The sequence below is a fragment of the Lampetra planeri genome, chromosome 5 (assembly GCF_965212315.1).
Source record: "Lampetra planeri chromosome 5, kcLamPlan1.2.h2, whole genome shotgun sequence".
NCBI classification, from domain to species: Eukaryota; Metazoa; Chordata; class Hyperoartia; order Petromyzontiformes; family Petromyzontidae; genus Lampetra; species Lampetra planeri.
In genome coordinates, this window is record NC_136111.1 from 4,173,664 (window position 1) to 4,317,842 (window position 144,179).

The window sequence follows — 144,179 nt, forward strand, 5'->3', positions numbered from 1 at the left end:
CCAACTGACAAGCAGCGGTGATGCAGTGATAGGCAAAAACGTGGACCGTTTGGTTATCATTATTATCAATTAGGACTCATCAGCAAAGCATAGCCACCAATGCTCACTGCTGCCAAGGTTTGCTTCTGGAAACAGCATCTGCAGAGTCCTCAATTTTCACACTTATTGGGGCCCGTATAGCCATAGCATTGAAGTGGGGACTCCGCATATACGGTTCCCAAGATCCCATGGGTAGTGTGAAAGTGGCATGTTTAGCCAATTGCAATAAACATGAGTGTTTGTCTTCTTGTAAGAGGAAACGAGAGAACCCGGGATTTAAACACAAAAATCCCCCATACAAGCTGTGCCAGAATCCATTGCTGTGCTGAAACCTCTAGCCAGACCCACACCCAGCACACCTGCTTCAAGCACTAACCAGGCTCAACCCTGGCATTGCAATCTCCAAATCTATTATCCAGCGTGAGGGGGTTGCAAGCGGGATATATTTAGCCTCCTTGGAGATGACAACTTAAAGTGCAGTCCCAGGGATACAAATCTTGCTCCCTCTCCCCAACCCTACTCCATCACATCGGATCCAGTCTGAAGGGCAGAGGAACGCTGTAGGCTTGACGGAATGTAAGATATATATCCGTGAAAGTGACCAGTCCTCCAATAAATTTTCCGGCAAAACAAAATGATTGTTTTTTAGTTTTTGTCGTCGACAGAACTGATGCACGCATCTTCCTTCACAAAGTTTGTACTCATCGCATGGGTACCCACGTGCCCAAGTGTGTTCTGGACTTACAAGAGACTCGTTTACTCCCTCGAGCTTAGTGCTGGCGATCTTGTAAATGCTACAAGAGGCACAGCATTATATTCAATGTCTTCTTGTTGTGTTATACCATATTAAGGCACGCCAAACAAATCCTGAGCCGCAGAAAAATTGCGTGTATGGCAAATGAAACTTCCCTGTGTTAGAAGTGCAGATTTTTAGGTACGTTGGTTGCCAATTGCAGCCATTTTGAAATCCAAGTCAGCCATTTTTTAAAATCCAAGATGGTGGCAGAAACTGGCTAAAGTGACCCGAGCATAAAATTAGTAACACAATTTTGTTGCTGAGTCCAAAATGCCCCTCTCTAGTGCCTGACTAGTGCTACTAAGATGGCTTGGAGTGATGGATAAATATTATTTGCGAGCTGTATTGAAGTGGAAGGCCTCAAGTGGCTGTTGGGTCATACAAAACGATGACCGTAGGTTTCCCACCCCTGTGCCGTATATACCCAGTGAAACATGCCAATGTTGAGGCCAACGTTGGCATGTGTACGCATGTGTTGAAGAACTCCTTTCGACCCCGTGCGTACCCAACCATGCTAATCGGAGGTTGGGACCATCAAAACCGTTGGACCAACGTTGGACCAACGACGGCCCAACGTTGGATCAACGTTGAACCAAAATTGGGGCGTCATTGGTCCAAAACGCCATTTTGACCGTGCATGTGCACCCAGAAACACACGCGCATGCACGAGGCACCTGTAAGTGCACACTTGTTTATTGTGTTCAGCAGCAATGCCCAATGAGTACAATGTGATTTGTCATTTTCCGAGCGACTGTAACTACATAGCGCACACGTCTCCATTTATAATGCACTTCGACTGGTATAGGCATTTTCCAAAGCACATATGTTGACCCTATTACAGTATATATATATGCGCATGGTGTGGTCAAAACGTTTTGAGAAAGGGATATGTTGAGTAAATAAATATGAGTTGAGGACATTTATCTTTGATAATCGCCCATATCGTGCAGGATGGCGGCAGCTCGGCTTCGTCTAGCAGCGGATAGATCGAGGCTGATGACGATTGTAGTAGTAGTAGCTACCCATTGCAATAAGAATTACTCGTGAAGGAGGTTATGTGCAGATGTATTGTCTGCTCATTGTTATTTATATTCTCCATGACGCTTGAACTATAGGAGACCCATATCTTACAAAGAGGGGCCATCGCCTATAAATAAATGGCAGTGCATCAACGTCGGTTCAAACGGACCTGACTCTCTGAAGAGATACTGTGTGTCGAAACCGGTCAAAAAGCTTGCTTGTGTTGAACCGGTGCTGCTGAGATGGAGGGAAAGATGTGTGAATGAGAAGGCAACGTCTGCTCCTTCGTAATGGGTTGTCAAGAACGGCGCAAGTTAAAAATGCGGGGACACAAATTGAAATCCCCACGCCGGGGTAACCCCAGACCCAGCGCATTAACGAACGATCGATCATCATCATCGTAAAGAACACCATCACACCTCTGGGGTCGCTAAAAGACATACCGGATGATATTCACGGTACGTCAACGGTGGGTAAGGATGGGCTCATCCCGCACGGTGCAGAGAGCGTGGAATTTCCACCCCACTGCCTGAGGACGACGAACCGATGATCGTTGTTTCCATGGGACACAAGAACGTTTTAATAAAAAAATAAAAATGTCACTGCAGGTAAGCTTGGATCAATGCTTGGCACTTGCACCTTTTAGTAGCTGGTGAGTAGTGGATCGCCACCCTCTCCTAACATCCCCCCCCCCTCGCAGAAAAAAACCCACCGCCGGAGATTTCGACCAACTCTCATGACGCGACATCACCATTAGCTTCAACGACGTTTATCGCCTCCTTGCCTGCCCCATCCCATTTGTATCGTCTTGTCGCGTATGTTCTGTCCCGCTCGCGCCGTCTCTCGTCTGCGCCGTCTCTCAGCGGCGAAACTTATGACGTCACTTGGAGGAAGGGGGGGGATCTCAGAGGTAGCTCTGTGACATCCACTTTTGTGCTTCGCCCTCTTAAACACAAAGGGTTTCACTCCGGTGCTTGTTCTCATGACGTGACGTCGATCGCACAATCGGCATGAAGTTGGGGGAAAATATATTTTTGCGAAAACTAAAAAAACTCAAACCCGATTGACCGACTTGATTCGAGCAGGTCAACTCCCTGCGTGTTTAGCACTCTTCAAGTCGAGGTAAACGTTCAGCAAACAGGGCTCCAGTCTAGCCGCCTTCCTAAGTCGCGAGCAACCGGCTCGTGTAACTTGACTGCGCGCAGATTGTCAACAGGGTTACCGACATCGCCAAGTCGGCGTAGCTGGCAAAAAAAAATTTACTCCGAGCCCACGTGTCGTCAAAATCAAAATAGCGAAACGCCAACGTGAAAAAGTGAAAATGCGTCCCGACAGACGTGCAGGAGGTGAAGATCAGGCTGTAGGGGTTGTGGTCAGGAGTAGGGCCAGTGCAGGGGTCGGCAACCTGCGCCTGCTTCGTGACATTATTCACGTGCATTGTGGCTCTTGAAATAGCGAGGTTGTATTGTTCTTTACTACCGAATTCGAAGAAAATGCCTGCTCTGTGTTATTTTAGTGACCAAAACCCCTTGGGCAAGTGTTAGGTGCTGATTGGCTAGCTTGCTGGTATAAAGGGTAGGGCGGGCTTGTTGTGTCTGTTTGGGAAGTTTGGTTAAGGTTACGCTAGTGTTGGCGTCTGGTTGGCTAGTTGTGATTAAGACCAGTGGTAGGCCTCATATCTGCTTGGCTCCTATGTACGATCCCCAACAGTTTCCCCTTACTCTCCCGTTGTTCAATAAGGCCTTTTTCACCGCTCGTTCGCTGTTGAAGTTGACTGCACCCTACCAGAATAAAACATGAAATTGGTTCAAATATGAATTCCCTTCCGTTCTCAAAACATTTTGACCGTTTTGGCACGTGTGCACGCACGCGCACACACACACACACACGCACGACTAAATTAAAATAGTATATTTAAATACCGTTAGTAGTAGTGGTGTTACAGTTGTTGTCTTTGTGAATTATTCGTTTAGGCAGAGTGTACAAAAACATTGTCGGCGTCCTCGCCGCCGTCGCGGTGTCTTGGCTAGAGTCGAGCTTGGGGGTGTGGTGGGGGGGGTCCAGAGTAACTCCCGAAGCCTCGTGGGCCGTCATCCAGATCCGCTCTCCTCCTCTTGCTGCGAGTAGCAAATGTTTTCATTCACCCCACCTGGTGCGAAGGGAGAAGAACGAAACCCGGATTAAAAACCATTCCCGCGAGCGACGCGAATCGCGAGCTTGAACGATTTCGGTGCCAGATGGATGGTCGGCCGCAATTGCAACCGTAGCTTTGGAAGCCGTCAACCTTTTCCTCCGTGGGAGTATCAATGAGTTCGATTGTAAAGTGTAATGTAATCGAAAGACTGTGTTGTCTCGGTGTGCTGCTTTTGGGTTGTTGTTGTTTCTGTTGTCGTTTTTCTGCCCCTGCTCCAGCTTACATTTTATCTCGACGAATCTGTGAAAATGTATATACTCGTGCAATGTGTACTGCCATTCTATGCCTATATTTATTATTTGTTGAATTGCTTAACTTGGCTCCATCTCACTTTCTTGTATTGTGTGCTGACGTGACTTGTAGTAGTTCTGTAATGTCATGTTCCCAAGGTCATTCTCGAACATGGGGCAGTGCAAATTTGCGCGAGTTTCAAATGGAAATTTGCTCACCTTACCGTGTGTCGACAACGGCACAATATACATAGAATTTGGTTAAAATAGATTAAAAAAACCCCCAAACAATAAAAATAATTTGGGAGCGAGAACGAGTGGCATTTAAATGAGCCTGTTTTGCATCAGAAGACGATGGAAGATGGCAATGACTTTGGGGAGGCCTTCATCCAACAGTGGATAATGACTGATGACGACGATGTGTTGTGTAAGTGAGAAACCCCCTTATTACCTGGGGCTTGGTGTCCTCATTCTGATTGCATCTCTTCCCATCGAGCTCCTGTGTTAAATACAAAGACAAACAACCCAGCGTATAGACATAACAGACTGTGGGGGCAAGTGCTGTTAGCGAGTAGCACCCTATGAAGGCCAGCACGGCACACGAAGGGATGGGTGGCCAGCACCACGCCCGGCCACCTTTGTCTCCCTCGTGGCGATGTTTTACACATGGCACCAGGTACTCATTTGAGACTGAGTCGACCTAGGAGCGGCCCAGGACCGGTTCAGATAATCGTCTCTGGCGATGGCCGTGAGTAGGAATCGAACTCGGGCGGCTGCCGGGTTCGTAGCGCAGCGCGCTGACTGCTACACTTCCACTTCGCTCCGTTAAGTACAAAGACAAAGATCTGCCGTATAGCCTGAACAGACTGTTGGGGCAAGTGCTGTTAGCGAGCACACACATACACAGACACGTCCATAAAGACAACATTATACAGAGTTATCCATTTATGGAAATTCCGCTGATTCCTAACGATCCTCGGCTTATGCTGAAAGCAAATCAGACCGGTGATGTTGGACAGGGTGTATCGAGAGCGTGCTAATAGGATGTAATAAGTGTATCGATCTGGGCGAGGGAGACAATTATAGGCTTTGCAATACAATTTTAAAACCCCTATTATTTCTCCCTATCAATTGAGTGCGGGGGGGGGGGGTTATCTACGAAATAGATCTTGCATAATCGGGGACCCAAATTGAAAGGGCACTGGGGCCATTGCGTGATTATCGTAGTAGCAAAAGTAGCTACATATGTAGTAGCTACGGGCCCCGCACTTTCAAGGGCCCCGCGCTAAATGCTTTCAAGCTGTCAATTCCGGTTCAGTGATTCTGCACTTGCTCTATTACAATAGTACTATACTGCCTTCAACTTTGACGAACCACTGGGTGTTTATGGTTAGCGATTTGTCGTATCATCTGGCTGTATAGCAAATTAAAAATATAATTACTTAACTATGCAAGTAAAAAATGTCTTTTTTTATATTTATGTTTCATTTTTATTTATTTAGGGCCCTTTTATAACATATGCTACAGGCCCTGCACTAGCTTAATCCGGCACTGATTGGGGCCTGTGCTCATCTCTATATGCAGCCCTGTCCGAGCTGGTGGCGATCAATTATAATTACCACGGTGGGGGCGGCGGAGGGAGGGGGGGTATCAGTGAAGAATGAGAAAAACTGAAATTAAAAACAGCAAGGGGGATGGTTGTCCAGCTCAGTGGGATTTTAATGGCCGTGTCAGAACATTCAGCCAGCACCACTGTGTAAGACTATGGATTCCAAATCCAGGTTCTAGCCACTCGCGATTAAAAACCATAACGATTAAACAGTTTATTTTATTTTACCAGGTAAGCTGCTTTGTAGCTCATTTTCAGAAGCAACCTGGCCACAAATGACAGCTTAACCAAATGGCTTATCGTGTGGTAATTTATAGCAGCCAAATACTCTAACCGCACGTTGATTCTAAAATGTGGAGGGAAGAACTGGAGGACCCGGAGAAAAATCCACGCTACCGCGGGGAGAGAGAGACATGCAAACTCAAAATATACATGGGTCAGGGTCCGGATCGAACCCACGACCTCCTGCAAACCAGACGAGGTGGTTAAACCAGGTTGTCGCTCAGTGAAGTGATGGTCTCAGCCTGATAATTGGATAAAGGTCAAGGTAAAGGGGGAGCCCTGCAATTAGTACTTGCTGCCATACCTTCTGGGTTGAGGGCGTAAATGCTTTCTGGAGATCAGCAGTGGAGAAGCTCCTGCTGAAATGCAACTTCTGGTCACCCCCAAAGTTTGTGGAACGAGTGCCACGCAACTGTGGCGGAGACTACACTCCAGATGGGGCATCAGCTGCTGACCTCAGACTCTCCAATCGAGTGGAATATGTTCCACGGCAAATTAGGCACCGAGCATCACCCAAATAGACGTTTGATATTTTTCAATAATGATCTCATGGCTCAGAAAGAGGAGGAATTATCCACAATTCAGAGGCTGTTTGCAATTACCGGGGAAACGTCGTACTCAAATTGTAAATGTTGTGGGTTTACTTTCCAGCACACAACCGGTGTGCTGTACTCGTAACTAATTGGCAGAGGTGGGACAAAGTCATTGTTATGCAAGTCCAAGTCGAGTCGCAAGTCATCAAATTCATGACTCGAGTCTGACTCGAGTCCAAGTCACATGACTCGAGTCCACACCTCTGCTAATTGGCACGTTCTGTTTACGTGACAAACCTTACTAGTTGGCTGTGTCGGGTGGTGGCGGGTTTAACAACACATTTATATTCACGCGATCTAAACCAAACCCCCTCTTATGAATAATATTGGTCGCGAAAACCTCCCACGCGTTAACTCATGGCTAAGTTTGTAAGACCTCCCTCGAGATGTATGAGAGCGCCACCTGGTGTCTGTGTTGAGAGACACCAAAGAATAAATCGTGTCGCTCGCATTTTCAGTTGCGCTTCCGCGGCAGTCTGGAACGTTCTTCCTTCTGATGTTAGGAAGCCACTGGGGTCTGCGCACATTTTAAATCGCCTAAATTGAAAACTCATTCCCTTAGAACTGCCTTTCGTGTTTAGTTTGTTGTCCTTCCCCCGCACCTCCAATGAATGCGGTTGGCTACGTGCAGCGCTAAATAAGTTCAACAAATGAACCTTATGGCGGGACCCCGTGGTTCCTAATAAACCGAAGTCAAAATCGCAATTATTTAATTAGTTTTTGGCGACTCTGTCCCACCGCGCACATAAACGCCGCGACCCACCTGGCACGGATCATTCTGAAGTCATGTCGTCCAAGCACAGCGAGGACGAATGCGCAGAAGAAACACAACTTTGAAACTTTGATTAGCGCATCGTGTGGAGCTCGTCGAGAGGAATAGATCGCCGCGTCGTTCGCCTTCGACAGACATGAAATGACGTTGCGTCGCAGTTTATGCGAGAGCCGGGGGCTTATGGGACCCTGGGGTCCCGCCATGAAGTTAATTTGTGTACTTGCCACTACTGGTGGATGCGCCTACAGAAACACATCAATACGGTATTTGGCCTACTCTTCCAACAACGGCCAGGCGTTTTGGACGAGGTGGGAGCACGCACGCTTCACCCCAGCGTACGTGACCTGCTGACCGACTAACTTGTGGTCGTGCCCATCTGTTGTACTGCGGGGTTGAACATTTCACAATTGTTTTAACTACCGTGACCGGAGATTCCAAGTCCAGTGGCAGCATCCCCGTGGGGGGATGGGGGGGGCCTCTCCTCTGGCTCTCTGGCTGGTGGAGGTCCTTCCTCCAGCGGGGGGGGGGGGGGCATAAGCAAGAAATTGTAGGGTCTGGGCCTCGGTCATCGATGCCGAAACGACTGCGTTCACAGTGGGCACCGGAGAATGGGAAAAGGGAGCTCACCTCATTCTCTTCTCCCTCTTCATCATCGTCCTCGTACTGCAAACAAGAGAGACGACCGAGTTTAGCTGCGCGGGGAGTCGCAGGTGACGTGGTGACACGCGGGGAGACGGGGCAGTCGCAGGTGACGTGGTGACACGCGGGGAGATGGGGGAGACGGGGGGGGGGGGGGGATGGGGGATATGGGGGAGACGTCGCTACTACGCGGCTCTAGTGGCAGCGCCAGTCTCAGATCCGGCACGTCGCAGGCCTCGGTCGGCGAGCTCGCGGAGCGAGAGGGACGGGCACGAGGAGGGAGGACGGGGACGTTGCGAGGGGGAGCCGAGGGAAGGGGTCGTTTGGGGACTGGAGGATGGAGCAAGGTGGCAGCCGAGGACCTGCCGTCGATGCGGAGCAGCCGACAGAGAGAGGAGGAGAGAGGAGGGACCGGTGGAGGGAGATTTCGACGTGAGCCGCATCCTTCACTCACGTCGTCATCGTCGTCGTCATCATCATCGTCGTCATCGTCGTCGAGGGCCTCGCCCGTGAAGTAGAGCACGGCTCGCGGGACCAGGCGGTCGCGGATGAAGTGGCCGACCTCAAAGTCCGTGGCGAGCATCGCCTGGATCAAGAAGTCCTCCTTGTCGCACTCAGTGTCCGATACTGGGATAGCAAAAGAAACACGCCGGGGGGTAACGGACGGCGGCACAGAGAGCGTGGAGGTGCATCTGTACGCGCCCAGATCGATTTTTAATTCGAGCGCAGTGCGATTGTTATCCAACCCCGGTGCGATTGAAATCCGGCACCTCCGATTAGCGCTGTTGGCTACGTACGGTATGATGGGGCAAGGAACCGCTGGACCAACGTCGCCCCAACGTTCCACATTTACAGGGCAGTTACTCTGTTACCTCATCGTGGGTGTTAGCTCGTTACCTCGTGGCGGGCTGAAGAAGTGGAAGAAGGACTCTGCGCGCTCCGTCCTGGTGACGACGCGCACGCTGCCCGTGCTCTTGTGCTTCTGGCGCTTGCGCACGACCCGCTGCGTCACGTCGCGGCCCTCCAGCCACGAGATCTCGCAGCTGCGCGGGCGCCAACGGCGGCGACGGGCGACGGCCAGTGGCGAGGGGCAAGGAGGGAAGAGCGACGGTCAAGCACACGCACGGATGATTCCCCCCCCGGCCGTTTTCTGACACCAGCTAGCCCCCCACCGTAGCCTTAACAGACTGTCGGGGCAAGCACACTAAGCTATAGGGACTCCTCCACTATTCGACTTACGAACTTTCAGAGACACGAACAAACCTGGTCCGTATGTCTAGTTGCTTGTTCGGACCGAGAGTCGTAAGTTCAACCACCAGAGCAATAGATGGCGGTGGTGGCATCTACATCTGCAGAACGTGAAGAACCAGCGGCATCTACATCTGCAAAACATGAAGAACCAATGGCATCTACATATGCAGAACGTGAAGAACCAGTGGCATCTACATCTGCAGAACGTGAAGAACCAGTGGCATCTACATCTGCAGAACGTGAAGAACCAGTGGCATCTACATCTGCAGAACGCGAAGAACCAGTGGCATCTACATCTGCAGAACGTGAAGAACCAGTAGCATCTACATCTGCAGAACGTGAAGAACCAGTGGCATCTACATCTGCAGAACGCGAAGAACCAGTGGCATCTACATCTGCAGAACGTGAAGAACCAGTGGCATCTACATCTGCAGAACGTGAAGAACCAGTGGCATCTACATCTATGGGAGATTATACAACGTTTCACCTCTGGAACCTAACTCGTTCATAAGTGGAGGAGTCCCTGTATTTATGAAACGTTTTTTTTTTCCCAGGTAAGGCACGTTCAGCTAAATATAACTCTTTTTCTTTGCACCACCTAACTCTGGCGACAGACGCGAGCATACTTACGATACATTAAATCTCACAGATCTCGTTTATATCACACGCAGATAATTAATCAATATATCTAAATACCAATTTTTTATTTTTACCAGGAAAGGGCCACTGAGCTTCTTTAGCTCTTTTTCTAGAAGCGACCTGGCGATCACAAATGATAGCTCGACAAAGTGGCTCATCGTCACCATCGTGTGGGAATTCATAGCGGCAGCCAAATACTCAAAACGCGTGACGATGATTCTAAGTGTGGAGGGAAAAACCTGGAGGACTCGGAAAAAAATCCACACGACCACGGAGAGAGAGAGAGAGACATGCAAACTTGAAATATACAGCAGCAGGCGTGAGGGTCGGTATCAAACCCAGCACCTCCTGTATACCAGGCGAGGTAGTTAACATCTTGCCACCGTGCTGTTGTACGCGCCACTTAGCAGGCGGCTGCTTCGTGTGCCCCGTTTTTTTAAACGCATCTACTACCACATAAAGTGAGGAAAAAACTGTACAGTGTATGTGCGGGCAAGGCATGGCTCATAATGGCCATGTCGATGGACTGAATTGGAACCGCCACGGAGATCCTGGCTTCATATTTGAGATTTAGGGACCCGTGATTGAACTGTAATTTTCCCGTGCGGTGAATTGACGATTTCAGCCTGGTCACCAGTTTTTGTTGTTGTTGTGCTCGGTGCATAATTCAGGATATACCAAGCTCTAAAGATGAAATATGTAGGCTGGGTTGTCACGCAACAAACGCTCTTTGCCGGGCACATCGGGGCGCACCGTCTGATCACGTGGGTGAAGATACCCATTCATTGAAGGCAACTTCAGAGGGAATTATTATGACGTCATTATCGGGGACGTGATGTCATGTCGCGCTCTGCTCGCTGTGAGAGGTCCTAAATGGGACGGATTAATCTCCACGGCATCCCCACCGATAGCACAAATGGAATATCACCTTGATGATTACTGATTAGGTATGACTGTGACGCTGATCATTACTGATGATGATTGATAGATGATGATGATAATGGATGATTGATGATGGATGACCACCTTGGAACCGACGATCACACGATCGGAAGCTCTGCTGCCCTACCCCCGTGTGTCCTCTCCTCCGGGCAATGCCCAAACCGAGCTGAGACTTCAAAAAAACCGCTTGTGCGGTACATGGGGGTACACAGGAATCACCCCGCGCAGAAATATCCCCACTCCCCCCCCCCAACTCCTCTAGGTAACCGGCGCGCGCGGCCATCGCGGGAGTCTGCAATTTGAAAAATTCATTCCGCTAAGAGCTCGGCAACGCTGGCACAGTCGTCGCGAAGCTTTCTGAGCAACAAGGCGGCCACGGCTGCGTCGTCCGGCGTTGTCCGTATTTTCAGCGCATTACTCCAAGTGTGCCGCAGCGCCGTGTTTTATTGACGCGCGTGTGTGCGCGCTCTCTCTCTCTCGCTCTCGTCCGGGGGAGGGATGATTAATTGTGTTTTTTCTGTGGGGTGGAGGAGATATTCTCTCCCTTGCTCTCACTGTATTCCTCCATCCCCTACACGTTTGTCCGGTTGTCCATGTACTCTCCCCTTGTCTAGTTCTTGCCCAGTTGCTTCTTGTCCTTCCCACCGCTCCCTCCTCTCCCCCACCTCCGATTAGCATGGTTGGCTACGTACGGTGCGAAAGAAGTCTAACAAACACACGTGCGTCATCGACCCTCGACCTGCCTGTCATTCCAGACTGCCTGCCCAATGTGTCTGCTTGTCTATCCGCCCGTCTATGAACTCTGCCTGTTCTGTCTGCCTAGAACCTCCTGCCCCCCCCCCCCTTAGCGTTCCGTCTGAGTGCCCCCCCCCTCTCCGTCTGTGTCTGCCTCCATGCCCGTGCACGTCTCTCTGAGCCGGCGCCCCTCATTGCAAGGCCTCATGGGCCACTGGCAGCCTCCCTGGTGGCCTTCAGCGCGGCCCCTGTGGTGTGGCCCCCAGACAATGCACAAAGAGTGAATACCCACCCCCCCTCCATCATCATCATCATCGTGCTGCTGTCAAACTCCCCCCCCCTCGCCCAATGGTTTAAAATGTGTGGAGGCACCTCGCACTGACGATGTCTGAAAATGAGTGACGAACGCCGCTCTCGCCTGTGCGCTGCTCCGGGGAGATTTTGTTTTATTTTTCTTCAAAATCAAGAATTGAGAAAGGCTTTGGGTGCCGTTCCTTCTGGCTTGACCTTAAAGGTTCGAAAGCAGCAGACGTCCGAGACAAAGCGCCCACGGGGCATCTCCGCACATTAGGGGACCTCGGTCAGAATCTCTAAGTAATTTTAAAGATACACACGGGGGGTGGGTGGGGGGGGTGTCGTTTTAAAGGAAAATATGGGTTCTTTTGTGGAGAAAGGCAATGGTTTGACACTTACAAAAAAAGCTAAAAGTACCATCATCACCATCATCTCAGAGTGGAGTTAGTGTCGGGTGAGTTTCGGGTGAGCGTGGGGTGGGCGTGAGGTGAGTGTGGGGTGGGCGTGGAGTGAGCATGGGGTGAGCGTGGGGTGAGTGTAGGGTAAGCAAGGGGTAAGTGTGGGTGAGTGTGGGGTGAGCGTGGGGTGGGCGTGGGGTGAGCTTGGGGTTAGCGTGGGTGAGTGTGGGGTGAGCATGGGGTGAGCGTGGGGTGAGTGTAGGGTAAGCAAGGGGTAAGTGTGGGTGAGTGTGGGGTGAGCGTGGGGTGAGCGTGGGGTGAGCGTGGGGTGAGCATGGAGTGAGCATGGGGTGAGCGTGGGGTGAGCGTGGGGTGAGCATGGGGTGAGCGTGGGGTGAGCGTGGGTGAGCGTGGGGTGAGTGTGGGGTGAGCGTGGGGTGAGCGTGGGGTGAGCATGGAGTGAGCATGGAGTGAGCATGGGGTGAGCGTGGGGTGAGCGTGGGTGAGCGTGGGGTGAGTGTGGGGTGAGCGTGGGGTGAGCGTGGGGTGAGCGTGGGGTGAGCGTGGGGTGAGCATGGAGTGAGCATGGGGTGAGCGTGGGGTGAGCGTGGGGTGAGCGTGGGTGAGCGTGGGGTGAGTGTGGGGTGAGCGTGGGGTGAGCGTGGGGTGAGCGTGGGGTGAGCGTGGGGTGAGCATGGAGTGAGCATGGGGTGAGCGTGGGGTGAGCGTGGGGTGAGCGTGGGGTGAGCGTGGAGTGAGCATGGGGTGAGCGTGGGGTGAGCGTGGGGTGAGCGTGGGGTGAGTGTGGGGTGAGTGTGGGGTGAGCGTGGGGTGAGCATGGAGTGAGCATGGGGTGAGCGTGGGTGAGCATGGGGTGAGTGTGGGGTGAGCGTGGGGTGAGCGTGGGGTGAGCGTGGGGTGAGCGTGGGGTGAGCATGGAGTGAGCATGGGGTGAGCGTGGGGTGAGCGTGGGGTGAGCGTGGGGTGAGCGTGGAGTGAGCATGGGGTGAGCGTGGGGTGAGTGTGGGGTGAGCGTGGGGTGAGTGTGGGGTGAGTGTGGGGTGAGCGTGGGGTGAGCATGGAGTGAGCATGGGGTGAGCGTGGGGTGAGCGTGGGGTGAGCGTGGGGTGAGCGTGGAGTGAGCATGGGGTGAGCGTGGGGTGAGCGTGGGGTGAGCGTGGGGTGAGCGTGGGGTGAGTGTGGGGTGAGCGTGGGGTGAGCGTGGAGTGAGCGTGGGGTGAGCGTGGGGTGAGCGTGGAGTGAGCATGGGGTGAGCATGGAGTGAGCATGGGGTGAGCGTGGGGTGAGCGTGGGGTGAGCGTGGGGTGAGCGTGGGGTGAGCGTGGAGTGAGCGTGGGGTGAGCGTGGGGTGAGCATGGGGTGAGCGTGGGGTGAGCGTGGGGTGAGTGTGGGGTGAGCGTGGGGTGAGCGTGGAGTGAGCATGGAGTGAGCATGGGGTGAGCGTGGGGTGAGCGTGGGGTGAGTGTGGGGTGAGCGTGGGGTGAGCGTGGGGTGAGCATGGAGTGAGCGTGGGGTGAGCGTGGGGTGAGCGTGGGGTGAGCGTGGGGTGAGCGTGGGGTGAGCGTGGGGTGAGCGTGGGGTGAGTGTGGGGTGAGCGTGGGGTGAGCATGGAGTGAGCATGGGGTGAGCGTGGGGTGAGCGTGGGGTGAGCGTGGGGTGAGCGTGGGGTTAGCGTGGGTGAGCGTGGGGTGAGTGTGGGGTGAGCGTGGGGTGAGCATGGGGTGAGCGTGGGGTGAGTGTGGGGTGAGCGTGGGGTGAGCGTGGGGTGAGCGTGGGGTGAGCATGGAGTGAGCGTGGGGTGAGCGTGGGGTGAGCGTGGGTGAGCGTGGGGTGAGTGTGGGGTGAGCGTGGGGTGAGCGTGGGGTGAGCGTGGGGTGAGCGTGGGGTGAGCGTGGGGTGAGCGTGGGGTGAGCATGGAGTGAGCATGGGGTGAGCGTGGGGTGAGCGTGGGGTGAGCGTGGGGTGAGCGTGGGGTGAGCGTGGGTGAGCGTGGGGTGAGTGTGGGGTGAGCGTGGGGTGAGCGTGGGGTGAGTGTGGGGTGAGCGTGGGGTGAGCATGGAGTGAGCATGGGGTGAGCGTGGGGTGAGCGTGGGGTGAGCGTGGGGTGAGCGTGGGGTTAGCGTGGGTGAGCGTGGGGTGAGTGTGGGGTGAGCGTGGGGTGAGCATGGGGTGAGCGTGGGGTGAGTGTGGGGTGAGCGTGGGGTGAGCGTGGGGTTAGCGTGGAGTGAGCGAGGGGTGAGTGTGGGGTTAGCGTGGGGTGAGCGTGGGGTGAGTGTGGGGTGAGCGTGGGGTGAGCGTGGGGTTAGCGTGGAGTGAGCGAGGGGTGAATGTGGGGTTAGCGTGGGGTGAGCGTGGGGTGAGTGTGGGGTTAGCGTGGGGTTAGCGTGGAGTGAGCGTGGGGTGAGCGTGGGGTGAGCATGGAGTGAGCGAGGGGTGAGTGTGGGGTTAGCGTGGGGTGAGCGAGGGGTGAGTGTGGGGTGAGCGTGGGGTGAGCGTGGGGTTAGCGTGGAGTGAGCGAGGGGTGAGTGTGGGGTGAGTGTGGGGTGAGCGTGGGGTGAGCATGGAGTGAGCGAGGGGTGAGTGTGGGGTTAGCGTGGGGTGAGCGTGGGGTGAGTGTGAGTGAGCGAGGGGTGAGTGTGGGGTGAGCATGGAGTGAGCGAGGGGTGAGTGTGGGGTGAGCGTGGGGTGAGCGTGGGGTTAGCGTGGGTGAGCGTGGGGTGAGTGTGGGGTTAGCGTGGGGTGAGCGTGGGGTTAGCGTGGGTGAGTGTGGGGTGAGCGTGGGGTGAGCATGGGGTGAGCGTGGGGTGAGCGTGGGGTGAGCATGGAGTGAGCATGGGGTGAGCGTGGGGTGAGTGTGGGGTGAGTGTGGGGTGAGCGTGGGGTGAGCATGGGGTGAGCATGGGGTGAGCGTGGGGTGAGCGTGAGGTGAGCATGGAGTGAGCATGGGGTGAGCATGGAGTGAGCATGGGGTGAGCGTGGGGTGAGCGTGGGGTGAGCGTGGGGTGAGCGTGGAGTGAGCATGGGGTGAGCGTGGGGTGAGTGTGGGGTGAGCGTGGGGTGAGCATGGGGTGAGCATGGGGTGAGCGTGGGGTGAGCATGGAGTGAGCATGGGGTGAGCGTGGGGTGAGCGTGGGGTGAGCGTGGAGTGAGCATGGGGTGAGCGTGGGGTGAGCATGGAGTGAGCATGGGGTGAGCGTGGGGTGAGTGTGGGGTGAGCGTGGGTGAGCGTGGGGTGAGCGTGGGGTGAGCGTGGGGTGAGCGTGGAGTGAGCATGGGGTGAGTGTGGGGTGAGCGTGGGGTGAGCGTGGAGTGAGCATGGGGTGAGCGTGGGGTGAGCATGGAGTGAGCATGGGGTGAGCGTGGGGTGAGCGTGGGGTGAGCGTGGGGTGAGCGTGGAGTGAGCATGGGGTGAGCGTGGGGTGAGCATGGAGTGAGCATGGGGTGAGCGTGGGGTGAGCGTGGGGTGAGCGTGGAGTGAGCATGGAGTGAGCATGGGGTGAGCGTGGGGTGAGTGTGGGGTGAGCGTGGGTGAGCGTGGGGTGAGCGTGGGGTGAGCGTGGGGTGAGCATGGGGTGAGCGTGGGGTGAGCGTGGGGTGAGCGTGGGGTGAGCATGGAGTGAGCATGGGGTGAGCGTGGGGTGAGTGTGGGGTGAGCGTGGGTGAGCGTGGGGTGAGCGTGGGGTGAGCGTGGGGTGAGCGTGGAGTGAGCATGGGGTGAGTGTGGGGTGAGCGTGGGGTGAGCGTGGAGTGAGCATGGGGTGAGCGTGGGGTGAGCATGGAGTGAGCATGGGGTGAGTGTGGGGTGAGCGTGGGGTGAGCGTGGAGTGAGCATGGGGTGAGCGTGGGGTGAGCATGGAGTGAGCATGGGGTGAGCGTGGGGTGAGTGTGGGGTGAGCGTGGGTGAGCGTGGGGTGAGCGTGGGGTGAGCGTGGGGTGAGCGTGGAGTGAGCATGGGGTGAGCGTGGGGTGAGCGTGGGGTGAGCGTGGAGTGAGCATGGGGTGAGCATGGGGTGAGCGTGGGGTGAGCATGGAGTGAGCATGGGGTGAGCGTGGGGTGAGCGTGGGGTGAGCGTGGGGTGAGCATGGAGTGAGCATGGGGTGAGCGTGGGGTGAGTGTGGGGTGAGCGTGGGGTGAGCGTGGGGTGAGCGTGGGGTGAGCATGGGGTGAGTGTGGGGTGAGCGTGGGGTGAGCGTGGAGTGAGCATGGGGTGAGCGTGGGGTGAGCATGGAGTGAGCATGGGGTGAGTGTGGGGTGAGCGTGGGGTGAGCGTGGAGTGAGCATGGGGTGAGCGTGGGGTGAGCATGGAGTGAGCATGGGGTGAGCGTGGGGTGAGTGTGGGGTGAGCGTGGGTGAGCGTGGGGTGAGCGTGGGGTGAGCGTGGGGTGAGCGTGGAGTGAGCATGGGGTGAGCGTGGGGTGAGCATGGAGTGAGCATGGGGTGAGCGTGGGGTGAGCATGGGGTGAGCGTGGGGTGAGCGTGGGGTGAGCGTGGGTGAGCGTGGGGTGAGCGTGGGGTGAGCATGGAGTGAGCTTGGGGGAGGGAGGGGTGAGCATGGGGTGAGCGTGGGGTGAGTGTGGGGTGAGCATGGAGTGAGCATGGGGTGAGCGTGGGGTGAGCGTGGGGTGAGCGTGGGGTGAGCATGGAGTGAGCGAGGGGTGAGTGTGGGGCGAGCGTGGGGTGAGCGCTGGGCGCTGCACTCACCCTTGACAGGCCACGATCTCAGGGCCGTCGTAGGCGAGGGGCTGCGTGTCGCCGGGCGTCGCCTGCAGTTCGTACGTCTTCCTGAGCGTCGCGTTGGAGAAGAACTCGTTACCTGAGAAGTGGAACTCGAGGGTGAACGACTGGCGTCGTGGCAGAGAGCGGGAGCAGGGCGGGGGGAGAGCGAGGTGAGAGGGGGGGAGAGGGGGAGAGCGATTGGGAAGGAAAAGAACGCAGATAAGAGGAATATTCCCTGGACCCGTTACGGGCAGATGCGTTCCTGAAAAAAAAACGCGTTCATCATCGTCGTCGTCACATCATCGCGATCCATGGGGCAGATCGCCCGGAAGTGTCCACTGCACATTTCGTCATGTTTGTGTTACACTTTTCTCTGTCCACAGGGCCCAACATGGTCTGCGTGGATGAGAAAAAGCTGCGTCGCCCGTTCGCCGAACTCGACTCGCGTCCACGGTTCGTGCGCAGCCACCTCTAAAGCTCGGGGATGCGTGAACGACGTGGGGCGCCAAGAACCCGCGGTGTCGCATTGAAAACGCACGCGGTTTTATTTTTTGTCCGCCGTCAAAGGGGCAGCCATGGCGAGTGCGGACCAGAAGGCCTGCGCGTCGTGAGCGGTCAGTGCAACGGGGTTGAACGGTCATCACTCGGGAAAAAAAGCACCACTGATGAATATCGCCCCTACCGCCCCCCCCCCCACCGTGAACTGTCTCCAAAACGCCCTTGTGGTGTTCTAGGGGACCCGCGGTGCAAAGTTCAATATCCGACTACAAATCAGCTACCCCCCCCCCCTCTCTCTCTTCTCCTCTCGCTCCTCTCCCATCTGAAGAAGGGCCATTGTCTGAAATGTCAGCTGATTATATATTGTCCCGTCGTAAGGCGGCGTCGTCGATACATCGCAATGGTTCACCGTGCACCACGTGCGCGTGTGTCGCTCACACAACACGTACACAACACGTGCACAACACGTGCGTCGCTCACACAACACGTGCACCACGTGCACCACGTGCGCGTGTGTCGCTCACACAACACGTGCACCACGTGCACCACGTGCGCGTGTGTCGCTCACACAACACGTGCACCACGTGCACCACGTGCGCGTGTGTCGCTCACACAACACGTGCACCACGTGCACCACGTGCGCGTGTGTCGCTCACACAACACGTGCACCACGTGCACCACGTGCGCGTGTGTCGCTCACACAACACGTGCACCACGTGCGCGTGTGTCGCTCACACAACACGTGCACCACGTGCACCACGTGCGCGTGTGTCGCTCACACAACACGTGCACCACGTGCACCACGTGCGCGGGTGTCGCTCACACAACACGTGCACCACGCACATTGCGCGCCGCAGAAAAAATACACGCGTACAGCCTCGTTGTCGATTTACTGCTGGGACGACGGGGCCTCCACACCCCCCTCCCCCCCACGTGCCGGTCGTGGCTTTCTGTTCGTCCATACTTCACCACGCCGCTCAGTGCAACAGTTTGGTGAAGGACGGGTTTCTGACACCGCTCGCAACGGACGACTCAGGCGTGGCTGGGAACTGAACTCGGGTCGCCGGGCGCACACGATTAGCGGCGTGCAATGCACACGCTCGCAGTGCTGCATAATCGTCGTCTCCTTAGCCACCGGCTACCTCGAACAATAACCGGGGTTAGTTGCTGTAATTGTCTGCGTTGTGAAATTCCAAACAATTACCCTCACGAATGCCAATAAGTGATTCAATCTATGAAATGAAACTTGTCAGGGGACGGAGGGAGACAGAGGGAGAGAGGACGGAGAGAGAGGGGGGAGATGGAAGGGGAGATGGAGGTGGAGATAGAGAGGGAGCGAGAGACCTGTCGTAGGATTAAGAGAACGAGAGAGAGAGAGAGGGGATGTGAGAGTGTGCGAGCGAGCGGAGATACCAGGAGCTTGAGAGGGAGAGAGGGAGCAGTGAAACAGAGTGGAAATAAATGGAGCGAGAGGGACAAGTGGAGATGAGAGAGAGAGAGGGAGAAGCGAGGACGAGAGGGGACAGGAGATAGAGGGCGAACATATGGTGATGGAATGAGAGAGTTGCAGAGAGTGGGATTGAGCGAAACGGGCTATTTCTCTGTTGCTCTGCAAATCGGTTTAAGAGAGATGGTTTGTGAGATTTCAAGGAGCGCAATATATATAATGTAATGGAAAGGACAGTGCTAGAGAGACGGATGATCGGGATAAAAATAGAGAATATAATCCCATTAAAAATCCAATTAAATACCCAGGATATGTGCAGCAAATCAGAGCTTCGCGATGGGCTCATGGGAACACTCATCCTTCGTCGTCATCATCATCATAGCCATCAATCGCATCACCGTGAATGGCATCATCGTCATCAACGCCATCATAGTGACTACCTGTAAATGACCATCATCATCAGTGGCATCACCATTGTTATCATAATCAGTACAATCCTCACCAGTAGCATCAATATAATAATTGCCATGTTTGATTTGATCATCATCATCATCATAATGACCACTCTTATCATCCTCATTAGTAGCCTCACCACTGTCATCATCATCGCCATCAATCACATCACTGATATCGCATAATCCTCAACATCAGCATAATCATATTTGTCAAATTAATTGATCACGATCATCGTCGACCTCATCTTAACCTTTCTTATCATCACCGCCACCACCATCTCTCTCCCGCGCACCGAACATCATCATCAGTGTTCACGCCCCGAGCCACCGATGGCGTCTCCGCCGTCTCAAGGTTACGGTCTCGCGCGCGCCCCGTGAGTCCCGGCATCACGCCCCTCTCGCTCGCACTCCCCCGCCTGGCGTTGGCCTCCTTACGGGGGGGGGGGCGCCTTTAACCACCTCGCTACAGCGCAGTGCCCTGGAGCCCCCCCCCTCCCCCCCGCGGCTCGCTGCTCGCGGCGCTGCGAGGTCGTTGGCTCTCTACGGACGACGGACGTTAAGAAGTCAGACGACGCTCGGGGCTGCCGATCCCACCGAGTCACCGAGGGCGTGCCGTGGGAGCAAGAGACATATCTCGCAGTGCCAAGAGAAGGCAGAGCTGCACGTGACAAACACAGGTGGGGGGGGGGGGAGTGTGGGAGCTTCAAGTGTCCCGGGAAGACTGAGAATGAACCTGGGAAAAGCAGGACAGTTAGCAACCCGAGGGTGTCGTGTGGCTAGCATGGGACCCCGGTGCAAGGAGTTAAATGCACCCCTACCCCGCCTGTCCCATGTACACCTCGCCCCTCTATCTTTGTAGCCCAGTGCCTGGGCCCTAACAGTTGCACCGCCCGTACACTCGCCAGCTACGACCACCGATGTTTGGCACGGCGAAGGGTTGCCAAAATTATTTTGATTGCATTTCCAAATTTGTGATTTGAGTTGCGTGTCAAATTCCAGAGTACACGTGTACACATGCACGCTGGAATTTGGTCATGGGGGCTACGTTGAGCATACTTCATTCAGCTGGCCAGGCACTGGGGCATAGAAGTACGGCACAACTTTGGATGATTGCTGCCTTGCCCGCAGCTGTCTGCCACGTGACCCCCACAATTCCAGAAGGACGGGCACCATATAAAAGTATAAACACTGGATTGTAATTCCAAGTGTGTCCAGAATGATAAACAAACCGTTCGGTCAACCGTGGCTTTCGCAACAAAGTTTTGACCTTAAGAAAAACATCAATTGAAGTCCCTTAAACTCTTGAGACATCACGATAATAGGCAATCATTCGTCCCCTTAGTTATTGGTGGAACAGAGAACAAACAGAAGCCCCAAAACCTCTCGCATCGGACACCCTGGAACATGAACCGGACTTTTAAACGCAGGGAGTCACGGAGCGAAACGCGATCTTTTCGAATGGGACGTTTACAATGCTGTAGCCATGCCGTTTTCCCGTCGCGCGAATCATGGCTCATGCCACTGGGTGATCATCATCAGCATCGGCCGCGATCTTTCCAGGGATGGCGAATTTAAATTCCAGTTTGTCATCGTCTGAATCTATCGACTTCCATCGAATGCGGTGCCAAAGAGGCAGCGGTTAGTTCCGTTATGTATAGCAGAGGGACAGCTATAATATCCATCAGCTGTATTATATATATATTAAAAAATTGGGCTGTGTTCATTATCGGGCACAATCCATCAGGCATTTCTTTGGCCACCGTTCTGCCGGGTTTTACCAGAGACGACCTTGTTTTGCGTGCGTGCGTGTGTGCGGAAAGTCAGCACCCATTAACGGGCAATGGATTATTGTTATGTATGTTGAACTTATGTGCTTTGCAACCGTATGTGGCCAACCGCGCAGGGCAGAACCGAGTCACGTGTCCGACCGTCGCATATCCGCCCACGCCGACCAATTAACCGCCACGCGCACTCCGTGCATTGTGTTAGTGCACGGAACAGCTGACATTTTTTCTGTAGACATGAAAAAGTTCTCACTGGTGCGTCTCACCAGTCTCACTCGTGACACTGGTGAGGCTCACCAGCCTCACCAGCCTCACCAGCCTCACCAGTGACACATTTCCCATCAGGCTGAGACCAGGCCCTAAAGAAGGCTGGCTCTGGTGTAGGCCCATCAGTTTCAATGACCAGAGCATGTTTGTTTGCATGTTCACAACAAGTACCGCGTGTGGTTAATGCAGACATGATTCCTTGCAAAAGGTTTCTATTTAGTGTTTCAAAACCTTAACACCTCCTGTTTTATTGTCAGAAAGAGTAAAACCTATGCTTATATGTTTAAAAATTTCTGCAGGTATTCGCAAAATGTGACTTCTTTACGCGGCCACGAATTATGTTTTTTCTCGGGTGTGTTCGACCCCTCCAGGTGTTTACAGCAAGTTTGTTATTTTTTTTTCTCTTTGCCGTAACCTACATGCACTCAATTGGCGCAACTGTACTTTCATGTCGATGTACATTCGCATCTCTGATCTCTGCACGTATCATCACCCGCCTTAACCGCCGTGGTATTCCATGACCCGCGCTATATTTTTCCAGGCCACATTTCCCATCAGGCGTCATTCCACCAGCGTGGGACCTCATTCCACACGGGTAGATTTCTGTTGAAATCTAAACTATAAACTAAACATTTATTCTATTTTACCAGCTAAGGCACACCGAGCTATGTCGATATATTTCAGAAACGACCTCGACCACAATTGATAGGTCAAGGAAGTGGCTTAATCACATGGGAAATGGAGAGCAGCCAATCAATCAAAATGCATGTTTCTGCATGTGGAGGGAAAACCCGGAGGACCCGGAGAAAAATCCATACGACCACGGGGCGAGAGAGCGGGAGACATGCAAACTCCAAATGCACAGCAGGCGTCAGGCTCGGAATCGAACCCACGACCTCCTGCATACCAGGCGAGGTAGTCAACATCAAACAATACGTATCACGTCCGTTTCTATAGCTCTGTCAATAGGACGACTGTAAACGCTTCCCTGTACGCCAGGAGTGGGGAACGTCCGGCCCGCGGGCCGTCTAAGGCCCGCAAAATCATTTGGTCTGGCCCTGCCAAGGCAACCGCAGGCGGGACTCGAAATTCAATAAATCTAGGAGCAAACCTGGAAAAGTAGTTGCGAGTAGCGCCATCAATACCAGGTAACATCACACGCCTCACCAAAGAGAAGCAGTTGCAGCCATCACATTAGGGGTGAGTGAATTCAATGTTTGACCAAATATAACAGGCTAATTTTTAAGTGGATAATTTTGTATGGCCCGCGAATAATGTTATAAATATCCAAATGGCCCTTGGCAGAAAAAAACGTTTCCCACCCCTGCTCTACAAGAATGGCATTCGCTTTAACGGACGTCTACGAAGGTGAAAGCGGGTCTTGGTCTGCGTGGGAGCCCAAAGCCGCGTTCGCTTTCAACGAACGCGCTTGACAATGACGGCGCACGGCTAGCCCACACCGCTACTCACGGCTCTCCGCCGCCCGTGAACGAAGGGCACTGTTCTGCAATCAATGCGAAACGTTAAGTAACGTGCACGGTAGCTCTGGGTAATTAAACCCACGTTGAGCACGGGCTTTTTTTTTGTTTGGGGGTGTGCGTTGTGACCCACGTTGTCTCCTCCTGCTGCCCACGCAAACCCCGCCCCACCGATGCCTTGCGCTGCCGCTCCGGCAGCGTGGGACCCAATCCATGGCATCTGTCGCCATCGCTGCCCCGCGCTGCAAAACTCCGCCGCTTCTGCTGCTGCTTGGCATTCCTAAGACGCAGGCCGCCCACTAAAATCTCTCTCTCAATTACCACCCTGGGGGGGGTTTGGGGGGGATGGTGCGGAATCTGCTCCGTAACCCTGGCGAAGAGAGCAGCAATGCCCACCGCTACATCCGTGGAAAAAAATAGCTTTATAGCTCATGGGATTCCTGCAGTATAAATAATTAAATCATCTGATTGGAACAGTTCAATAATCGGTAATCCGTTTGGTGGATTACCCGGTCCGCAAAAAAATATAAATAAAGTTGAGATAATGTTTGTGTTGCTGTTTTTACACGCCCGAAGCGGGAAGTTTCATTGTTCGGCCGCTCCTCACTCGTCGAGGGTCGTCGGGTCGGTGAACTCCGGGGTCACGTGACGGCAAACGCGATGACGGTGGCGGCGGGCGGGCAGGCGGGCGGCAAGTAAACCGATTCGTGAAACAAATATGAAAAATGTGTGACACTAAGACGCGGCCACATTGTGTTGTACCGCGCCTTCAACGACGTTGCATCGTTGGTGAAGGTAGAATTTGCAGGCGGCGCGCTAGTTATCTTGTTTCATCTGGGTCACCCCTTGCCCTCCCCCAAAACATTATCCCGGATTATCGAAAGTAGACTGTAATTATTTATTTTTAATGATCTATTATGACGAGTGTTTACCCAGGTGCCTGCCCAAATGTTGGCAGTTGTGGGGGTTGGGGGTGGCGATGTCGATGCCGGTGTGGAATCCCAATTGAGTAATCCGCTGATATTGTTTTCAGCATCAGGATGTTTGGCCAACACCGGTTACATTGTATGGATTATTATGATGATTATTGTTTAATCCACAGCAGGAAAGTGAGCGGGAATTGAACTCGGGTCACGGGCCCGTAGCGCAGTGCGCTAACAACTACGCCACCACTGCCCACGTACGTCAACGCCCCGCGTACACGTGGAGACTGTCGGGGGTCACGCACTGTTTGCGAGCACCTATCAAGACAGACGTGGCACGGGGGCCGTCCATAAATGACGTCGCGCGATTTTGGACGATTTTTGACCCCCCCCCCCCCAGTCACACGGCGTCACAAAAAGTCAGACCCCCCCCTCAAATATGACGTCACAAAGCTCTGCCCCCCCCCCCCCCCCAATAAAACATGCTTCAAATCGCTTTAAACTATTGTCATTGTATTGCGTATTTAATGTGGCGCTGCACTCTGATGTTGTAGGAGACAACATTGATTGAAAAGTATATTTAATTAAGTAGAGCATGTTGTCTATATTTATTTAAAGTTGCGCATTTTTATATGACGTCACCCCCCCCCCCCCCCCGTCGTCACACATCGTCACAAATGTCTGACCCCATCCCCTAGGTGCGTGACGTCATTTATGGACGGCCCCACGCGACCCTGGTGTGGCTAGAGTAATTCCCGGCCACCTTTGTCTCCCCGCACACACTCGCAACATGCACAGCACCATTTGGATAATGTCCTGCCGGCTTGGGGAACTTCCAACTCCGCGTGGAGCTGTGCGTAGTGGGCACACCGACACGCACTCACCAGCATGGCGAAGTGTGGTCAAATACTAAGGACAAAGATCCCCCTTATAGCCTCAACACACTGCTGGTGCAAGTGCTGTTAGCGAGCACCTATGAAGGCCGGCACGGCACACGAGGGGGTGGGTGGTCAGCGCGACGCCCGACCGCCTTTGTCTCCCCAGTGGCGATGTTTACACACCGCACCAGGTACTCAATTGAGGCTGAGTCGACCTAGGGGAGGCCCAGGATCGGTTTAGATAATCGTCACCGGTGTTGACCGTGAGCGGGAATCGAACCCGGGTCGTGGCGCAGCGCGCGAACACACAATACAACGTGCGTGTGTGTAGACATGCACCATATATTTGCACCACACCACACGCAAAAGTGGGCCACTGTACCCTGGACGGATGCCAGCGACGCCGAGGTCTATTTAATGTAATGTGATCTACATGGGATCAGGTAGCCGTGCGTGAAATTAATTGTCAACGGACTGCAATGACCCTGCAGGAGCGCCCCATCCTCGGCCGTGCCAACAGATGGGCTCCCGGATTTGTGATATGGCACGCGCACGCCAGTGTGTGCGTGCGTGCTCTGTCTACTGCGGGATGAAGACAACCCACACCTCCCCTCCCCCCCCAAGCCACTGCCACCTCTCACCCGCCCTGCGAAGTAACAATCCAGCCAACACCTGCCACACGAGCTCACGGTGTGCATGTGTTTGCATATATAAAGCAGATGCATGATAATACCACTACTAATAATGATGTTTAGTTTTACATAGAGTCGTGTTCGTGCAAAACCGCATCGCACAATCGCCGTGGATCCGCAGACACGAGGTGGAAGGCAACAGCAGCCAGACGGGTGGAGTTGGCACGAGGAACGATTGCCCAAGCTCTGCAGTCCTCGACATATGAATAATGTTTTCAACAAATTAATGAAAGTATATAAATACAGGTCGGAGGAAAACTGGAGCAGTCGGAGATAACTCGAGCGTGTGAGGGGGCAAGACCCTATCCCATACGGGAGGTACCGATGATATTAGTCCACACTCTGCCGTACCACCCCTTTCCCCATCTCCTGGTAGAGCCAAGGGTGTATGGGCACCTCGGAAGAAAGAAACACCACGTGTTGATCCACCAACCCACGCCTCCACAGTGCAGACGCGCACCGCCGATCGTCGTCGTCATCATCATCATCAGCCATGATCTATCCGCTGCTGAATTAAGCCCACCACCTGTCGCCATTTATTACGCTGCCTCCACGACGATTTGTCCGCGCGCCGCGTGGCGCTCGCTACGCAGCTCGCGAGCAGCGACACGCGGACAAGTGCTGACGCGCAGCTCGCAACAACGAGCTGCCCCCCCACCCCACACACAAACACTCTGCGCCTGCGACGATTGCACAGCTGGGATCGACAACACCGCCACATCCGTCACGCGCTCGTCCCCCCCCCCATCTCACCCCCCCCCCCCCCATCTCATCCCCTGCTACCCACCCCCCCACTCCACCCTTCGGCGTCTTCCTTCTCTTTAGACCGAGGAATGAGCCGCGGGGGGCACGTGCCCCCCCCCGCCCCGCCCCCCCCCCCGTCTGACCGCGATTAATCGGCGCGGTGGGTCGGCGGTGTTTGCCGCGAGGACTTTTCGCGGCCGCGCTGCGTGCGGGTTCCACCCGACCCGTGTTTGGTCTCCTCGAAAACGACGTCCGACGTTTCGGACCCACGCACCACTGCCATGGAGCTGCTTCTTCGGGGGGGGGGGTGGGGGGGGGGGACGGAATTCGATGGGCGTGGGAGAATGCGTTCGACCCCGGCTCGAGGAAAGAAGCTCCCGGCGCGTGTGTACGAAACGTCGGACATCATCGCGGAACGAACGCACGCGGCCTTGCGAGCCCGGTGGCAGAAACGGCCGCAAGAGGTTTTTTTTCTTCAAGACTCTGTAGAAATGTATATATATGTCTTGCTAACCTTGTTCACGGGTAGCGGAAGAGCATCATCGATCGCACCGGGTGGCCAAGTCGAGATGGAATAACCTCGGCCGTGTCCACGCATTGGTGGTGGTGGTGGGTGAGTGGGCGGGTGGGTGGGGGAAGGAGCGGCGGAGCAGCGGTTGGCGCAACGTGCCATGAGCCTGGTGACCCGAGCGATATAGATTTCCGGCCACGGCGGCGAGTGACACCCGAAGCTGTCCTGGGTCACCGCCCTGCACCACCACGCAATGACCTGCGCGGCGAAGGATGCTCAACAAGCCCCAGGACTGACGCAGCATGGGGAGGGGCCTTCATCGAGCAGCAGATTGGAAATGGGATGCGAGCTATTATGTTCTATTGCGCTTTGCATGTGTGTGCGCCACGTGAGTGTGTGGAGGTGTTTGAGCGGGGAGCGGTCGTGTGGCGGTTCGCGCGCTGGGGAAATCCGAGGTCGAATTCCGCTCATGGCCATCGCCGGTGATGGATGATCTGAACCCGTCCTGCTCCCGTCCCCCTAGGTCGACTCAGCCTCAAATGATTACCTGATGCGGTTTGTAAACATCGCCACTGGGGGAGACAAAGGCGGTCGGGCGCGGTGCTGGCCACCCACCCCCTCACGTGCAGTTCCGTCCTTCATAGGTGCTACTCGCTAACAGCACTTGCCCCGACAGTTTGCTAAGGCTATACGGGTGATCTTTGTCTGTGTATAGGAACAGCTCCTCCATCTGATTAAGCCCCGTCGCCAGCTCCACTATTGTCACGATGCAGGCTGCACAGTCGCTTAATCTGATCGTTTAGTTATATTTCTCTCTCTCTCTCTTTCCCACTGGAGTCCATGCCAATTTAGCTTCAAACAATATTCCAGTGCGATTGCATAACCAATATAAATGGAGAGGGTGGGTGGGGGGGAGTGGGGCATTTACCCCATCACTAAAACGAGGGCACACGACGTGGATGCGTGTAAACTGGATGAAGTCCCCCACCCCCCCCCCCATGCTGTATATGTCCTTACGACCATACTTCACCACTCTGGTCGGTACGGCTCGATGAACAGCAGGGAGCATAGCCGCGCAGGACAGCCTTTGGTGCTGCTTCACTGCTCCCCGCTGCCCCGCTATGCACAGCGCCGAAGCAGCCTACGGCAAGCCTGTTCGTGCGTACGCGATCGATGCGTCCAGGCACTAGCCAGGCTTCGAACCCCTGCTTAGCTTCCGAGATCGGGGCGAGATCGGGGCCCGCATTGCGGGTGATTTGGTCGCACCCCGAGTGTGATCGTTACCGGTAACGTGAGTGGCAGTGGCGTCGCGTAGTCAGTCACACGAGCAGGCTAAGTCATAGCGACGGATATGCGGGTTGTGCGTGCTGGAGGAGGCTCGTGAAGGACGCTGCTACTGGGCAGTTGGGAGGCAGCCGCCCTCCGGCAACAACGGGCGGCAGAGGAGCGACGCTCACGACAACGAGCGGAGCGCCAGGCGGGTAAAGTGCAGCGTAGTTAGCACAATAGCGGGCACAACTGGCGCGTCTGCCAGTCATCTCAGTCGGTCAACCCATGGCACCTGGCACGCCTGCCAGTCATCTCAGTCGGTCAACCCATGGCACAACTGGCGCGTCTGCCAGTCATCTCAGTCGGTCAACCCATGGCACCTGGGTGTCTGTCCCTTGACCTCCTGCCAGCAGCGAGCCTTCGACACTTCACGTGGCCTCAAAGTGCACCTGACCCGACACTTAGGTGGTGAATGGCGGCTGGTGTTGTTTGTTGTTGTTTGTTGTTGTTGTGCGTGCCGTGATGTGTGCGTGCACCGGACTGTCATGCGCTCCGGCTTCCGACTGCCGGGTTTGTTGCCGTGCGAGCCTCACGGGAGGGACCTCGTCCTCGGACAGCGAGACGGTGACGTCCAGGAGGTGCTTGAGGATGGGCTCGTCGTGCTCCTGTGGGGGGGGGGATGAAGCAGAGAGTCACCACCTCGCGCGAGTCTACGCAGTGCCCGTTGCTCGAGGCCGCGAGGGCACCGACGAAGGTCACGTGTGCTCACTTGACGGGCTCTGAGCGAATGGCAGTGGGAACAGATTGTGAGTTTAAACACATTGGTTGTAATTACTGGCGAAGCGTCGTACTCGAGATTGTAAATGTTGCGGATTTGCTCTCCAGCACACCGGTGTGGCTGTACTAGTGACGAATTGGCCACGTTGCGTTTACGTGACAAACTTTACTAATTGGCTGTGTCGGGTGGTGGCGGTTTTAACGACACATTTATATATTTACGCGATCTAACCCCAAACAACCTGTATTAAGGAACAAATTATGTTGGTGATGCCGCTGCTGCTGCTGAACAAATAACAACAACGACACTCAACGCATTCGTCAGTAACACTGCGGTCTTAGAAATGAAACGTTTGTAAATCGGATACATTTTGGACAATCGCCATTCTTCACGGCGCAGAGAGAGAGAGAGGGAGGGAGGCTGCCCTCTCTGGCCTCTTCACGTGCTGCGACGAAGGACTGTGGCCCGTGCGACGTCGCCCAATATAAACCTTTTGTTGTTGTTGTTCTATTTAAGACCACGGCGTTGTCAACAACAGTCGACTGAAAACTTGACCGCTTTAAATCGAGCCGACTGAGACTCGACTAAAACTCCACGCGCCCCCCCCCCCTTCGCCGACACTCTAAGAAGACTACAACTGCAAAATATACAACTCAAAGGACCACAGTTACACCGCAGCCTCGCCAGATATAGGCAGCGAGCACAGCCCATGGGGTTACGGCTATCGCAGAGGCAGGCTGCCGCTGTGGTTATTGCTGCTGCTGCTACTGATGCTGTTGGGACTGCTAATGTTGCTAATGCTGCCAAGGCAAAGGACTCGAGCGCCCAAGGGAACAATCTCGAAGGGCAAGACGAGAGAGAGACGTGAGCTCCACAAAAGGAAATTGCGCGATCGATAAAGCGGGCGCGTGCGTGCTTGCAGGGTGTCTCGCGACGACGCGGGGCCGTTTAAATGTTTGCTTGAAGGCAGCTCGCGCTGTGAAATCTGGCACAACGCGCCTTTCTCTCTCTCTCTCTTGCCCTTTTGAAGAAAAAACAACAACTTAAAAACACAGTTATCAGGAAAGAATAACAATGGAATGGCATTCCCCCACCTCCCTCCCCCTTCCCCAACCCCTGTTGCTGTCGCTATTGATGTGGGAAATTTCTTCTTCTATATCCTGTTCGTGGAGATGAATGTTCAAAGTTAACGGAGCTCATGTATAATGCACGAGGAGGCCACGTGTGTGTGTGTGAGCATATGTAATTATGCACGTGGAGATGAAACGACAAAAATCTGAAGCAAACGTACAATGGAATGAAAGTGATGAGGGTAACGCCGAGGAAATTCGCTGGGAGGTGTGAAAATGGGATTGTTGAATTCAGTGAACACAGACAAAGATCCACGGTATAGCGCACACAGACTGTTGGGTCAAGTGCGGTTAGCGAGCACCTATGAAGGCCGGCACGGCACACAACGAGGTGGGTGGCCAGCACCACGCCCGACCGTCTTTGTCTCCCTAGTGGCGAGCTTTACACACCACACTGGGTACTAATTTGATGCTGAGTCGACCTAGGGGAGGCCCAGCACCGGTTCAGATAATCGCCACTGGTGTTGCCCGTGAGCGGCAATTGAACCGGGTGACCGGATTGGTAGCGCAGCGCGCTAACCGCTACGCCACCGCTCCCCATAACCCAAACACGCACACACTCAACACACACACCGCACACACACAGACAATGAAATGAAACACATACCAACGCATGCAAGAGCACGCACGTACACACGCAATGGGGCAGGCTTAGGAGGAGAAAAATATAAACCCACGGTCAATTAAACATCGTAAAGTCTTGATTTTCTCCATTAAGTAAATCGAATGAGCTCCGCCGCCATCTCAGTAACCGCCTCGGCCCTATGAACTCGGTCGAGTTGGCACCGCGAGCGACGCCCGGGGTCGCTTTGGAGGGATAGAGTCGGTGGATCAGGTGGAGATCGTCGCGAGGATGCCTGTTCCCAAGCCGTCGCGTCTCTGTGCGTGGTGCTGTGTTGATGGTCTAAAATAAATACCACCCCGAAACTTTGGCGGCCCGGATGACTCTTGCTTTGACGGGAGCTCACAGGAGGAACGTGGGATCTCTCTCCATCACTCGCCCTCAGGGTCACCGGCATCGAGGGATGGGTGGCCACCCAGCGCGGGACCGGCGTTCGTGCCGTTGACAAATTCAGTGCCGCGAATGTATTCGTCGAAGGAGCTTTCTGTGCGCGCGTCTGCGTTAAATGTAGCCGACGGTGGCGTGCGTTGATGGGCGACAAATCATCATCGGTGACCAACGGGCCGCTGGCCCATCAGAGACCAAAGCGTGAGCCTAACGAGGTGGAGGCTAACGAGGTGACTCAATGGAGACGCGGGCCCATGGTAATTTGATAGCGCAATCGGAGACGGACGGTGCACCGCGAAGTTTGACAGCACACGCGAGGACTGACGCCTCGTGTTCAAATCCACCGCGTGCATTAACGCGACCGTGTTCACCGATTGGCTGGGCTTGGTCATATTGGAGGTGGAGGGGGAGGTGTGGGGGGAGAATGGGGGGGGGGCGTCGAGACAATTGCACGCTCCACAAACCAACATTTTATAACGCGGAAAGTCAGACTCTGCGTTTGCCCGCTTTAGTCGTCTAGACTCGTCGAGACGACGATTAAATGAATCTCCACAGACCACGTAAGACTCGACGAATACATCGCACGAGGCGGTGTCGTTGACTCGAGCTGGAATGTGACGGGAGTACAAACCCCCCTCGCTAAGTGAACACTGACCCTTGCGCTTTCCTCTCCCGAGCAGGAGTCGGAGTTTTGATTGTTTTGACTTTAAAGGGCGATTTCTCACCGACTCTTCTCCAATGCACCGACACTTCAAGAACGGCCCCTACCTCCCACCCAACACCCCCCCCACCCAACCCCCCCCCCCCACCATCCTCCCCGAGACGCCTTCCCCGCGTTTGATTTTTCGCACGTTCCACGCGCTAATTAATTCCCCTCCTTTATTTATTCGCATCTGTTATCCTTGCCTATTAAATGCCCGATTTAAAAACGTGTGCCCCCCGTTGTCTGCCGCTGGTTACAGTTCGCTGAGATTTTGCTCAAATTAATTCATGTGGGGGAGGGAGGGAGGAGGAGGAAGGGAGATTACAGGCCATTCGCCTCTGTTATTGGTGGAAAATTCCACGTTCCCATGACGCTCTGGAATTGGTTGTCGGGTTGTACCTGCGCCTTGCCCGGCACGATGTCCGACGTTTCGCTCCACGTGCTTCTTAATCTTCAGCTGGGCAAACTCGCAGCGTGTGCAGCGAAATGTCGACCATGATTACAATATTTGCTTATGATCACGACGATGCTTGTTTTCTCAGGAAGGCACCACCGGATCATTGCAGCGGGCCCCGTCTCTCCAACTTTCAGGTACCTCCCCCCATATACGGCACATTGCCGTCGGGACGGTTCTCGCGAATTTTGGACCCCCGGAATTGCATGACGAGCTGTGAGGGCGCTTGCGCTTTTAGTAAACACAGAGGAAGAAAACAACAACAACAACAACAACTGTGGATATCCTGAGGTTGTTGCGGCCGTTACCTGAACTGCGTAAGCGAGAAGGTCCGAGTTTTTCAGGATCGTGAGCCAGAATTCGGGGATTCCCAAGACGTCTTCACTCTGCTCGTCGTGGCTCTCCTTGTTGGTCTCCTTCTTCTCCTCCTCCTCTCCCTGGTTCGCCTCCTGTTGGGGTGCGGGAGCGGTGGTGGTGGTTTGGTGGTGGTCGGTTGTGGTGGTGGTGATTGTTAGACGCGTGCTTATTAGGCACGCAACAAATTCATCGACTCGTGAATTAAAATTGATTCGCATGATCACTGCACGTGCACACAATTGTGTGCGTTCGTGCGTAAACACTGGAAGCATTTACTCATGCATGCACTTAATGCGCCATCGATTACATGCATTTATTACGCATGGAGCAACATAGACATAATCATGAATTCGTTCATTAAAAATTTATTATTATCTCTACAGAGAATCACGTGGGTAAGATTCAATCTATTTACAATTCGTGAAAACTATACACACGTTTTTAGCTGTAGGCGAATGAAATGAACGAGACAGAGGAGCACAGATCGAGATGAGGGACAGCACGGTGGAGAGTTGAAGTGGGTCAGAGTGAGTTAGGAGGCTCAGGAGTGAGAGAAAGGCACCGCCAACCACTGAGAGCCGGGGCTTGACTCCAGAGCAGTGACGCGTGATTGCCCCGGGCTCTCAAGCTCAGCGAGTCGATGGCCTTCAGTCCACCAATGACTGCACGGAAACAAATGTTGTGCGATTCGGGCAGCATCACGTGACCGAGTGTGGATAAAGAGGGGTCCATCGAGATACCTCAACATTCGCTGGCTAACGTCATCTTCCAGGACTATGTTGAGTGGTGATAAGTGGTAGGTGGGGCTAAGTGGTGGGTGGGGCTAAGTGGTGGGTGGGGGTTAAGTGGTAGGTTAGGCTAAGTGGTGGGTGGGCTCTCTCACCTGAAGACGATTGCTTGTGTTGTAATCGAAACGTCGTGAGCTATTTTTTTTATTTACGTGACTTGACCGAAAGACCCAAGAGTATGAATTCCTGCAGTCACGAAAGCTTTAAATCCAGATGGTGGGTGGGGGCTAAGTGGTGGGTGGGGGCTAGGTGGTGGGTGGGGCTAAGTGGTGGGTGGGGCTACGTGGTGGGTGGGGCTAGGTGGTGGGTGGGGCTAAGTGGTGGGTGGGGGCTAAGTGGTGGGTGGGGCTAGGTGGTGGGTGGGGCTAAGTGGTGGGTGGGATCTAAGTGGTGGGTGGGGATAAGTGGTGGGTGTGGCCAAGTGGTGGGTGGGCTCTCTCACCTGAAGACGATTGCTTGTGTTGTAATCGAAACGTCGTGAGCTATTTTTTTTATTTACGTGACTTGACCGAAAGACCCAAGAGTATGAATTCCTGCAGTCACGAAAGCTTTAAATCCAGATGGTGGGTGGGGGCTAAGTGGTGGGTGGGGGCTAGGTGGTGGGTGGGGCTAAGTGGTGGGTGGGGCTACGTGGTGGGTGGGGCTAGGTGGTGGGTGGGGCTAAGTGGTGGGTGGGGGCTAAGTGGTGGGTGGGGCTAGGTGGTGGGTGGGGCTAAGTGGTGGGTGGGATCTAAGTGGTGGGTGGGGATAAGTGGTGGGTGTGGCCAAGTGGTGGGTGGGGCTAGGTGGTGGGTGGAGCTAGGTGGTGGGTGGGGTCTAAGTGGTGGGTGGGGCTAGGTGGTGGGTGGGGCTAGGTGGTGGGTGGGGCTGAGTGGTGGGTGGGGTCTAAGTGGTGGGTGGGGCTAGGTGGTGGGTGGGGTCTAAGTGGTGGGTGGGGCTAGGTGGTGGGTGGGGTCTAAGTGGTGGGTGGGGCTAAGTGGTGGGTGGGGGCTAAGTGGTGGGTCGAGCTGGGTGATGGATGAGGCTCGTTTTGTGGGGGGCAGGCACGGGGAGGGAGTTTCATCCTAGTGGAGGGCAAATGGGACATTTTGTCCGGCGTCAAAACTGCAGAGGTCCCCACGGGGAAGTCCCCCCGCCCCCATCACACATGCTATTACATAAACTGGGTCAAAATACATTAGCACTGCTACTTTTATGCATTACTGTTGTATGTGGGCGTTCTAATTTTTCCCTCCAATTTCCCCATCCGACACAGATTAACCCTGCCATATCGCACTCGCGCAGCACACGAGGGGGTGGGGATTGTGTGTGTGCGCCTGCATGTGTGTATGTCTGTGTGTATGTGACTGTGTGTGTGTCTTGTGCAGCGGTTAGCGCGTTACACTACGAACCCGGCGACCCGAGCTCAATTCCCGCTGATGACCAATACCAGTAGCGAATATTTGAACCGGTCCTGGGTCTCCACTAGATAGGTTCAGCCTCAAATGAGTACCTGGTGCGGTGCATAAACATCGCCACTGGGGAGACAAAGGCGACCGGGTGTGGTACTGGCCACCCACCACCTCGTGTGCCTTGCCGGTCATCACACGTGCTCGCTAACAGCACTTGCCCCAACAGTCCGTTCAGCCTATCCGGGGGATATTTGTCTTTGTGTGTCAGTCCGTATATATGTGAATGCGTCTGCGTGCCTGTCTTTGTAAAAGGCAGGTGGAGATGGGGCGGCTGGGGTTTTCCTGCTCTGCTGCCCATGCGGCAAATATATTTAAATCGGGCCCTGTAGACAAAGCAACGCGAGTCCTGACCAACCAATCGTGTTATAGGACATGGGAAGGAGGACAGAAATAAGACGGCATCTGTGTGCAGGAAGACCCCGGTTAAGAGTGCGGTTATCATCTCCGATTGTATTTGTCGAACGCGGCCCAAGTCTCCTCGCTCTCTGGCCGTTCCCTTTCTTTTTTCGTGGTAATCGCGAGGCCAACAACACAGTTGGGCGCATGAGTGATTACGCAATTACAATTAGCTTGCCCCCCGCCGACTCTCGTCTAGAACGAGTGTCCCGTGGGTAACGATCGTCGCTCTCCGTCCCCCCTGGACGTGAGCCGAGGCGCGTCATCGGCTTGGAGAGGGACGGGGGGTGGGGGGGGTGGCATCGCCGCCGGTCTGGGCTCAAAGGATGGAGGAGGAGGGGGGGGCTGCGGAGGGAGATCGCCAATTAACATTCACGGCGGCCAGGCGCGGGCGGTATTGATGGGAATGTCATAGGGACACAGGGACGGGGCCGGGCGGAGGAGTGGGAGGAGAAGGGAGGGAGATAAGGAGGGGATGAGGCATGGCGAGAGGGAATGAGACAGTAGAATGAAGAGGGCTAGTGGGGGGTGGTAAGGAGGGGGTGAGGCATGGCGAGAGGGAATGAGACGGTAGAATGAAGAGGGCTAGTGGGGGGTGGTAAGGAGGGGATGAGGCATGGCGAGAGGGAATGAGACAGTAGAATGAAGAGGGCTAGTGGGGGGTGGTAAGGAGGGGGTGAGGCATGGCGAGAGGGAATGAGACAGTAGAATGAAGAGGGCTAGTGGGGGGTGGTAAGGAGGGGGTGAGGCATGGCGAGAGGGAATGAGACGGTAGAATGAAGAGGGCTAGTGGGGGGTGGTAAGGAGGGGATGAGGCATGGCGAGAGGGAATGAGACAGTAGAATGAAGAGGGCTAGTGGGGGGTGGTAAGGAGGGGGTGAGGCATGGCGAGAGGGAATGAGACGGTAGAATGAAGAGGGCTAGTGGGGGGTGGTAAGGAGGGGGTGAGGCATGGCGAGAGGGAATGAGACGGTAGAATGAAGAGGGCTAGTGGGGGGTGGTAAGGAGGGGGTGAGGCATGGCGAGAGGGAATGAGAGTTTGGGAAGGAGAGGGTCTGAAGGGAGGGTGGGAGGTGTGAGAGGGAGATTCCGAGAAAATGAGGGAGGGCGGTGGAGAGAGGAGGAGGAGGTGGAGGGAGGGGAGGGGGAAGAGAGGGAAGGACATTTTAAAAGACGAAGTAAAAGAGAGATAACGAGAATGAGAGAGAGAGATGGAGAGAGAGAGAGAGATGGAGAGAGAGAGAGATGGAGAGAGGCCGGGAGTGATGAGAACAGGAGGAGGATTGCGAGAGGCAGAGAGTGGGAGAGGAGGCGAGCAAAATAAAGTGCGCACATTAATTATTGACTCAAAGCTTTCGTGACTGCAGGAATTCATATTCTTTCGATAAAGTCACGTAGATAGGTTCAAATTATGACGATCGCTTGTGTAGTGATCGAAACGTCGTGGATTTTTTTTTATTTTGTTTTATTAATTTGAACCTATCTACGTGACTTTACCGAAAGACCCAAAGAACAACGCACACCAAGATCGAGAGGTGCGTGACCAATTGACCCCGAGTGTACCATGGCAGGCAGTGTCGTCCTATCTCAGAAGGTCACACAAACCTGGCCCTGGATAGTGCCCGGACGGGTGGCCACCATGCATCACAACACAGGTGACTATCGGCTCCTGTGGGGCTACGTGGCGATGGGCAGCAGAGAGAACAGTGCAGACAAATCGAGTGTTGCGCCATACCCTTCTGTTCACACGTCAACTTTCCCCAGCTTCACCAACCGGGCAACTGACCGGCTTGGTAAGGTGCGGTCAGAAAATGAACGAACTCGCATGACCCGCACCGCATGGCCCGAGGCCTTCATCCAGCGGTGGAGAGATAAGAGGGCTGCACGGACATGGTGGAGGGGGAAGCTCCCGCATGAGACAAACCGCCCTGGAGATCCCGCACCAATCCATCAACCCCAGAGGGATGTCGGGTTCAGTCGACTCCCGACCATGGAATCCAACTCCTAACCTCCCCCCCGCCCCCCGATTGCAAGCACTCCACGAACTGTCTGCGAGGCAGCCAGCGGGGGAGAGATGATGGGGTGAGGGGTAGTGGGCACGGCGGTCGAGAGGGCGAGGGAAACGGGCGAGCGGACTTGACGCGTCTTGTCGCTCACGTGTTCTTCGTCGTTGAGAGTCCATTCGGTTTCCACCTCTGAGGGCTCCAGCGTCCCGCTCACAATATCTCGCCTCTGTCAGGAAACGCAGTGAATCAACAACGGTCGAGACGTGTGACCCCCGAGATCAAGACAAGCGACCGCCGACGCCGACGACGACGACAGCAGCAGCCTGATTTACGTAACTCGCTGACCCGCCCCGACTGGACATCTGTGACAAAGAGCTTCACAGCTCTTCGGATTCTTACTGCAGTCTGCATAAATAGGCAGATATGCGCCAGCAGAGGCGGGGGGTGGGGGTGGAGGCGGTTTCCGCCAAAATGCATTGCACGAAGAAAAAAAAACTGCCGAATCGATGGAATTTTATATCAATACTTTTCTGAACATCGGGTGGGGCTGAAATCGCTCGCGGCCGGCACACCGACGCTGGTCGCGCGCCCGCCACGCGAGCGTTCGACAAGCGGCGCCGCGGTTGTGGAGAGAATTGAGCCGTAGGAAGAAGTGAATGACTGCGAGCGGCGATTTGTAATTCAGTTGCTGTGCTCGCCCGCCGTCTCGAGACCTCGCGGTCGAAGTGGCGGAACGTTCCGGCGTTCCCGGGCGAGTGCCACGCAGCATTTGTATTAATTAATAAATAGAACCGCAACAGGTTAGTCGATAGCACTGCAGAATAAAAAAGAAGAAGAGAATAATAGGCGACGTTTCAGGCAATATCCCTTCTTCGTAGCACGTGAGATGGATGTCACCTCCCCGCGTCATAGCACGCGCTACGAATAAGGGCCATTGCACGAAATGTCGTCTGTTATATATTTTTCCTTTAAAGGCCACAGTGTTATTGACAAATGTGTCGAGATTTCTGCTATTTGTGCACCACCACTGCCAAAGCAGTGTCACCAAATAATCTGTCCAGAAAACAAAATAATCCCATGCACATTTCAATATATTACGCAGCAGTGCTTACTATTAATATGACATTTCAAGGGCTGGACCGTCGGTGCGGTGGTCAGGGCACCGCGCCAACGAAGCCGGTGGTCTGAGTTCGACTCCACAAATCGGACGAATGACGCAACGCAAATGTCCCCTCCCCGTTGGCCTCTCACGACGCCGCAGATCCACCCAGCGATTGAGAAACTTCCCATGCCACCATGCCCACCACTCCCCCCTCCCTCGCCCCGCCACGGATGATCTCACGCCACCCCTCGTTAATCTCACGCCCCCACGCGGTCGGCAACCCTCCACGCGCTGCCCATTTCCCTAATTGCGAATGCTGCGAATGCCAAAGTAAGGGGGCAATGGTGATCAAGCATCGCACCAACACATTCACCATCTGTTCATGAGTGGCCCTCAGCCGTGCTTGGCCCGAGGTGGGCAAATTGCTTTTTGTGTTCGGTTTATTGTCCTTCACCCAGCACCTGCGATTAGCACGGATGGCTACGTACGGAGCTAAAGAAGTTCCACACGTGCAGTTGGCTTCCCCCGTCAAATGTGTGGTCGTCGTCCCATCTCGCACCACCGCCCCCTCCGCCCGCTCCCACTCCGACCTCCTTCACCCCGCACGCTGCGTTTGGTCTTCGATCCCTTCCCTTCCACGCTCATCGATCATGGTAGTAATAATAATAATTTAAATTTACAAAGCGCCCTTAAAGAATCGTTCTCAGGGCGCCTCGAATGCCCCCTTGGTACTGGCGCCTCGACTTGCACCGCACGATCGACGATGACGACGATGAGCAATGATTTATTTCTGCTCTTCCTGGAATTATTTTGGCACCTAGCCACATCCAACTCGCCTTGTTTTGTGCTTAAGCTTGTTCATGTTATCGTAGGAATATAGGGCAAAATGTATAGGATAATTATGTCATGGGACATTTATTCTCAGCATCAAAGTATGAAAAATGGCAATAAAAGAGGTGTTGCCAAAAGCATCTATTTGGTGTTTGAACATCTTAACACCTGTTTTATTGCCAGAAAAGGTAACACGTATTCTTATTTTTCAAACGAGGATTATCATGGTTAATGCGTATATTGTACTCTACTGGTGGTGCCTCATGCCGACGATCCTTGCTCCAAGCCAGTCGAGGAGCGTTCCGGAAAATATCGAGAGGAGAAATTAAGCCACGATGATTATCTTCATGGGACCCCCCCCCCCCACCTATGCCCACCCCGCTAAAGCCGAATGACCGCCCGCAGGAGGGGGAAGCAGCAGCAGCCGCCGGCCGTCGCTGGGTGGGAATCTACCCAAAGGCGTGGGGGGGAGGGGGTCGCGCGTGGGGGAATCGCCCCAATGCCCCGGTGTGACCCGGATAGCCCAGGAATTGATCGACGTGTCCGGGTTTTTGTAGCAATGACGCAATGCGATGTCAGGGTTTATTTGTTGTTGTTGTTGTTGTCAAGGAGGCCTATTATGCCGGCTCTTTTTATGCTTAGCCGCTCCATTCGGCATTTCCGCTGCCTGGCACCGGCGCTCCTCCCGTCCCCAGTTTGGTCGCTTGTCCGGTCACGGTAAACGTGCCGGACACGAAACTGAAGTGTGGCGACGGTTGGGGGCAGCGCGTAAGAGGGATGCGACGTGCGCATAGCCGTCGGGTTACAGTGGGAATGAACAAGAGACGAACAAGTCAAAGCCACCGTGATGCCGCGCTCATCCTCCGCTAGTCGCTCTTCGCCAGCAATGGAAATTCCGCATTCCCATGGCGGGTGAGAGAAGTAGTATGTACTTTTTTTTTTATAAAAACGGCGATTCATTTAAAAATAATAGGGGGAGGGAGGAGGTGGGGGGGGGGCAGGGAATGTTCGATACGGCAAATCAACACACCGGTTCGTACCCGCTGCAGGTAGGGCTGGTAGAGAGATGCGTACTTGCACTCCAGGCCGTGCACCTCGTGGTAGAAGCGCGACTCGAGCTGCACGTAGCGCAGCTGCAGGTTCCTGAGGGCGTTCACCCGGCGCTTCACCGTGCCGGGCAGACTGAGGGCAAGGGATGGGGGGGGGCACATCGATAAGAGGTCCGCCCCGCGCGTCGCCTTCGCACGGGGTCGACGGAGCAGGCGCTGCGTGCGACCTCTTGCCAGCGGGGCACTCCACACTTCACGCGGCGCACCTAGCCTGGCACAAGCGCTGCGGTGACGTCACCGCCGCTTAGTGGTGAACGGGGGTTGCTGCTGTTGTTGTTGCTGCTGTCGTTGTTTGTCCACTTCGTTGGGAGCGGTGGCACAGCGGTTATCGCGCTGAGCTACGAAACCGGCGACCCCGGGTTCGATTCTCGCTCACGGCCAACACCAGTGACGATTGTCTGAACCGGTCCTGGGCTACCCCTAGGTCGACTCAGCCTCAAATGAGTACCGCGCGCGGTGTCTAAATCATTGCCACTCAGGAGACAAATGCAGTCTGGCGTGGCGCTGGCCACCCATGTCCTAGCGTGCCGTGCCGGCCTTCACAGATTCTGCCCACTAACACCACTTGTTCCAACGTGTCTGTTAAAGCTATACGGGAGATATTTGTCTTGGTGGAGGAGAGATCAGTTGAAGTGACCTCAGAAGTAGTTCTGAAGTAATTGTCCACGAAGCGATGTTGAGACGCTCAACGTCAGGAATCCAGAGACTACCACGTGTCTCATAACCCGTCGCTGTAGCACGGTTGGAATATAATTGGGTGAAAAGATGAAAAGATGATAGAAAAAAAACATACTCTTTTACCGAAAGAACCAAAGAGTATGGATTCCTGCAGTCACGAAAGCTTCAAATCAAGAAAAAAAACAACCCCGTTTTACCTTCGCAATGAAAACCGATGCCTACTGTTCGTTTTTGTATACGTTTCCATAAACATGTATCTTATATAAAAAAAGACAAAATTCATCTCTATAGCCTTGAACAGGAGGTTGCATCAAGTGCTTCCAGCGAGCACTTATCAAGGAGGTCTTGAAGAGGGCATAACAGTAGGACGGCATGGATAGCACCACACCCGGCCCCATTTGTCTCCGCAGCACCGATGTTTACACACACCAAACGAGGTACTCATTTAAGGCCGAGTCAACCTAAAACGCAGACGCAGGACCCGATGAGATGTCACTCCCCGAGAGGTGTTAACCACGGCCGGGAATCGAACCCATGCTGTCTGGTTTCAGAGCGCGATCTGCAAACGAACCGCGAGTTGTTCACCGCCGTTCCCACAACAAAAAAGACAAAGATCCCCCTCGTAAAACAAAAAAAAGGTGTCAGTTTTGTTGCCAGATAAAAGGGTAAAAAAACAATTATATTTTGCTACTGGCAAATGAGGTTCCAATGGTGTATATGCGTAATCCCCGAGCTCTCATACTCTGATGGTGCATTGTCTTTGAGTTGTGTGCCTTTTGGCGTCATCTGGTCCAACACCATGTGAGACTAGGCTCTAAGGAAAGCTGTCTCGGGTGTGGACCAATCAATTTCAAGGACAGTGCATACATTAACAGAGTTGTGTTTTTTGTTTGCATTCCGACCGCAGGTATTGTGGTCAATGCAAACATGACTGCTTGTTAAAAAAGGTGTCAGTTTTGTTGCCAGATAAAAGGGTAAAAAAACAATTATCATCCCCCCGTAGCCTCAACAGACTGTTGGGGCAAGTGCTGTTTGCGAGCACGTGCAAGGACACCGACCCACAGCACTCTCACGCGTACGCACGGATGCACACTTATGGAGACCTACTTACGCAGCGACTTTCCTCCCAGAAGCTGAGATGTGACACGTGCAGACGCCATGAGGTCGCTGAATAATTGATCAAGACTCCAGGGCGAAGGTAGCAACTATTTCTGTTGCGGCTGCTGTTGTATCTGCTACTGCTGCTGATGATGATGATGGCGAGATTGTTTATGCTTCTATTTTGACTTGAAACTTTTGTGACTGCAGGAATTCATATGCTTGGTTCTTACGGTAAAGTCACGTAGATGGAAAAAATAAAAATTATACTTTGAAAATAATAAAAGAAAAAAAAGGCGGAGAAAAGAGATAATTTCTCTCCGCCTGATGAAGACCGCTTCTGTTGCGATCGAAACGTCGTGGGTTTTTTGCTTTTATTTATGTTTTATTTAAAATCTATTTTATTATTATTTTTTTCTAGTTACGTGACTTTACCGAAAGAACCAAGAATATGAATTCCCGCAGTCACGAAAGTTTTAGGTAAAAATGTAACCAAGAATATGTTTACGCTGATGTTGGCTAAAAAAGAAATATTTTATTGCTGCTTCACGACTTTCGACGCCTCTATCTGCGAGGGCATATTTTACCCCGGGTTTCTGAAATATTGTATGCAATAAAATGTTGTTGCATGCTACACATCCTAATCTGAAGTCTTGTATCAAAGCTGACGATGCGTGACAATGATGATGATTATAACATAGCGATGGTCACAATGGGTTGATAAAATGAGTGCCACTCACTAGGAAGAACAACCGCTGCTGTCAGCGTAACGTGGAATTCCCACCGCTCGTTCAGTGTCGAGCAGTCACACCACCTCCTCGTGCGGCGTGCCGGAATGTAATAGGTGCTCGCTAAAAGCACATGCCCCATAAATCTGGTAACGGCTTTACATCTCCCGGTGTGGGAGAGTTAAGAGCTGACTGGAGACGACGGGTGGAGGGATGTTGGTGGTCTTGATGTGGGTAGAGGAGGGTTAGGGCGGCGCTGTGGCGAGATGTTAACTCCCTCGCCTAGGAAACAGGAGGTCGTCGCTTCAATCCCGACGCCTGTGTATTTGGAGTTTTCACGTCTCTTTCCCCTTGGTCGTGTGAAACATTTTCCTGGTCCTCCGGTTTCCCCCTCCCCATTTGGAATCAACATGCTTTTAGAGGATTTGGCTGCTTTACATTTTACACTTGATAAGCCAATTAATGTGGCTGTCATTTGTGGCCAGGTCGCTTCTGAAAAAAAAGCTTTATAGGTCAGCGGACCTTACCTGATAAAATAAAAAAAAATAGTTTAGTTTAGAACAGAGGGGTTGAAAATTGCACGTGGGGGGGGGGGGGGGTTGAGAAGGTTAGAGGGGACACCTATCCAGAGAGGCTTAACGAACAGAGCCATGAAATGAGCCGGGGTTAATTGTCGAGTGAATATTTAATTGGAAAGAGGGGAAAAAATAACCACGGTGTATAAATAAAGGAGGTGGTTGAATCACTTCGCATGTCGTCAAATATTCACGGAGCGTTTCACAGGTGCGCGGCGAAGATCTTGATCTGCGAGCCGTCGGTGCAGTGAGTGGCATTCCTTTTAGAGACACCGCAATTTATTTTTGTTACCAGGGGAGATCAAAATGTCTCGCTGCTCAAAGGGGCGTACGCGCTGGGATTGTGTTCGGCTCCGTCGGTGGTCGGTTTCTGTCTCAGCGGTAGAAATGACACGGTGCTGCGTACGGACATTTATTTTTTGCTCATTCCATAGGGAAACGAACCGTTGATGAATTCTCAGGAAAGTGGCTCTGATTTCATTGACCGCAGAGGGACGATGGGATGAGCTATTAGCTGATGGATTATGGGTAATCCACGTTCGGTACAGTTACCATGTTTCTGATGACTGTGTTTTTTTTTATTCGTATAAGCGGGCGTTTCTCAAAATAAAATGGTATTTGAGAAAAGTATGAGCTATAAACAAATGCATACATCCTCTAAAGAAAATACAGTGTCATCATATTCACGGTTCGGATAAGACGTGCACACAGTATGGTTGGCTCCGTAGGGCGCCAAAGAAGTTCAACATCATACATTCATTCATTCAAATGAATGCACACAGCGAATACGTTTTCAATCAGAATAAGCGACACAGGATCGATTCCAGCCAATCACAGACGGTTATAATCAGGGATAACCTATTAGAGTATAAAACACGGTGTAAATCACATCACACGGCAGCCAGCGGGAGCTGTTCAAAGAGAAACAATGCCACGTTGCTCAGCTGATGCAAATGCTAACTTTGTTTCTTCCTGTGAGACTGCATTGGCAGCGGTGCATTGCCAATACTGTGCGGCAGTGTTCACTCTCTCGAAGAGAGTGAGTGAAGAAGATGACATTGTTGGTCTGATTGCCACGCAACAAATCGACTCAGTAGCAGGACACATGATAAGGTACATCACCGCAACCATCACTGCCACCGCCATCACCTGACTGGACATCTGTGAAAATAAAATTGTTGTAGCTCGTCGTATTCCTCCAGTATAAATAAACACATTCCTGCGGAGGGAGCTGGTAGGAACGTTTGGTTGTTCGGTCAATGGCCAGGGTCAACGGCGGCGTGGTGTATTCCGCAAATATGGCCGACTGTGAGGGCGGGCACAAGCCGGCGTGAGTAGGTTAAACGTTGAGTTTTATAAGGGCACCACGGGGTGACCAGCCCCTCCCCACCCAGCCCCACCCCTCCCAGCCCCCACCCAGTCCCACCCTCCCAACCAGCCCCTCCCCACCCTTCCCACTCAGCCCCTCCCCACCCTCCCCTCTCCACCCAGCCCCACCCCTCCCATTTTTGGATGCACGACGGACGGACGGACACAATAATCCCCTGTGGGCTGGTGTAACCAGGAGGTTCCTACCAGTAATAGATTCGGAATTTGAGTGGCGCCTCAGAAGTAGTTCTGCGATGTCCTGTTCCGGACGCTGCTCTCTGAGATGCGGCGATGTTACACGCTGCTGGACGCGAGAGCTCCAAGAGAGAGAGAGAGACGCGCGCAATGGGAATGTGTCGGTTTTCAGTGGAAATTTCTCACGGCGTGACACCGGCGGCAGTGTTTGCATGTGGAATGCGGGAAACGAGGCACATTGAATGAATTGTTAAACCCGACGCATCGCGCGCGCGTCCGCCCCCTCCCTCCAACACTCCCCCCCATCCCCCTACTACAAATCCATCCTTGACTCTCGCCATCCCATTCCCTGCTCCAGGTGGAGTTATTTGTTTAGAGCCGAAGCTGCTCGGCGAGCCGTGAAGACTCAATTCCAATGCACGTGGTGCGCAGAGGCGGGCCCCGTCTACTGCTATTACGGTGCGATTTCTCATCCGCGTTCCACCGCGTGAATTGGGAGACGTGGGGGGTGGAGCTCGGAATGGGCGGATGCACACATATAAGGCAAATATCTCCCCCATAGCCTCAACAGACTGTTGGGGCAAGTGCTGTTAGCGAGCACCTTTGAAGGCCGGAACGGCACGTGAGGGGGTGGGTGGTCATCAGTACGGCCGGCAGCCTTTGTCTCCGCAGTGGCGATGTTTTTATTTTTTTACACGCCGCACCAGGTACTCATTTTAAGCTGAGTCGACCTAGAGGAGGCTCAGAATAACCGTCACTGGTGTTGGCCGTGAGCGGGAATCGGACTCAGGTCGCCCGGTTCGTAACGCAGCGCTGACCGCTACACTACCGCTCCCCATGTATGTATGGTGCATACATACTCTCACGCACACAGATTAATATAGGCTTGAAATGTGTACACATGCGTACTGTGCATGCACGTAAGAGCAAAGTGCATATATCTGATGCAGCCGTGCTGTGACAGCGCATCGCACCTGTGCTCACACCAACGTTCTAGAATCAAGGACTAACTCGGTGCTTGGGGTAATTAGTCAACGAGCAGATGGAGATAAGACTCATAATACAATTCTAAACGTTGACGCCTAGCCTAAGGCTTCGACAAATATATAAAAAATATTTATATACAAGACTGAATTAACGCTGGCCAAAAATAAGGCTGAGAAGTCGGCTTTCGTGCCGCGTCAATTCCCACCTCGTCGAGAAAAAAGGGGACTGCAGTGGGCACGCGTGATGCCGGTGGTGGCTCCTTGTCAAAGTCCTGTGTCAAAGATGACGATGCGTGACAATTCTGATGATGATGATAACATGGTGATGGTCACAATGGGTTAATACAATGAGTGCCACTCACTGGGGAGAACAACCACTGCTGCCAGAGTAACGTGGAATTTCCACCGCTCGTTCAGTGTCACCAACGAGCGGTCACGCCACCTCCTCGTGCGGCGTGCCGGCAGCGACGCGCAGAGACCCCGCGGGCGTCGACCACGGAACCTCCTCGTGACACGCAAGTGAACCACGAATACCTCGCCGCAGATGCTCCTCAGGGAGCATCGACCGCCACGCAAAGTCCGGCGGTCATCCTCGCAGCAAGCGGCAGCAGCAAGCGGCAGCAGCAGCGGCGACGGCTTTTTGGCTGGTGGCCATCGAACAAAGATGGCGGTCACCGGCATAGCTCGGCGCTTTCAGATGCACATTCTGCGACCGTCTGGAACGCTCTCTTCCTTCCGATATTAAGACGCCGCTGAAGCTATGGCACTTTTCAATCTAGTTTGAAATCTAATTTCTTTAGAATTGATTTTCGTGTTTAGTTTGCGGGCCTTCCCCCGCGCCTCCGGTTAGCTACGTGCGGTGCGAAAGAAGTTCAACATGTGTACATTGTGCTCGCCAAGGGCTCCCCGCCGAGAGTAGAGGAAGAGCGCTCACCTGACGTGTCAGCGAGGAACGGAGTCAAATGATTCGTGTTGTCGGGGGTTGGTGATGAATTAATGGCAGTGTGCATCGATCATTTGGTTGAATAATGGCGCAAACCTTTGGAATACAACAAATCGTTGGGCGGTGATGCCGATCCTTCTGCTGCTGCTGCGTTGGCAGCTGTGAGCAACGCACACCTCAAAGGGTAATGTGATAGGCGACGTTTCAGGCAATGGCCCTTCTTCGTAGCAAGTATTTTTTTGTTGGGATGAAAACGCAGCAGAGTGCGCACGATAGAATGGGGGTGTTTTTTTATTTGTTTGAAGGAGGAATGCACAACGCTGTGCGGCCAAGTAGAATTTCAGCACTCCCGCATCTATACCGGGGACTGTTTGGGAAGCATGATCGTTGAATGTACCGGGCATTTCTCCACCGTGCCAATGCGAGAGCTGACACGTCTAATGTGTAAGCACGGAGCTCACGGAAACGTATCATACGCATACAACTTACGACTCATCTGTGACACAAAGACCCCCTCGTATAGCCGTAACAGGCTGTAGGAGCAAGCGCTGTTTGCGAGCACCTATGAAGGCCGGCACGGCACACGAGGGGGTGGGTGTGTCAGCACCACGCCCCGGGCCGCCTTTGTAGCCCTTGTGGCGAGGTTTTTCCACACCGCACCAGGGACTCGTCTGAGGCTGAGTCGACCTAGGGGAGGAGGCCCATGACCGATACACATAATCGTCACCGGTGTTGGCCGTGAGCGGGAATCGAACTCGGGTGGCCAGATTCGTAGAGCAGCGCGCGAACCGCTCGGCTACCGTTCCCCACATCATCTATGGGGCCGTCCATAAATGACGTCACGCGATTTTGGACGATTTTTGACCCCCCCCCCCATCGTCACACGACATCACAAATGTCTGACCCCCCCCCCCAGGTGCGTGACGTCACTATGACACGCGCACGCATTCCTAACAGAGAGTGACTTTACTGAAAGAACCAACAATATGAATTCCTGCAGTCACGAAAGTTTTAAGTCAAAGAATAAAATCCAACCCATGTCCATTGCTTAATACTGGTAGGAACCTCCTGGTTACACCAGCCCACAGGGGATTATTGTGTCCGTCCATCCGTCGTGCAGGGAGGGGCTGGGTGGGGAGGGAGGGGCTGGGTGGGGAGGGGAGGGTGGGGAGGGGCTGGGTGGGGAGGGTTGGAAGGGGCTTGGTGGGGAGGGGCTGGTTACCCCGTGGTGCCCTTATAAAACTCAACGTTTAACCTACTCACGCCGGCTTGTGCCCGCCCTCACAGTCGGGCATATTTGCGGAATACAGTAATACACCACGCCGCCGTTGACCCTGGCCATTGACCGAGCAACCCAACGTTCCTACCAGCTCCCTCCGCAGGAATGTGTTTTCACCCGGGTCTCGTCTCGCCGTCTGCGCAGAACATATTTCTGCAGCCGGCACGCCACATCCAGTATTCCTCTCGTGCCGGCACGCCACGTCCAGTATGCCTCTCGTGTTACGACTGCGGCTACTGGTCACAAGTGTAGTGCAGTCTCCAAGCGACCCAGGGAATCTCCCACAAGAAATAAATCGCTGCTTCTGTGGGTACAGCAGTGGTGGGGGGGGGGGACGCCAACCGTACACCTCGGTTAGGGAGGAGACGTGACTCTTGTATGTGTGTATGTTGAACTTCTTTCGCACCGTACGTAGCCAACCGTGCTAGTCGGAGGTGCAGGGGAAGGACGGCAAAAACTAAAACGCAACAAGCAGTTCTAAAAAAAAATTAGTTTTCACTGCATACGATTAAGAAGTGCATAGCTCCGGTGGCTTTCTAAGATCGGGAGGGAGGAACGTTCCAGACGGCCGCAGAAGCGGTACCATTTGCCAAATGTCCGAGAACCTTGCATCACGACGAGGGACAAGACGTGACGCGCCTCCGCTTGCGAGGGAATGAATCGCGAACGTCTGGCAACAGACCCTTCTGTGGTCATATCCGAGAGACTCTACATATATCCGAGTGGGAAGTCCTTTGAGATTCAATACCAATACGTCACTTGTTACGGCTCAGAGGGAACGTCATCACCACTGCCACGCGCCTATCCGTTGTATTATTTTCAAACGACGATTGCGTAACGCGACGTGGCTGTTGTAAAAAGGTAGAGTGGATAAGGCAATGCTCGGAAGCAAAAAGCAAAGGGGCCGTCCATAAATGACGTCACGCGATTTTGGACGATTTTTGACCCCCCCCCCCTTCGTCACACGGCGTCACAAAAAGTCAGACCCCCCCCCCCTCAAATATGACGTCACAAAGCTCTGCCCCCCCCAAAAAAAAAACTAAACATGCTTCAAATCGCTTAAAACTATTGTCATTGTAGTGCGTATTTAATGTGGCGCTGCACTCTGATGTTGTAGGAGAAAACATTTATTGTCGATATTTATTTAAAGTTGCGAATTTTTACGTGACGTCACATTTCTCCTCCCCCCCCCCCCCCCTCGTCACACATCGTCACAAATGTCTGACCCCCCCCCCCCTCCCAGGTGCGTGACGTCATTTATGGGCGGCCCCAAAGAGAGTTCAGGCGATTTTTTTTTTAGTCGAGGATCAAGTCATGTTTTATTCTCCCTCCCCCCCCCCCCACAAAAAATATAATATTTAAAACGATCGTGCTCGTGCGCGAGACCAGTCGCAAGACGAGCACTACCACCGATGCCTCGGGCATCTGCTTTTCCCCCCAACACAAACCCCGATAAGTTTGCCGATCTGTTCAATCTGCCTGCCCTCGTGCTCTGTGGCAATACCGCTGTCCATGCTACTGCCCGGGGACGGGTGGGGGTGGGGGGGGTATTTGCTGGGGTGGGTGGTGGGGGGCTGGAGCCGGTGCATGAGGGCTGGCGTCAGCTGCTTGTGCCGGTGATGAAGAGGGTCAGGTAGACGTCCGATGGATCGTGATCGTGCCGGGAAGACATCGTGCCATGGAGAGGGGGGGGGGGGCTCTATCAACGAGAGCGTCACGGCTAGTTGTGGAGCTCCTGTCAAAGCTGGTGAAGATAATGATGATGTACTGCCAGGCGACGTCCTGTCAGAAAACTGTCGTTGCCATGGTGATGGTTCTCCTCCTCCCTCTCCTCCTCCTCCTCTCCCTCCACCTCCCTCGTCTCCTACCAAGCCAACTCGCCCCACGTACAGTGCTGCATTAGAAGCCCGTGGCGACGCATGCGATGCGATTTCAATGCACGTGTTGTTGTTGTTGTTCTTGGTGTTGTTTGCGCTTTCATGAGGTGAAGGTCTTCCGTTTACCTTTTGACGACGTCTCCCAGCCAAGCTTGAACACGTTGTCACGGTTAGGGCTGGCGAGATGTTAACTACCTCGCCTGGTATACAGGAGGTCGTGAGTTCGACACTAAGCATGGACGCCTGTACTGAATATTCGGATATTCGGAGTTTGCGTGTCTCTCTCTCCCAAGAGTCGCGTGGATTTCCCCACGGGTCCTTTGGTTTTCCCCTCCGCATTTAGAATCGACAACGTGACGTTCGCAGCATTTTTGACTGCTATAAATTTCCACGCGATAAGCCACTTTGTTGAGCTATCATTTGTGGCCAGGTCGCTTCTGAAAAAATAGAAACTATACAGCTTTAGTGGGCTTTACCTGGTAAACAGAAAAATAGTTTTTTTTAACAGTTAATACATTTACCTCTGGTCTGTCTGCCTGCTCGCACGGTAGCTGTCATCGAGACGATCCGACGATGTACGTGGATTTTTTTTGTTGCGTGACGTTCTGCTGCTATCGGTGACTTGTCCTGAACACAGCTGAACCCCCAGAGGTGTCGTCGCTGCTTACAGGCGCTCTCGACGCTTCCCGTCGCGCCTGCGTCGCTAATTAAATGTTTCCGGGAGGACAGACGGCACGTCGAAAAGCGTTACAGAATCCAATGGGGGTGTGCACGGGTTTACTTCCTGGCATCATACGCACGCACAGTGAAGTTTGTTGTCTTTCATTTTGCTGAATCACAACAGCAACTTTCGCCCGACAGCACAAAATTTGGCTTTTATAGATGAATCTTGGGACAGATTTTAAATAAAAATGGACGAAAAATCTGCAAAATTCGTCAAAAAACGCAATGTACGGTACTATCAAACGTTTCGGGTAATGGCCCTTCTTCGCAGAGGCCAGAGAGGTAGAGTGACATTGGATGGGTTGACACTGACGCTGTGCGTGGGAGTTGAACGTGTTGTGTTTGCGCGTTACATCGTCGCTGAGTTATTGAAGCTCGGGGAATTCCAGCAAACGCTACAGCGTCTCGTCACTCATACTCTCGCCGACGACGCCGTTGATGAATTTCTCTCACTTGCGGCACGTTCCCGTGCTCTGCCGAATGCCGTAAAGGAATCCGATGAGCCACGAAGCTCTATTTTCAAATGGATGTCCAATAACCAGGACGGCCGCCTGGATTCGAACCGTGAATCTCTGCAAACAGAGCGGCGAACGCTCGACGACTCTGCGAGGACGCCGTCACCACACCAACGTAGACCGCACAATGCGGATACACACACGAGGACAAAGGTCACCCGTATAGCCTCTGCAGCCTGTTGGGGGCAAGTGCTGTTAGCGAGTAGGTCGGAACGGCACACGAGGGGATGATGTGGCCAGCGCCACCTCCTCGCCCGCCGCCTTTGTAACCATGTACTAATTTGAGGCTGAGTCGACCTAGGAGAGGCCCAGGACCGATTCAGATAATCGTGGCTGGGTGTTGGCCATGAGCGGGAATCGAACCCGGGGGGTTTGTAGCGCAGCGCGCTCACCGCTCCGCGACACCATTCCCATACACAGTGCTTGGTCTCATTCATTACTTGGTCTCATTCATTACTTGGTCTCATTCATTACTTGCGGTTGTGCGTCATTAGCCAGCGTGATCCAAGCGTTTAATGCTCTTGGCGTAGATATATACGAAGAACACGGTATACTGTATTGTTATAATCCTTGCAGCCGCGTTGCTGTAAAAGATGTCTACTCGCTTAATTTTTGGATCCCTGGTATGAAATAATTACTTATTCCACTTTTAAAAGGAGGCTGCGACCAGCTCAATTTAGCGCAATAAATAAGGGAGTGTTCTTCACTCATTTTAAAAGGGGGGCACTGTCGCCGATAAGAAATTATCAGTGTGAGGGTCGCTACACATTTGAAACCATTGGGATTTGGCATCATGATGGGGATGCGTCAGGGGCCACATTCCAAAAATATAGTTCAAACTATATATATTTTTTAAACCAGGTAAGGGCAACCGAGCTATGTAGCTCTTTTGCAGAAGCGACCTGGCCACAAATGATAGCTCAACGAAGTGTCTCATCATCATGTGGACATTCATCACAGCCAAATACTCTCAACGCACGCTGATTCTAGATGTGGAGGCGAAAGCCGGAGGACCCGGAGACAAATCCACGCGACCACGGGGAGAGAGACACGCAAACTCCAAACCACGACCTCTTGTACACCAGACGAGGAAGTTAACATATCATACAGACCCATAGACCCACATAGACCCACAGAGACCCATTCACCCATACAGCATGCATCGGCAGGGTCGGGATCGAAACCACGACCTCCTGTATACTAGGCGAGGTAGTTAACATCTCGTACAGACCCATAGACCCACAGAGACCCAAAGGCCCATACACTCATACAGCATGCATTGTCAGGGTCGGGATCGAAACCACGACCTCATGTATACCAGGCGAAGGTAGTTAACATTTCGTACAGACCCATAGACCCACAGAGACTCATACACCCATACAGCATGCGTCGTCAGCGTCGGGATCGAAACCACGACCTCCTGTGTACCAGGCGAGGTAGTTCACATCTCCGAGCCACTGTGGTGCTCACCAGGGGACCCCAGTGGCCCACGGGCCTTGCAGTGAAGAACACTGAAATGTGCGGTGTGTTTTTAAGTGCTGAGACAACGATAGCTTCTGCGGGCCGTGATGGAACGGGTTGGTCCACTGGGCTAGCAGTCCAGGCATCGCTTGTTTCATTCAATTTATCGCCCGGCCGACGCGGCACATTGCAATGGGCAAGTCTCTTAAATCACCCCCCCCCCCGTTCGTCCCCCTCTCACCCCTGTCTCGTTTCTGCCCACCCATCTGTATGAAGGAAGACATAGCAGCAGCAGCAGCAGCAAAAACAACAACAACAACAACAAAAACTCAATACCACCCTGGCCTCCATAAAAAAAAAATAAAAAAAAATCGGCGACATACCGGGCAAATTCTCATTCTGCATAGCAGGTGAGTGAGCATGTGCTCCGAAACGTTCATATTCGCATTGTATTGTCATCGACGAACGTGTTCACGTTTGGTTCGCGTCGTTGTTCCTGTTTACGTGTGCGTGCGCACCACTGCCAACGTAGCAGCAGCATCATCACCAGGATAAAACAAATTGTTGAATTTTTAAAGGAACAATTTGATCGACCTTTGCAGGTTGCGTCCACCCCTTTCAACTGCGGGGCTGCACCTCGACCTTTAGCACGGTCGATCTACGTGCGGCGTGAACAAAGTTCAACATACACACAGACACACACACAACGTACAACAAAGACCCCCCCCCCCCCCATCTGGCACCATTGACCACGGAGACAAGTGCCGACATTAAAGCTTCGAGACGCGCGGTGGGGCTGGCGTGGCTGCAGCGCCGCGCCTAATTTATCTCCTCCATGCGTTGGATTGCCTCTGAACCTTATAAGGCTTCCCTAAATCCATAGAATACATAGATTGAATATCAAGACGGCCTTGTGCTGTCTTCATATTGAACCCTATAGATTACATTGATCTCAATTGTCGGAGCCCCCCACTGTAGGCGTCCCGTCCCGGTACAGTTTTAATGTCTACACGCTCGCTCCTGCAGGTAACCTATTTCAGGCTGAGTCTACCTAGAGGAGACCCGGGGGCAGGTTCAGATGCCAATTGCAACACAGTGACGTAAAAACAGACCGACAGTCAACACAATACACACACACTGACACGCGGTACAAATATCAGCCGCCAAAGCCTGTCCAGAGCGTTGCTTGCATTCAACCAAATATGATCAAATTGCGCTCTCCCAGAAGGCTGTGCGCGCTGATGGTGTGCGTAAGAAACACTTTTCATTTGTGTTCTGTACTTGGTTGAGCTATGATTTGTGGCCAGGTCGCTTTTCAGAAAAGAAAGGAAATCGCTCGGTGGGCTTTATCTAGTAAAATAAAAATAGATTGTTTTTATGATTTGCTTAGCTTTAATATACTTTACATTCCTATCGTGTTTGTTGTACTGTTTGTTGTTGTAACCTTCTGACCCCCCCCCCCGCCCCGAATGGACATCTGTGAAATTGAAGTTTATAGCTAATCGGATTCCACCATTATAAATAAATATTCAGATTCTAAAAAACAACAAACCCAAGGGCACACTCGGCCTCTGTGCATCGTACTTTTCGGACGATGCACGGGAGGAGGAGAAAGAGTAGGAGGATGAGGAGGAGGATGAGGAAGAGGAAGAGGAGGATGAGGAGGAGGAAGAGGATGAGAAGGAGGAGGACGAGGAGTAGGAGAAGGAGGAAGAAGGAGGATGAGGAGGAAGAGGAAGAGTAGGAGGAGCCCGCGTGCCGTTAAACGCAGGCGGCGTTGTTTGTCCGTCATCGTTAAGGGGATGGGGTGGGGGGCAGCCACTTGTGAGTCCGGGAGAATGCGCGCCGCGAAGGGCGCCTGTCGCCGTGCATTGCGATGCCGCGCGTGGCCTGGGGGCGGTAGCGAATGGGCGAGTCGGGGAGGCGGTGGTGGTGGGGGAGGGAAGAGAGAGGTGGTGGATGGGGGGGGGATTCTCAGCCCCCCTCGTTAGCCGAGTGACTTTGGGACGTGAGGCTCACGCGCCTCGCGCCGCCGCTGTCGGCTTTGGCAGGTATCCCACGTGCGTCGCGCGATGTGATCACAGAACAACATCGTGGAGAACCGAGAGAGCGCATGTCTATGTGTGTCTGTGTTTGCGCAGCGGTGTATGTGTGTGTGTGCAGTGGGGAGCGGTAGTGTAGCGGTTAGCGCGCTACATACGAACCCGGCGACACGAATTAGATTCCTGCTCACAGCCACCAACACTAGTGATGATAATCTGAACCGGTCCTGTGGCCTCCCCTATATCGACTCAGCCTCAAATGAGTACCTGGTGGTGGGACTATTGCCCTTATACAGGTTGTACGACTGTTTCGTAAGGCTAATTAGGATATCCCAAAATAATTGGTTAGGCTAATTGGGATAGCCCAAGATAATTGGTAAGGCTAATTGGGATAGCCCAAGATAATTGGTAAGGCTAATTAGGATATCCCAAAATAATTGGTAAGGCTAATTGGGATAGCCCAAGATAATTGGTAAGGCTAATGGGGATATCCCAAAATAATTGGTAAGGCTAATTGGGATAGCCCAAGACAATTGCTAAGGCTAATTGGGATATCCCAAGATAATTGGTAAGGCTAATTGGGATATCCCAAGACAATTGCTAAGGCTAATTGGGATAGCCCAATATAATTGGTAAGGCTAATTGGGATATCCCAAAATAATTGGTTAGGCTAATTGGGATATCACAAAATAATTGGTTAGGCTAATTGGGATAGCCCAAGATAATTGGTAAGGCTAATTGGGATATCCCAAAATAATTGGTTAGGCTAATTGGGATAGCCCAAGATAATTGGTTAGGCTAATTGGGATATCCCAAAATAATTGGTTAGGCTAATTGAGATATCCCAAGATAATTGGTTAGGCTAATTGAGATATCCCAAGATAATTGGTTAGGCTAATTGGGATAGCCCAAAATAATTGGTAAGGCTTATTGGGATATCCCAAAATAATTGGTTAGGCTAATTGAGATATCCCAAGATAATTGGTTAGGCTAATTGGGATAGCCCAAGACAACTGCTAAGGCTAATTGGGATAGCCCAAGATAATTGGTAAGGCTAATTGAGATATCCCAAGATAATTGGTAAGGCTAATTGGGATATCCCAAGACAATTGGTAAGGCTAATTGGGATAGCCCAAGATATTCGAGGCCAGGTAAAGCTAGGGGTGGCGGGAGAGAAGAGGCTCTGGGGATTTGCCTTTGCCAACCCTTTGACGGTCATTCATATTGATGCTACAATCCATCTTGAAACAAGATGCTTATCTTGGCTATAAATAGTGTTTCATTTATATAATTTATCATGGCAGAGTGTAGTGCCCTGGCCCAATAAATATTTAACACGTGGCCCCGTCGATTGTATGTTTTAGAGGAATGGGATTTTATATATTCCTTGCATTTTTTTCATCACTGCGAATTTATTATTATTTCACATTCAAAAAGCAGATAATCTGATTTATTATCGTTACGGTTGCCAAGATAATGAGCTTCCTGCCCTCCGTAGTGAAGGTGCCGATACGTTGGGGCTCTCTGAGCAGAAATCTTTTAGTCGCCACCCACCCCACTAAGCCCCCGACCCCCCCCCCCCCCCCAGTTTACTAGGCGACAGAAGAGGCGTAGAGACAAGAGCTATCGATGCAGTGACATAAGAATAAGATGTCGTGAGATGAGAGAAGACAGGGATGCAAGCAAAACAGAGAAGACGGATGCATTGTCTCGCAATGTTAATGAGTTTAGCTACGCTCATTAGGATTTGTACATGATGATGAATCCCATGTCCCTTGAGCTACTTGGGTGCCCGAGGCTTTTACTTGATGTGCTTCCTAACAGCGCCGCCGTCTCATCCGACCGCGAGGCGTGTGAGTGTTAAGCCCCCTGTGTGGGCGAGTCTTTTCAAGGCGTTTATATTTTTTTCTACACATTATCATCATCATCATCATCAGCAGCAGGAGCATCATCATCAGTCCCTTAACGGTGGAGGTCATGGGGCACCAGGGAGCGCTTGGCAATCGACTCTCTCCACCTCTCGCGGTCATTTGAGATCTGCGCAACATGTGTTGCTCATCTCCCTGTTTCCAGTTTTCCTGTCCAACACGCACAAGCGCTCGATAAGATGCCTCCCAATTCACTTGTATTAATCAAGGGGAAACATTGCACCATATGGTTAGGTTCCAAACTAATCTAAATTAATAGTGGTTCCTGTAATTAAACTTAAATATCCACGATCAATATTAAACGCGCACTTTTTCCGCAGTCAATGTTACGATTCGTTATTAATTCTTTTGGGTTAGGCCACCACGTAACGATCCGGCTGACTCTGTGCCATGAAAACCCTCGACCACCCGACACAGCCAAGATAAATTAAATTGCGTTAAAGCACACGTTGTTATTGTTTCAGCTCATTCACCGGTAAGGTGACAAATAATTCTCACGATCCTGACCCTGAAAGTGGCCCCCTCTGAAAATGATTTCAGAACCCCGGCATATTTGGAGTTTGCGTGTCTCTCTCCCCGTGGTTGCGTGGATTTTTCTTCGGGTCCTCCGGGTTTTCCCCTCCACATTCAGAATCAACAAACACGCGTGTATAGGATTTGGCTGCTATAAACGTCCACGTGATAAGCCACTTCCGTCGTTGAGCTATCATTTGTGATCGCCAGGTGGCTTCTGAAAAAGAGCTACGTAGCTCAGTGGGCCCTACCTGGTCAAATAAAATAGTAAATAGTTCCTCGATTCCACCTCTTGGCGCGGCAGCCGAAACAGAGAGCAGTTTATTTTTTGTAATCTCACGTCCGCGCCTCTGTCCACCCAAATAGGCACGCCGATTGGCCGATAGTGTGTGGTGGGATAAAGTGTAGGTACTGCCACCGCTTCCGAGACGTTCAACCACACAGCGTGAAAGAGTGGAGCAAATATTATCTAGAGGGGCGCGGTGGGGGGGGTGGGGGGGGATTTCTCCAGGGCTCCCTCCAGTGAAGGACCCCTTCTGTCAAGCAGTGGCGTGAGCAGGCAATTGCAGGGCTGCGCCTTTATAACTGCCAGGCTCAAGGTCGCCAGCATTGGTGACCTTGAGATGTCTTCTTTGCCGTAGAAACAGCAGATCTCATGAAACTATATCCTGATGAAGGGCACTGCAATGTTTCCCAAAGTCTGAACGCGAATCTAAATAGATGGTATCCAAGGGACTGCATAACAGGTTGAGCTACGTTACGCATGTTTATTTTTCTATTTTGAGAGATAACGAATCCCCTTGTTTCCCCACCTGGTTCAAGGACTGTTACACTTTCTTGCAAATCATTTGCATGCTCAATATTCGCACGTTTAAACAAATCATCTGACGGCTGCTGCTGCTGCTGCGTTGGTGGTGATTGTACGAAATAACAACAACAACTCAACAACCACAACACGTTCGTCAATAACAACACTGTGGCCTTCAAAGAAAAACATACATACAATAGGCGACGTTTCGGGTAATAACCCTTCTGATGAAAAAACAAGAATAGGTCTTTACCCTTCCTGGCAAAAAAACAGGTGGTGTTAAGATGTTCAAACACCAAACAGAAACCTTTTACGGGGAATCAAATCTGCATCCACCACACGCAGTACTTGTGATGAGCATGCAAACAACAACATGCTCTGATAACAAACGCATTGTCTTTGAAACGAATTGGCCGGCACCAGAGACGGCCTTCTTTAGGGCCTGGTCTCACCACCAGTGGCAGACCAGAGAACAACGCCACAAGGCGAACAGCACAAGGGCAATGCACCATCAGGGCATTGATAGCTCGGGGTGAGCAGATACTAAATGGGCCAGTATCAAAGTATGACAAAAACTAGAATAGGGTTTACCCTTTCTCGCAATAAGAAGCCCCCATTTAATAACCTTTCTTAATAGCACATAATCGAAGGAAACCCATTACTCAAAACGTCGCCTCTAACACGTATTCTTTCCAGGTCACGCAGTGGTATTGACGAATGTGTTGATTTTGTGGTTGTCGTCGCATAATCGCGTCCACCGCAGCCTCCGGTCCTTCGCAATCAGCGCTTGGGGACACAAACAACACTCTGACCATCGCCTCCTGTCTCTCGCAAAATCCCCCGCTCGTTGCACGCTTGACACCCGACCTCAGAGGACCGCCCTCACCATCTCATCATCATCATCATCGTCGTCGTCGTCACAGTCGTCAGCACCGCCGCCATCTGGCTTACTGGCACACGAGAGTGCTCACCGCTTTCTTGAGGTCACATCAGGTTCAATCTGTACCCGCAGCCACTTTAGATTTAGATTCACCCTTTGCTGCCCAGCTCACGGCATGTCCCGAGGCAGGTGAGCGCTCAGCGGATGGGCAGCCACAAACAAAGGTGTTATAGACTGCGGGCTTGTGGGCAGCACAGGGCAAGTGTGCAAAGGGCAAGTGTGCAAAATGCATAGTTGTACTGCACTATCTGTGCTGCTACATCTATGCTCTGCACCTTCACCAATGCGCACTGACCGGCGTGGCGAAGTATGGTCAAGTAACCGCGACGATGCACGTGGCTTGGGACGGCCTTCATCCAGCAGCGGATTGACAAAGGGCTGTACGTGTGCATGCATGCTTCCTACACATCCTACAAGGACCAGTCTTACTATGATGACCTCCCCATGCCCTCCCTACCCACCCTGACAATGACCTCCCCATGCCCTCCCTACCTACCCTGACGATGACCTCCCCATGCCCTCCCTACCAACGCTGACGATGACCTCTCAATGCCCCGTCAGCCCAGACCTCCTCGTCCTCTTCCTCTGCCCACCACCCGTGAAGCGGTCAAGCGGCCGTCTCGACCTCGCCGCCCCTAGGAGGGAGCTTCGATCCGTCTCGCCGTGCCCCGGACGGTGACCCCCCCCCCCCCCCACGTGCACAGCGATCCGTTTCAGTGGAGCGGGAAATCCATTCCGTCCCATCGAGCGGTGGCGCGGTTCTGTCACGCACGTGTGGGTGAGTGAGTGTGTGTCTGTGTGTGCGTGGTTGTGTGTGGGTGCATATGTACTGATGTTGAACGTCTTTCACGCCGTACGTAGCCAAACGTGCTAAATCGGAGGTACGGGAGAAAGACAACAAACTAAACATGCAAAAAGCAGTTATAAAGAAAGTTGTTTTCAATTCATATTTAAAAGTCCATAGCCCCAGTGGCTAGCTGACCCGTTAGTTGGCTAGCCACCTGGCTGATGGGTTGGCTGGCTGGTTGGCTGACTGGTTGCCAGATTGCTGGCTGGCTAACCAGGTGGCTGGCTAACCAGGTGGCTGGCTGACTGGCCGGCTGGCTAACCGGGTGGCTGGCTAACCCAGTGGCTGGCTGACTGGTGGCTGAATAGCTGGCTGGCGAGGCGTCAAGCTGGCCTGATGGGTAGATACAGGTACGTCGCTGGCTGTGTGACTGGATGGTAATTCGAGTTGGTTACTAGCTAAGTAGATATATGGCTGGGTGTGAGTGGCTAATTGGGTTGGCAAGCAATTGGCTGGATAGGTAGGTGACTGGCTGGGTGGGTGGACAATCTACTGGGTGGGTAACTAGCTGGGTGGGTAGGCAGCTGGTTGCGTGGGAGACTGTCTCACGGTCTGGACAGATGTCTCTCTTTTCCTGGATTGGTGACTGGCTGACTGTGGCAGGATGAGCTTTAGCATATAAAAGGGGGCTTACGGCGATCCAAATGGCGCCTCGTGGTACGCACGCTGAAGCAGAAACAGTGGGCACGCATCGACGACGCTGTCCAATTAATTGCAGCGGGGGGGGGGGGGGGCACGATTTTGTGCAAGCGCCACGGGGTTTAGCGCAGACCGTGGGGCTATTGTTACACGGGGTGATGACTGCGCATTCTCGGCGGGGGTCAATCGTTCTCTTAGAATGTTCTCCGCTGATAATTATCCCGTAGCCCATGCAAGCCCATGCCCATTCACCGACCCATTGCGTTTGACACGGCGGCTTTTGCGACCCAATATTATCCATACATTTATATTTACATGATCTCACCCCAAAAAAAAACAACCTTTATTATACACATTCACATACCCGTTCACGTATCGATTCACATACCCATTCACAAATCCATTAACGTACCCATTCACATACACATTCAGATAGCCATTCGCATACCTATTGATGCCTTATACCATGTAAATTCACAACTGATAACAACCCTTACCCCACGAGTTTCAACAAACACGTAAAATCGTGTAAAAAAACAGCCACCCAGCCTTTGATAAATTATGCAAATAACCATCAGCGCTTCCTGAAGGAGTGCATTGTAATCGTCTCATCTTAGGCCACCGTCAAATGTGAGCAACTGACAGCAGCAGCAGCGGCAGCGGCGGTGCTGCAGAGACAGACTGTGGACTGCTTTCATCCTAATTAGGACTCAGCAGTCCAGGCAAGTCACCAATGCTCGTATCCCACCCCAACCCAGACTAACCCATGCCCCACACCGGTGACACAAATAAATCCACTTTGACACAAACCACCGTCGCATCCAAACCTCCCTTCACCGACCCACACATACCGACATACGCCCGCCCGTATATCCTTAACATACCGTTGGGGTAAGTGCTGTTAGCGAGCACCGATGAAGGCTGGTACAGTCAACGAGGTGGTGGGTGGCCAGGCCCACGCCCGACCGCCTTTTGTCGCCCCAGTGGCGATGTTTACACACCGCGACAGGTACTCATTTGACCTAGGGGAGGCCCGGGACCGGTTCTTAATGGTTACAATTACCGCCGCCCACGGGATAGCCACAGCGCTGAAGCGCGGCCAAAGAGGGCCCTTGAGGGGCGTCTGACGGCACGCACCGGGACCTCTGGATGCAGAAATTCCCACCGCAACGAAAACCACACGGACCTCGGATATAGAGATACGATGAAGCAGTGGATGAGCAGCACCGTGAAGTATGATCAAACAACCCCCCCCCCCACCTCCCATCATTTGACATGGCGCGGGGGAGGCCTTCACCCAGCAGCACGTTGACTAAAGGGCTGTACGTTGTTCAGATGGTACGATTGTTATTATTATTGAGTTGTTACTCTTTTATGGCAAAGAGCAGTATCGCCATACCAACCACTGTTGGATTTTCACAAAGTGATACTCGATTTAACAACCAGTTAAGGATGATTGTGTTCAGTCAACCAGATGGAGTCAAAGGTGGCGGGTTGGTGCGGCTATTGCTGCTAAAATAAAGTAATCATCTGAAATACCTGCCGTTGGCTGATCCAGCCCATCATCCTCTCGTCCTGCGGACATACTCGTCTCCACCATAGAAATGTGGAATTTTCCACTACTGTCTCAATGCTCCTCTGAATATGGAGAGACGTTGGAGTCTGGCTTCGATGAAAGCAGGTGAGATCCTTTCTGTTTACAAAGAGTTAAGTGACAATCATCATCGCTAATACTCTGCAATACCCTTCATTTCATTAGCTGAAGGGCTATTGATATTCATTACGGCTTTAGAAAGAGATTAATCTCTGTGTCATTCATTTAATCAGCAAGGAGCAAACCCTGCAAGATGAATTGCGAGCAAAACACTCCGGATCGCGAGGTCACCACGGATTACGTCGCTCATGTCGCCACGTGGCTATCACTTCCTTCCTTCTGCCAAGCGGGCTCTCAACTCTCACCTGTGGAAGTGGTCGGAGGGGTTGGTGGTCGCGCTGTCGAGGCGCTGCTTGAGGGAGGCGAGCATGTCAGGGTCCTGCAGCACCTCCTGGGACACCACCAGGGGCTGACCTGCTGCAACGACAAACACCACGAGGATGAAGATCCCCCCTCCACCCCCTCCACCCCCCTCCCAGCGCTAGCCTACGCAGAGTATTGGGGCGAGCGCTCTGAGCGAGCGGCCTATGAATTCCGGCGCGTCGCACGAGGTAGGGTGGAGGCGAGCAGTGGCTGCACGCTGCGCCAGGTACTCATTTACGGCTGAGTCAGCCTAGGGGAGGCTCATGCCACTCGTGCCAGCCGTGACCGGGAAAGTAACTCGGGTCGTAGGGCAGTGCGATAACCACAGCGTACCGCCCCTACAAAGAAGCACACACAGTATAGACTGCAGAGGAAAGTTCTGTGAAACCTCTATAACACTGCACCAAACAAAATGACAAACACACGGCACGCTCAGTCACACGTGCACATGTACGCACACTTCCAGATGCACGCTCGTGTGCCGACGCGTCACGAAGCGCCAACGGTGGTGACGGTGCCTCAAGGTCGCCAGTGCCGGGAGGCTGTGGCCTTACCTTTCTTGTCTCCGTGGCCTTCATCCTCTTCCTCGTCCACCTCCTCATAGTCACCATCGTCAAAGCAGTCTCCTCCATCCTCGCCTTTCCTGCAACGTGCGCACGTGAGCGGTCGCTATCACGAGCGCACGAGGCTCCGAGCGTCGATGATGGTGGTGGTGGTGATGGTGGTGGTGATGATGGTGGTGGTGGTGGTGATGGTGGTGGTGGTGATGGTGGTGGTGATGGTGGTGGTGGTGATGGTGGTGGTGGTGGTGATGATGGTGGTGGTGATGATGGTGGTGGTGGTGGTGATGGTGGTGGTGGTGATGGTGGTGGTGGTGATGATGGTGGTGGTGATGATGGTGGTGGTGGTGATGATGGTGGTGGTGGTGATGGTGGTGGTGGTGGTGATGATGGTGGTGGTGGTGATGGTGGTGGTGATGATGATGGTGGTGGTGATGGTGGTGATGGTGGTGGTGATGGTGGTGGTGGTGATGGTGGTGGTGGTGATGATGGTGGTGGTGATGATGGTGGTGGTGGTGGTGATGGTGGTGATGGTGGTGGTGGTGGTGATGGTGGTGGTGGTGGTGATGATGGTGGTGGTGATGATGGTGGTGGTGGTGATGATGGTGGTGATGGTGGTGGTGGTGGTGGTGGTGATGATGGTGGTGGTGGTGGTGATGATGGTGGTGGTGGTGATGATGGTGGTGGTGATGATGATGGTGGTGGTGGTGATGGTGGTGATGGTGGTGGTGATGGTGGTGGTGATGGTGGTGGTGGTGATGATGGTGGTGATGGTGGTGGTGGTGGTGATGGTGGTGGTGGTGATGATGATGATGGTGGTGGTGGTGGTGATGGTGGTGGTGGTGATGGTGGTGGTGGTGATGATGATGATGGTGGTGGTGATGGTGGTGGTGGTGATGATGGTGGTGGTGGTGGTGATGGTGGTTACGGCAGTCAAGGGATGGAACACTACCAATAGAATACCCACCGACGAGATGGAGCAATTAAATCATCCATCAATCGGTCTTCATTTTACGTGGCAATAATCACCCTCAATGACGTAGTCATCGGTGCCCATTACGGCAGAGAAGGATCAGTACGTATGTAGAATATGTATGTATGGGTGTTGAACTTCTTTAGCACTGTAAGTAGCCAACTGTGCTAATCGGAGGTGCGGGGGAAGGACAACAATCTATATACAAAAAGCAGTTATAGAGAAATACGTTTTCAATTTTGACGAATTAAAAGTGCATAGCTCCAGCAATAGCCTTCCGAATATCGGAAGGAAGAGCGTTCCAGACGGCCGCGGAAGCGCATTCGAAAGCGCCGGGCGATGCGGTTGACCCGTCTTTTGTTTGATGGCTCGCCATAGAGCAACAAGAATGAAACGATAAATCCGTCGCGCTAACACCGACTGAACGAAGAAAATCACAAGGGCGCGGAAAACAAAATCAAGATCGTGGACAGGCACCGCGTGGACTGGTCACACTGCAGAACCGCGAGAGATGTGCACGGCTTGGAGAGGCTTTCGTCGAGCGGTGGATAGATGGTGGCTGATGATGATTATGAATCCTTGGGAATGATACAGTGCCACGTGTTCAGTTGGGTGCCCCTCGAGGAATTGGAACCTTGCCGATCACACGGAAACTGCTGCTGCTTGCTTGTTAAAGGTCCTTAGATCAGAGAGACTCGTTCACGGTATCTCCTTTGAGATGTTGCCAACGTATCTTGATTTAACTTATTTCCAATTATTTCAATTACACGTGTTAGATTTGATTAGGAACTTCTCTTGCGCCACCTACATTCGGCTCATTACCATTCACGTTTTGCTGCAAAATTTCTCCAAAGCCTTAATAAGGGCGAGGTTTTGTCAAACATATTTTGAGTTGAACGCATTGCTCCAACAAAGCTGGTGGTAGAGACTCGTATGCAGTTCATGATGAAGAATGACAGCCGACATACTATATTATAGAACGATGATCATATGAATGGTGATTATAATTATGATGATGCAACACAGGTTATACGTTCGTCCTTAAAATGACGATGCTGATGAAGAAATATACCATTTTTAGATTACTGCAGAGTGACGATTATGGTGATGATGATAATGACACACAAACACAAAACAAAGACATCCCGGATAGCCTTAACAGATTTTGGGGGACAAGTGCTGTTAGCGAGCACACGAAGGGGTGGGTGGCCAGAACCACGGCCGCCCGCCTTTGTCTCCCTCGTGGCGATGTTTGCACACCGCACCACCAGGTACTCATTTGAGGCTGAGTCAACCTAGGGGAGGCCCCAGGACTAGTTAATATAATCATCCCCTATGTTGGTGGCCTTGAGTGGGAATCGAACTCGGGTGGCCGGGTTAATAGCGCAGCACGCTAACCGCGGCACTACCGCTCCAACAACAACCGCCACCCGCCACTAAGTGGCGGTGACATCACTACGGCGCTTGTGCCAGGCTATGTGCACTTTAAGGCCACACGAAGTGTCGACCACCCGCTGCCTGCAGGAGGTCACGGGACAGACTCAGGTGCCATGGGTTGACTGACTGAGATGACTAGCCGATGCACCACTTGTGCCCCCTACTATGCCCCACGTGACACACATACACACAGACACGAGCGCGCGCACACACACACCAAAGTAATGGAATGCACTCGCGCGAGCAGCTGATGTCACCCGGTACTCACACGCTGACGTCTGCCATTCTCTGCGCGGTGTTTCCTGCAAAACAGAAGCGCACGTCATTCCACGCGAGTCACGCCATCCGGTGACAACATCTTTGCAGGAAAGCGTTCGGGGAGCGGGCTCGCTGGAACACGACCCCGACGCCTGCTGTATATTTGGAGTTTGCGTGTCTCACCTCTCTCTCTCTCTCCCCGTGGTAGCGTGGATTTTTCTCCGGGTGCTCTGGTTTCCCCCCCCCCTCCACATTTAGAATCGACACGCGTTCAGAGCGGCGTTCTTCACTAATTTTCAGGATAGTGGCCACTTTCGCCGAGAAGTCATCATCAGTGTTGAGGGCCGCCACACATTTGAAACCATTGGGGTTTGACAGCACGACGGGTTTATTTTTCTCTCCACGTGTTCTGTTTATTGTCGTGGGCCGCACGTCATGGTCACAATGAAGAACACTGGTTTAGAATATTTGGCTGCTATAATATGTCCACGTGATAAGCCACTTCGTTGAGCTATCGTGTCCTGCCTGGTATCTTCTGAAAAAGAGCTAAATGACTCAAGCGGGCCCTTAGCTGGTAAAAAAACAAATATGTGTTTTTGTTTGAGGACGTTTAAAAGCTTTACCAACGATAGCCCAACTGCGGGGAGACGATGGCGCATGCGTGTTTGTCGAGTGTTGTAAAGCACGTGAACACAATTGCAAATTAGACGACCTTACGCGATTGGTGGGAGCCTACGGGCGCCCACCAATCGGCTAACATAACAGTCAACACCCTACCTGCTTGATTACGTTCTTCCAAAGATTGCTAAATTTTAGAGAGAGAGAGACAAAACACAGACACATAGACAGACACATAAGCAGAGAGAGAGATAACACAGAGACACAGAGAGAGACACAAACATAGGGACACAGAGAAACAACGTCTCTGTGTCGAGGCCTTAAATAGAGAAAGACCCAAAGAGCAATTCCTGCAGTCACGAAAGCTCCAAATCACTCTTGGATCAACTTTTAAAATGTTGCCCCCACACCTGGGGGACGGGGGTGGGGGTCAACTTTCTTTAACCTTTAGATTCAGGCCTTCTGAAAGGCACTTATAATTTAGTTGACGGACAAGTGAACAAACGGAACGCCGGGCTTTTACAATTTATATAAATATATTGCACAGATGGACAGAACGTTAACCAACGCGACTACAGCGCAGAATAATAAGTCACATCGTTAGATCCACCACCAAGGGGGGGGGGGGGGGGTTGGTGGCAAACCGAGCACAAAGCCACTTTGGTGATCTCCCATAACTCAGAGGCCTGAACACGCCGTTAGCAGCGGCCTCTGAAAGGGGTCCTCGCTCCCACGAAGCGTATCGGGGAGGAAAACATCGATAACGCGGTGGGGGAGCGATCAAGCACGCACGGGCACTCTGCCGATTCCGCGTGTACGATAGTGGCGGTGACTCTGGGGTCGTGCGGCCCAGACAACGATGAATTTCCCCCAGCGGTGATGGATAGCCGACTTTAGTATATTATTTAATTGGAGATTTGAAGCTTTCGTGACCGCAAGGATTCATATTCTTGGGTTGTTTCGGTAAAGTCACGTAGGTAAAAAATTTTAATTAATAAAAGTAAAATAAAAATAAAATAGTAAAATAAAATAAAATACTACAATATAATTAAATAATTTGATAATATGCTATAATTAAATAATTGTATTTTTTACCTACGTGACTTTACCGAAAAAACCAAAGCATATTTAATTGGGCTTTTGTGTGTACGTGATGGTTTAAGCATTCTTATACTGTATGTATATGCATTTACGCACACTTCGTCGGGGTTGTCCATCGTATCCGATGATGACCCTCCCTCCGCCTCTATTTGTGGGGCTTTGTGCGTGACTGTTAAGTCCGATCCTCGACCCACAGCGTTTGCTACAGACAGAGCAGGTGTCGTCGCTGATTGGAGGTGTCGGTATAGTTCTGGCTTCACGTCTCTTAAGACGCTTCCTTTTGCGTATGCATTTACACACACACACATTTACACACACACACATTTACACACACACATCTACACACACGCACGCACTCATTCCAACACAGATGCAGTGGCTCAACAGACTCAAGAGACAAAGATCCCCCATGTAGTACAAAAGGCTGTTGGGGCAAGTGCTGGTAGCGAGCACATATGAAGGCCTGAAAGGCACACACGAGGAGGCGATTAGCCAGCGCAACCCGCGGCCCAGGGTGATGTTTTACACAAAGCACCACCTTGGGGAAGCCGAGGACCGATTCAGATCATCGTCACTTGTGATGGCCTCACATAAAGACATGATACAAACACAGACACAATGCGCTGTCTATTTTCATCGCCGCTTGAGAAGACGACCAACATGAATAAAAACATGCGTGCAGGTCTCACAACGCTGCTGCCCAAGACAATTTTAAAAAACATCATCATCGTCATCATCGACAACCAATATCTACCCACTGCCGGATAAAGCCCCCCCCCCGCACTCCTGAACTTCTTTTGTACCGTACGTAGCCAACCTTGCAAATAGAAGGTGCGGGAGAAGGACCACGAACTAAACATCAAAAGCAGCTCTCAGGCAATTCGTTTTCAATCGGGATCATTTAAAAGTGCATCATAGCTCGCAGTGGCTACCCAATATCGGAAGGAAGAGCGTTCCAGACGGCCGCAGAAGCGCCATCTAAGAGTGCGCAATGCAGTGGCCGCAGTTTTTCGATGGTTAGCCAAATGCCGCCGCTGCGAGGGTGACCGGAGTTCGCGTGGTGGTTGATGCTCCTTAACGAGATCAGCGAGGTAAATTGTAAGAGGTTAAATTTCGATTTAAAGCTTTCGTGACTGCAGGGATTCATCTTCTTGGTTCTTTCGGTAAAGTCACGTAGAAGGGAAATAATACAATAATAAAAATGAAACATAATACTTTATTATTTCCCTTCTACGTGACTTTACCGAAAAAAACAAGAAGAAAAAAGAAAGTTGTAAGAGGTTGTGTATGTTTTATTATTAAAATGTTCACCCACCCGCCTCCGCCTCCTCTATCTAGCAGAAGCCATTTCATTTGAGCTGAACATGCTGCTCGCTCGCAATGTGTCAGGCTGGCTACAAACTACATTAAAGATACATACAAAATAGCCGTGCTACGATTCACTACTTTGCAAATGCAAATGGATAATTCTTGAAGACATTATTTATCGAAAACGATAGGACTCCAGGTAATGCTTTAAGATGCAACTTAAAGTATCTCAAAATTGTTCAATCGTGGAATATCACTCTCCATCATCAATTACTCATAGGCATAAATATCTGTTGATGTAGGGTGATGCCCTGTATGTGTGGCTCTCTTGTGGACTGGATCGTTCTATTGTACAGCACTTCTATGCTCCAACTTCGATGGTCCCAGCTGTCTTCCAAACCACACTAACCAGCATGCTCAAGTGTGGTCAAACAACCCCCGTGATCCACGCGACATAGGGAGGTCCTCATTCAGCAGTGGATTGCCAAATATGACAGGACAACGTGTGCATATACATTTCCCATGGAGGGACTGACCTCTGCCACAGTAATGTGGACTGCCCATCACCGACCCAGGTGCCACCAATGGAGATGTCCGTTTGTCGATGCGTTTTCAGGCCTTCCACCGTCACGAGTTCCGACAATTCGCCCCACGTGCTCGGGGCGCTCTCGTCGGGACATTTGCTGCAGGGACATTCGGTTTGACATTTTTTCCCCTTGACTCTTTTTTAAATCCTTTATATTAAGTTCACTTGCTTGCTTGCTTGCGCGCTTACGACCGTGCAAATCTTTCGGTCGTTTTTTAACCCACTTCCCGTGATCCAATCGAGCTGACATTTTGCACACAGACTCGTTGTGCGTGACAATTTATTTTCGTGAAAAAAAATTGTCCACACTTTTTAGGAATTTTTATTTATTTAATTACCAATTGCTTAATGGTGGCAGGCAATCATCTGACCCATAGGTGGCAGCCATCTCAAGCCAGAGGACGAGAGGACTCTAGCCGCCACGCATATAAAGGATTTATAGTGAAAAACTTTGTTTTTACGGGTTAATTTTTTATCTTACCAGGTGAGGCTCGCCGAGCTGTTACGGCTCTTTCGTCAGAAGCGACCTGGCCACGAATGACAGCTCAACGAAGGTGGCTTATCGCGTGGAAATGTATCGCAGCAGCCAAATGCTCCGCACGCGTGATGTTGATTCTCAATGTGTAGGGAAAAACCGGAGGACCCGGGGGAAAATCCACGCGACCACGGGGAGAGAGGCACGCAAACTCCAAATATACAGCAGGCATAAAGGTCGGGATCGAACCCACGAACTCCTGCGTGCGAGGCGAGGTAGTTAACGTCTCGCCACCGTGGCGTGTCTAAAGTTCCTGAAGGGGTGCCCGACACGTAGAGCGAAACGTCGGACATCGAGCCGACCAACGTCGCGACGGTACCCGAAGACAAAACGCGTCGGAGAGCGCCGTGCAGCGCTGACCCCCCCCTCCCACCACGCAGTAGGAGGCGAATGGAGTCCCAAGCTCGTTAAGGGCAGCGAGACACCTTGACCTCAATGTGTTTGTGAATGATTTACGCGCCGCTGCTCTTTCAAGGGACCCGCTGTTTACGCAGAGGCTAGCTACTCGCCCTAATAACGGCCTCCGTATCTCCTTGGCAATCAGTGGCTGGGCACGGCTCGCCGATGAGCCGTGGTGACCCTGGGCAGCGCTCCATGAGAACGTGCTTTGTGCCCGTGAGTCGTTGACTCTCCAATGTTGGGACGACGTTGGGTTAGAGAGTTTTTTGGGGGGGGGGGGGTGGGGGTTGAAATGCAATCAGTGTTACGTTTAAATCTTAACGAGTTATTTCGACGCATATTGTGCATCCGCGAGACAGTCAACTTATGGCTATGACCACCAAACAAAGACAAAGATCCCCCAGTAGAGCCATAACAGACTGTAGGGAAAGTGCTGTTAGCGAGCAGCACCTATGAAGGCCGGAACGGCACACGAGGGGGTAGGTGGCCAGTACCACGCCCGTCCGCCTTTGCTTCCCCATTGGCGATGACTTTACAGACCGCACCAGATACTCATTCGAGGTTGAGTCGACCTAGGAGAGGTCCAGGACCGGTTCAGATAATATGTCACCGGTGTTGGCAGTGAGCCGGAATCAAACCCGGGTCGCCGGTGTTCGTAGCGTAGCGCTAACCGCTGCACCACCGCTCCACAGAAACACGCCACCGCCACAACTGCAAAGCCCTCGGGTTGGCTGACGCTCAAGCTAGGCCTGTGGTACAGAACACCGGGCACATCACGGGAAGAGCAATACATCTCTCAGTACCAGAAGAGGGGAATGACTCCAAGCGGATGCGTTGTCTTCGGTGGTGTTCTATTACGGAAGTGGGGCCGTCCATAAATGACGTCACGCGATTTTTGACGATTTTTGACCCCCCCCCCTCGTCACACGGCGTCACAAAAAGTCAGACCCCCCCTCGAATATGACGTCACAAAGCTCTGCCCCGCCCCCCAAATAAAACATGCTTCAAATCGCTTTAAACTACAGTATTGTCATTGTAGTGCGTATTTAATGTGGCGCTGCACTCTGAGGTTGAAGGAGAAAACATTTATTAAAAAGTATATTTAATTAAATAGAACGTGTTGTCTATATTTATTTAAAGTTGCGCCTTTTGATGTGACGTCACATTTCTCAAATCCCCCCCCCCCCTCGTCACACATCGTCACAAATGTCTGACCCCCCCCCCCTAGGTGCGTGACGTCATTTATGGACTGCCCCAATAACAAGAGAGGACCACCCTGGGATAATCGTAAGAGGTGGCCACCCGAGTCGGGCCAAGTGGGCCCTTGAACCCATCCGTTCGGAACTTTGAGCACAACATTCGAATCGCGGCCGACAAAGCAATTCAGATGCTCAATAAGACAGTAGCCATGCATTGCGAAGTGGGAACCTCCCGACACAAGCTCTTCATTCCAGCCAGGTCGGCCACCCGAAATGTATATGTATAATATTCCGTTCTAACCGCACCTCCGATTTGCACGGTTGGCTACGTACGGCGCGAAAGAAGTTCAACGCACGTACGTTCATACATCTCCGCACCCGGCACACCATATCCAGTACACCCCTCGTGATGGCTGTTGCCTACGAGCCGCGTGCCTAATCCCAGGTCTTCCAGCCACCCAGAGGATGTTCGGTGAAAGACGAAGCCCTGCTGGGCAAGTCCCAGGATAAGTGACCCTACGACCTTGACTGTTGTTTCAATGCTCCCACCTTCCTCCGCTGCCCTGGTACCTCCAGCGTGTTCATGCCCCTTGCCCACTCCCCTCCCCCACATCCAACCCCCCCCCCACGCCCCCACCACGGTCTCTGGCTCAGTGCCTGCCCACTCGTTTTCCACTCTCATCTGCGCGACAATGACAATATGAAATGGAGCAGTGCATTGTTGTATTAAATGGGTATTATCCTATCCCGGGTGAAGGAGACTGCCACGGTGAGATTGAGTCACCGCGAAGGGCAGTGGCGACACAATGGAGGGATCTTGGGAGGGAGGGATGGGGGGCCGGGGTGGGGGTGGAGGGCAGTGGGGGGGGGCAGGTGCAGTACTCCCCGCTCATGGACACAGGGGGGAGGAGCGATCAGTTTGGGGTGGCAGAGTAAACTCTTCAAAAAGACTCTGCGCTAGCTCTCGCCAATCATCCAAACAAACTCCAACCGCATCCACAACCCCATCCAGGCAAACAACCCCGAGTCCCCCTGGGCTCAGATCGGGTTGCCTTACACCTCCACCACCCATCAATCACTCGAGGAAATTGGCACCAGCTATCCAGATTGTCTTGGAGCAGGCTCAACAGAATGTTGCGTGGATATTGGGCACCTTGGCACGCTGGTTTGGCACCGTCTCTGTGTGCCACCCCTACGAATACTACAACAGATGACTCCAGAGCTGCCCAGCAGAGAGCCTTCCATCCACATCGTCGAAGAACCGTCCCTTGCGACGGAGAGAAGAAGGTGGTGTGAAAAGGCTGAGCGATGTGGATCAAGCGGCGATGGGATCGATCGGATGGAGTGACTTTGGACGTAGGACTTTGACGGCAAACGCAAGAAGAGGACCCGGCTTGACCCGAACCGTTCGACTGGGACCCTGGCGCCAAGCTACATAGAGGGGAAGTTGGGGCTGGGGGAATTGGTCAGAGGGCCCCATTTAATAATGATTTGCACCAGGGAGGGCCCATGCCAACCACACTCCTACGCCACCGCAGCCCACCCCAGTGGCTGTCTCGGTAAAGTAGCCTGACCAATCAGGCGCACCAAGCGTCGTCGTCGTCGTCACTCGGGTACTTTGAAGTCGCTTGCCCCACAATGCCGTGCGACTTTACCGGTATCCGCCTACGGCTCGTCGACTCGGGCTTGGTGGCGCTGTATCGCATCGTCACACCGTTGTGATCCACGTCTACGGTGTTGGGATGATTTGTCTGGGGGGGTTTTCTTGTACGAATCGGGTTGTTGTTGTTATGTCACCTTGAGCGAACTGAAAATCCCTACAATCTGACAAAAAATCATCTGAAATTACTAAGTTTTAAAAATCCAACAACAATGAACCTCGCCCGAAGAATATTTTCGGAATGCCATTACATATTAAAGTGACAACCATTAAAAGTAGACTTTCACTTTAATAGAGATATATTATTCAAAAGAGGCTTTCACTTTCACAGGCATGCATTATTAAAAAGACAGCCATTCACTTCCATAGAAATCCATAATTAAAGTGAAAGCCATCAACTCTCATAGGGTTCTACAGAACTACTGGACAGCCAAATGCTTTCATAGAGAACTATCACTCACGGACATGTCAATCCACTGTTGGATGATGAGGTCCTCCCCCACGCATTTTGTTCATGAGGGTTGTGTGACCATACTTCACCACGCCGGTTCGTAGCCGGTTTGTGAAGAGAGGGGTTCACATATCACTCGCTGCTGATGTTACCCACGGTCGGGATTCGAACTCAGCACAATAAGAAATGATATCCGTGCTATGAAGAAGGACCATTGCCCGAAACGTCGCCTATTATATAATTCCCATTGCAAGGCCACCCTGGTTATTGACGAGTCTTGTGTGTCTGAACAAGAGCCACTCCAAGAAGACCCATCGGATTGGCGGACTAATGTTTTTAGTTTATTTACTCGTGGTGATACACAACGCTTGCTTATTTATTATTCAATAATATATTTCCAGCCAGTCACTGTCATAGACATCTATTACAACTTGAACTGATATTCAAAGACAAATATCCCCCGTGTAGCCTTAACAGATTGTTAGGGCAAGTGCTGTTAGCGAGGAGCACCTATGAAGGCCGGCACAGTACAAGAGGGGATGGGTGGCCGATAAACCACGCGCGGCCGCCTTTGTCTCCCCAGTGGCGACATGTACACATCGCACCAGGCACTCATTTGAGGCTAAGTCGACCTAGGGGAGGCCCAGGACCGGTTCAGATAATCGTCACCGGTGTTGAGCGGGAATCAAACTCGGGTGGCCGGGTTTCGTGGCGCAGCGAGTAGCGCTAACCGCTGCACCACCGCTCGACCCAAATACACAATCACAAAGATAAAGCCTCAACAGACTCCTGGGGCAAGTGCAGTTAGCGAGCACGCACGATGACACGCACAGGGGCACGCGCGCGCAGAGAATGTCCCTCTTGTCACATTACAGTTAACCTTTTTTTTCCTGGCCGCGAGTTTCAACACAGACAAAAAAAAATCAATTACCTCTGAAACGTGACCAAAAATGACCCAATGAGGGTTCCCTCCGCCTCCTGCCTCGTGTCTCCGGTTCTGCTCACCGCCGCGTCGAATTCAAATGTGGGAAACGGCAGAGCGTTTGACGTGGGGCTTTGAGTGAGCAGCCACCCCCACCACCACCCCCAGCCCAACCCTGGACGTACAAGGGAACATTGGAGTGGTTGAAACTCCGTGTGATGTCTCAAAATGTTGCGGTGGGGGGAGGTGCTATCGTTGGCTACTTGACATGTAATGCCTGCACTGAAGCGACTGATGTGCGGGGGGGGGGAAACAAAACCCTCCCGAGCACGCGTGGTTGTAAATGATCGTAACGAATGCTTGGCTGGAACGGGTCCCGTATGTTTGTTTATGTTTCATCTTACCAGGTAAGGCCCACTGGAAAGCTTTCTTTCAGAAGCGACCTTGCCACAAACAATGGTTCTTCAAGTTCAAGTTCATTTATTAGGTATAGCCCTGTGAGCCATTCGGCTCTTGAATCGGGTGCAACCGCAACAAACAAAAAACAAAAACATGAACAAAAAACATCTTAAAGTGAATATGTGACTGAGTGCAAACAGAAAATCCAAGAAAAGACAGCAAAACATTGCAGAAAAAGCACCGTACACCAACACTGTGTGCAAAAATCCCAGTGGGATGCAAGTGAAACAACAACAACCACAAGACAACTTAGATTAAGGCCATCAGTCTAACTGACGAAGTGCCAAACTCGAAATAGAGAGGCGAGGTAGTTAACATGTCGCCACCGTTGGCGAATACCACGGTGGCATGAGCAGCTTTGAATATGACACCTTGACCTTTGATCCTCGAGCAAAGACGACGAAGATTCTGATATCGTTCGCTACTGATAATTAGCTTAGCTGTGACCCGAAAATCAAACTAAGTTGGGGGGTCGTGGGGGGGGTTCATAGCATTGCGCTGCTAACCGCCACCGATCCCGTGTCTGACAAATGTGAACTCATAGATTACACGCGCGCAAGCACGCTTACACACAAATACTAGCACACAGACACAGTGATACGTGCGCACGCACACTAGCACACACGCGCACGCACACACACCCCGACACACGGACGCAAAGACAAAAAGGCAAAGTTCCCCGGTATAGCCTTAACCGAGTTTGGGGCAAAGTGAAACACGGAAACACACACACTCACACACGAAGACATCTGATGACGCACTGTGACTAACAAAGACCCCCGTATAGCCTGTAACAGACTGTTGGGGCAAGTGCTGTTCGCGAGTAGCACCTATGAAGACCGGCGCGACACACGAGGGGGTCGGTGGTCATCAACAACAACGCCTTTGTCTTGTTTAAAATCGGCACCAGGTATTAAGTTGAGGCTGAGTCGACCTAGAGGAGGCCCAGGATTGGTTCAGATAATAATCCGTCATTGGTGTTGGTCGTGATCGGGAATCGATCTCGGGTTAGTCGGGTTCGGAGTGCAGTGCGCTTACCACAAATAAATGCTATAAATGACCAACACTCGCACACACACACAATGCGTTTATATTCCAGACAGTCACACGCTGTATGGGTGACAGTGGCAGAGGCTATTGCCACGAATATAATTACTTAACGCGTAACAGGCAAATAAATGATAATATGTGGAAACTAGGACAGATCAGCCGCAACATTTATACACGCGCATTTCACAACTAAACATACTAAAGACAAAGATCTCCCGCATAGCCTTTAACAGACTGTTGGGGCAAGTGCTGTTGGCGAGCACCTATGAAGGCCGGCACGGCACACGAGGGGGTAGGAGGCCAATACTACGCCCGACCGCCTTCGTCTCCCCAGTGGCGATATTTGTTTACACGCCGCACCAGGTGGTGCTCACATAAGGCTGAGTCGACCTATGGGAGGCCCAGAACCGGTTCAGATAATCGTCACCGGTGTTGGCCGTGAGCGGCTATCGAACTCGGGTCTCTGGGTTCGTAGCGCAGCGCGCTAACCGCTGCACCGCACACACACACGTTGCGATGTAATCGTGTGTGTATGTGTGCGTCAAAAAATTCATCACTGACAATTCACATTTGAATTTTCTCTTTAGTCTATCCCTGGGTCAGATCAACCTTACATTTAGTGTTTGGTGTGCGCTGCGTGAAGTCAGCCCTGGGGAGACAAAGGCGGCCGGGGGCGTGGTGCCAAAACATCACCGCACCGGCCAACAGTTTGTAAAATCGTGTGCGTGTTGCATAGGTCTGCGTATTGTCCGTGTATTTACATACGCGTATGCTACGTGGCAGTGGATGTGGACTGCATTGACATGTTTCCGTGCGCGCGTGTGTGCGGAGCGGTGGCGCTATGAAGCCGGCGAACTGAGTTCGATTCCCGCTCACGACCAATATCAGTGGCGGATATCTGAACTAGTCGTTGGCCTTCCATTAGGTCGACTCAGCCTCAAAGTGAGTACATGGTGGCGATGTGCAAACATCGCCACCGGGGAGACAAAGGCGGCCGGGCGTAGAATCTGGCCACACCACCACCACCTCGAGTGTCGTACCGACGTTCATAGGCGTTTGCTTCTCGCTAACAGCACTTGCCCCAGCAGCACTGTTCAGGGTATACGGGGCGGAATCTTTTTCGCTGTCTTCATGTGGGTAGCGGCGGCGCTGCGATGAGCGCACTGCGCTTCAAACGCTGCGAGTTGGGTTCGATCCACAGACACGGGGCAACATCGGCGGCTCGTCAAATCTGGTGCGGGTTCCGACGACGACCACTCGTGAATGCCAACTCAACCTCACACGAGCAATCAGTTGTTTCAGCATCGGCATTCGCGAGACAAAGGCGACCCCCGCCGCGGACCTGACCACACCACCCCCACCACGTGCGCGCGCCCGTTGAGGCCACAATAGGTGCTCGCTAACTGCAGCTCTCAAGCCCCGCTCCGCCAGTCCTGAGAACTGCTATACCGGATGCCTCTCGTCACCGCGTGCGTGCTTGGCAAGACATCTCCTGCTCAATCAAAAATGAGAAAATGTATTCATACCGGAGGTATCCGACGAGCTGTAAGCTCTTTTTTCATGGATGTCCAGGAGTTTTTCACAGATACGCAGTAGGTTAGGGTGCGCTCAACTCTATTCACGGCTCGAAGCTGGCGAGGGAAATTCCACATTCATATGTCGGGGCAAGTCTATCCATAGGACAACCGCTGCAAAATTCCTACAAAATTCAAACAAGATTGCTACAACAGGATATCCGCGCGCAGACCTTGCATTGTGAGAGCTGAACGCTACCACCAATGGTGGGTGTGCACGTGTAGGTATATGGGTAGGTATATGTAGGTATGCTTACACGTGTGTGTGTGCGTGTATGTACGTGTGTTTGCATGCGTGCGCATATGTATACGTTCGTACGTGTGTGTGCGAGCAGCAATGGGGAGCGGTGGCACAGTGGTCAGCGCACTCCACCTTGGAACTCGGCCGCTCACGACCAATAACCGTGGCGATATGTGAACTTCTATTGAGCCTCCCCCTGATCGATTCGACCTCAAATGAGTGCCTGATGCGGGTGAGTAACGCTCAGTACTGGGGAGACAAATGCGGCTGAGCGACGTGTTGGCCACCCGCCCATTCGTATTCCGAGCCTCCCTTCATAGCTGCTCGCTCACAGAACATGCCCCAACAGTTCTGTTAAAGGTCTACACGGTGGATCTTTCTCTTTGCTGTGTGTGTGTGAGCGTGTGAATGCGTTGTTCACAGCAGTGGCGCAATGATGAGCGCACTGCGCCCTACGAGCCCGGCGACATGAGTTCGATACCCCGGTCACACAGCTAACATCAGTGACATTCGCCGTCGCATATAGATCGACTCAGCCGTAAATAACACCCAGTGCCTGGCTCATTTGTTCAGACATCAGATCCGCGGGGAGACAAAGGCGGGCAAGCGTGGTGGCAAAAAAAAACACACCCTCGCATAACGTCTTCAATAGACGCCCACGCATTGCCCCAAGAGTCTACGGAAGATGCACGCGTGCACGTGTGCATGCGTATGCACGCGTGCGCGTGTGTGTACACGCATGTCTCTGTGCAAGTAGCGCCACCGGCATCGACAGAGACAAACGCAAAGCTCCCCCGTGCAGTCTCAACATACTTTTTGGGGCAAGTGCTGTTAGCGAGCACTGACGAAGGCCGGCACGGCGCACGCCGACACTTCGATGCACAGTGACACTCACACTTTTCACACGCACGCACGCACACACGCGTACTCAGTCGCACCTTCGAGTTCCTGTTTGTCGCAGAGTGGCAGTCGAGGGGAGCAAACAACCGCTGCTGCTGGTCGCTCCTTCTCCCTCCTTCCCGACTCGACCTCCTTGCTTGCTCCTCCTGGATCCGACTGCTCCTCGCCACCCGGTGCGTGTGGGCGGCACGGCACGGGCACGGGCGGTGCAAAGGAGGCTGGCTGGCTGGCGGGCTGCAGCAGCTGCTGATGCTGCTACTGCTCTCGGCGGCGAGTAAGTGCAGTGGGAATGAGTGGGCGGGCATCGGCGGTTAAAGCTGGCCGGGGATGCGTGGTTAGAGGGAGGCGGTTGTGGAAAGCCCTGCCTTTAATGCCCGGCCCGGCCAATGAGACAGCATTTTGTCTCCGGCGCACAGGGGGCATTGGGGTTTTTTTTGCCTGGGGGGGGGGGGGAGTGGGGGGGGATGAAGGGTGATTGTGGAGTGGGTGGATTGCCGTCTTCCCCGAATCCCATTTGATTCTCCCACGTGCCTCCTCTTGACTCTCCCCACGTCCTCAATTGCCTTTCTAAACGATCGCTCTTGACTCTCTCCCCCTTGTCTCCCTCTCTCTCTCTCTCTGTCCCTCTATCTCTCGACTGTCCTGCCCACTCTCCATTGATGTATCGGCTCTCTCTCTCTCTTGGCTCTCCCCGAGTCTCTTTGGTTATGCTGCCCCATTCCCAATTGACTCCTCGCACAACAGGTTACATGCTTGGGTTGGGGGTTAAAGAGGGGGGGGGGGGCGGGGGGCAGTGACGTAGCGTGCTTGGCATGGGCCCCCCTCGGTCCAGATTGGAGTCGATGGGAATTGTTTGGAACCCCTCCAACCCGTGGGCCCTGGTGCAGTTGCACCGCCTGCACACGACTCGATGGCTACTCCACTGGGAGGATGGAGTGGGAGGGAGTGGAGGGAAGAGAGGTGAGAGTGTTGGGCGTGGGCGGTGGGGTCGCGGGGCTGCGCGTTCTTTGGCATTCGTGAATAATTTGGAGGCGATAAACTGAAATCAATATTAAAAAAGATATATATAAATACAACATCCGACAGCGTTCTCTCCCCGCTCTATCCATCTTGGGCGATTGCCTGTATCCGTCGGCAGTCCTGAGACGGTGGTGGAACAAAACCGAAAGAAAAAAGATTCCAAATCGGTATGGAACGGGCAAAGTCTGCCCATAGGATAAACGTTGCAATGACGAATGGTTGTACATCACTGTTATCGGTATGGATTAGTATTGTCTCTGCGCTTCTCTTTTTCCGAAGCGACTTGGCCACGATTGATCGCTCATCAACGTGGCGCATCCACGTAGCAGCCAAATACTCGAAACGCGCGTTGTTTGTAAATGCGGAGCGAAGCACCGGAAGATCCGGGAGACAAATCCACGCGACCACCGGGAGAGAGGCACGCAAACTCCAAATATACAGCCGGAGTCAGGGTCGCGATCGAACCCACGACCTCCTGCATACCAGAGTTGAGGTCGTGAACATCTCGCCAGCGCGGTGAAATAGTGGGCCGAAAGATACCCTCTTAGTGTGGAAGGGGGATTCTTTACAGCTCTCCAGAGCTCCCGCTGGTGGAGGCCATTCTGCTGGCAGTGGCGCGAACCAGTCATTGCAGGGCTGCGCCTTTAACGTTCACAACGGGTGACCGCAATTAGTGGCGCGCCGCCTGCCGGATACACCGCGCTATTGCGCGTGAAGGGCATCGGGCAAGGCAAGTTGATGAAACAAATGTTTATTGAACCAGGTAAGGCCCACTGAGCTACATAGTTGTCTTTCAGAAGCGAACTTGGCACAAATGATAGCCCAACGAAGCGGCTCATCACGTGGACATGTATCGCAGCCAAATACTCTGAACGTCGATTCTAAATGTGGAGGGAAACACCGGAGGACACCTTTCAGTTTTTTCAGTTTCATGTATTTGGTATCGCCCTGTGAGCCATTGCGCTCTTGAACCTGGATAAACAAAGCAACACAAATCCACACAACCACGGGAGAGAGACACGCAAACTCCAAATATACAGGAGATCGAAGCCATGACCTCCTGCATATTAGGCGAGGTAGTTAACATCTCGCCACTGTGGCGCCCCAGGAGAGACCTCGAGAAACCACGGGCGAGTCGCATTCGTGAGAGTGACCCCGGGTCACCACCATCACGGAAGCGAGGAAGTGATGAGAAATGAGCGCGAAAACAACTGCCGTGTCACACGGCACATCGCAAATGAACTGCACAAACATAAATCGATATTAAATCATAAATAACCCGGAGCGCAAGACGGCTCGTGCGGATTATGTTTGGACCGATCAAGGGTGCAACAGAAATGTAGTTACATGACTATTAATCAGATGTAGAACAATACGGGCTAAATGAAAACGTCATGGGTGACACGTGTCTATGAGGAGTGGTGAGTGTCAGGTGAGATGTGCTTCTAGAGGCCGTCTGGAACGTTCTTCCCTCCGATGTTCGGAAGCCACTGGAGCTATGCATTTTGAAGTCTAGATTGAAAACGAATTTCTTTAGAACAGCTTATGCGGTTTTTTGGTCCTTTCCCCTCTACCTCCGATTAGCACGGTTGGTTACGTACGGTGCGAAAGAAGTTCAACGTACATACATGTCCAGTGAGTTTTGAGTCTACCGGGTGACCGCTGAGTATCTGATGAATGCCGCTAGGCGAGAGGTGAGTCCGTGGGTGTCTGGTGAGTGTTAGCGGTGAGTGGCTGGTGAGTGGTGTAAGTCAGCTGAATATATATTTACTGTTAAAGTAACATCTGTAAACACATTGAAGGTGTAATCACATGGCAAGGCAGCGTCGATCAGTCGAGAGACGCTGTAAGCTGAAGTTACTCAAATGGGATTGCACAGCGCCTGCGATTAGCACGGTTGGATACGCACGGTGCGAAAGAAGTTCAACATGCATGCATACGCGTAGCAATCATGCGCCCGCGACTGCCAAAACCTGGCAGGACCCTCCTCCAAAGGAGTCACGAGACTCAGTGTGGCTTTCTTTGATGAACAACCGAAATAAAGAATAATACAAATCCACCGTGTTCCTTATCACCCCGGCTACAGCGCGTCCACACAAACACCCTGTGATGTATTCGAACCCAACATCTGTAGGAGCTTTGCCTCCACTCCACCGCCTCTCTCTTATCGCCCCCTCCCCAAATTCCCCCCCTCCCCAAATCCCCCCCCCCTCCCCATATCCCCCCTCCCCAAATTCCCCCCTGCCCAAATCCCCCCCCCCCTCCCCAAATCCCCCCCTCCCAAAAATCAGGAATGCCACCTCCCAGCCGTACTCATGCTACTTCAAGGCGTCCAGCAAAGTCTTGATGCTGTTGTAATTCCTCTTTGAGGTGCACCGAGTGAGTCAGGGGAAGAGACGGGTACTTGTTACCGTTATGGAGCAGCACGGCTTTGAGCTGTCAATGAAGAGGCGCCACTCATTCTGGTTACAGGCGATTCTGATTGCCTCGAACAGACTGGTCACATTGTGGCAGAAGCAGAGCCCATCTTGACGGGTGAAGAAGCTGCAAAAAGGTTGGTGACGCTTCCTCTGATCTGCGACTTTCATCCAACAAATTCCACTGCTTGAGCCTAGACGTCAAAATCTCGGCATTGGACTTGGTGATACCAAGATCTCTGTTCAAGTCGTTGAGGTCTTTTGGTTGGGGTAGTATGGGTCTCTACTTATTACTACGTCTCTCTTAGCCATTAGTCGACTGCGCTCATTAAACATCTGTCTAAAGCGCCCCCCCTCTTCCTCCTCGAGACAGTGTGTATGTATGTTGAACTTCTTTCGCACCGTACGTAGCCAGCCGTGCTAATCGGAGGTGCGGGGTCAGGACTACAAAAACTAAAACACAGCAAGCAGGCAGCTCGAAACAAATGAGGTTTTCAATGTCGGTGTCAAAGTGCACGCGGCTCAATTGGCTTCCTAATAAGTTAAAAATTAGGCTTTCCTCACATTCTAACTGGCAACAAAGTGCATCATCGTACGATGTGATGCGGTCGTAGTGTGTACGGTCCGTGCAATCAGTGACGATCGTCATTCCCTCGGTCAACGCGACAACCTGGTTTAATCGTGCGTGGCTTGAGTCCGGATTTTATTGGTTTCTTGAATCGAATAATGACGGAAAATATCTTAACTGGTTTAGACGAGATCGCTCTGCCCGATAGGACGATGTATCTTGTTAGATGTTCAGTGTCAGATGACATGCGAGTTCGGTATCAGATGAGACAAGTGTTGTGTCAGACGAGACAATGCTTCTGTATTAGATGAGACATTGAGGGTTATGCCAGATGGGACAACTCTTATATCTTACATGGGACAATGCTTCTGTTTGAATCTACCAAACGGGGTCATTGTATGCATGCAGTACATCGCCTTAATGTTGTCCAGGAAAACGTCACCCGAGTCTCAAGACTGCGTTTCAGGAGGATCCTGCAACTGGAATGATTGCTCAGTTGCATGCAAGTAGTCGTATTGCGTTTGAGAGTAAACTGGAGTTACACGCCTGGGTGACACTCGAAGATCCGCACAGATGGGATCAGACACCCACTCGGCGCACCGTCACATCACGACTCACTCGCCGCGCCCACTGGGGAAATGTTTTTTTGTATTTTCCGGTGCGCAGCCCCGGGACAATCACCGACTGAAATGAAAACCCCCTCGCTTTCATCCGCAGAGCTGGATGACAAGGCGCGTCGCTCACGTTGCGTCAGATTTAAAGGCTGGGGCAACGGATGGGACAAAGGTTTCGCGTGAAACTATAATTACTATTCTTCTTGGTTCTTTCGGTAAAGTCACGTAGAATGGAAATAGTAAAATAATAAAAAACGTAATAAAATTATTCTCACGACGTTTCGGCCACAACGCAAGCAGCCGTCCTCAGGTGAAGAACTCTGTCTTCTCGACAGACCTGGTCTTCACCTGAGGACGGCTGCTTGCGTTGTGGCCGAAACGTCGTGAGAATTAATTTATTATGTTTTATTTTTATTATTTTATTATTTCCATTCTACGTGACTTTACCGAAAGAACCAAGAAGATGAGTCCCTGCAGTCACGAAAGCTTTAAATCGAAAAATTACTATTCTGTTTCACGCGATCAGGCAACCCTCCGTGTCGGTTTCCCGCAACCTAGTGGGACCACTGCTTTTTGCGTGGTTATCAGGCGAGGCTGCGGCGCGGTATTGTGTGTTGGCTGCCCACACTGTCAGAATCGGAATCTTTTTTTACTGGAGGAATTCGATGCGCTATGAAGCTCTTTTCCCCCCCACAGATGTCCAGTAGGGACGGGTCAGAATGTTACAACAAGAACATAAAAAAACACGATAGGAGTGCAAAGCGTCGGAAAGTAAACAAATCACGAAAATTATCTATTTTTATTTTAGTAGGTAAAGCCCACTGAGCCATTAGCTTCTTTGTTCAGAAGCCACAAATGATAGCTCAACGAAGTGGCTTATCACGTGGAAACCTACAGCAGCCAAATACTCCGAGTAGTCTAAACGCACGCCGATTGTAGATGTGGTGGGCGTTCTGAGGAAGCGCGCACGTGTTGCGTAAAGAGCGGAATGAGCTCACGCATTTGCGACGCACGCGCGATTACACGCGCGCGTTCATAATTGCCAGAGTGCACGGGCATTAATTAGACAGAGCCCCCCCCTCCTCCTCCTCCACACTCACCCCCACCCCTTCCAGCCTCGCCCCCCACCAACCCCCTCTCCCACCAAACAACCCATCATCATCATCACCCTCCCATCCGCTCGCTCGCTCACTCTGCCTCTCTCTCCACTAATCACACCCGCATCACCCCCACCGTGTCCCACCAACCCAAACACACACAATCAGCATCCGCTCGCACGAATCCACCCATTATCATCGTCGCTAGTCATCTTCCTCTCGACCCATTCATCATTACCGTCCTGCCTCACTCGCTCACGCCACTGCACTGCTCAACACGCCTCTCCCCGCCCCTCCCATCACCATCCACCATCACCACCACCACCATCCATCATCCTCCTCATCTCCTCACCCCCATCATCCCCCATCAAAGCTCCCTGTCACCTACTCCAAAATCGCCCACCATCACCATGCGTGCCTCCTTGTCTCCCTCCCTCTCATCCCAACACACCTTACTCTCATCCCAGCACACCTCCCTCTCATCCCAACACACATCCCTCTCAAACCATCCACCTTGTAAGTGGTCGTGCTGCCTCTACCGTGTTGATGCACGACCCTGCCATTTGGAACTTGACTGTGGACATTAGTTTGTGGGTTTATTTATTTATGTATTTGTGCTGTACCAAAAATGAGCGACTATTGCCCCAATGGTTGCTACCTCTCCGCAAATCATAGCAATCCAAGCACACTTCCTTTCTCCCAACACGCGGTTTTGATTTGCATGGCTTTTAAATATACGCGCAAACAACGCACCCACTCGTAAAGTGGCGTCGTTCCGCCCCAATTCGGAACGGGTGCCACTTGTCGTCGCCGAGAAAGCGACGCGAGGGTTCCAGATGGCCCATCGATGATGACTGATGATGATTAATGATGCTGATGATTACGGCGATGGTGGTGGTGATGATGGTGACGGCGGCGGAAAGTGGTGAGCAATTAAAAGGCGCGGTGTCAATGGGAATCGCTTGCGCGTGAGGCTGTTCCGTTGTCTCGAGGAGCACGTGGTCCGCCGCCATGAGTGTCACGTGTTTCGCCATTCTGCTCGCGCTGCTGTTGCCACGTGGGGGAGACGCGCTCTTCAGGTACGAGCCGCACGGACGGGGTGTGCCCGAGCGGGAGCGCCTGTTTCAAAGGTCGGGGACGACGCACAGACGCCACGGCCGGAACCCACGTAGGGGAGCGACCTCGTAAAAGTGCAGTGAACCGGGAGAGGATCTATCTTGGGGAAGGACTGAATCGTATCTCGCTCATTTTACAGGATTGCTAGACGCACTTTTGTTTGTTTTTTAGAGCAAACGTTGGGGGAGCGTCTTGTAATCCGCTGTGCGTGTGCCCAGATTTGTTAAAGCGTTATCGGCAACGGGGAAACGAGTAATGCGAGTGCGACTTTATAACCTGAAGATATACGATACGCAGTGTATGAAGTGGATCTCTGCGCTAATTACGCAACTGACAAAAAACCGGGTTCGCAATGTTCCCTGAAGACTTGGAGACTTCCCCCTCCCCCATTTCCCCCCTTGTGTCAAGTTTTAAATGTGGTCTCGCATACTGACGCCTACCTACTATAAGACGCACCCCCCCCCCCCCCCACACACACGGGCTTGAATGTTGGTCTTTATAATCTGGAGGATGCGCGTTGCATCCCGATGTTGATGACATTGTCGCAATTTCGAGGTTTGCGCGCACTTTTCAATAATCGATGATCGTCTGTGGACTCTATTTTTATTGTCTCCTCTGGTATTGTTTGTTCCGACTCGTTTTGTACAACTCCTAACGGGGTACCGTCTACACATCGCTGACCTAAATGCAATGTTCCAATCTAAATCGGTTTTGATTTGCATGGCTTTTAAATCTACGTACTTAATTGTTTTTTTCCATCGGCGTGATTTAAGAGCACGAATCGTGAGCGGAATTAATTTTTAACGTAATAAATAACATTTTTAATAACCCACCGAAAATAATCACGCCATACTCTTGAAAGGTGGCACAACGGTTGGCGCACTACGCTAAGAATCCGGCCGTACGAGTTTGACTCCCGCTAATAGCGAATTATATTTGAACCAGTCAACTTTATACTCTCTCGCCGCCACCTTCCCCCCCCCCAACCCACACCGATGACGAGCGTGGTGAAGTATGGTCAAACAACTTCCCCATGACCGACCCGGTAATGGAGAGGTCATCGTTCAGCAGTGAATTAACGAAGGGACCCGTGCACATGGAGTCGAACCGACACTTGGGAATCTGTTTCATTTTAAATTAAACCAATTCTTGAAAGTAATGTAGCCTACTCCGGACCAGGGCAAATATTTACACGGCTGGCTTTTCATTTCTCAAATGAATTGGGGGGGGGGGGGGGGGGGATACAATGAAATAAGGCTGGCGCTATTTGTATTATTTCACGGCACAGGAGTCATTGCGTCTGTGCAAGACTGTAAAAATAATTGGTCGCCGTTCTAAACGGGGAGCATCGCGGAAAGCGGTAATTTGCCTTCACCCAAGGAGCGTTTCTCCGAGAGGTTATCGCCCCTTGTGGATGCGAGTCGCGTGCCTCCCTCCAGTCGACCAGCGACTCGGGAGGCTCTCGAGTGCAAGGGGTCGTGGAAACCTGCGGCTCCGAAGTCTAATGTGGCTCCTTACGACGGGCTTGCTTCGGGACGTCATCAATGCTGGTCTTCGAATGCATTGCAGCTCTTGCAATATAGAGGTGTTTTGTTTTTTATTTGTACCGAATTAGAAAAAGAATGGCTCCTCGTTCTATTTAAGTTTGCCGACCCCCCCCCCCCCACCCCTTATCTCGGGTGAAGTTAATCCCAGCTTTGGTAGGGTAACCCGTCGACTTGTAACTGCGCTGACCGGATCGCGGTGGCGTGGCCCAGCGGTTGGTGGTGCGTCCGCCGCTTGTTCGCGCGAAGGTTGGAGTCCGATGGGCCACCCTGGTTATTACTGCGGGTGTTTTTTGCCGTAACCAGACTGCTTAACAGTGGACGGTTTTTTAAAGTGCCATACTAACGTCGTTTAGAAGCGATAGAGCCGCAGTTGTTGCCGGCGTAGTTAACCAAGTTTTGCCATTATTAAAAAAAGTCCCGCAACAAATTGGTCTCCTAATGTTGGGATTACACGGCAACATCGCCGTGAAACGTAGCAGCGTCGCCCTCCTCCTCCATAATGGCCCTTCGCTATGAGAACGACACTAATACCGAACCTCGCAAAGTATTGTTGTTATTGTCATGAGCCTGCCACGTCCGCTCGCCGCCCTCGTGTCCCCCGTACCCGCCAGAATCCCGCTGACTCGCGTGCGGCCGCTCCGTCGCCTCCTCGCCGAGGTGCAGAGCCTGGAGTGGATCTCCGACCTCGCAGGGCGTGGCACGTGGAATGGCACCTACGTGGAGTCTCTCAAGAACTACTTCGATGTAGGTTGTTGGGTTACAGGTTTTCTTTTTAAATCCTTTATATTAAGTTCGCTTGCTTGCTTAGGACCGTGCAACTTTTTCGGTCGTTTTTTAACCCACTTCCCGTGATCCAATCGAGCTGACATTTTGCACACAAACTCGTTGTGCGTGACAATGCATTTTCGTGAAATGTTTTTTCCAAAATTGTACACTTTTTAGGAAGAATTTTTTTTTCATATTTAATTACCAATTGCTTAATGGTGGCAGGCAATCATCTGACCCATAGGTGGCAGCCATCTCAAGCCAGAGGACGAGAGGACTCTAGCCGCCACGCATATAAAGGATTTATAGTGAAAAACTTTGTTTTTACAGGTTATTTTTTTCTTTTTTCTATGGATTTGGGAAGCGGTAGTGCAGCGGTTGGAATACGCTGCGCTACAAAGCCGGCGACCCGAGTTCGATTGCCGCTCACGGCCAACATCGGTAATGAATATCTGAACCGGTCCCGGGCCTTCTCGAGGTCGAATCTTTGCTCAAATGAGTGCCTGTTGCGGTGTGTGAACATCGGCACTGGGAAGGCAAAAGGCGGCCCGGCATGGTGCTGGCCACCCATCCCCTCGTGTACATTTGCTGGCCTTCATAGATTAAGGCTATACGGGGGAGATCTTTGTGTTTTTTTTTTTCGTTTTGACCACGTCGTGCTGGTCTCAATGTGCCTTTCATAAGGACACCCCCCCCCCCCCCCCTGCAGTCATTAAGGATGGATACCAATCGATGTGCGTGTGGTGGGTAATAATGAAACGTAAATTTGAAATGTACTTCCAATACAACTCTTGATCCGATCAACAGTGGTTTGTTTTTAAATAATTTGCCGAGCCATTTGTTCTGCCTTTTACATTCTCAATTCAATTGAGCGTTTCGCTGTTGCCTACTGCCAACTGCGATGCATTACCTGATGACAAATTGGATCGTGTGGCTTTGTTATTTATTATGCAATGGGGGTTGTGGCTGCTTGCAAGCTGCACTGATCCTGTGTCAATTCTAATTTCCGGCCTATGTAGAAAATAATATCCAAGTGAAATGGTCATGCTTCGCCTTGGTCTAGCCACTGTTGGATGTAAGGTCCCGCGTCATGCCATAGTCATACAGTCTTGTGTTTTTTGCCTGCCAGATAGGATTGGGTTTCCCTCCGCATTTTAGAATCGACATGCGTTTCGAGTATTTGGGCTGCTATACATTTCCACATAATCGGGCCTCTTAAGCTTTACCTGATAAAATAGTGATTTTTTTTAATCACTCGCCTCTCCCAAGGGCAAGGCTGTAGCCTCTGGGGCCATCTGCAGGAAAAAATAAAAATGTTGAGGCTGGGATTTTTTTAAACGTCCCTGTTGGGATTGTGGGATTACGCAGCAAACCAGGCAGCAATGGCTGCATCATGCAATTTGATTAATCAACATTTACCAAACATGGTGAATTGCTGGTAAATGACGTGCCTGGGTGGTGGTGGGGGGGGGGGCACATGTGAGCCTCCCGGGGCAGACGTCCCGTATTTCAAAAGTGCATACAGCAGGGAAATGCATAGTGGAATGCAGCCAGTGATGTAATCGTGACTTCATACGCAGACGGAGTGAAAGACAATTCTTGCTCCAAAAGCACAGCGGCTGCATTTATCGGGATTTAATCTCCGCAATGGCCATCTCTGTTGATCTCTCTGTTGAGCAAAAAGCGGCTTCAATCCCGGGGTCTCTGTCGGCACACAAAGCCAGACGTAAATGCTGGCACGGAAATAATGAAACTTTTTTTATTATATTTACAGTCAAAAGTTTGTAATCCACGCGTGCAGTTTTACGGCTCTGGTGTGGCTATATCCTGGCCGAATTGGATAAACACAAAGGCGTTTTGATGAAGCGGAGTTTTGTTTTGCAACTAGGAACAATGGAAGCTGTAATCGCGTCCAAAAGCGTTATGGAGGGGGGGGGGGGCGCTGAACGGCTCTGAACTGCGCACGTTGGTTTGGGTCTAATTCGAGCGAGTCGCTCAAGTATAGAGCGTTGTGGTTGAGCAATGGTGAAGCGATTAATTTACGAGGTTGTTGTAGCTGTTTTCTATTTTAAGAAAAGCAGAGTTCCTCCTGTGCTCCCCCGTGTATTCATGGAGATGGGAGTTTGTGGTGTTCATTTCTAACCGTTTGATACAAAGTGGTTGCCACTGTCGATACACTCGTACTCATCTGCAATACGGCGCATTGTCTGTTTCCGCACAAGATCGTGATTGTCGTCGGTTATTGTTTTGGAAAAATACAAATCTAGAATTTTTTTCAATGCATTAAACACTCCAGTTTAACGTTGTCTTACACGACTGCCATAAATTAAATTACTGCTTTGTGTAGAATCGCTTTTCAGAGGTTGTGACGGTGATTATGTGGCGCTATCAATTTTGTTTAATGTCACTGAATACGTGCGTGCGGTTTTGGAAAAAAAAAACCGCGTTTGTAAAGTTCACGATCAGAATTGTGGCAGTCGAGGTTGTTTAGTGAGAAGCGACTCGTGGTGCCTGCTGGAGTTTCCCAACGGTCGTTTTACCGAGCCACGAGACCACAATGCGCCCTTTGCTCTCCAAAATCATCCTACTGACTGAGGGCCAGGAGGTGTGGTGGGTTGCAGTGAGGGGGGGGGGGGGGGGCGCGCGCAACGATTGTTCATGTTCATCGTGCGACATCGTGGATGGGCACCTGTCGAGTCTTATCGTCACACCTCGTGCGTGTGAGGCCCGACGTCGCAAGTTCGGCTCTGGTTCTACGGTGCAAAAGCAACCTTGGTGGTTGGCATGGACTCTCGGAGCGGGGATCCGCTTGTGCGGTCAGTGGAGGAGGAACGGAGAAGAGACGGTGAGAGAGCAAAGGAAATGGGGGAAACCCTTGCGGGTGGGTGTCTGCCCGTAGGCTCAGTACTACGGCACGATTTGGATTGGGACTCCGCCGCAACCGTTCGGCGTGGTGTTCGACACCGGCTCGTCCAACACGTGGGTCCCCTCGGCGCGATGCCCGTCCACCAACCACGCCTGCTGTGAGTTACCCCCCCCCTCCACCCCACGGCCGCCTACTCCCTAACTCCACCACCACCACGGCGGGATGACTCGTTCGCTTGCACCTCCCAATTGGTCGCTTCATTTGTGCGTTTGCTTCTGGTGTCGTTTCTGCTTTTGATAATTGTTGTGTTCGTTCGGGCCTTGCAGTTCCCCAGACGTGTGGTTATGCCATTGTTAGATGCACGGAGGGAGGTGGGGTTTGCCTTAAAGGGGCTTTTAACAATTGAGAGGATTTGAGAATGCAAATTGTTGTCGATTCGGGGATGAAGTTACTTTAATAAAAGGCTTGCGTGCCTAAAAGAGTTTCCAGATGGATAACAGAGTTCATACCGAATTGGATTCATGGGTCAAGGTTTTTTCCATTCCCGGATAAAAGGATTTGCAGGTTATCGGGTTGATGGACAATACAAATAAAGAGTTCGTGGGTAGCATTAATCGTGAGGAACAAATTCTCACGGAGTTTCTTGGTTGAGCAGATTAACTAAATTATTTTCATAGAATTATGGATGAGGCATTTAACTGCAGATAAAGGCATGCATAACTCCTGGCTGTCATGATTTTGAACCTGCTGTATTTCGAGCCACACATGTATATTTTGAGTGCACCAGCACCTGATTGGTCGCCAGGCTCTTACGGGCAGGGCTATCATTGTGACATGGGACCGGTTGTAAAATGTCCCTCTCCTAGGTGATTGGCCGTTGGTCAGTGCAGAATAGAGCCACTATTTTTGCCGAGTGAAAGTGTGCCAACTTTTTTTTAAAGGCATAATGTCCAGAAATTCCACAAGTTTCTGGGAAGATTTAAGTAGTGAGCACAGTACTTCAATCGGGCCATGGTATGTAAAACTATGCTAATGGTGCGGTCGCAAAAGCCGCAAATATAAAATGCCAACCCCCCCCCCCCCCCCGGGATCTCCTCCATCAATTAGTAAGATGAGGACCACTTTGTGGCACATTCATTTTGGTGGTTGTCCCACGACCATGACAATTCCCCCATCGGCAACAGCACCACACAATTGGGCACCATCACCACGGCCGTCGGTACAATCGCCAGCACCAAAACCAGCAACACAATTGCAAAGCACATGTGCCACCAACAACAACCGTCATTCGCCACTACGTAGTGGTGACGTCAACACGATGCTTGTGCCAGGCTATGTGCACGTTTAGACCACGTGAAGTGTCGAACGCCTGCTGGTAGGAGGTCACGAGGCAGACCCAGGTGCCCACGGGTCGACTGACCGAGATGACTGGCTGATGCACCACCTGTGCCAACTTTTGCTGAGTTTTCGCTGCCCGGCACGCACCGCTCATTGCGAGCGTCGCTCCTCTGCCCTCTTGTTGTTCGAGGGCGACTGTCTCCGACTGCCCGGTAGCGTCCTTCACGAGCCTCCTCCACAGAGGCCGATCTTGTCACCGCTGGGTACCAGTCCATCGGCAAGTCCACTTGTACTCTTTGGTTCTTTCGGTAAAGTCACGTAGCTATACCTCTGTGCCTTTACCAAAATAACCAAAGAGTATGGATTCCTGAAGTCACGAAAGCTTCAAATCAAGTCCACTCATGTTTTACTTGCTCTCTACCCGTTGCCTTCCCGTCCACCGCTGCTCCGATTTCTCCCCCCCCCCCCCCTCCAAGTGAACCACAGGCGGTACGACGCCTCTCGCTCGAGTAGCTACGCGCCGAACGGCACCCTCTTCCATCTGCAGTACGGCACTGGCAGTCTCAGCGGCTTCCTCAGCAGCGATACCATCACGGTAAACGCGCGCGCGCGAATTGTGCCCGGGGCCTCCCCTAGGTCGACTCGGCCTCAACTTAGTACTTGTGTGTGAGATGGCGTGAACATCGCTACCTTGGGGAGACGAAGGCGGCCGGGCGTCATGCTGGTCGCCTGCTCCCGTGTGGTGTGCTGGCCTTAATAGATAGATGCTCGCTAACAGCACTTGCCCCAACACTCTTGTAAGGCTATACGGGGGATATTTGCCCTTGTAGTATTGGGTGGCGAGTTTCACTGGGTGGCTCTTGAGTGAATGCATGTCTGTGCGTGTTTTTTTGTGTTCGGGCTTTTGGTGTGGTGGGTGCATGTCTGCGCATTCGCGAACTTTTGGTGTGTAAGTGACCGCGTATGCACCCAGCACTTTTTTTCTGGTTCTAAACATCAACGTGATTTTATGTTTGTGCCAAATTGTAATTTGTTTCACCCACCCCCCTTATTTTTTTTAAAACTCAATGTGCATGCAGCATTTGAATGCAACCGCGTCTCGTGACCGTTCAAAACAGTGGGAGATGTGGGAATCTTTGGCAGATGAGGTATATTTAGTTATTTTACAGAGGGGGGGGGGGGGTGAATGGGGTAACGGCAATAAACAGAGGTGGCGTTCCCCGTGGACTTGGACTAGGAGCAGGGAGACCACAGCATGGATGGCTTGGAAACGGAAGTCCCAGATTGTCAGTGTGGGGGGCAGGCGCAGCAGTGGAGAAGCAACCGGCCACCACGTGTGAGAATATTTGTATCTGTACTTAATTTCTAACAGTGAATAAACGTCCCAGCCAGGCAGTGCCATTTTGTTCTAGTTCGACTGACAATTGGAAAGTTGTGTGCTTGCAAGTGTGTGTGTGTGAGAGAACATTGACACTTCCTCCTTAAAGGTTTAAGCGTGACCAAAAGAGAAATGTGATTTTTTTTTCCTTTGCACATTCCAATGGTCGTGGATGTTCTGGCTCCAAATGAGACCGCGACTGTTGGCTAGTCTCTCGCGGCCAATAACAATAGAAGCTCGGCCACGTGTTTTGTAGACTCGTTAGCGGAGATGAAGTGCGCACTGGAGGAGGTGGCCTTGCTGGCTGCTTGCTGACGAATGACTACAGCAAGAACGCTGAACCAGCACTGCTGAGGCCCTAGGTTTTGAGTCGAGTTTCGGGCCACCAGTAATTAAACCCGGCAGGCTTCTGTGTAGCGAGTTGATGGGGGGTCATCTCTGTCGCCACTCTCTGCATGGGACGTCTCGCAATTCGCGTCCCTTGGTTTGGTTATATTCTATTTTGGTTCGACTGATCTGTAATGAAAAATTATTTGCAGGGCAGATGAAAGGTGTGCCCCGCACCTCCGTCTACCTCTCCCCCCACCCCCAAGCCACGCATGATTTAAACAAGGTTGCCGTGTTTTAACCGCGGTAATGACTATCGCCACTGATTGCACGGACCGTACACACTACGATCGCTGCGTACGATGCACTTGTTTTGCAAGCTAGGACATGAGGGACAGCCGCAGTTTCAAATTATTAGGAAGCCATGTGCACTATCTACATTGAAAATCTAATTTCTTTAGCTACTTGTTGTGTTTTTGTTTTTACCGCTCCCCCGCCCCCGTACCTCCCCGATTTATCACTGTTAGCTACGTATGGTACGAAAGAAGTTAAACATGCATGAGGTGGTCTTTTTTTAAAAAGTGGTTCTGGTGAGGTCGCCCTCTGAGATCGGTTCAGTTTCATGTATGAGGTATAGCCCTGTGAGCCATTCATCTCTTGAATCGGGTGCAACCGCAACAAACAAAAACATGAACAAGACATATCTTAAAGGGACTACGCAACAGAAATTCGGGCTAAAACGGCAAATTCTTCCAGAAAAAGCACCGCATATCAACGTTAAACGAGTCTGCTTGACACACAGTGGTGCACTGCTCGCTTGCAAGTGTTTGAACTGAAAATGCATGCGTTCTCATGACGTGATGCCCAGGGCACAATTGGAATGTTTGGCGAAATGAAAAGCACAAAGCACGGAACTATGGCATTTTGTTGGCTTTGAGCTTTTGCTGGTTTGCCAAATTATATTTTGAAAGCTCATCGACTGGCAACCATGCCTGCGAATCGTCAACGGGGGGCACATTTGGTTTTCCTTGGTAATTTTCTGATTTTGCTGGTCGACTGCAGTGTGCGTCGCAGCGAGAGGCATACACTGGATGTTGGGGCTGCCGGGTGGGCAAGCGTTTTCCACGTCACTGACGAGACAGCCCTGGCTAAAACCGAATCCCCGATTACCCGCAATGGCCGAATCTCGCTGCTCGACGAAGGTTTCGCCACGCCTCTTGCCACGTCCCTCGTGGCCCTGTCGCGCCTCCCACGCCATCTCGCTTCGACGCACGGAGCTCCTCTCGCACGATGATCGCCCTCGCTTGGCGTGTCTCCAATAGGCGGGGTGGATGGGGGTACTACTTTAAATCTCCCATTTGCGGGGGGGGCACCAATAACACATTCCTACGGAGGGAGCTGGTAGGAACGTTGGGTTGCTCGGTCAATGGCCAGGGTCAACGGCGGCGTGGTGTATTCCGCAAATATGCCCGACTGAGGGTGGGCACAAGCCGGCGTGAGTAGGTTAAACGTGGAGTTTTATAAGGGCACCACGGGGTGACCAGCCCCTCCCCACCCCCCACTCAGCCTTTCCCTGCACGACGGACACAATAATCCCCTGTGGGCTGGTGGAACCAGTGGGTTCCTACCAGTAAATATAATTGCTACATACTTTATACACGCCCTCGAAATGGTGCTATAGAAATGGAGACTTGATTGATCGGTTGTGGTTAAACGCGTTTGGATGGTCGCGCAATCCCTCGTGTGGCGGCGCTGGTGGTGCACGCAATCGCTGGAGAAAGGGGGTTGGTGGATCATCACTGGGATTGCGTGTTTTTGTGTGTATACAGTGAATTGGTGTCCTGTCCGAGACGGTAGAGAAAGTAGGTTGCCGATGACCGCAATGGGTACGCAAAATTGCCACGTAAAAAAGCAGAGGTGGTGGGTATGTGGTGTGGCAGTTGAGTTTTTAATAATTGCAGTACAGCAAGGTGGGTTGATTTTTTTTTTCTCAAGAACAAATCGCCTAGGATGCACCTGATCTCACCAGATGGGCAACACTTTTATCTTTGCACGTTCTTGGAATGTTTTTGTTTTAGTCTGCTAAGCCAGGAAAGCATCAAGAGTCTCACGACTCTTCGGCAGGAGGGGCCTGCTAAGTTATTGTGCGTTTTCAGTTGATTTGGTTCAATGATGATCTCGTTTAACCGGTTGCCCGGCGATTTTTACACTGCTGATCCGTCGTTCTGCGTGAGCACAGCCGTAGCAAACAGACGAAAAACATCAATATTATAATAACAACCTTGCTCGAACGAATCTCGAAGCCTCTTCGATCTTGAGCGATTACACCCTCCAATAGAGCAGTTGTTTTGGGGCACGAACCTTGGGCGAGAGCCTCCAAAGACTCCAGATTCTCGACACGTGACGTACTCCTCCCCCCGCCCCCCACGTTTATCCTGAAGCGCTCATCGTGACCTCAGAATATTGTCACCCCAAATGTCAAGCGACCACGCATTAAGGGTGTTCCCCCACCCACTCCCTTCCTGCGACAGGCCGTGTGTAAACGAGCATTTGGGAGTTGTTTTGCCATGGAATCCTCCTCCTGGGCGGCTGCGGCTGCTGCTGGCTTTTGGCTCTCCGTCAAACAGACGGGTTACCGCATCGCGCGCTTTCGGGTGCGCTTCTGGGGCCGTCTGGAACGCGCTCTTCCTTCCGATATTAGGATTCCACTGGCGCTGCGTGCTTTAAAATCTAGATTGACAACTCGTTTCTTTAGCGTTGCTTTGCGTGGTTTTTAATTTGATCCTGCCTCCGCACCTCCAGATTTAGCACGGTTGGGCTACGTATGGTGCAAAAGAAGTTTATACAAATTAAGACTTGCGGGTCTTCCTGCTGCTCCCACGAGCAATTTGTATAGCCTTCGACTCTGGTCAGCCCTTGAGCAAGTGACCTCAAGTTCCACGTTCGTGATGTTTATAAACATCGATGGAATGAGTTCCATTGACGTTTAGTTTCATTTGCCCGTGGTGCGGGTGATTAATTGGTGTGCTGCTCACGTGGGGGAGTAGTTGGTGGTGCAGTGGTTCGTGTACTGCTCTGAACCCCGGTTACCAGAGTTTAGACGTTCCAGGTCTCGCGGCCATCATCAGTGGCGAGTGATGTCTGAACCGGTTCTCGACCCCCGTTTTTGCATTGTAAACGATTACTTGCCGGACGAGATCCAGAAGCGATCGGAGCGGAAAGTGGCTGAGTTGGCACACGACTGTAGAGCAATTCGTATCTGTGTAGTGGGGAGCGGTGGTTCAGTGGTTGGCGCACTGCGCTACGAACCCAAAGTTAGATTCCCGCTCGCAACCAAATAACGGTGACGAATGTCTGAATTCGGACTCCCTAACATTGACTCTGCCTTTATAAACATCATCACTTGGAAGGAAGACAAAGGCGGCTGGGCGTCATGTTGGCTCCCCCCCCCCCCCCCCCCTCGTGTGTCGTGCCGGCCTTCATAGATGCTGCTCGCTCAGCATTTGCCCCAAATCATCTGTTAACGCTACACGGGGGATATTCATCTTTCGTTTGTTTTATGATGTCTTTTCATAACACGAAGACATTCAATTTAACCTACCTGTAACTTTATATGTAGCCAGTTTGTGAACGCGCAAGGTGTCTCTAAGCTAACATCGTCTTGCATTTTGATTTAAAACTTTTGACTGCAGGAATTCATTGTCTTGGTTCTTTCGGTAAAGTCACGTCGATATAAAAATAAAAAATGATAAAATAAAAACGATTTTATATTCTATCTACGCGACTTCATCAAAAGAACCAAGAATAGTATAACGTCTTCTTGCTTTAGGCTTTTATTGGTTGTCTGTGGTTGGGAGGGGGGGAAGAGCTTAATAGCTCATCGGACCCCTCCCGTAAAATCCATATTGTGGAACGTGTCTACTCAAGAGGTTCTCCTTAATCCACGACTGAACGCGTTGTCTTTACGAAGCGAGGCCGATGTCTATTGGTCTCGCTCTATCACCCCCGCCACCACCACCACCGTGTGGACCCCAAGCCTGATGTTGACGATGGTGGCGGTGTCTGTGGGTCGCCATCTGGTGGCCGATTTGAATATCGCCTTGGTTCTTTCGGTAAAGTCACGTACAAGGAAAATAATAAAAATAAAAATAATTATTTATGTTTTAATAATAAAATAATAATAAAAATAATAAAATAATGTTTTATTTTGATTATTTTATTATTTTCCTTCTACGTGACTTTACCGAAAGAACCAGGAGGATGAATCTCTGCAGTCACGAAAGCTTTAAATCGAAGATTTGAATATCGTTCACAGAAATATACCCACCCCCCCTATCCGATACGCCCTCTAAATACCAGGGAGGTGATGCAAAGGTGGAAACGGACTTGCAGCCATGGCCGCAGTGTGTGGGGGGGGGGGCAATGCCCCCCAAACTACACACGTCTTAATTTATTTTCGGTACTTTACAATTAACATTAGGAATCGCGGGTGCATACTTTTAATGAGGGACAACGCGAACCCCTCCCTGTAGCCCCCTCAAATTAAAACTTCACCTTTTTGCTTGAAGTCATTACTCCCGTGGTGTAACTTCTTCAGGCCCCGTTAGGTTTTGTCGAGACCTTCATCCAGCAGTGGCTGGATCACTGCTAACGACGATCGCTGCCCCCCCCCCCCGCTCCGCTCCAGGTGGGCGAGCTGAGCGTGCCGGGCCAGGTGTTTGGCGAGGCCGTCCTGGAACCTGGCCTCACCTTCCTGCTGGCCAAGTTCGACGGCATCGTGGGACTCGGCTACCCAAATCTCGCCGTCACAGGGGCGACGCCGCTCTTCGACTCCATCATGCAGCAGAAGCGTCTCCCTCGCAACGCCTTCTCCTTCTACCTCAACCGGTATCGCGTCTTGTCCTCGCCCCCCCCCTGCTTATTTTTACTGTTCCAGCCCTCGTCTTTGTTTATATATGTTCGGATGCTTAAAAAAAAGTTAACACCTTCCGAGATTGTTGCAACAATACGACGAGAAATGTAACCCCTCCGGGTCTCTGGAGACGATTCCAATTTAGTGTGTTCTTTCGCCCTCTTCCCTAATGTTCAAGCTTGCGTAATTGACCACGCGTCGTCGCACTCATTGACATGTTAATTTTTTCTCTAACCCCTCCCTCTCTCCGCCCCCGCCCCCCTCTGTCTATTTAAGGCCTCGCCACAGAGACGATCTCTCTCTTCTATGCCTGTGTTACTCTCTCTATGTATCTTGGTAATATCTGTGCTTATATATCTGTCTCTAGTTTTCTGGTTAGATTTTTGTTGCTATTTCATTTATACCTGATGATGATTGCTCGTGTTGCAATCGAAACGTCGTATGCTATTTAATTTATTTTATCTTTATACGTGACTTTACCGAAAGAACCAAAGAGTAATTCCTGCAGTCACGAAAGCTCTAAATTTAAGATCGACGATTCCAATGATTTTTACTGATGGCGAGCAAGTAGAGACTCTTTGACTTTTTGACGCTGTTAACATACATTTTGTTGGTGTGTTTATCCGTTTTATTTTTCCATTAAGTGTTAAACGAGCATTTAGAACACCCTGTATGTATACATTTTCTCCCAGTGTCATCTTCACTGTTGATGAAAAATATGAATTGGGTTTACCCCTTTTCTGGCAATTGACCTTTTTTTTTACGAGGTAAGGCCCACTGAGATGTTATAGCTATTGTTATTCAAAAGCAACCTGGTCACACTAGTCAAACGAGAAGTCGCTTATGTGGACATTTATAGCAGCCAAATACTCACCGAATCTTTCTCAAATGTGAAGGGGGGAAAACCGTACCTGAAGAAAGATAAATTAAACCTGCTATTAATGGTCAATCTAAACCTATTGCAAGGCATCAAGTCTGCTGTATTGTCCACAATGACCAAATACATATCGTTGGATGTCTGTATATATATTGCACTTTTGTACTGTACGTAGCCAACCATGCCAATCGGAGGTACGGGGAAAGGACAAAAACACAACGCATAAGCTGTTCTAAAGAAATTCGTTTTCAATCTAGACTCAAAAATGCATTGCTCCAGTGGCTTCCGAACATCGGAAGGAACGTTCCAGACGGCCTCTAAAAGCACATCTGAAGTGACCCGTCTTTGTTCAACGGTAAACCAAAAGCTGCTGCTGTGTGAGGGTGACCGGCGTTCAATTGCTGGTTTATGTTCCTTGACGAGATCGTCGTTACCGGTTAAGCCACCTCGTGGTGGTACCGACCGACCCAAGTGAAGTTGACCCTTGTCCGAGCTCGTGGACTGCAACGGTAACATCCAACGTCTGTCCTGCAGGGACCAGGACTCGCAACCGGGCGGGGAGCTCTTGCTGGGAGGCAGCGATCCTCGCTACTACACCGGCGAGTTCCACTACCTGCCCCTCACCGTAAAGCACTACTGGCAGATCACGATGGACGGGTGAGTCGTATGCGTGCGTAAACATCGCCACCTAGGGAGACGAAGGCGGCTGGGCGTGGCGCTGGCCGCCCCCACCCCCTGGTGTTCCCTTCCGACCGTCAAATGTGTCTCGCTAACAGCACTTGCTCCAACAGTCTAAGGCTACACGGGGCATCTTTGTTTTTGTCTGTGCGTGCGGCAAAAGCTGCTTTCTGTATTCGAGGCAATCGGGCAAGTGGATATATTTAGGGTGCTGTAAAGACATTTTTGGAGGACGATGTTCATACAATAGAGATGTATTTGCTAATAATTGTGTGCTTTTTAAAAATATCAAATACATGTCCCCACGAAAGAGCGCGAGGTCGCCACGAGCATAACTTCACACGTGGTGAACCGATGTGTCCCAGGGACACTGCTTCATCAATTGCATCCGTCGGTCTACCACGTGCTCTGCGAGTCGGTGGGTTCATCCCCTCGCGCGCTGAGCGGCTTGGCCGTTAACCAGAGTCACATGTGCTACTCGGCCATATCCACATGAGTAATTACTAAAATTAGTCTTTCACACATGCCCTTGTATATCGCCTTTTAAAAAAAAAATAAGAAAAACATGCTTCCCAATTGCGTTTTGGTGACCTGAGACACGAAGTATCCATTTGGGTGTGGAACGGATAGCTGTGCAAACCCTTCGTGTTGAACGGAAAGCCCCAGGAACCTCGTGAATTTCCTTCCAGGGACTACTTGGTTAGCACGGCAGGGGGCAGCACTTTCACATCCGCTTTTGCCGCAGGCATTACGACAGCAATAAACACATTCCTGCGGAGGGAGCTGGTAGAAACATAATATAGGTTTTTGGTGGTGGAGGGTTGCGACACATTTATAAATAACGCGATCTGACCCAAAAACCTTTTATGAATAATATTGGTCGCGAAAGCCTACGTGTTCAAATTGAGCTGGTAGGAACGTTGGGTTGCTCGGTTAATGGCCAGGTTGAACGGCGGCGTGGTGTACTCCGCAAATATGGCCGACTGAGGGCGGGCACAAGCCGGCGTGAGTAGGTTAAGCGTCGAGTTTTATAAGGGCACCACGGGGTGACCAGCCCCACCCCTCCCATTTTTGGATGCACGACGGACGTACACGATAGTCCCCTGTGGGCTGGTGTAATCAGGAGGTTTCTACCAGTATGACGTTGCCAATGGTCTAACGCGCACGATATTTCACGGACATGACCTTGACCTACGAGCGGGATGGCGAACTGCCATGGAGAAACGATGTCCCGGCAGTGGTGGTCTTGGCCCTTGGTATAGAGAGAGGGAGGAGGTTGTGAGTCGCGCTACTGTGGAGAGTTTTGCAACGAGCTGGTGCAGGGTGACCTGGGTGAGGAAGGGGGATGCAATGGACGACCCCAAAGTAGACGCACGGGTGGGGCAAGGCCATCTTTTTTTTTAAGCTAACCCTGCTGGAGATGGGTAGCCAAGTGGCAGTCGTGTTTATCACATGACTGTCAAACCAATATGTAAGAATCGGAGTGAAAGTGTGTTTTCCAAATTAATTTGCGGAACCAAAGTTTTTTTTTTTTTAATGTGGTGGTGGTTTTTGTGCGGCAAATAGTGGATTTGAGCACTTCTAATTTAAACTCTGTACTACAGGCATTCATTGGCACCCAGGTACCAGCTGGGCTCTCTTAATGTCCCCCACACGCTGGTAATTTGATTGCTCCGTGTGAACCACACTGCAGGCAGCCACGACACCGACCCAAGTTCCCGTTGCGCAATAACATTGTGGGGTTTTCCAGTTAATGTGTCGTATAATCTTCCACCTCGATAAACTTCAATTTAGAGAATTGCCTAATGGCTGAATGTAAATAAACGTCTAAGGCTGCTCGCTGCACAACTCCTTCGCAGCAACTATTAAAAGTTGTAACAGTTACATTAAGGTATTGACACTGCAGAGTGGTTGGCGTGCTGCGCTATTAACCAGGCGACCGTGGAGTTCGATACCAGCCACGGCTAGCATCAGTGGCGAGTGATTTAAACCGGTTTGGTGGCCCCGGCCACTCCTTCACCAACCTGCACTGACCAGTGTTTTTAAGAGCCCCCATGACTGACACGGATTATGGAGGCCTTCGCCCAGTGGTGGCTAGCAATGTTTAAAATCCCTGTAATTGGCTGACTGCTATGCTTATTTTGAAATTGTGAAATCTGTTTTGAAATTTAGCGGTACGTTATCTTGCATGTTCTACATTTGTCCGTTATTTTATTATGCCTCTGCTATTGCTATTTTTGTGTCCACTTTACTCAATTCCTATTGCATGCAGCATTTCTGAGGCTGCTTTTATTAGTTTCATCTCTATTCACGTCCACAAAAGTGTACTTTATGTAATCAACCGTGCTAATCGGAGGTGTGGGAGAAGGGCGACCAAACTAAGCACAAACATAGGTTGTAAACTATGTTTTTGAATCTAGATTTACAAGTGCATAGGCTCCCCATTAGCTTCCTAATCGGAAGGAAAAGCGTTCCAAACGGCCACAGAAGCACGCCTGAGCGCACGACGCAGTGACCGTCTTTGTGCGATGGTTGGCCAAAAAACTGCTATGGGGATGTCCGGTGTTTGCATAATGGTATTATTACTCCTCCTTGATGAGATTGCCAAGGTATTGTGGTTCATTTGTTGGCGAGCACTGGTTTGGCATGGACCCTGGTGCAATAAATGACCCCCCCCCCCTCCCCAATCTAATTCCCTCTCTACGTAGGTCTGAGTTGGGGTGATGCTGGAATGTAGGCCCTGCACCACCAAATGTCCCTTTTTTTTTGTTGGCCCCTCCACCCACCCAAGTTCATTCTCCGTGGTGGTGAAATCGTAACGGTAACACCCCCCCCCAAACCCGATAGAAGAGCTTTTGCAGCCCACCCACCGCTGCATCCTGAGAGGAGCTGCAGCCCGGCATGGTTTGGCGACGCCACTCTGTTGCCTTGTTGCAGTTCCACTATGTTTACTGGTAGGAACCACCTGGTTCCACCAGCCCACAGGGGGATATTGTGTCGTCCGTCGGGAATCCAAAAAGGGCTTGGGGCTGGCTTGGGGCTGGCTTGGGGCTGGCTTGGGGCTGGCTTGGGGCTGGCTTGGGGCTGGCTTGGGGCTGGCTTGGGGCTGGCTTGGGGCTGGCTTGGGGCTGGCTTGGGGCTGGCTTGGGGCTGGCTTGGGGCTGGCTTGGGGCTGGCTTGGGGCTGGCTTGGGGCTGGCTTGGGGCTGGCTTGGGGCTGGCTTGGGGCTGGCTTGGGGCTGGCTTGGGGCTGGCTTGGGGCTGGCTTGGGGCTGGCTTGGGGCTGGCTTGGGGCTGGCTTGGGGCTGGCTTGGGGCTGGCTTGGGGCTGGCTTGGGGCTGGCTTGGGGCTGGCTTGGGGCTGGCTTGGGGCTGGCTTGGGGCTGGCTTGGGGCTGGCTTGGGGCTGGCTTGGGGCTGGCTTGGGGCTGGCTTGGGGCTGGCTTGGGGCTGGCTTGGGGCTGGCTTGGGGCTGGCTTGGGGCTGGCTTGGGGCTGGCTTGGGGCTGGCTTGGGGCTGGCTTGGTCACCCCGTGGTGCCCTTATAAAACTCAACGTTTAACCTACTCACGCCGGCTTGTGCCCGCCCTCAGTCGGCCATATTTGCGGAATACACCACGCCGCCGTTGACCCTGGCCATTGACCGAGCAACCCAACCTTCCTTCCAGCTACTTCCGCAGGAATGTGTTCCATTTTTGTCCAAACCCAGGTCTATCACAAAAGATGACGCCTCAACGGGGGCTCTTGCCTAAATATAGATTTGTGAACCAAATAGTGGTGACCTTTGTCAACCTAAGCCGACTGTTCTTTAGGTGGGGCGAGGTGGTAATCCCAAGAGCGTGTTGTCCGTGTATCTCTCCATTCATTGCCATGGTGTTTCCACTATGTTGTAATGGCTATGCACCAAATACTTGCATGCATTGATCGCAAAGCACACGGGGGGGGGGGGGGAGCGGGGTGTCACAATGGTTGGCAAGCACACAGTGTAGCGACACTTTGTACATGTTAACCGGGCTGTGGACCCAGTTATCCGAAGAGTTCCAGCAACTGCTAACATCAGGTGGTTGAAGCTTTGCCGGAATTAATACTGCCCCCCCCCACCTTCAACATTCTGCACTGACCAGCATGGTGAAGTATGGTCACTAAACGCCCATGACTCGAGTGCATTTGGGAGGCCGTTGTCTAAGGGCCATGCATTTTAAGTGCTTGTACATGAATCTCAAAGTGTGGACGCTCACGATGGCCTGCCTTCGAGCTATATTTTCAGACGTAAAATGTAATTTTCCTCAACTAGTTTGACCAAGGACGAGATGCTGTAATTGTCTTCACAAAGGGCACAGTTCTCTGCTTGTGCAAACTCTACCAGCGGCTAATTCACGTCCCGTTGCACTCCAAATAAAAAATGTGAGTGCAAAATCAATACTGTAAATACAGTACTGTAGAGTGTTTTTTGTTCTCGCCACCAGTGGCTCGAGTTGACGTGACCCTAGCCAAAAACAGACATTGTATTCTTTGCCTTGCACTATGCTGTCTAAAATAAAATTTTACGATTTTAGACCTTGTGTGACTAGTAAAGCTCGAGTTGGCTTTGTGGTTTTTTTTATCGTTCAGTTGAAGTGTACTTGTGCGAGCTGCATCCCTTTTTTAATGTAAGAAGGGATGGCACGCAGTCGAGACCAATGTGGCATCGTCAGCTAAAGGGGAGAACGTGCCCAAGGAGGGGGGGACGACTTTAACACACGGGATGGGAGAGATGAAATTGGTTTCGTGTGCAGGTGCTTGGGGGATGTCTCGTGGCTTGAAGAGGCCTTCATTGGTCATGGCTGTTGATGGAGATTACAGTTTGTGGCCTGCTTGATGCCTGGCGATGGAGTTATGGCTTTGGGTGTATTATCTGGTTTGTGTACTCCTACAGTGTAAATCGTGTTTTTGTTGCTACAGTTACTAGTGGAATGTGGCGCAGCAGTTGCCCCTTGGTGGGTTGGGAGGGGAAGGTGATTTTGACCACGGTACCCTCGACCTCAATCCGTTGCCATGACAACCTTTTTTAATAGGTGCCATCTATAACAGCATTTGTCCCAACAGCGTTTTTAAAGGCCCGTCTTTTGTTGTCTTGTGGTGGAGGATATCCGTGGTGGGCGGACCGTCTCTGTGCGTCGGTGGGTGTCCGGCCATCGTCGACACGGGCACCTCCGTCATCGCGGGGCCTTCTGCCGCGCTGCGGATCCTGCAGGTGGCCCTCGGGGCCACAGCCTTGCCCTGGGGACAGGTGAGTGACTTGAAACAAACACAACTCCCTCTTTTACCAGGTAAGGCCCACTTTTATGTAGCGCTCTTTCAGAAGCGACCTCGCCGCAAATGATAGCTCGACGAAGTGACTCCTCGTGTAAATTTATAGCAGGCGCATACTCGAACAGAAGGAACGGGCGGAAAAAATCCACGTCCACGGGGAGAACATGCAAATTCCTAATACACCGCTACCACCATATTTTGAGGCCCAACATTGACACGAGCGTAAGCTGGTAGCACCCCCCCCCCCCTCGTATCGGCCACATTCACTCTTGCCCCATAAACGGCACCTTTCCGCTGGCATTATGCACTGTTCTCTAAAGCGTACAGCCGATGTAATACTATAGCTTGTGTGTAATACAACCTAAAATCAAGAAATCGTATTTTTTTATTGAAGGACCTGTTTAGGGGATGTTGCATCGAGTCATCTCGACTCGTGTCTTCATCTTGACCACCACAAACCTTGGTGGCCTCTCAACAAAGGTGTTCTCAAAAATGTGTTTAAGCTTTTCAGTCTTTGCGACAAAGGGCACGATGTGTGTGTGTGTTTGTGATCTTCAGTATTCTATTGACTGCCGGGCGATTCCCACGCTCCCCGACATCGTGCTGACACTGGGAGGGAAGCCGTACCACCTCTCTGGGAAGCAATACGTGATCGTGGTAGGTGGCTCGCTCGATGAATGATCTATGACGCTATGACATGAAACGTTCTTTAGTCTTCAAATCCAATAAAACATTTTTTTACCCATAGTCAGTCATGGGATTATGAATTAATTCCAGCCAGTTTCGGTCCACTCATGGAGTTGCGCCTCTGCCATACTATACTTTGCTGGTCTGGTGAGTTGGTGAAGTTGGAAGGGAAGGGGCCTGTTCTGATCACTATCCACTGATGTTCGCTGTGGCTGGCAATCCTAATGTGTATAGTGCTTGTTAATGAGAACGTAGTTCGCACAGATTCGAACTTGTGCTGGCTCAACTATTGTCATCACTGCAACTCTGAAGCCAATGACTCTCTGCCCCCCTCCCTGCTCTTGCCTGACAGGACAAGACGGTGGAGGGCACACTCTGCCTGCTAGGGTTCATGGTGATGGACGTGCCCAGCTCCGAAGGACCGCTCTGGATCCTAGGCGACGTGTTCATTGGAAAGTTCTACACCGAGTTCGACCGCGATCACGACCGCGTGGGGTTTGCCCATGCGGTGTGAAGGAGAGGTCCATGGCTGGCCGTAGCTCCAGACAAATGTTTGTAGAAAATGAGTGGCCGATTTTAGTTGGGTATCGGTGTTGTGGAGGTGGTGATAGCATGCATCCTGCCCTGAGCTAACCACTCCGTTCCGACTTCTGCGATGTTTAAATATGTTGAGGGCGGTGTTGGCAGTGGCGCAGGAACACAATGAACAAAACTCAAAAAAACGCATTTGTCAACACTGCTTGATTTTTTTCTTCCCATTTTGTGTCCTATGGTTGACAAAGCTAAACTGATGGATTGGTAGCGATGGTGGAGTCTGAGGAAGGTGATTTGGCGGTGGGTGCGATTCTGCTTGGTGATTTTTGTTTTGTTTTTGATACTGCAATGAGGATGAAAGTGAGGGGTGGTAGAGTAGACCCCTTGGTAGCAGGTGTGCTAATATCCACAGGGGTGTGCTTGTTGTTACAAGTGCTCCATGTCTCCCTTGTTGAGGATAATGGTTGTGAATTGAGGCTATTGGCTTGTTGCCTTCCATCTTACCTATAACCAAGATGTCCTCGGCATTCAAAGCCTTAATACGCGTGTGTAAATGTGTTTATATATGTTATTTAAAGTAACGTGATTTTGTTTCATCTGCCAGCACATCGTGTAAATTATGCACAGTAAGGTTAATGTCGTGGTTATGTTTTGAATTGTTTTTTGACTGACAATAAAACTTTACTCAATGAAATGACTTAAAGCGTTCGCTACTGCAGGAATTCATATTCTTTGGGTCTTTCGGTAAAGTCGTGTCGATAAAACGGTCTATACGACTTTACCGAAAGACCCAAAGAATGCGAAAATGAAATGGTTGCAGCATTCGGTTCTTTTGCACGGGATATCATTGGACGAGACTGGATTACATATGGCCATGGAAAGGGGGTTGGTACCGCACTAGAATGGCGAAGAATGGATGAACACATTCCTGCGGAGGGAGCTGGTAGGAACGTTGGGTTGCTCGATCAATGGCCAGGGTGAACAGCGGCGTGGTGTATTCCGCAAATATGGCCGACTGAGGGCGGGCACAAGCCGGCGTGAGTAGGTTAAACGTTGAGTTTTATAAGGGCACCACGGGGTGACCAGCCCCTCCCTGCACGACGGACGGACACAATCCCCTGTGGGCTGGTGTAACCAGGAGGTTCCTACCAGTACAAAACGGCTGACTGACGTGCCATTCCCGAGGCCTACAGCAATGGCAGTGACGTAAGGGCGGAGACATTTAAAATACTGGACTGAAGAAGTATGGCAAACGGGTCGGCATTTTAACGTTTGTGAGTGCAACGGCCTTATTGACCAAACTTCAATTTACCGAGTCAGCCACCCCATCAAACATGTTTTAAATGACCAAGGTAAACCCATCCTAACGGGGGGGAACCCGTACTGTTTTTGCATCATGCAAAGACTATCAACCGTTCCTGAACTATTGTTTTTTACCTCCAATTTTTGATGGGGTAACGGTGGTAACTTTAACCCAATGGCGCTTCGATTTTTAGGAAGACCAAACATCCCCAGACAAAACGTATACGATTATAAAGCTTGAGAACACTGCGTAGTTCTATAGATTTCGGTGATCTCTCCCGAGCATATCATGGAGGTTAAAAAAAAAAAAGTGAATTGCAAGTTGACATTATTCCCTCCCCAGCAGAATCAACCATGATCAATACTCCACTGCTTGATAAATCCTTCAAGCCACTCAACTCTCTCGATCCTGAGACGTTGGTAATCCACCTCTCACAAGGAACGGATTCCATCGCTCCATCTCCACTACGGGCATTGTCTCAAACGCGTTCCGTTCCTAGGCGACCTGTCATTGTCCACAATGCTTGGTCATAATTCCTTCTGGATAATTTGAATGATGCCATAAACCTCGTGTTCTCTCACCATTGTTTCGTCTTTCAATGCAATTCGTAACACCTCGAATTGTGTACATCTTAACAGTAACTTTATCTCAGGTGCTCTATATATATACAAAATCCTTATCCACGTGAATTTGCGATAACTTCTTATCTGCAACATATCCACAGATATTGGGATCCACAGATAATGGGAGTCACGGATAATCCTGTCAAATGCAATCGATTAATCTACTTTATTAATCCGTGGAGTGCTGCACTAACCACGACTTAAGCAATGAGACGTTATTGATTAATGCGGTATTTCATTACTCGGTTAGGTGTGCTGAAACCGATCCAGACGTTAATCGATAAATCGATGTACAGCAGTATATAGCAATGCTGCCCTGACCCCGATTAAGGCATCCACTTCAATCAATTGAGCAATGTTTGCGATTAATCGACTGCGATGCTACAATGACGCAGCGTTAGGAATGAAACGTAACCGTTCAATACAATGCATTAATCGATCCAGTGCTGCACCGCGCCGGCTTGAGCAATCCGACGTAATCAATTATCACGCTATTTATTCGATTTAATCGGCTAGAAGTGCTGCACGGAGCCGGCGTTGAGAGATATACTTTTTTTCCATTTTTAAATCGAATAATCATCAATGAATAATTTTATTCTGTTAATCGATATCAATGACGGAGTTGTCGGCGTCTGACGTATCCATTCTCAGCGGCGCGTGACGTCGTCGCCCTCGCCGAGGCGCATGACGTCACGCCACTCGGCGCGCGCGCGACGTCACCGTCGACACGGATGACGTAACGCCACTCGGCAGAGACAGAAGGCTGTAGGCGGTTTCCAGGCGACGGCGGTCAAAATTCGCCTCAAAGAAAAAAGAAAAACCTCAAGGAAAAAAAGTTTTCCCGCGGTGCCACTGAAACCTCGCGCGGACGACTCCACTGCTTAGGCGATCTCCACGTGAACGCGGGCATCGTCCGAGGTTTACCGCCGATGAGTTTGGCGCGAGAGCCGTAGCCGCCGCCGGTTTGAGTCGCCGGGCTAACGAGGGGGGGGGGGGCTAGGATAGGGCCTGGGCCGCTAAGTTTGTGAGCGAAGGCCTTAAGTTGTAATGAATGGTTTTGAGTTGTTGCCGTTACGGTAATTAAAGTGCTTCGGTTGCTATTGCTTTTAACGGCCTTGCCTCGTGTCAATGTCCAGCCGCATGCTGCTTTGATGTTGTAGTGTGGTATTAGAATTGTACGACGCAGGCAATCGCAGAGTGTGACGCTGTACTGTACTTCTATGCGCTTACTAAACTGCTATGCTCTCAGCGACTTTACCAACCCGCACTGACAAAGGCAATGATTCCTAATGCTGCGCATGTGTTAGTTGTAAACGGATTTTTGAATTGTGTACCGGACCCGTCATGGCAATGTGGAATTGACACCATTGGGTTCGGGTGACTGACGGGGATGAGTTTCTCTCGGCGCTTGTTTGAACTGAGACGTAATACGAGCGTGTAGTATGCCGTATGTGGTGTGTTATCCTCGGCATTATAACGTGGAATGACCTGTGTACATAAGCACCGGATAGCGATCACTTGATTGACACCACGGCACCATTCACACCAAACACTACTCGCCAAACACGAAGTGTTCGACAGCCGTCAAAGACACCTTAACATTGACACCGAAACACCCACCTGACGACACTTGGCCTAACATTTAGCAGTCATCAGTCACCTAACCACCGCTAGCCAGACACCACTTCGACACCTGCTATTCAAACTCGACAGACGCCGACACTCATCTGACACTTGATAGCGGTCACTCACGTAACTCGTTTACGTAACCCCCTGTAACCACTAGAGGCACGGCAATGCACTCCAAATCACGACCTTAAATTGTGAGAAATGACATTGCATGGGGTGCCAATCACATTAGGCTTAATCGTGCACTTAAGTGCTTCCTATTTTAGTCTCGTGTTCTTACCACTACGGTGCTATATATATCGTATATGTACATTGCTTTAGTACATGCCAGACAATTATGTGTGCCATTTAGCACCCATAATTCACGACGAATAACGGCATGCTTTTACAAACATACGCTGTCCAGTAAATCATGTTTGGTTGCATCGATATTTAAGCTGTGAAGGCTGGTTGGAATATGAACAATTGGAAACCAGCATTGTTTTGATACACTGTAATATGAATCATTTGAGCATTTTCTAGGGTATGTAAAGGTTAGGGGCACACCACATTTGAAGGAAATTGCAGCCATAAGCACAAATAGCGTATCTTGTAGATACACGACTTACCTTTTGTCCCAGGCCGTCTGTAATCCGTTTTAAGCTTGATGAGAGAGTTATGGTCAAGTGAATCGGCACATTTGTCACTTCACTCACACGTTTCCATTCTCAATGAAATCGGTTTCACTAGAGTTGCTTTGATTGTTTATCTGACGGTTAGTTTAAAGTAATGTGCATTTTCTAAAAAAAATAGTTTCAAACGTATGTCACGCAGCTCAAGACATACAGCTTAGTTTCATAGCTACAATTATATTTTCTTGTTGCATCCTCCTTTAAGTGTATATTTTCAACCTAGTTCTTCCTGGAAATGTTCCCACTGAGTGTCTCCCTGGTCCTCTGTCCACTCGTGTCTGTCCTGGGCCATCCCCCCCATCCACTCCACTGTCTTTCAGATCTTGGTTCACCACTTTTTTTCTACGCCTGCCACTCAGGCTCTGCCATGGTGTTTTTCCATGTTCAATTGTCAACCTAGTTCTGAGGTCATGCAAATTAATGAGAGATGCACTGTGCACATCGACTTGTTAACAGGAGTCGACTGCTTCCATTTATCCCAACTGCTTTTTGTGTTTCGTTTGTTGTTTCTTCCCCGCAACTCCGAATAGCGTCGTTAGCTACGTACGGTGCGAAAGAAGTTCAACAACAACTGCCCCCAACAGGATTCATAATGGTGGCCGGGGGCTACTGGGAGGCGGGCGGGCTGGCTGTGCTGGTGGCCGCCTGCTATTACAACAGCCTGCACTGCGGCTTTGTGTTCGACGACATCTCGGCGATCCGCGACAACAAAGATCTCCGGCCGTCTACGCCGCTCGTCAACCTCCTTCGCAATGACTTCTGGGGCACGCCCATGGCGGAGGTCAGCTTTTATCCCACAGTAGCTTAACAAGGGGCTGTATGTTTTTGTTGTTATTATTGGATGTACACGCGTTCTCTATCCATCTATCTACGACGGGTCGGCAACCTTTCGAATCCGGAGCCGCATTCGGCTCTTCAAGGACCTCTTCGTGACGTTATTTATCAACAACAGTCTGTAGATATATTGTTTTTTTTACCGAATTTGAAAAAAACGTCTCTTGTTATTTTGGTTGTCGACCCCCTGATCTAGGAGAAGAGCCACAAGTCTTACCGGCCGCTCACGGTGTTCACCTTCCGCCTGAACTACGTGGTGAGCGGCCTGGATCCCGCAAGCTACCACGCAGTGAACGGCGTGCTGCACTGGCTCGTGTGCGTGCTGTACCTGCGCGCATGCCGCCTGCTGCTGAGTCCCGGTGCCAGTCGTGTCGCCGCAGCCCTGTTCGCCTTGCACCCGGTGCACACCGAGGCCGTGAGTGTTGTTCGTCTTGAGTGTTAATGCTGTGTGACCAAATCATCTGGCATTTTGCCTGTGGGGTTGAGCCAAGGATTGCGTTTGGGTGGGCGATCGCCACGCACGATGGGTTTGTTGTGCTGCTGCGGGGTTACGTGGTGGGTGATAGAGGTCGGTACCAGCAAATTCCATTGTCGTACCGTACTTTTGTTCTCCCGTGGCTATGCGTTTCCTGCCTTCAGTCCACGCTGACCAGGGTGAAGTGTGGTAAAATAATCCCCAAACACCCATGGCGTTGGAAGGCCCCCATCCACCATTGGATTGGCATGTACATTGCTGACCAGTCTGAAAGTTAATTGTCTTAGAGACACTGGTGGAAACCATGTGAGTCTATTCGCTCAAGGCCCATCATCAGAGACTGTTTGGTCAGTCTGTTATCTAAAGTCCCTCTTTTGGAGAGGTTTGCTAATTTTCTTCAGATATATTTAGCATTTTCACCCAATTCTATTTTTTATAGTCATGTTGACATTTGGACACAGACCAAACTATATTTTTTTGTTTTGCATATATCACTCACATCAGAGCCACACATCACATAATGAAACATTCCAAGCATGCAATTGTTGGCCTTCATGTGTCATCATTCTAGTGTGTGTATTACATTACACTCATCTCTGGCCATACAGATGAATAACTATCTTCAAACCGTAAACAAACTAAGTTTAACACAATCATGTACAGAGCTGTGCGCCATTCCCCGGTGCATGTGTAGGGGTGTTACGGAGGGGCTGTATACAATGGGATCAGATGGGAAAGAAACACAGTGGGCGTGGCTATGTCGGTGCACGGGCAGGTGCTCCCAGCGACGTCCGCATCGGGCAGCCTGGGGGGCTGACTCGGAGCTGGGATCCCCCGGGGCCCCACCCCTCAGCGGGGGGTTTGGTATAAAAGGGGATGAGCCGGAGGGCTCGGGGAGATATGTTAAGCTAAACCAGTGAAGACCGAAGATCGTCCAGATAGAGCCCTGGACTCCCCTGGATCGCCGCCCTTATCAGGGCCGCACAGGACCGAGCCAGCGGCGTGGTCCCGAGAGCCAGAGCCGGTGCTCTTATCAGAGCTGGTCTGGGACTCCGGGTACCGTAAGCCCGACTTACCAGTGCCGGGCCAGATAGCCTCCCCTAGCCCGTTAGTGGAGGACTAGGAGGTAGGTTAGGCATAGCTAGCAAGTGTATCCCCAGTTAGCCGGGTGAGGGGGCCGATACCCCCTCCAGTGTTGTATGTCCGTGATTGTGCCAACTGACGCGGAATAAATACGTGTGCCTCCAACCCCGGCGTCCAAGAGTCCTCAACGATATTACACATGCAGGGGTAAGTTATCAAGCTTATTTGCACTTAGGGCATCCTGTAGGTGCTAAACCTGCTCTGCCATGGGAACATGGAATTCCCATCTCTGGCTCAGGGCCACCATTGGAGATAAGCATTGCCCCATTGCTCATCTGAGCAGGGAGACACTTGGACTTTATTTTTACAATGCATTTGCATTTTAATCAATAAACATAAGCACTAATCACAATGCTTGTTATTACAATAAATTCAATATTTTAGTTTATACTGGCATGCATTTTAACTTGACTTTGCCCACTGCAGGTGACAGGTGTGGTGGGAAGAGCTGAGCTCCTGTCTTCCATTTTCTTCCTGTCCGCCTTCCTGACCTACACCAAGTCCAAGGGACCCAAAAATTCCATTGGTAAAACAGCCCTTCTCATTTTACATCTGACCTTAAAATGTCACTCTTTTTGTTAAGGAATTTAAAATTTGAGTTATGTTATAGAGCTTGGCATGTGTTATTATTTTAAATGCATCACCTGGGTTGATTTGCTTTATTAACTGCGGAAAGTGGCGTAAATTATGTTGAGTGTTTTTCTGGTTGGAACCTCCTGGTTACACCAGCCCACAGGGGATTATTGTGTCCGTCTGTCGTGCAGGGAGGGGCTGGGTGGGGAGGGGAGGGTGGGGAGGACACTACGTGTATGTATATTGGTATCATGTACGTAGCAGTAAGGCGTGTGTGTGTGTTCTGGATGACGCTGTGCTGTGCAGTGTGGTGGCCGATCACGCTGACGGTTCTCCTCGTGGCGCTCGCCACTCTCTGCAAGGAGCAGGGTCTCACCGTCATCGGCGTCTGCTGCGTCTATGAAGTCTTCGTCGCTCAAGGCGTACGTCCAACATGTGCCCTTCTGTCCCCCTGTCTGTCTGTTAAGCGTTGCAGACTGCAGGGCCATTGGTTATGTGAACACCTCCCATCATTATACATTTAGTGGAGTTCATATATTGTCTGCCTGTGACAAAATCAGCCAGGAATGCACCCAAGTCTTGGCAGATCTCAGAGGCTAAGCATGTTTAAGCCTGGATGAATAGTGCTTGGATCGGTGATCACCATGCATAAAATTATAAAGGCATACTACTAGTGGGGCTATGTTGTATGTAGCAGAGGACATTGGTGCAAATATCTGTACCTGCGCCCACATCTATGCTCTCTCCACCTTCAAGCAGCACTGACCAGCATGGTCAAGTATGGTCAGTTGACCCACGTGACCTGTACGGTGTGAGAAAGCCCTCTATTCAGCAGTGGATTCACAAAGGGGCTCTATATGTACACGCACTTATCTTGGCTTTAATGGCCGTATCTTTTTGAGAATATTTTCCTATTGTCTCCGGCAAAAAAGCTGTCGGATTGATATTTACATTTACACATATAAATGTCTGTGCCACTGCTAATAAAATTGCGCATTACCCGGGTGACCTGAGAGTATTACCGGTGTGAATTTGCACACCGTGGTGATAGGCTCATCACAGGTTCTACTTCTAATTGCCTGCCCTAGGGCACATCGTAGGGGTTGGTGACATGGCCTAGCAGTACCGCGTTCGCGGCCTGTTGTAGAGGTTCACAGTTAGAACCCAGTGACCGCCCTGATTATTACTGTGGGTGTTAAACCGTTGACCGTGCACTTCTCTTTTAAACAAGGTCACGCTACAGGTTGCTTGGACACCTATGAATCGCCTCAACCAGCTTGTCTTTGCAGATCACACCTTTTTGTCATCAGCTTTGGTCATGTTCCATTCTTACGATCCGTATATGGTTAGTGGGCTCGCCATCGTGTCATACTTTTGCTTTAGTTTTTATAGTCCTGTCTTAATTATTTCAGAGCTTGTTACATTTGTTCCAAATGTATCTGGGGTTAATCAAATTTTAATATCAGGCCTCCTACATATACATATGATCCTTATGGCGATACCCCGGGGTACCAAATAATAAAAAATGGCCGAGGCAATTGAATATTTTATTTCTGGGACACAATTTTTTCCAGGGGTGTAGTTAACTCCACGACTGGGATACCAATCAACCCGAAATCAGTGCCACTCCGCGATGTCGAAACGCCAAACATTAGCATTAAAAATCCGTTATAGAAAAGTTATTAGCGCATAGTGTACAGCTCGTCGAGATGAGTCGATTGCTGCATCGCCGACCATCAACAGACTAAAAATGACTGCATCACGGACATCATGCGAGAGCCGGGGTACTATGGTACCCCGGGGTACCGCCATAAGGTTCATTTATAAATGCATCTGCTTGCTCCAGGTTGTCATTGCCTATTTAAAGTTTCAGTTTGTGCTCAAGGCGACTTTGGGAATTACGTTTGCACTGCTCCACCCGAAGATGGTGCTGTACTACAGAGCACGCAGCTTACAATTGTGGGGGCAGCTTCACCCACATTGGCAGTGCCATGGCGAGGCGGGGTTGGGGGCGAGGCTGGACCTTGTGCCAAATTACAGCGGATGATGCATTACTGGATGCCTACAAATAAAAAATATGCTCACCGGAATCGCCCCACCAGACATTGGCGGGGGTGGGCGGGGGGGGCCGGTTGCTCGTAAAATGTAATGATCATGATGACTTGAGAACACATGAGACATCCGTTACATGTCCACACCATATAAATACGCAGGTACAGAGAGAGACATAGATACACAGAAAAAAATCAAGATGCAGAGATACGGGTTGAGGACACTAAGACGCCCATTACATGGCCACACCACATTTTGATGCTGCCAGCAATCACGGAAAAGCTTCCTGGAACTGCTTGATAAACAACGGACGGCCACACGACTGGAAATGTGGGAAAACGCGGCTTGATGCAATAATTAACGACGTCGCAAGCGCAAGTCCACTTTGGCAAACTCCTTGCCACTGGTGCCGAGTGAAATCGGTCAGCCTTGATGTGTCTAAATGACCTTCAAACTCAAGAGTTAACGTGCGGAAAGCATGGCTGATCTGACGATATCGACACGTGTGACTGCGGTGGAACGCAAACCACGCAAGACCTGTCAGTCTGCCGGCTCCTGTAGGAGCTCCTGTAGGAGCCAGCAGAATTTGAAGGACCTCGCCATGGCCACAGACCAGCCAATATCATCATGTGCCCAATACTGGATAAACGTGTTACTGTGGTGGCAGGACATGAGAATAAGCAGAATCGGAAGGATTCGAGCAAGAGGGCTGCACACAATGCGATACATGAAACTCATCTTTCTGTTACGTGCACGCAACTCACCCTGCTACACTCTGGAGCACAACGTGAATATTGCACGCACCCATGCGTGTGTGCAGAAGCATACGGCAGCCACATACAAATGAAGAACAGAGTCACGGTCTCGAGGTAAATATTTGCATTGGGAAAAAATAACCGAAGTTAAAGAAATGTATTGAAGTGTTTTACGCTGCATATACAACAATATAATTTACAGCCCGTTGGCAATTCACTGCCGGATGAAGGCCCCTCCCCAAAGTCATTTGGGTTATTTAACCATACTTCTGCGAGCTGGTCATTGCCATTTGGTGAAAAGTGGCTTCAGTGCCTGTTCATATATCACCTGCTACTGATGTTAACTGCGGCCAGGAATCAAGCATTTAATACTGACATCTCCTAGCCACTTTGCAGCCCCACACCTATAACACATGGCAAGCTCTCCTGGCCACCCATCCAAGCACTATCCAGCCTCAACCCTGCTTGGCATCTGAGATCCAATTGAATATGTATGGTGATTTGGTCATAGGGAATATATCCCAGTGGTTATTATTTTGGAGTGATGGTGGTGTGTGAATGAATAATTATTGGCGGTGGTGGTTGATTTGTTGCAGCTGACGCTGCGCGATGTGCTGATTGCAGCACGCGCAGTAGTGGTGAGCGAGAAGGGAGGCGGCACTGGGCTGCCCCCGTGGGTGCGCACCACCGCTGCCAAACTGCTGGTCCTTGTGTCCAGCACACTGCTTCTACTGCTGCTGCGAGTGCAGGTCATCCAGTCGCAGTTGCCTGTCTTCACCAAGTGAGTTGAGAAACTGGTTTAAGCCCCACATCCCTTTGAAATGTGAGTTGACTGACTTAACTGCAACAGGGCCAACTTGCTGGGTTAGTGCTGTTTGAAGTTCATGCTCAAGTTTTTCACTGCTCAAACGAACATGTCCATCAGTTTTGGCAGACCCGTCCGATATGTGCCAATTCACTCTACTAGTTATCTCCAAAGTATGTATGTTGAACTTCTTTTGCACCGTACGTAGCCGACCGTGTTAATCGGAGGTGCGGGGGAAGGACAACATAGGACACGGTGGGATCTCAAATCCTTTACACAACTTTATTTTGCTTGATTTGGAATTCACATCTTTTCGGCACAGACACAGACAAATAAGCCACATTTACGGTTGCAGGATGTCAAAACAAGTGCTGTATTAAAGTTACATTTTCACTCTGCCCAAATTACTTTTTGGGGGCTTGTGGCCCTAAACCAATCATGAAAATTGAACGTTCTATTGGCTGCAACTAGTTTCTAAAACCTTCACCGTCAACTGCCCATAGCTTAGGAATTGCTGTAAGCACGTGTTGCTTAACATGAGCTATGGCTAATATATAAATCCCACGAGTATGAACTTTTTAAAAAGTGATTCTGGGCCTTTGCGTCGGTAAACAAAATGCGGTGAAGTTAGTGCCGCGTGTGTCCCTCGAAGGTTCGACAACCCGGCAGCCGTGAGCGGCTGGCCTGCACGCCAGCTCACCTACAACTACCTGCTGCCGCTCAACGCGTGGCTGCTGCTGTGTCCCGCTACGCTCTGCTGCGACTGGACCATGGGCACGGTGCCGCTGCTGGTGACGCTTGCCGACCCCCGCAACATGGCCACGCTGGCGATGTACGCCGCGCTCGGCTGCCTGGCTCAACGCGCCCTCACTGGTGACCGGGCTCTCGCCATGGTACGGGGCCCGCGATGACACGTGTGTCGGAGGGGGGGGGGGGGGGAGACAAGAGACAGAGGGATGGAAACAGGATTCTACTTTAATATGCTAGGGAGCAAGAAGACATCCTTCGCACGATGCTCCTGTTCAGTGTGTTTGTGCCTGCATGTGCCGCTCATTAACACAACGAATGTTGTCAGGAAGTCATCGGATGTCGAAATGTCAATCTCCCGTTTTGATTGGCGATGTGAAATGTGGAGGAAGAATGAAATGGAGAGACTAAGATGAAGTGAGATGGAAGCATTGAGAGTAGAGGAGGATAGACTGATACAGAATGAGATGGAGATAGTGCCAAATAATGAGACAGACTGAGGGAAAGGGAGGCAGGGAGACCAAAACAGACATTGACAGAGGCATATCATCTCACGTATGTATGTATGTTGAACTTCTTTTGCATCGTAAGGTATGTAGCCAACTGTGCTAATCGGAGGTACAGGGGAAGGACACAAAGCTAAACACATAAGCCATTCTAAAGAAATTAGTTTTAAATTGAGATTTAAAAGTGCATAGCTGTAGTGGCATCCGAATATCAAACGGAAAAGCGTTCCAGATGGCTGCAGAAGCATTCCTGAAAGCGCGCAATGCAATGGCTATGTTTGTTCGAGGATGGCTGGAGTTCGTGTGATGGTTGATGCTCCTTGAGATGAGCAAGGTATTGTGGTTCATTTGTGGCAAGCACTTTGTGGGAAATGAGTGTCACCTGTTCATTCATCTCCCGTGTAGGCTCTGTCTCTGCTGGTGCTGCCTTTCATCCCAGCCTGCAACCTCTTCTTCCCCGTGGGGTTTGTCGTCGCAGAGCGCGTTCTCTATGTGCCCAGCATGGGCTTCTGCATGGTCGTGGCCATGGGATGGTACAGGCTGTCTCACCTCAGGTACGGTTCGGTTCAAGCGCACATGCGTGTGTGCACAAGTCCTGCAGTGGTTGTTAAACAAATATTCGAACCTGTTCATTTTTTGTACAACCTAGCAACATCCAGAGTTGTCACTGTTCAAACAATTCTGTGGACCACTCCCAGGCCTTGCAGAAAGAGCTCTTGTCACACCGGCATCAACAGAAAATGGGCCTTATAGGTCGAGGACCTTTAAGCTCCAGGAGAAGGAGAAATGAAGTAGCACCCTGACCCGAAGGTTTCCGTCCACACCAATTCAGCTCCCTTGGGGGGGTCCTACCACTGATTGCAGGATTATTCCCTATTTGCACCCCAATCCACTATTGTGGTAGTACCTGTCCCACTTCACTGTCAGGTGAGAGGCATCATTTAAAGATGAATGGACCCTCAGTCATCAGGCAAGGCTATCTTCTGGTCTTCAAAGAGGAGCCTGCCCCATCCGGCATGGTAAGAATGATGGTCCAAATACTGGACGCTGAACGCAGGCCGCGTGATTATGGGGCCATCGGGCTCTACCTCCAGAAGGACAGCGGAGTTTTACTCTTCCGTTCGTCATGACTCTGAAAGCCCAGGGGGCTTCCATGCGACGCCTAGGTCTCGGGCATCTCAACCACTCGTTTCCCAGCTGGATGTCCCATGCAGTCACTCTGAGGTCAATGGAAAACGATGAAAACTTGGCGACCGGCTAGCAGCCATAGATTTGGCAGATGTATGGTCCCATAGATGAGACGCATTGTCAGTTGGTAAGGTTTATGGTGAGAGACTTCCGCTTGCAATACGACGATGCGGTTTGTATCTTTGACTCTCAGCCTTGTGAAGGGTCGAGACCAGGGGTCGGTAACCAAAACAACAAGAAGAGATATTTTTTTCATGAAAAAAAAACAATATTTAAAAAGCTGCAATGCATGTGGATACGAGATAGTCCTTAATAAATAACGTCACAAAGTACCGTATTTTCCCGCATATAGCCCGCATACAGCCCGCATACGCATATAACCCGCAGATGCGTATACCCCGCAAAAATAGCGTTTTGTGTAAAACAAATTTCAGATAGCCTGCACCTCCATATACCCCGCATGCATTCATATCTTTAACGTCGTTACCGCAGCTTAATTCCATCATAATACGAAGTTTACATTTGTAATACATTCCACTATCAATTGTTAACATTAAAATCATAACGTGCACAAAGAAAACAAACTAACCGGAAACGAGTGAACGTGAAACAGTAAATAAGTAACAAAAGTAAATATCCAATAAATAAGTAACACACACGTAGAAGGGAAGTAATAAAATAATAATAAAAAAAACATAAAATAATTCTCACGACGTTTCGGCCACAATGCAAGCAGCCGTCCTCAGGTGAAAACCAGGTCTGTCGAGGCGACAGCGTCTGAATGAAACAGCACACGTGCTTGGAGCATATATATAAGCACGTGTGCTGTTTCATTCAGACGTCGCCTCGACAGACCTGGTTTTCACCTGAGGACGGCTGCTTGCGTTGTGGCCGAAACGTCGTGAGAATTATTTTATGTTTTATTTTTATTATTTTATTACTTCCCTTCTACGTGACTTTACCGAAAGAACCAAGAAGATGAATCCCTGCAGTCACGAAAGCTTTAAATCGAAAAGTAACACATAACTAACTGGTAGATAAGTAAGTACTGTTTTAGCACTGGTAGATTGCGCACTGCGCAGATAATAGCGGAACTACGGTAACTCCATTGCCCCACCCCCCAACCCCCCACCTCTCCCTCCCCCAGCTCTCCCGTCGCCGGTAAACAAAGTGCGTCCACTTCAAACATTGTCGTTTCATTGTACAAACAATTCGAATCATTTAAAACGTGATAACATGTGCAATTTTAGTGTGAGTGGTTTATTCAGGAGTTCTTTAGTCAAATGTAAGTGTTGCATGGTGGATAGTCCTACCATGAAAACATTTAACGAGTTATGACATGTCACACGTGTAAAATATTTTTGGGATAGCCCGCACCTCCATATGCCCCGCAGGGTCTTGTTTTGTTTGTATAAAGTGGTTTACCCCGTGGGTTATATGCGGGAAAATATGGTAGTCCTTAATGAGCCGCATGCATCTAGGGAGCAGCAGGTTGCCGACCCATGCCCATGGTGAACTGGACTTCCATGGTGAACTGGACTTCCATGGTCAGGGGTCAGAAACCAAAATAACAAGAAGAGCCATTTGTTTGACAATTTCAAAAGCCGCACCGCAGTCCTTAATAGAGCCACATGCGGTTCTGGAGCCGCAGGTTACCGGCCCCTGGTCTAAACTGACGTACTGGAGCCCATCATTTGTTCATTGCGAGGAAGGTTCATGTTCATCCAGGTTTGGATGATACCTCCGTCAAGTGCTTGTTTAGATCCCTTATCGTTTTGCCAAAGAACCTTAGACACCCATAAAAAACGAAATATCGATTAACCCTTTTCCGCTTGTTGCATGCAGACAGTTATTACACACAGGTGATTTGCCTTTTTTTTTTGGAGGAAATACGACCACATGCTTAGAAATTATTACAAAAGCAGTGCCAGACGGTGCTTGTTATTGCTGCTAAATGTGTATACATCCTGGCCCCGCATGCACAAAGGCAGCCTGGTTTTATGGTTCTCCGACCCATTGCTCTAGTCTGTGGGAGCCAAAGTGCGTGTGTGGCCAAGATAAATCATGCAAATGCTGTGCACAGCAAAGAAACTCCCTGTTGGCGTACCAACTTTTGTACAAAATTCTCGACCAGCAGAAACTAATCGAACAAGTAAATCGGAGAGAAAACAAAGACTTAAGCAATAGAGTCAAGAAGGGAGAGTAAATAAGACGGTTTGAGTCAACAACTGGTTATTAAGTGACTCCATCGGTGAATGTGATTCCGTGACATACTTTCGTCTTGATTATATGATCTTCTTGACCAAACGGTGCTGTGATTGCCATGTGAAATTCTGAAATGTTTAAACTAATCGGGGCAGAGACTAAATACTAGCTTATTATGCAATTTTAGAATACATTATTTTTCTATTTACACGGCCTGGCAGTTCTGTAATGCTTACTGACACTAATGACCTCACTAAAAATGCTATTACAGTAAAACCTTGAATTGCGAGTAACTTGGTCTGCGAGTGTTTTGCAAGACGAGCAATTTTTTTAAAATAAATATGAATTTGATAAACGAGCGAGGTCTTGCAATACGAGTACTGTAGTACGTACAGTATATGTTTTGTCTGCCGAGTGTCACGTGATCACAACTGAGCCGATGGTTCTTCTCTCTCGATGCGGGATTGTGGGTAATCGTCTCCCATGCTCGGTCTCAGTCGGCATGCCTCACTCGTATAGTCAACATCCGTGCGAGCGTATACTGTTTACTATAGTGTTGTGACCACGAGTGTGTGCGTAAAGCATTTTTTTAAATTTTGTGTCCAAGTGTAGTGACTGTTCTTTAGTAACTGTACTGCAAGTGAAAGTCGTCCTACACAATAACCCTCCTCGCCTCTCTCATCTCCCTCACACCAGCCACGATTCAATGTAATTAATACATTTGATTACTTTATATTAAATTTAAATAATACAAATATAAAATGTATTTTGTATTCATCATTTTTATATGAATACAGTATTTTTGGGTTGTTTTTCTAATGGGGAAATTCGCTTTGATATACGAGTGCTTTGGATTATGAATACGTTTCCGGAACGAATTATGCTCGCAATCCAAGGTTTTACTGTACATTGAATCTGGTCGGCCAAGTAATTTTGGATATTACAGAGGTTGTAATTGTCCCTATGTCTTGCCACAATAGTTACAGGTTCGTACAAATAACAAGACACTTATTTAAAGGCCTTCAGAAGTAGTTGTGACGCCATCTTTCAGTGCCATTCTATGACATGAGGTTATGCGTTCTTTGCATTGAGATTTACACGTTAAACTTTATTCACCTTGGGATATGACAGTGATATAAAAATTTGAACATAACTGTGGAAACATGCACAATCTTGTACCGTCCAGGACCGGCAACTGAGCGGTAGAACAAGCGGTTCACAATCAGAAGGTTGCTTGTTCTAATTCTGGTTGGCCATCGACTAAGACCATCATCCGCTTGGATCAATAAAATGAATATTACTTTGTGGGGAGTAAACAGTGGTTGTCCTATGGATTGATTCACCTCTGCCATAAGAATGTGGAAATTCCACCACCGGCTCAGGGCTGTAATTAAGAGATGAGCACTGCCTCAATTCTCTTTGACACCACAAAATCACATTTGCATGAAAGCATCTTACATTAAACAGTGTCATAGAAACAAACAATGATATAGAAACGTTGTATTGACATTCTGTGCACAAACTCACTTGCCTCTGCATTTATTAATGTTATTACCATTAATATGCAAGGCAGCACGTTACATAATAGTTGAAAAACATTTGTGGTTCAGTTTGTCATGCAGTAGATAACATTATGACAACCCCATAGCTTGTTCATGTGCATGCATGAAACGTGTACATATATTTTACTTGAGATGCTATCGCGGCATTCCACATTTTCTATGGTTCCTGGAACAGTCAGCACTCCTGTCACACGTGATGAATGCGATGTGAGCTCTTGGCGCAGTCATTTTCTGCAAGAGACTTATGCTTCTGTGCTGTGTGCGGAATGAAGTCTTGGCCGGTGCTCATTCCATTGTTTAAAAAATGCTTGGTCACATCCAGAAATGCAGTGCTGGCTCATGTGTAAACACTGCCAGGCCAAAGTCATTGTCATCTGAAGCAAATGCTTAACCAAAACTTGTTGACCCAATAGCATTTAAAGTATCGTCAAAAATATTGTTGTGTCAAAACAAGCATGTGTTGTGCTCAAGTTCATTCAGGGGCACTGGATTAAAGGTTATAAAAAAAACATCCACATTCCAATGGTGGGATTGGTTTCTCCATAGGCCAGCCATTTTTGAGATCCCACAAAGCATTGCTCACTTTAACGAGCCTCGCAGGATAAGGGTTACTCGTATGCAGGGCTGAGTTGACCCCCGACTGTGATTTAAAATCTGCGACCTTTTTAAATGGAGTGTACGGACCACTGTTCCATCCACCCAGGTGGATGGCACATTTAAAAACGATGTCCAACTCACAATCGGAAGGTTGTGAGTTGAAATCCCATTTTTGTGATCACTACAGCTCTTCTTTCGTCCTGGGTTAATACAATAAGCACAGCTTTTTGGGAAGTCAACAGGCTTTGCCTCTTTGAATGCACCAGTCCCTGTCATAGACAGCGGAATTTCCACCGTTGACCCATGACCGGGCACATGGGCCGATAAGCAATGTTCAATACATATTTCGGCACGAGAACATTTTTAATTTCTTATAAGTTTTCCTAAAATTGTCACGAATAACCAAGTTACTGCATGAATTGAACTTGTGATTTTATTCTTCAAAATAATTTTACCGGAAGGCCATCTGGCAATCACGACACTTCATTAATAACGACGCTTTTACATATGATAACAGGAAAGAGAAACACTGGCAATGATTTCGAGTCTAAATCTATTGTTCTATCTTGTGTTACAGTTGGATCATTTCCATTTGGGTTATGTGACCCCTCTTCTTGGAATAGCTTAGAATGCCTGGTGATTTTTCAAAAAGATGTGTCTTCGAGGCAGACTTGCATACTCCTGTCATTGTTAACAATGGGGGGCATTGTTGACTCCTCGGTATTAAAAACGGGATGTTTCTCTGATAAAAGATCAGCGTTTGTGCGGAAGGGGAAGGTCGTTTTGAGGTCCGGAACTTTTTCGCACGCTCTCACACTGGTCTGCATCTTACTGAGAATGCCAGAAAGATGGCCGTTAAACAGCTTGGCAATGAAGAAATACAGAGTGATAGTCTTTTAGGCGTGTATACGTACATACATACCGACAAAACACATGCAGATACACAGGCAGATATGAATTGAATAGAAACAGTGACTCTTAACCAAAATCACCCTGAATCCACAAGATTTATACTTCAGATGTCGTAAGCTAAGAAAGGCATCCTGGTTAGAACTTAGATCTCACAGTGCTGAGGAATTCCAGCTGTTCTAAATTTTGGTCTGTGATGTGTCTTGAAGGAGGCACTACAACATTTATGAGTTAGCATTTGAATTCCACATTTGTATCACATAGTATATATGTCTGTGTCCCAGTGTTTTGTGCATTGTATTGAGATGCATTTGAATTCTGGTGTAATAAAAATCCACATTGTATTGTATGTGGGGCTAGGGATTGACAAAGGGAATGTTTTCATCCCATACCCGTGATCTTGACAACAGTTTATATTCTCATCCCATCCCATCCCTGGAGATGAAAGAAAAACTGAAGTAGATAGATGAGAGGGCACTCGAAGGCCACACGAAAGAGATAATATACAAATGACAGTTCCAAAGATATGACAGCGCATGCATGCAGCACGAAGAATACTGTGCAGGTGAAACAAAGACTAAAAATGTACCACATGGATACAAAAACGTATGTATCTTATTACAGATGATTCATTAAAAAAAACGGACAGCATTTCTGGCGATGAGAGGTGTCGACGGACACGGCCGTGTCGAGACGCGACTACGAGTGGCACCGTCGTTACCGATATCATTGGACGTTGGGTAACCTTCACTACTTGTGACGCTCGCAGGGCCGTGCGCGTGCTGACGTGGGCTGGCCTGGTCCTCCTGCTGGCGACGCACGCCGTCAAGACCGTGCACCGCAACGGCGACTGGGAGACGGAGTACACGCTTTTCACGTCGGCGCTCAAGGTATCGCTCGGACAAGAGCACGCACGCTGCACGCAGCAGCAGCAGCAGTGGAGACAGAATAGACATTGAAAGGGGGGAGTGGCGGCGGGGGGTGGGGGTTGTTAAGCTCCAGAGGTGTGTTGGGGTTAAGGATAGTGTCAGGATAGAGCAACATATTCGTCAATAACAACCGGCAAAAATGTGTAGTAGGCGATGTTTGAGGCAATGGTCCTTCGTAGCATTTTGTGTGCTGTGGCGAAGGGCCATAGTGAAAAATGGGAGAAACACGGTCAACCATGTTTTTATATCTTCATGTCTGTGTTGTTTGATGACTTCCTGAAACAAGAGATAGCAAATACTTTTAGGTATTGGTTTAACATGTGAGAATGTGCATTTACAATTTTTAGTCGGAAAGAATACATAAAGTGAACAAAATGGCATTTTCTTTGGAACTTAATATGTGGATATTTTTATCCCCTTAGAGAAAATGTGGACTGCACTACTGTATAAGTGATTGACCCTGCGACACAACCATTATTCTTTCTGGTGCATATGTTATCAAGAAACTGACTGGTGTGGGATTCAGGGCACATTCGATTCCAATGTATGCTTGACTCAGACTATGGTGGGAGTTAACATATAACCAGTGTGGGATTGAGGCTTGGACCACAGTAAGTTTCTTTCTGACTCACCACTGTGTGGTTCAGGCGGTGTTTGTGACATGTTTACAAGCGATGGTGTAAATAAAAAATATGTAGTTTTAATCAAGAAGTGATAGAATGAGTAGATTATGAAGTAAACATTGGGTAGTCTGCATGCCTTTATAATCACTGCGATAGCACTTTTTGTATATTTTTGGACCTTATTTATCCAAGCTTCCGTGAAATACCGTACAGCCCATAACTCTACTGATAACGACAAATAAATAGTTCACTGGCTGGAAGTGAGCTGTAGAAAATAAGTAAGCAGATAATGTCTTCTTCAAATTTATACTTATTTGCCATTCGCATCATGGCCCTCAATCATCGCTGGTGAAATTATTCACTCCCAGAAGGCCGTGGCGATATTTGAAATACTTTTTTTTATCATGTTGAGATAAGGAAATATGGTGGAGATGTTGTGTGTTTACTTATTGATTGTGCTCTACAAGTGAACTGCTCGGCATGTTAGACAGCCAACTGTTGGAGTGGATCATACGGTACAGTAACTACTCTGCAGATCTCTTGTCATATTCCCGAGGGGAGAGTGTGGCATTGGTTTTGCACGATGTCTCTGACACACCCCGACTGGACATCTGTGAAAAAGAGATTCTTAGCTCATCAGATTTCTCCTGTCTAAAATAATATTCGGATTCTATGCACAGTAGTTTATCAGTAGAGTACTGTGTAAGCGCTTGTGAAGTATTGTTCACCGCAAATATTCTGATGTGCACACGTTAACCGCAGAATGATATTGGTTATTGCTGCAGCTGTTGAGCATCGGTTGAATTGTGTTGATCAGAAGTTGCTGTACTTTTACCTCATCAACCTTTAAAAAAAAAAATGTTTACTACAATCCGATTTTCTGACAGCTTAAGCCCTTGTCACACTGTACGACGTCACGAACGGTTGCATGCAATGTGATACGTGTGTTATCACCTACATCTTCTTGCAACTCGCAAATGGCTACTAAAATTAACTCCTTTCGCGTGTAAAACTTCAAATTGCACGACACAGATCGTTGGAATAGCGGCTTGCATAGTTGTGTCACGCTGTACAGCACTATGACGATACACGATGTGATGTCCTACATCATGTTGTGTGTAACTGTCGGTCCTTCTCACACCGAATAACATAACGAGACGTGAACACCACACGATGATCTCGGCGTGGTCCACCTACCCATATCCAAAGCTCTATTTCTGGCATCTGTGAGCGCACGGACTTCGGACTTGAGAGTCCAGCATGCTTTAAACCTTTTAGATTGCTTTGGCAATGAGTCATACATATGCGGCCCCAGTTAATCAGCCAAAGCTTTGCACCCTCAGAATAGTCGAATGTGAACTGGGAAGTTTTGTGAATGCCATTGGTTCATTGTTTCTGAATACCGGAGTTGACTTAATGATGTGTGGGTGTGTGTTCAGAGGGGAGCGATAGTGTAGCGGTTAGCGTGCTGCGCTTCGAACCTGGCGACACTGGTTCGATTTCTGCTCGCAGCCAACACCAGTGACGATTATCTGAACCGGTCCTGGGCCTCCCCTAGATCGACTCAGCCTCAAATGAGTACCTGGTGCGATGTGTAAACATCGCCATGAGGGAGACAAAGGCGGGCGGGCGTGGTGTTGGCCACCCACCCCCTCGTGTGCCGTGCCGGCCTTTTTAGGTGCTCGCTAACAGCACTTGCCCCTACAGTCTGTTAAGGCTATATGGGGGAGCTTTGTCTTTGTTGAGAGGAGCGGTTCTCCTCTTGTGTATGGCAATATGTTCAGGAGGTAAACGCCAGTGTCGAGGTCTGCTCGCCATGAGAGGGCTTCAGGAGAGAGTTCATGTCGTAGGGGAGCAGTTGTGCAGTGGTTAGCGCACTGTGCCAAAACGCCCGGTGAACCAAGTACGATTCCCACTCACGATCATTAACAGTCGCAAATATTTGAACAGGGCCTGGACCTCTCCTAGGTGGACTCAGCTTTAAATGAGTACCTGGTGTGGTTGTGTAAGCATCAGCACTGGGGAGACAAAGGCGGCCAGGCATGGTATTGGCCACCCTGGTGTGCCGTGGTGGCCTTCGTATGTGCGTTCGGCACTTGCGACAGCAGTCTGTTCAAGGTGACATGGGGGATCTTTGTCTTTTGTGTGTTCGGTGCGAGTGAGAGCTGTTTAAATAGTAAATGGGGAAGTGGGAGGGGAATGGTTTCACATTTGGACTGTACGTAACACGAAATAATGTTTCAGTAGAAAAGTTTACTTCATCTGGAAATAATTGGATTCCGTGAATCGTGCTAGATCTAACTAAGTACACATGCATGTGTTTGCAATGTGCACTCAAGTGATTCGTATATTTGTACACATTCACTTGTTTTCGCATGCTTGTATGTGTTAATTTATGCATTTGTGTGCTTTGTCTGTAATATTTATGAATATATAAAACTTCAGAAAAGCATCTTGATGACCATTGTGTTGCAGACAATTTCAGGTATCCCATTGCTTAACTGTGGTCTTTCCCATCACTAGCAATATTTGCAGTTCGTGTTTGGCTGTGGCTCGATCGTGAAGTAGAAATGCACCCTTGTCCGCCGTGTTGCAAACTGCCCATAATGCAATTTTTGCCGAAGTCTCTTTACCATTGTTGTACTATAACACCTATGCTCCACACAATTGTTCTCCCCTATCATGAGCTTCCTTTTTTAGCGACTCAAGTGTTATTTTGTTACGTTCCAATTTGGGAAAGTCGCCTGGTGATGGAATATGACACATTGGGTTATTAGATATTTTAGGTGAGTGGGGGGGGTGTACAACCTTTCTAGGTGACACGCTTGATGGTGCCGCTAATCCAGGGGCGCCATGGTGGCGAGATGTTAAATACCTTGCCTGGTATGTAGGAGTTCGTGGGTTCGATCCTCACCCTGATGCCTGTATATTTGGAATTTGCATGTTCTCCCCGTTGTCAGAAAAATCCAGGTCCTCCAGTTTTTCCCTCCGCATCGAGAAACATGCGTTTAGAGTATTTGGCTGGTATAAATGTCCACGTGAAAAGCCACTTCGTTTAACTATAATTTATGGTTAGGTCGCTTCTGAAAAAAAATGTAGCTCAGTGGGCCTTACCTAAAATAAAAATCTATTTTTAGTTCAGTTTAGCTTTGGAGGTAATGGTGTTGATGTGAGACTGCTACCCGGTAGGCCTTTGAGGTGGCCAGAAACGGGATAGTGCAGAGTGCACCGTACGTAGATGTTTGCTAATTATGGATTCCAATGCTGGGGATTTCCCACATACTCCCGTTTCCTCCCGCTTATAAAACGGTCTCGGAATTTCCAACCATGTCACGCAGGGCAACATGAGTCTGCACACTCATTTTTGTGGGGGGTTTTTTGTCCATGGAAAATAAATGACTGCTTCTTAATTACTCTTTGATGAATGAAATATTAAGGGAGGGTTGTTTTTTTGCTGCTCTCATGACATATTATTTGCCTTGGGTATGACATATGATCCACATAAACCTTTTGATGCAAACTGGCACAAACTGAGCAACACAGTACAAACACAATAAAAAAATCCAATTTGGAATTCCAGTCAATCAAGTGAGGTTCTTCATTCAGATATGTCCGTGTGGAATGCCTTATGCTGAAAGATCACATGTAATCATGATATACTGCTTTCTTTGCTTATTAAATCTGAGAATTATGCGTTCACATCAGTGGAAATATACATTTTTTCCAAACATAGCGTGTTTGATGGCTTCATAGTGCTTATCAGTGACTGAACCAAAAACATTAAAATCGCATCTGATTTAGGCAAGTTCACATTTGAAGACTATTTATGAATATAAAAAAATGGAATTTTTTGGATGGCTTGCAAGAAAACACGCTTTACAGAACTTAAAAGGGAGCCTATTGAAGTGGCTCCAATCGCATTTCTGTAAAGAATTGCTGTGGAAATTCCCAGACATCTGGTGGTTTTCGGAGAATACATAGAGTTAAATGTCTTAATATATTACAACAGATAACCCTTTGTTCCGCAAAGTCAAAAGGTCAATCAGTGGATTGGTATTTATTTTCATTGACGGATGGCTACTAACTGACCCTCTACAATAGAAAACAAAAAATAATAATTTGCGTACCTTGGGGAGCATGTAAATATTAATATAGATAAGCAAACAATGTCTCATTCATACATTTGTCTTTCTACCTAAGAAAATACTTTTATCCTACAATAGCTAGGCTTGTTCGTAGAGAATTTAGTATAGTTTGAAAACATCTATATCAATATTTATTCATGAAAGCCGCCTCACTCATTCTTAAAATGTATGTTTAGGAAGGTCCCACATAGACCAGTTTCTTGTGCAGGAATTTTTTGTCTTCGAAAAGAAAACCAGAGTACCAGGAGAAAAATGACACATCAGAGACGATAACACTCACTCGTTCTCACGGATGAATCGGGAAACCGTTTGGTGTACTGCAGTATCTTAGCTACCTTGCAGCCCTGTGGATATGATAGTCTTACAAATATACTTCATCCGCCAACCATAGCATCCAACGAGCTTAATTGCATGTGTGCCCTCACCATGCTTAGCTGTCATAGTTAAGAGCTGTACACAAACCCAGGTGGCCCGATGGCAATGGGATGGCACCACTGGGATCCTGGTTTCTCTTCCACTTGAAGGGATCTCAAGAGTATCTCTCTGATGTCCACTTCTGGTGGGCCGTTCGCTAACACGAAGCGTTGTACTGCTGTGCCAGACCTCGGAATGGCTATTTTGTCTCATGACATAGCACCAATAGCACAGGTGGGATAAAGTTGCTGGGAAATGTATATTTTTAAAGAGCCATATACAGCCCTGCATATGCCCCCTGATAAACCTCTCCCCCCCTCCCCTCCTTCTTTGCAGGTGAACAAGAACAACGCTAAGCTGTGGAACAACGTGGGCCACTCGCTGGAGAATCAGATGAACTACACGGGGGCACTGAACTACTTCCTTCAGGCGGCGCGCGTCCAGCCCGGTGCTGCCTCTTGCATGACCACACGGCATCACGGTCGCACCGCACTTGCCCCCCACCAGTGCTCGCTCGCTCGCCCGCCTGCCCGCCCCGCAAAGTAGCAGTGCCGTTTCGCTCCCCGCTGACGTTTTTTTACGTCGCTCTATGCGCTGCAGATGATGTCGGTGCGCACATGAACGTGGGCCGCACTTTCAAGAATCTGAATCGCACGCGGGAGGCCGAGGACGCCTACACACAGGCCAAGGCACTCATGCCGCAGGTGGGGCTACGCTGTGCACCCCCCCCCCCCCATCGGACTCGTCTGCCCGCCTTCTCTTCTTTGACCCAGCGGCTTGCTATGAACCTACCCCGCCCCATCACCCCATCGTCTGTACATTGTGCTCCCCACCCATCTTCCATACCCACCCAAACTCCCACCTGCTCACCCGATCACCCGCCTACTCTCACCCTCCCATTGTGGTTAAGTGCACTCCTCTCTGATTGACCACACTCCCCTGCCCACTCCCACCCACTTTCTCAGCCACTCTTACCCTCATCCTGGAATCCAATCTCCCACTCACGTGATCATTCGTCATCCCCTCACTCACCTACGCAGCCATTGTATTCTCCCACTCTCCCACCCACTCTTCTGACAGCTCACTTGGCTACTCTCCTCCTCTGCAGTTCACGCCACTAATCTCACATCACCCTTTCGTGTTTTCTAACCTCTCGCCCACCTTAATACTCACTTGCTCACCCACTCTTCCACTCTCCTTTATACTTTACCACTCTCCCATCCACCCACTGTCCCACCTATCTACCTGCTCCCCAAACAGCTATCCCACTCTCTCACGACCCTGCACAGTTTGATGAATAATGTTGTTTCCCAGGAATCTCTGCAACTGAACCATCTAGTTTCCACCGAACTTTCTCCGTGTCCTCCCCCCACCAGGTGGTGCCAGGCAGGAAGTATTCGGCGCGAGTGGCTCCGAATCACCTGAACGTGTACCTGCACCTGGCGAGCATCATCCGCACCAACGAGTCTCGCCTGCAGGAGGCCGACTCGCTGTACCGCCAGGCCATCGCCATGCGGCCCGACTTCACGCAGGCCTACATCAGCCGGTGTGACACCCCTTTGTGCGGTCGCTCGCTGTGCTGTCAGCGGTCGGCGTGCCAAATTGTCCCTTAAAACACTTTGTCCTTTCTTTCTTGGTTCGTAGCTGGGCTTGGGCTCACTGATGTGCCGTTATGGGAGTAAAACACGTCTGTGGTGACACTGCCAAAGTTCCTTTTGTTGAATGGTTTTCTGCTGAGAGGCTGAGCTATCATCATGCAAAGTCTTCCATTTTGCATATTGAATACCTTTTTGTCATGATCTTTGAAAGCCAAAGTGGCGGCTGTGATCCACCGGTGGAAATTCCATATTCTCATGGTGAGAGCCAGCCTGTCTATGCAACAACTACTGTCTTGATTTTCTACAAAGTGGTACTCATATTTTTGGTAAGTCAGTCTTCGAATGAAATTTTGAAATTGAAACCTTGCCTACACTTTAAGCATAGTGCCACTCGACCAGATGATAATGTTTAGTTCTATTTCCATACCCACAATGCAGTTTTGCGAGACCTACATTTTCACTCGGCATTCTCAACATCACTCTGTGTCAAGGTCTTGTATCTACACCAAGACAAAATTGAAACGAATTTATCATTTCAGACAATTATCGCTGCCTGTGACCTTGTGACCCCGCACTTACCCATAACCCTGTGACCTCATGACCCCTCTGCGGTTAGTGGGGAGCTGCTGCTGAAGATGCAGCGGCTGCCGGAGGCGCGCGCGGCGTACGAGAAGGCCGTGGCGCTGGACGGGGACAACGCCGACCTCTGGTACAACCTGGCCATTGTGCACATCGAGCTGCGGCAGCCGCGCGATGCCCTCGCCCACTTTGAGCGCGCGCTCGCCCTCAAGCCAGCGCACCGCCTCGCGCTCTTCAACTCCGCCCTGCTCATCCAGGAGACTGGTGCGTGTGTGCGCACGTGTGCGTGTACTTGGTAGTAGGTCGACTCGGCCTCAAATGATTACCGGATGTGGTGTGTAGACATCGCCACTTAGGGAGACAAAGGCGGCCGGGCGTGGTGCTGACCACTCACCCCCTCGGGCGCCATGGTGGCGAGATGTTAACTACCTCGCCTGGTATACAGGAGGGTCATGGTAAACTAAAAATTGTTTACGGTAGTTTAGTGTCTTGTGCTGTACCGACCTTCATAGGTGCTTGTGAACAGCACTTGCCCCAACAGTCGGTTAAAGGCTACACAGGTCTTCTTAGTCGTTGTGTACTTTGGAATGATACAGAGAAGATTAGCATGGCCCCTGTGCAAGGGTGACACAAATTCATAAAGCATTGCATCTTGGCCAGAATCTGAACCAGTCTTGGGCCTTCTAGGAGTACCTGTTTCAATGTGCAAACATCAGAACTCATCCACCAACTTTGATGTAAGACAGAAACAATGTTTGGCGACTGCCGGCTCACGTGCCTGGAGCAGTCAGTCACTGCGCTTCCCGAACCGCTGAATCACTGTCGGTATTAAAAAAACTAACTCAAAACCTCGTCAAGAGCCACAAGTGACATTACACATCTCAATCTCATTGGATGGGACGAATCGTGACTGTTTAACATCTGTTTTTACACGCTTTTATTTAACTCACTCTGTCTGTTGTCGTATCCTCAAATCTTGTAACTCGATTTTAACCCACTTCCCAATGTCGTATCGACTGCAACCTTGGTATACGTATGTCATACTGATGACAATACTATATTCTATCATTAAAAATATAAATATTTTTAAACAATCTTTGTTATATGTTATGTTCCGGCTTGGGTCTAATTGTCCACGCTCAACTCACGTTGGCTGTAAATCACCACAGTCCCTTACTTATGGCAAGCCTCGGGGCCACTTCCTGGAGTCGTGGAGTTCTGCCATTAATTGTACAGTACATTTCATTAAAGCGTGTTTTTTTTTAAAGTATTTTTAAATATTATTCTTTTTGCAAACGGCTTGCTGAATTACAGCGCCTTAGAATCAGCCGTTATTTTTTAGAGTCGCCTACTCACTTGCCTGCCCGCTCCCCCCCCCTCTGCATCTCCGCAGGTGCCAGCGATCTGCTGGAGGAGGCTCACGGGCGGCTCCTGCGCTACGCCGAACTGGAGCCCTCCGACGAGAAGGCCTACTTCAACCTTGGCATGGTGGCCACCGACATGGGCCGCGCAGACGAGGCGGAGCGCTGGCTCCGGCGCGCCGTCGCCCTGCGGCCCGACTTCCGCGGCGCGCTCTTCAACCTGGCGCTGCTGCTGGTGCAGTCGCGGCACGAGCTGGACGCGCTGCCCGTGCTCGAGCAGCTGCTGGAGCACCACCCGCAGCACGCCAAGGCGCTGGTGCTGCAGGGCGACGTGCTGCTGAACCGGCGGGGTGACGCGGCCGGCGCCAGGCGCGCCTTCCAGCGGGCGCTGGCCGCCGAGCCGGGCAACTCGCAGGCCAAGCACAACCTGTGCGTGGTGATGTTCGAGGAGGGCGAGCTAGCGCGTGCACACGACTGCCTGCGCGAGGCGCTGGCCATGGCGCCTGACGAGGAGTACATCCGGCGCCACCTCGCCGTCGTGGCTGCAAAGCTCGCCGAGCACGAGCGGCAGCAGCACCAACAGCAGAACCAGCAGCAGAACCAGCAAGAGCATCAGCAGCAGGAGGAGGTGCGCAATCGGCAGCAACAACAGAATCGACAGAAACCGCCGAACCAGCGAGAGCAGGAGCAGAATGATTACGTAGAGCAGCATAGGGAGAGTCATCAGCAGCAGCAGAGTAGTGATGATGTCGGAGAGGAACCGTCGGTGATGAGGCGTCACCGACGAGATAGTGATAGCCTGAGCCCACAGGCAGAGAATGATGGGAGGAAGCTCAAGGAGGATGTGGATGGGACGAGCGAGGCCCCTGCTGGGCGTGCCCAGGACATTGAGCGGAAGCGCAGAGAAGCGCTGAAGCGGCTGGAGGAGATAGAGCAAGCGTTAGATGGCATCTAGGCGATAGTCCGGGACGGGAGTTCTCAACCCATGGGCCTGCTGAGAATCTGGAGGATGCAAGCACCATTAGTGAGGATTCAGACAAGGCTGCGTAACTTTGCACACAGGTAGCTTTTTTGTTGTTACAAAGCCAAGACAAAGTTGACTGTACAGGCGACCCCCGCACCTACGACCTAAGTCGAACCCCTATTTCCCATAGGCGCAATATTATACATTGGAGTTCCATTCTTGGTAAACCCATTACATACCATGTAATACTAAAATTTACCACGATAATTTATGAAAACAAAACTAACAAACATTATTGTAACTTAACATAACATTTATAAACATTTATTAAGTAAAAACAGACGCTTATATTTGAAAATCCTCAAGTACTTTTCTGCATCTTCTTTTAAGCCGTAGCAAAAGGTGAAAAAAAAATCTAAATTTAAAGAGAATTTACGATGAAGTGAGGAGGGTTGTGAAAGAGATGCTGCGTTTGCTCTCGGTGCAGCTGCAGACTGTTGGGCTAGACTGTACATAGGCATTCAGCAGAAGAACAAAGCAGCGCTACCTGGCAACGATTGTGCCCATAACACGTGCAGATTTGTTGCCAACCGACTCAGTGTCGGTAGCAGCTGTTAGGTGGTCGTAGATACGAGTTTTGGTCGTTACTGTGGGGGTCTTAATTACTATAACAAAGGTCGTAAAAGCGGAGGGTCACAAGTCGAGCCGGCGTAAGTCGGGGATCACATGTAATTAAGAACAAGGCTCTGTTGTCAACCTATGTCGCGTTGTCTGCATTATTTTTTTAGGCAATTCTAATGCGGTAAATATGTAGCATTATTGACAGGCTAGCCATTAATGACTGGGGTCATTATCTGGCATGATGCGCTTTTCCCATAAGTCAGTTGGGTCAGTTTCATATGAACGTTGTGGCGTCGTGTAGGGCTGTGGATGCCACAGTAACTACGATCACAGGAAGCTGCATCACAGGAAGTTGCCACATCACTCCGATGGTGAGAAATCACCCTGTACAAATGTTATCCTTGTGGGCTATGCTTAGGAGGTTCACAACATTTATATAGTCATTGGCCATTATTTATCGAGCAGATGGGCAACTGAGTTTCAAGGCTTTTTTTTTTAAGGAAAGTTGCTTCGGATGTTGGACAATCCCTCATGAGTATTATTGTGTGCGCTAGATGGAACTGAAGTATCTGGAGAAGATGCATGCAGAAGAGGAGAACATACTAAAATAAATCCATCGTGGGCGTAAGTCGGGAATCTACTTCCTGTGCCTGCCTCTTTCGGTCAACTTTGATGTCACCTGCAGATTGGACACCTCAAGATCACCGTGTTCTATGCACAGTCCGCCGCCAATCCCACCTTCGTTATCTTTACCACTCAACAAAGTGCTCAGGGGTCTGCACGGCATCTTTGAGTTGGCGCCCCTTCACGCCTACTTCTCCTGCAACCCTAAATTATTATATAACACTAATCTACACAACACTAATTGCTTCTGGCGCTGTTACAAAATGAACATCTGACCTGTAAGCACTGCTGTCACAGTCTCATCATTGCCATCTGTCTGGCTTCAGTCTTCCCATTGATCACCAACATCCAGTGCCTGTATCAGTAATTTCCCCTTTATCCGTCATGTACGTGGGTCATACCAATCGCAACCTCTTTTACCTTTCATAAAGTCCTGGCCTGATACATTTCGCGAAGAACTCGTCTCGTTGGGTGGACTATTTGCTTTTTAACAAAGAAGACCCGTTTCACTGGACGGCCGGCCCCTTAAAATCTGCAGATGATTCGATGTGCAGCAGCCTGCAATCCAGCTGTAAGATGCTGGTATCGCCTGCGGGAGCGCTCTCTTCAATATCACTGCTACGCTTAACCAAAGGCATCCGTCTGCTGTGAAGTGGATGGTCAATGACAATGTGAAATTATCGCTTGCGAGAGAAGGCCACTGCGCCTCTTTCATAGCACGATCGTCGGAATTGAATCATTAACCCGTGGTTTAGTTGGGCAAGTATAATGACGAGCAGTCAGTAACTGTAGAGGTTTTTTTTTCCAGTCCTCCCTTAAAGGAAAATAGAGGAAGAGAGAATTGAGTTTGATGAGTTTTGTTTACACTCGGGAGCAGCGTATTTTGAAGGACACGAAGGAAGTGAGAGTTATGAAAGTTGTTTAAATAGCGCAGTACTTTTTCAGAGCAAGACGAATAGAAGGGAAGCTAAATTGAGAGTGATCAGTAGTTGATGGCATTATTTGTCAGGGCTTGAATAGAGCTCTACTCTAGGTTGAGCGAGCATGACCCCGTGAGAGTCCACGCAGTTGAGTTTACATCAGATGGGATATGTTGGTGTTAAACGCAACCGGTGGTCTCTAGCCACCTGTTTGAAAGTGGCACCCAGTTAATGTATTAATAAAAGCATATTTTTCGTCCAATTAAGAGCAGTTCGAGTGCTTAACAGGCAGATATGAGTATTTGTAAATGCCTGTTGGAAATCACGGTGTGAATTGATGGCAGGTAATGAATATAATGAATTGTGCAGTGTGCAACAATGTAGTTTCACAAGTGTTTGTATTGTTGTAAGGCTGCCCGCACGTTCAGGCAATGTTCTATTTGACAATACGCGTTGTATACCAGGGAAAACAATGTTTTGTTTGTCCCAGTTTTCGTTTTGTTTTAGAGCTCTCCCGACCTTATTGTGAGTTCACCGCTTCAGGTGATCGCCGCGCTTCGCTGCCACGAGGAATAACTTTAGGGCAAAGCTCAAGAGCAAAGCTGTTCCTCATCCGTTCTGTTCCACATAATGCGTTCGAGCAATCACGTAAACTGACGCCACGCTCAAACAAGTATTTCGTTGACAGCGTTGGGATTTACACGCGATATCATAGTAGAGGCTGGTCTCTTTCTCTCCACGGGACAACTATTGTTGACTTTTCCACAAAGTAGGGAGGGAGACGATGCTTCAGAGTTGACTCCCGACCTGGATTTGAACTCGCAACCTTTCTGACTCCCGAGTCGAGATCTCTAAAGCACAGCGTCAGCCAGATAGACGAAAACGTTCATACGCGCTTAGGCATCTATGCACAGTGTAAATTGGATAAGGCACGCACACACACACATTCGAAGCCTTTTTGTAGTTTTGGGCATTTTTCAGGGTAGCGCTCACGGTTTGCGATGGTGTGACTGTGCATCAGAGGAAAATGTCAGTGAAGTTATTTTCTCCGGCGCAGCGTCTCGTGACGGAAGTGATTGGATCGATGTTGACGTTGCCCGGCATTTACACCTCTCGACCGCCTCGGTGTATTGACAAGCATCAAGAAAGATAACCCGTGCAAAAACTTTGAGCACAGTTTCACCCTTAACTGTATTTTGCAAAAGTAAGATATAGCTAGCCTGAAGCTGCGGTTTCAACTCTATCACTTTAGTCGAAAACAAAGCTTGCACCACGTCCGTGGGTGGTGTACGTTTTATTAAGTGATAACCGAGAAAAGTACCTTGTCTACAAACGGTGGATGACTATCATGTTTCGTACGGATGTGGGTAATGGTTGATAAGAATAATTGCAAGCCGAAAGTTTTTACCCTAAAGTTAAACGCACAGATGATGCTTATCCCCAGTGTCAATCTGATAGCTCATGTAAATACCAGGGCAACCTTATACTGTAATCCATATCCCTTAACGCAACACCTTAAACCACCCCTCCCCTCCCACTTTTGACAATCTTCGTCGAATATAAAACCCAGCTCTCAAAGCCAAACTTTGAAGCCCACACCCTTAAAAGGCTGCATTAGGTTAGCTCTGACGTTATTATCAGAGATCAACAAACTTGCCCCCAGTAAAGCTGCAAGTGCCTTAAGTGTTGTAAACAAACACCAAGATGTTAGACTTTGTAAGTGTGGATCCGTGTGTGTCACCTGGGGAGCGGTGGTGCAGCGGTTAGCGCGTTACACTCCGAACCCGGCTTCCCGAGTTCGATTCCCCCTCATGGCCAACACCAGTAACGATTATCTGAACTGGTCCCGGGCCTCCCCTAGGTCGACTCAGCCTCAAATGAGTACCTGGTGCGGTGTGTAAAACATCGCCACTAGGGAGACAAAGGCGGCCGGGCGTGGTGCTGGCCACCCACCCCCTCGTGTGCCGTGCCAGCCTTCATAGGTGCTCTCTAATTGCACTTGCCCCAACATCCTGTTAAGGCTATATAGGGGATTTTTGTCTTTGTTTGTTCCTGTGTTGGCTTTGCGCGTACTTATATACTGGGGTGTGGAAGTGTCGTGGGGTTTGTAATGCGCTACGATTCCGTTGACATTTTTTTTCTTCGTTTCATGCCCATGCACGTTCGTGGCACATATTACTAGCATGTGTGCGCCGGGCCTTTCCTCGGTCACTTTACCTTAAAAAAAAAAGTACTCGGTGCGGTAGAGACGCAGGCGGGTGGGGTCCTGGCCACACCTCATGTGCCCTGCTGCCATCAATTGTCACTGCAGTGTAATTCCGTCCAACGCTGTTTTCAATACTTCATGGTACTGCGCTACGATCTCAGCAGTCAGTTTTAAAATTCCTGGCTACGATGGCACACGATGACTTTACCTAACCAGCACCTCAGGCAGGTTGGCTCAGCCTAAAATAACTACGGTGCCGAGTGACATTGTATTCAATATCTGTGCGGTAAAGCTGTCGCCGGTCTCATCACTCTCACTGCTTACACGTGGCTGAAAGAAAGCCCATACGCACCAAATAACGAAAGTTATTTCAAACAAATTAGTTGGTGAGCCTGGGTTCGATTTCAGACTCGGGAGTCGTTCTGCGTGGAGTTTATAGGTTCTCTCCTGCTCTGCATCAGTTTATTTCGGGTTCTCCCAATTGCCTCCCATCGAATAAACTGGTATGGGCTAAATATCCCCATGCTAAAAGAAAATACCTGAAAATTACCCAATTGTGATTCCACAGCAAGCATCACTTCCTACTTTTAAAACTTGTCAGGACCCTCCTGAATAATATTCTTGACACTCAGCGAGGCTTTCCCAGGTAAACAAGCAAAATAATTATAATATTGGGTTTTAGGCAAATGCGAGTGGGTATATGTGGCTCTGGATAAACCCCCCCCGCCTTCCCCCATGTCTCTCATACCAAACGGGGTGGAAATAGTGGGTCAATGTTTGCTTGTGAGCAGCTGCGTGTTCTGAGTGAGGGTAGCGGTAGTGTAGTGGGGTTAGCACGTTGCGCTACGAATCCGGTGACCCAATTTCAATTCCCGCTCAAGAACAATAACTGGAGAACATTTTTAACCGGTTATGGACATCCACTAGGTCGACTCAGCCTTAAATGAGTATACCTGGTGCCGTGTGCAAACAGCACTGAGGAGACAAAGGCAGCCTGGCGTGGTGTTGGCCTCCCCACCCTGTCGCATGCCCATGTCCACTAATCGTACATGTTCCAAGAGTATATTTTTTAAAAGAGCTATTGGGGGGAGGGAAACCTCTGTCTTTGTTCACCCGAGTGAATGGTGCTGTGTGCGAGGTGTTACAACATGCCTCTGAACATATACACGTGCTCGTGTTCGACATTTCTACCCCAGGCTTATCTCAGGATTTCACGAATGCTTTGTAGGCAATCCGGGAGTCATGTGGAGAAAGCGCGTTATGTGTTGCACTGTTTCAGCTCTTGTTGACAGCTTAATTAACTGTTTAAATTAGACCCCGTCGTTTTCACTATTGTTACTTTCGAAGCTTCCGAAGTCTACCGATATTTGTTCTATCCCCCACTATGTCATTGGGTTTAGTCTTTTTTTTATTGGTCATGCAATGACTTCAAATTTTCCATTCAACCCTACAAGCCACCTCTATTGCCTGGATCCTAACACCCCGATTTCTGGCAGAAGCAAACCACCACCCAACATAATTACTTGGTGTGCTGGTGGTGTGAGTAAACCACATCGGCGATGGGGAGAGAAAGGTGGCAAGGTGTGCACGATTCCGGCCACAACCTCATCTCGTGTTGCATTGGCCTTGGTAGGTGCTCACATGGACTTCACTAACCGTTTAATAATGTCAAACCATAATAGTGCAACTCTTTTATCAGTACACTGCCGGAGGAAGGCCTCCCCGTGCCGTATGCGTCACGACGGTTGTTTGGCCATACTTCACCGTGTTTGGTCCGTGTGCGTTGGTGAAGAGGTTCTCGGGACTGGTTGAGGTATCACTCGCCACCGATGTTGGCTCTGGCTAGAAATTTAACTCGGGTCGCCGGGTTCATAGCGCAGTGTGCTAACCACTGCACCACCACCCGCGTCCCCCGTCCACCTCCCCAAGGGTTTATCCAGACTGAAAAAATAGTTTATCAGAGCCATGCTGCATGCTAAGCATTCCTCGTGTTCCTAAGCCTTAACACTCAAATTCAGATCTTTGACTCATGACGTTTACAGACCATTGTGTTGTTTTGCTCACAAGAAAAAACTAGTCTTTGTCGCTTCGGATTGACTGTTTATGATTTGCCACCTATTGATAGTGCATGTCGACGGTTTCGTCGTTTTTGAGAAAACTGCAGATGTTAAGCAGGAGAATGAAAACTGTGTTTTCTGCATGGAGGACCTATCAACTTCGTACGAGTGTTCCTGCCCCTCTTTGCAGTCTGTCAGCTATTGTGCCAGATGATATCAGTCCCGATGTTTTCACAGCTGTCATCCAATTGATCTCGTGTCCGTCCTCCTGTTACCTCTTACCTATGCCCTGTAGGATGATGTTGGAAAGTCCCAGGTTTTTCTTGTCAAGTGTCCAAACGATTTCATTTTCTTCTCCTTCCCTCGTGCAAGCAGTTGGCGTGTTTGTGTTCTTCTCCTCTTCGGAGTGTAAAATGACGCGCTTTGTATAGCACAGTATTCTTAGTGTTAGCTAGGGGCAAGGAATTCCACCACCCTGCCAGCGTGCAGATGGGGTCGCTGGCATGATAATTACGATTGCAGAGCACCCGTGTTGCTCGCGTTCCTCTGTAATGTGTCACTCGTGTGGTGTAATTTTGGGCGTGGTGAAGTCTAGGAGGTATTTAAGGCTTGCACTACGCATAGTACACTACAGAGCACTGTTGTTCTTCGTAATTTTTATTTGTTACTACTGCATATGTATTTCTAAATGTCAACAACACGCACTCCCTGTTTCACAATGATCCCTCCAGAAAAGTGTTCACGGATACACTTAAAATATGGTTCTCAAAGGCCACGTTATCCGTTACTCTGCAATAAGACCTGATGGGATAAAACCTTGGCACTGGCGAAAATACTTCACCAGTCTCGTCAACACTGTCTGAAGCATATGGGCAGTAAAGCAAGGGACATTTCCCCGAACTGTAATTTTTCGTAACATTTCCAGCAATTATTTGGTGATACTGCATTGGCAGCGGTACACAATCACAAGAAAATAAAACATTGATACATTCATCAACGACACTACATTAAAATTATATGATAGGTGCTATTTAAAGCATTGGGCCTTCTTAATATTGAAAAATAAAAAAAAATAAGGATTGCATAACACTTAAAGGACTGAAAGAGCAGTGGTTTACACGTAATTACATTAAACCCTGCATTAGTGCATACAATAACACTTCACAGTAGACTAACATCATTAGACACTGGTCCTTCTTCGAAGCAGACAACAGATAGATAACCTTTACCGAGTTGTGAATGGCATGTTTACAATGTGTTCACTACGTGGCATGTCTTAAGAACAATGTTCCCTTGTCAACCCATTGTAAAATCATCATCGGCCAATGATATATTCACTCCTGGATGGATGCCTCCTTAAGACGTCACCGTCTTTCACGGTGTTGAAAGGCGAAAGTCCGTCTGTAGCATCTTAACACGAGTCGAGTAAAATAAAATCGGTCATTTGAATTGAAATATGCTTACGTTTAAAGGAACGAACGAACGAATCGTTTTAAGCTGAGAAATTTACAGTGAGATCAACTGGGCATGTCTGCTGTGGAGCTACAGTTGGTTTAAGTTGGAGGAACATTCCGTGTTTTTATAGCTGACTCATATGTGTTAGCGTTATAGCAGAACGCTTGACTCGTCATCTGGCCATAAATGCACCTCTTACTCTGCTATGGTTGAATCAGCCGTGGCCAATGAAGTTCAGTTCCTCTGTTGAACGCTAACAACGGATTTCGTAACCAGACTGGTCCCTGCCAAAGCAATGTGGAATTGTCACCACTGGCTAAGGGTCACTCCTGAAGATGAGCACCATCCCTTGTTTGATCAGGAAACCACGATGACTTTTCACATGTATTTTGGCTCTGTATTTATCATTTGTAAGGCAGTTTTAACGATGACGCTGGTATGGTGTTTTGAGCCTT

The 144,179-nt window shown here is 50.5% G+C and overlaps 3 protein-coding genes and 1 non-coding gene across 8 annotated transcripts in view; 3 read left to right on the top strand and 1 right to left on the bottom strand.

The window, feature by feature from the left end:
- Nucleotides 1–3,755: 3,755 nt before the first annotated feature.
- On the bottom strand, nt 3,756–78,918 carry LOC144718696 (nucleosome assembly protein 1-like 1). Its single transcript, XM_078594152.1, has 14 exons — nt 78,661–78,918; nt 65,630–65,663; nt 62,946–63,034; nt 62,334–62,445; nt 40,163–40,304; nt 37,341–37,415; nt 32,500–32,640; nt 28,711–28,782; nt 17,157–17,296; nt 9,072–9,217; nt 8,629–8,801; nt 8,163–8,198; nt 4,731–4,778; nt 3,756–4,004 (listed from the first exon to the last, which is right to left on the bottom strand). Exons 2-14 carry the CDS (start codon nt 65,644–65,646, stop codon nt 3,996–3,998), a joined length of 1,200 nt encoding a protein of 399 aa, XP_078450278.1. The 5' UTR covers nt 65,647–65,663; nt 78,661–78,918; the 3' UTR covers nt 3,756–3,995.
- Nucleotides 78,919–85,266: 6,348 nt separating this feature from the next.
- On the top strand, nt 85,267–107,348 carry LOC144718697 (cathepsin D-like). Its single transcript, XM_078594153.1, has 9 exons — nt 85,267–85,417; nt 87,613–87,745; nt 90,666–90,789; nt 92,447–92,565; nt 98,363–98,562; nt 99,999–100,121; nt 105,263–105,407; nt 105,989–106,087; nt 106,470–107,348. Exons 1-9 carry the CDS (start codon nt 85,350–85,352, stop codon nt 106,629–106,631), a joined length of 1,173 nt encoding a protein of 390 aa, XP_078450279.1. The 5' UTR covers nt 85,267–85,349; the 3' UTR covers nt 106,632–107,348.
- A 1,943-nt stretch (nt 107,349–109,291) lies between these two features.
- Nucleotides 109,292–144,179, top strand: part of TMTC3 (transmembrane O-mannosyltransferase targeting cadherins 3) — a 36,241-nt gene continuing 1,353 nt past the window's right edge. The window contains exons 1-15 of one of the 5 annotated variants that reach the window (XM_078594157.1): nt 109,292–109,495; nt 111,408–111,658; nt 111,908–112,126; nt 113,756–113,855; nt 114,209–114,324; nt 117,306–117,490; nt 118,167–118,407; nt 119,173–119,321; nt 125,998–126,118; nt 131,676–131,787; nt 131,940–132,043; nt 132,716–132,885; nt 133,554–133,780; nt 134,910–135,505; nt 137,017–144,179. The exon at nt 137,017–144,179 is cut by the window's right edge and continues 1,353 nt beyond it. In XM_078594157.1, coding sequence (XP_078450283.1) covers nt 111,470–111,658; nt 111,908–112,126; nt 113,756–113,855; nt 114,209–114,324; nt 117,306–117,490; nt 118,167–118,407; nt 119,173–119,321; nt 125,998–126,118; nt 131,676–131,787; nt 131,940–132,043; nt 132,716–132,885; nt 133,554–133,780; nt 134,910–135,505; nt 137,017–137,073 — 2,586 coding nt within the window. In that variant the 5' untranslated portion in view covers nt 109,292–109,495; nt 111,408–111,469 and the 3' untranslated portion in view covers nt 137,074–144,179. Of the gene's footprint in view, nt 109,496–111,407; nt 111,659–111,907; nt 112,127–113,755; nt 113,856–114,208; nt 114,325–114,426; nt 116,824–117,305; nt 117,491–118,166; nt 118,408–119,172; nt 119,322–125,997; nt 126,119–131,675; nt 131,788–131,939; nt 132,044–132,715; nt 132,886–133,553; nt 133,781–134,909 lie in introns of those variants that run through there. The other 4 variants (XM_078594154.1, XM_078594155.1, XM_078594156.1 and 1 more) reach the window with 4 other exon arrangements.
- LOC144719221 (U6 spliceosomal RNA) lies at nt 134,067–134,173 on the top strand. Its single transcript, XR_013585570.1, has one exon. It is a non-coding gene; the product is annotated as a U6 spliceosomal RNA (small nuclear RNA).

What these genes read in the sequence shown, in the direction of transcription:
- LOC144718697 (XM_078594153.1), top strand. Translation starts at nt 85,350, where the DNA reads ATGAGTGTCACGTGTTTCGCCATTCTGCTCGCGCTGCTGTTGCCACGT. An exon ending in CTCTCAAGAACTACTTCGAT is followed by an intron (nt 87,746 to 90,665) that starts GTAGGTTGTTGG and finishes GTCTGCCCGTAG; the next exon opens with GCTCAGTACTACGGCACGAT. An exon ending in GTCCACCAACCACGCCTGCT is followed by an intron (nt 90,790 to 92,446) that starts GTGAGTTACCCC and finishes CCCCCCTCCAAG; the next exon opens with TGAACCACAGGCGGTACGAC.
- LOC144718696 (XM_078594152.1), bottom strand. An exon ending in TTCTCGCTTACGCAGTTCAG is followed by an intron (nt 28,783 to 32,499) that starts GTAACGGCCGCA and finishes CCCCCCCCACAG; the next exon opens with GAGCACGACGAGCCCATCCT. An exon ending in CCGAGGACGAGGTCCCTCCC is followed by an intron (nt 17,297 to 28,710) that starts GTGAGGCTCGCA and finishes CCACGACGCCAG; the next exon opens with TCGTTCACCCTCGAGTTCCA.